At 27.1% G+C, this 144,179-nt stretch overlaps 3 protein-coding genes and 1 non-coding gene across 4 annotated transcripts in view; all 4 read left to right on the top strand.

Moving 5' to 3' along the window:
* Positions 1–24,961, top strand: part of LOC136082326 (uncharacterized) — a 35,717-nt gene extending 10,756 nt beyond the window's left edge. Inside the window, exons 2-4 of the mRNA XM_065801245.1 lie at positions 791–1,081; positions 5,551–5,814; positions 24,311–24,961. Coding sequence (XP_065657317.1) covers positions 791–1,081; positions 5,551–5,814; positions 24,311–24,802 — 1,047 coding nt within the window. The 3' untranslated portion in view covers positions 24,803–24,961. The remainder of the gene's footprint in view (positions 1–790; positions 1,082–5,550; positions 5,815–24,310) is intronic.
* A 48,150-nt stretch (positions 24,962–73,111) lies between these two features.
* On the top strand, positions 73,112–74,593 carry LOC136082599 (piggyBac transposable element-derived protein 2-like). Its single transcript, XM_065802017.1, has one exon. The coding sequence runs from the start codon at positions 73,112–73,114 to the stop codon at positions 74,591–74,593; it is 1,482 nt and encodes a 493-aa protein (XP_065658089.1).
* Positions 74,594–77,511: 2,918 nt separating this feature from the next.
* LOC100213030 (uncharacterized) lies at positions 77,512–89,295 on the top strand. The gene is made up of 4 exons (XR_010639598.1): positions 77,512–77,816; positions 79,619–79,882; positions 81,384–81,475; positions 89,190–89,295. It is a non-coding gene; the product is annotated as an uncharacterized LOC100213030 (transcript).
* Positions 89,296–93,087: 3,792 nt separating this feature from the next.
* Positions 93,088–137,975, top strand: LOC100209578 (chloride channel CLIC-like protein 1). The gene is made up of 5 exons (XM_065801243.1): positions 93,088–93,383; positions 105,767–106,057; positions 110,893–111,098; positions 132,772–132,970; positions 137,045–137,975. Exons 1-5 carry the CDS (start codon positions 93,159–93,161, stop codon positions 137,735–137,737), a joined length of 1,614 nt encoding a protein of 537 aa, XP_065657315.1. The 5' UTR covers positions 93,088–93,158; the 3' UTR covers positions 137,738–137,975.
* The last annotated feature ends 6,204 nt before the right edge of the window (positions 137,976–144,179 follow it).

Raw genomic sequence — 144,179 nt, 5'->3', positions numbered from 1 at the left:
AGCTGATGAAGAACTGTGTAGAAAAGTTAATGTTTGTGTAGTAAGTATCATTTTTTTTTAATCTTCACAATTGAATCTTATAGATTCAATTGTGAAAATTAAAGGCAATATCATACTATTATTATTCAATAGACTTGAATTCTATATCAACAGTTTTTAAAGTGGAAATGTTCGTGTTTGTATAATTGTTATCATATTTTGAAGCTTACAAAGTATCATATTTGTGTAGTTGGTATCATATTTTTTGAGGTTCACAAATTATGTTGCAAAGTAGCATTTTGAAGATTTTAATATGAAATTTTGAAAAAGGTTAATAGAAATTGGTTTGGATATATTATTTTTACTGGATTTGAGTATATTTAAGGTATGATGTTGCTAGTGAGAAAATAGGTTGTTATGAAGGTAACATTTGAAAGCAAAGGTTAGCAGTGGACTAACATGTAAACAATTGTTATGTAATTATAGTTTATGTTCTGCGGAAGTGACAAAAATAATGTTTATTAAGTCTGCTTATGGGTACTCAATTTTTCCACCAATAAGTTGTTTTAGAAATATATTTTTATATAAACTTTCTTTTATATCAAATTTTAAAGTTCAAAACTTAAAAAATTTTTGTGTTTAAGTTTTTTCTGAAGTAACTCTGTAAAAAAATATCATTTAATTTCCAATGATCTTTAGTCTTAGATCCATTTTAGCAAAAAGTGATGTATTTGATAGGAAATGTATACATGAAAAAAGATGTAATATCTATTTATAATATACTTCTAAAATAGTTTATTTTTTGTTACAGAATGTAGATGCAGAAACTCCAAGCAATGTCGCAAGGCTTCAAGAGAAGACAAATGATAATACAGTTAAACCATTAGAATGTGAAGCTCCAAAATATTGTACATCAAATATTTCATACTTTAAACATTTTTTATCAAAATTTGCAAGTTTTGTGCAACCCAGAGAAGGTTTTGGAGAATATTACATTACTCAAGTAAGAATTTCCAGTAGCAGGTACAGTCGCTTGCAAAGATTATTAGACCTAGAAAACAATGAAAAAGAACTCCTGGATATTATGATTGAATCCTTTGAGGTAAATAATTGTTAATTTTTTTTAATTAGGATTTAATCGGTAATTTTAAATTTTAACCAATAACCAGATTTTGATCAACTTTATATTATTCATTTTCGAAGAATATATTATTTATATATTATTTAACTGGGTTAAGAACAGGGTTGTTTTAAGTGAGCTTTATGGCTTCTTATTATTTAAAAAAATATTACTACTAAAACTTTTATAACTTTTGGAATATTAGAGATGGTTTTGTTCTGTAAAAAGAATATAAACACTGATAACATGGTAACACCAATAAAATGTTTTATTTTAAACACCAATGAAATGTTTTATTTTAAACACCAACAAAATGTTTTATTTTAAAGCATTTATAAATTAATAAAAACTTTCCCTAATTTAAGAATAAACACAGTAAATGTTAAACTTGGCAGAATTTTAGTCATTTGTTTTTACTTTTTATCAAAAAAAATTCTATAAAAGAATCAATTCAGATATTTATTCTCAAATACTCACATTGTTAGACAATGAAAAAAATTTTACTTAAATCTAACGTTAGCTGAAACGGGGATTATTAAAGTCAATAAAGCATATTTTTTGCAAAATTCGAAATTGCATTGCAAAAATAAAATGTCTATAAGATCTGAGAAACTTTGTTTATTTTATACTTCAGAGTTTGTCTGGCCGAAACAGTTGTTCTATATAAAATTCATGTGAACATTTTAAAAAATAACTGTTTTTCAAAATTAGATAAATATCGGTTTTCGGCATGTTTTTCAACCGAAATTTCGGTTTTTACCGAATTTATAAAAAGTATCAACCCAAAATTTTGATTCAAATTGAAATTTCGGCAGTGATACCAAAACAGGTTTCGGTCGATTACTAATGTAGTGAACATAGTTATTGGTACAGAAAAGTTTTTTACTTTCATATGCATAAAAGGTTGAAATTTCATTAACTTAAGTTACTGATCAATAATGTTAAGTTTTAAATTTATAAATAATAAAATTTAATATAAAAATGTAGTTTTTTCTAAAAAACACCCAAGTAAATTAATAATATAATATAATAGACACTCATGAATAAATGCTTCAAATTTCAATCCTCAAACATAGTTATAAGTTATTATCTTAGATCTCAAGACAGTTTGTCAGTAAAAACTGCAAAAAACATAAAAGTGATCAAAATCATTAGCAATATTTTAACAGTATTTATTTCTATTCTATTTAATGTAAACGTTTATTTATTGAAGAAAAGACTCATCTTTTTATATTTATTTTATTTGAAGATAAAAATATTTAAAGAAAAAAAAGATACTTCTTTGATTCTTTTGAACTTTGTAAGTTTTTATATTACTTTTTATATGAAAACTTTTTTTTGTTGATAAAAGCGACGACATCAAGGTTGCTTTTATATTTCACTCAATAGTGAAACAGCCGTGTAGACAATCTGATGGCACCGTGTATAAGACAAGAATCCCAACTAGTTTAAGAGTCCAACAGGTCAAAAATTAAATTAAAAATTAAAATAAAAATTAAAAAAAAAAATTTTTAAGCCTTGTTTGAAAATGCTAAGCTTTACAGGTATGTTATACATTTGTAATTAGTACATGTATTTACAAAAATTAACAGAGCTAAAAATATTTTTTGTTAAATAAATTTTAATAATTTGCTTATTGCAATTCTGTTTTTATTTATGTCAGTCAAATTGTATAAAAAATAAAAGAAACAGTGAAAAATGATTAAAGTTTATTTTGAAAAATGTTTTGTTTAAGTGATCAAAAACCAATAAAGATTTACTAACATCACAATAAAATATTTAAAAAAAAGAAGTTTATTTTCTAAGTCTATTTAGGTTTTTTTAACACAATTATTAGACTGTGGTTAAGTTTTAAAATATTACTTTTATTAATTTTATTATTTAAAACTGATTATTATCATTTTTACTGTTTATTTACTTAAGTAATTTACAGAAGTTTTAACATAATAGTTAATTATTAAACATAATAGTCGGAGAAGAAATATAAATTCAAAATATATTTAATAATTTATAATAGCAATGTAACAATGAACAATTAAAAATGTTTTATTAAATCTTTTATTAAATCTAAATAGTCCTACTTTATGATATAATGTCTTCAACTTGGCGTTATGCAACGCTAACTTGTAGCATTATTGTTGTTGCAATGAAAACTTGAAGCATTATTGTTGTTGCAAGGAAAACTTGTTTCATTGTTGTTGTTGTAACAAAAACTTGTAGCGTTATTATTATTGCAAGGAAAGCTTATAGTATTGTTTTTGTTACAACAAAAACTTTTAATATTGTAGTTGTTGCAACTTTATCATTGAAGCTAAACTTGTACCATTCGGTTTAAACAAAATGTCTTCCGATAATTATTATAAAATATTTTTATTGAAAACATTTATTTTTATGATTTACTTTTTTAAATTATTTTTGTTTTTACTTTTGCAATGAACAATCATTTTAATTTGTCCTAAGAGTTATACATTTAGGCAACAATCATACCTTTTAATGTCTTCTTATAAAATCCATTGTCTTCAATAAATCTTCAGATAAAAATTATTTTCTTTAAAAGCCAATTATTTTAAGTTAGCAATAGCTATTAATTAATTAGATCGCTCAGTATATTTTAAAAAGTATTCTATTAAAAATTTTCCAGGATGAGCTGCTTTAAAGCCAGGTTTTTTTTCTGATAATTGTAGATAATTTCATCTTAAAACCAGTACAAATTTTTTGTTTGTATATTTTATCATTGAGCAGTAGAAGTAAATAAATATTAAAAAGTAAATGAAACAAAGTTCTAAAGTTTTTGAAAAGCAAAATTTGTTTTGCAAGTTGCATTTTTAATTTAGTAAATTTTGTAGAGCATTAATATGCAAGTAAATATTTTTCCATGATGCATTGTAAATATTGAACTTCATTTTTTTTTTTTTTAACATTTCCAATATCATTTTTTTTTTATCATTATTAAACTAAATTGAATTGGATGAATCAGTATTGAATGTGTTAGTTTCCGCATAAAGATATGTTTCACGTAATTACCTAAGTTTATGTTTTAATAATTGTGACTTAATTATTATAGTTATTAGTGTAATTATTAAGAATTTTTAATAGAGATTAATATATATATATATATATATATATATATATATATATATATATATATATATATATATATATATAAAATGTTTTGTGATATATAAATTGTATATATATAATATTTTGTTATAAAATAGAAAAGTTGTTATAAATATGTAAATCCAATAATGCAACAAGTTATTTTAGTCATAATGTAGCCAATACTTGGTGGAAATCATAAGCGACTCATGCTCCATTAACCATAGATCTGTTCAGCTCTGGAAGATCTATGCTTGCCTGTGTACTCAAAAGAGTAAATTACTAATGAAAACATTAAAAAAAAAATCATGAAGTGTTTCCAACCAAATTAATCCTTTATACTATATTTTCAGTTTTCAATAACTAAATAAGCAAGTAAAAAGAGTGACAGAAATTTTGCAAATAAAAGATTGCAAGACCTACTAAAGAATGCATATATTTGTGGATTTGGATGACAGAATTGCTAATATTCTGGAAAATTAACTCAGGAAGCATAATGGTTCTAATCATGTAATAGTAACATTATTACTTCCCCGTAAGACAGGTTTGGCTAGCACAAAAACAGCTACAAGTTTTAATTGTTGACAATTTGAACATAATGATTTGAACTGTTTGGCAATATGCAAGACCTGATCATATAAGCACTACGCCTAAAACTGCTTCAAAAGATTGTGAACTTTATAAGGAAAATGAAGTATTTGGAAGTATTTAATGGCAGTATTTTTCAAAACATACTGCTATTAATATTTAATATTAATAACAGTATTTTCAGAATATTTTTTTCTTTCTGTAGCAACTTTCTTTGTTTTATTTTCATACGTTTAATTACAGCACATGTTTTCTTTTACGTTTTGAGCCTGTTTCCTTTACAATGCTTCAGAGAAAAAACAAAATTGAGTTAATGACTTTATTTGCCAATCAAATTCTTGGTTGGGATTCATGTTATTTTATTTGTGCTAATAATACAATGTATGTACACCACATGCATTATATATACTCATGTAGTTTGTTCGCCACATATGTTGTATATACCAGTGATTTTATACACAATTTCTCAAGGACTTTGACCTTCTGTATTATTGTAGTATTTATATTTTTTTCTTAACTCTTTAAGCTCAAAAAATTTAATTTCTTCAATATAATTAAATAGTTAAAACACTTGAAAAATCCTTTGAAAAAATTTTAAAGGACTTTTTCAAGTGTTATACATGTGTATCTATAGATATAGGTATAATATTTATATAAAAGATGTAACATTAAAAAGAGTGTCACATTTTAGACTAAAATATTTAAATGTAAGTGTTTATTTTTATTACCGCTGAGTTTATATTTATGTTAATTTTTATTTTAAGATATCTGATGAAGGAGAATTGAAAGTTCACTCAATTGAACCATTAAAGGTTTTTTCAGATAATATTAACAAGTGTGGTGCTCCAGAAAAATGTATATTCAACACTTCATACTTCATACAATTTCTAATAAATTATACAAGTTTATTGAAACCCTGTTGTCACCTTAATAGTGAACACTTTACAGCTCAAGTAAAATTAAAGAAATTGTTAGATTCAGAATATTGTGAAAAAGAGCTCTTGGATATATTGAATGATTTTTATGAGGTATAATAACTTTTTTTTTAATGACATATTGTTTTTTTCATGAAAAAATGCCTATATATGCCAATGTTTCCACCTAATTTCCGTAAGTAAGACAGCGGGCATATATTTATTTTTTTGTTTTTTTGTTTTGTTTTGTTAATTCACCTCCCCAAAACCGAGAAGAACACTGCAGATGAGTAGGCTACTTAATTGTGGTTATAACTCTCTTTCAACTATAGCTCCGAAACATGAACCTTGACAAACAAGGCCGCTGCATGGAGAAACAAGTTGTGCGCGGTACTACTAGGGACGTAAAAGAATCGAACTTGGAATCTCTCGCTTGTAAAGCGAGCACTCTACCACGACACCACTACCGCATAAATATATATATATATATATTGAAATGTATATATAAGTTTATTAAAATATATATTATAAATATAAACAATATTTAAAAAAAAAAAAAATTAGTTGGTCATTATTTCAATTTTATTAACTCAAACCTTCGAACAATAAAAATTCAAATTTTTTAAATTTAAACTACAGAAAAATTTTTATTATTGTTAAAAGTTTAAAGTTTTCAGCAATATTTTGTTTTTATTCAAAATTCAATTAAAACTACTGCAATTTTAGGACTTAAAACTAGATAATTTCAATGAATAATGAAGTCACACCTTAATGCATTGTTTTTCAAATAAAAATGAAAGAGATTTCTAGGTAATAAATTTATTTCATTATTTTAGCACCAAAATTTCGAGCCAAAGATTTATTCATGCATGATGATATTATTTTAACAATCGAAAAATTTAATAGTGTTTTAATTAGAAGATAGCCGCTAATTACTGCTCATAAATTTATGTTAATTATACTGATTCCTGTTATTAACATATAACGTTGATTCAAAAAATACAAAGCAACATTAACTTTATTGCTTACATCAAAGAAATCTTTAAGTATGCTCATATTACCCTAATCTATTCTATATATGAAAGAAATGTATATTAAATGCAAAGTACATTTCATTAGATAGAGTAGTAAAAACTCATATATATATATATAATGTTACAAATTTAATTCCACTTTATTATTATTATTCTAATATAATATAATATAATATAATATAAATATATATATATATATATATATATATATATATATATATACAAATATATATATATATAAATATATATATATATAAATATATATATATATATATATATATATATATATTTATATATATACACACATATGTATATATATGTATAGCGCTTGTGATCAAGAAGGCTTGATACATATATATATATATACGCCTTGTACGTCCAAACTTAAAGTTATTTAGACAACTTGACCACGTTTTTATATAGTAAGCGTTTTAAGAATTCGCGGCAAAATAAAGCTTTAAAAAACTAGAGAATAAATCAGCAATACTCAAAAAAAAGAACCAAAGAATATACAAAGTAGAAAATCTAAATAAAAAAAAATCTAAAAAAATTTATGACCAAAATTGTATAAATAAATAAATAAAATTGTCAAAAAAATAATATACCTAAATATTTACTGTTTTTGTTTTTTTATTTTTAGACCGTTTGTTATTTTCCACTACCGTAATTGATACAAGTCGAGGAAAAAAGTAGATAAGAATGCTACGAAAATAAAAATGTATTTTTTGATATACAGTTTTTTCGCAACTTTCTTCAATCAGTAAATAAAAGAAATACTTTATAAATTGCGCAAGAAACACTGACAATTTTTATTTTGTTTTTCAAATGATTTGCTAAACTTTACTGTTTTTATCAATATACAAAAGCAAGAAAACTAGTTGCTACTTTTTGTGAAAATTTTTATTTATTCTTAACAAGGTAAGAAAATAAAAACAATGCTGCAAAATTTTGCATGCTAGTGCATTATCAATTAACTGAACTTTCTTAACAAAATTTTTTTAGAAGTCTATTTAAAACTTTTGTTAAAGTTTTTAAATACCATTTTTAAACAGAGTAATCGTTATGTTCATTATCTCTAGTAACTTGTATTAACATTGGAAATTAGGCAATAAAAAAGAAACAATTTCAGACATGCATCAAATGCGGTAAACACATTTATTAAAGGAACTATGTTATTCTTTTATTTATATTATTCCGTCATTAACAGAATCTGTTAATAAAATAATATTTTTCACAATAAATAACAATTTATTTTCTTAATTTCCTATTATTTAGGTATTGAGAAAAAACATCTAATACAGCAAAAACTTTTTTAAACGCGAAAAGATATAAAACCAAATTAATGAATAAATGTAATAACAAATAAACATACGGAAAAAAAATTAACAAAATTTCTTATAGTTCTAGTGTACATAGCCAATTTCTTTGTAATATGGACTGTTTTTAATTTTATAATGATATGGTCTGTGAATAAATTGCATATCAAAACATTCAATTGTTGTTAAATCATTATTAATGATGTTTTTATCAACAACGACTCTAAAAAAAAGAATACAATAGTTGTATAAAAATTTTATAAAATAATTTTATAAAAAAATAAAAACATTCACTGACAAATATCCTGACTTGCAACGGAGTGCTGCTCCATCGACTGAGGGTTTGGTTTGGGTAGGCAGTCAATCAAATAATAAAAAATTAAAAAAAAAACTTTTTTCAGGTATTTAAAATTTAAAATATATATATATATATATATATATATATATATATATATATATAGATAGATAGATAGATAGATAGATTTATATATATATATATATATGTATATATATATATATATATATATATATATATATATATATATATATATATATATATCTTTTTTAATTTAGTGATTTTTTGGCCATTCTTTAAAGTAATGTTTTTGTTTTTAAGTACTAAAGTTTTCAGTCATTAAGTACATCATGCTAAATTTACCTTTTGAATAGAAGTATGATCATTTGTTCGAATCCGGGGAGATTTTTATCAACATAAAGCACTTTTGAATTTAAATTACTTTAAATCTCTTCATGGAAACCAAAATTATTTTAAAGTTATATTTAGTTTGCTTTACTGAATGGATAAAGTATATCACAGTAAATTTACCTTTAGACAAAATTAAAACAACCAGTTAAGTTACTACAGTATGTTACAGTTACTTAGCTATTAAATTTACTTAATATACACAAAGACTCACAAAATTTAGACATAATTGTTACTACTTATATCTTATATGTTGTTAACACATTATATAAACTTTTAACTAAAAATAATTTAACAAAATCTCGAATAGAATATAAAAAATGTTATACCATTTTTTTATATTTTATTTAAAACAATATCAAAGATTTTCTATAAATACACAAGTTACTTTTAGGAATTTTACTTAAAAAGGAATCTATTTGAATAAAATTTAAAATTGAAAAAAAATTGGAAAATTTAAACGAATTTTAATGCTCAATAATTTTAAATATAGTTCAGCGGCGCCTGTAATATCCAGCATAGCAAGAATTGTTGCTGAAAGTTAAATGTATATCTAGCTACAGTAACAATATCAGATTAAACCAGCGACTATTGCTAAATTTAAAATAAAAATTAAATTATAAAGATTTAATTTTAAATTAAATTAAATCAGTGATTATTGCTAAATTTAAAATAAAAGTTTAATTATAAAAAATTTAAATTAAAATTAATCAATTATTTTACTTCTGTTCGAAGAAATTTTTTTCTAAAAAATATTTAATTTTTTTCTAAAAAATATTTATTTATTTTTTAAAAAATATTTAATTTTTTTCTAAAAAATATTTAAGCGTATTCTTAAACTTAAAGAAAATTATTCAATTTATTAAACCAAATTTTTTTGTTTCACGTTTTATTGCAAAACAATTTGAATGAAAAAATTGAATGAAAACATCAACCTAAAAACTTGAATGAAAAGCTTAATTATACTTAAATTTTTAATAGTACCCTAGATTAAGGAACAATAAATTATAAAAAAAGTGGTATCTAATGTTTTTTTGCTTGATCTTAAGGCATATTTTTGTGCAAAAATGAAGTTTAAAGTTTTATGATGATAATGTTTTTCATTTATTAATTAGAGCAATTCTATTTACTTTGTTTTATACTTAATGCGTTTTATTCTATTAAGTTTATAAAGAAAATAAAACAGCAATAAAACAGCGCCACGAAATTCTTTTACATTAACACTTACATTACATTAAAATCTTGACCTACTAAGATGTTCTACAAAAAGAACATCTACTAAAAAATGGAACTAATTTTCTGATAACCTACTGAGACCTAAATTGTTTTCAATCGATTATGTTTTTTTTTCTTTTCAACTGGTTTATGACGTTTTTGTTTTGGGACGATTTAATTTTTGTTTTTATTTTCGACCTATTTTATAGATTTTCATTTTCAGCCAATTTGAGATGAAACAATTTTAACTGATTATCTGTTATTTTAAATGTTATGTATCTGTTATTTTAAATGTTATGTATCTGTTATTTTAAATGTTATGTATCTGTTATTTTAAATGTTATGTATCTGTTATTTTAAATGTTATGTATCTGTTATTTTAAATGTTATGTATCTGTTATTTTAAATGTTATGTATCTGTTATTTTAAATGTTATGTATCTGTTATTTTAAATGTTATGTATCTGTTATTTTAAATGTTATGTATCTGTTATTTTAAATGTGGTTTTCTTAAACTATAAAAGTTTTTTTTTGAACATAGTTTGCTTGGGCACAAACTACCTATTTTAGCACTTTCACTTTTTGATCAGGTTTGAGCTAATACTCCCTTAGCTTGGTTAGCCAAAGCTTCCATTCCTCAATCAGAAGAACAATCTTAGCAGCTAGGTCAATCATTACCCCAAGAAATTTTCCAGCACTTTTGTATGTCATAGATAGGATTTTAACATCCTGGGTAATTAATTTTCCACCGTCTGGAAAATTTGTAGTATGTGTTTTAATTAGGTGTAAATATAATAATCCAAATTTGTCGGTTGAAAATCAAAAATTATCAATTTATTCAAGTATCATGTTAAGTAAAAACAATTACTAAAGGTAATATCTTCAGAGTATTAAAAATCGTACTTTGCTCATTACACTAGAACTACAACTTAAGCTTTATATTATAACTTATCCTGTAAATTATAACAAGAACATAAGCTATTTTGAAATCTGTTAATTCCAGGCCTCATATATATATATATATATATATATATATATATATATATATATATATATATATATATATATATATATATATATATATATACATATAGATATATATATACATATTTATATATACATATATATATATATATACAGTTTATTACCTATTTTTCTAACATAGCAATGTCATTTTGTTAAGTGTGTGCATCCATTTCATTATTAACTTCAGCTATTACTTTACAATCATCTGCATACAACAACAGTTGGTTTGTAAGTTGACTTGGAAGATCATATATGTACAGTACCCACAAAAAGTATTGTTACAAGTGCTAAAAAATTTGTAATTTTGATCTCTGAAGAAAAAAAGTTAATCTAAAATAGTAACACTTATTTTATTAAAACCAACCGTTTTCTATTATAACGAGCAATGATTCCTATATATGTTAATGCATACTAAACTGTTTCAATTCAGTACATTAGAGTCTTTGGTCATTCGTTTTTGGTTGCATCACTTCTTTCAGCAAAGTAGCCTATTTTTTCATTTTTGTTGAAAGATGTCTACCTTCGAAAATTTTGGGAGTATGAAGTTCTGTAATCTTAAAAAAGAAGAAATCACCATCATTCTATTGCATAAGCAGGGAAAAAATACTAAAGACATAGAAAAGGAAATTAATGGACATCATTCGATGGTAGCAAGATGGCTGAAATGGTATTTGGCAGATCCTGAACATGGAACCCCCATTAGGGAAAAAGATGTCTGGAAGACCAATGAAAACGACTAGAAGTGTTGATAAAATTGTAAAATTTGCAGACATAGTTAATAATTCATTTATTTCTGCATGTCAATTTAGTTTGAGAATCCTGAATTGCTTTGAAATGTCTCCAATAGGACAGTTAGCATAAGCTGGAAAAATTTGATTGCCTTGTGTTGTTGTGCCAGAAACTTCTTACCACAGCCCCCATGAGGAAGAAATCACTTGATTTTGCTAAATGTTATGTGCATTGCCATTTTGCCATTTGGAAAAAAGTAAAGTTTAGCAATGAGTCAAAATTTGGAAAATTTTTAAGATATCAAAAGAGCCCATATGCAGCAACTGCTGCGACCCAGCCTACACTCAAAAAACTATGAAACACTCCCCTGATGTCATGGCTTGGGGTGTTTTTTTTGCATTTGGACATGGGGGACCTTACTTCTAGTCTCTAAATGTAACAATGAATGGAGATTGTTATATTTAAATTCTTGATGACCATTTGCATTTTGTGCAGTTTCATGGAGCAAAAATTTTCCAACATGACTCAGCTCCTTACCACATTTCTAAAAAAATCAAAGATTGACTTAATATAAATGTTCTAGAATGACCAATAGCCTTGATCTCAACCCAATTAAAAACCCTTGGAAAGTAATAGAGGACAAGGTACAACGTTACGATACAAGATTGGTGAAGAAATGAATTGATTCTCTCAAATTGACCTGGTGCACAAAAAGTAGTGAAGAAATATGCAATAGGCTTGCTTTATCTATGCAAAATTGTCTAAAAAAAGTAAAGCTCACAGGAACATGACTAAATACGAACAAAACCTATAAATTTTAATGGCTCTATTTAGGGCACATTTTTTACTAAAAAAAGATGAAATATGCAACTTGTTGCATTACTTTTTGCAGTTACTATATATTAAAAATAAATTTGAACCAAGCACAGAACCTTGTGGTGCACCACTTACTATGTCCACCCATGATGATGCAAAGCTTGTTTATAACTTTTTTTCTTTTTATTTCAACGCATTTTATTATGTCTAAAGAGCTGTGGTCAAACTTTTGAAAAAATAATTATATATGTGGTCAAGGTTTAATATATATATATTCATATATATATATATATATATATATATATATATATATATATATATATATATATATATATATATATATATATATATATATATGTGTGTGTGTGTGTATATATATATGTGTGTATATATATATATGTATATATTTATATATATATATATATATATATATATATATATATATATATATATATATATATCAGGCCTTGTTAAGAAGCGTTACGCAGCTCGCATTTTGCTTGCGAAAAGGCGATTTGCCTACGCGCTCAGCAGTTTTGCGCTACGCAAAAACTTATATCTTTTAGAATATTTAAATTATCTTTTGATTGTCGTTAACTCGACGTTTATTTAGAAGAAATAAAGTCGTAAGTAAAAGCATTTAACCACAATTGTAAACTAATAGATTTTTTTGTTAAAGAAACAGTTTGTTTCATTTTTTTTTTTTATTATTAAAAATTAGTTAAAAAAAATAAAGTGTTTAAGTTTTATCTTAAGGAATTAAATATATAAATTCCTTTTAAATATAAAAATTATTTTTAGTCATAATAGTTTAAAAAATACATGATTTATTTTGATGTAAAAATTTTATTAATAACATATTTTGTTTATTGTTAATTCAATAACGTAAAGTTTTAATGACGTTCATTTAATTTATGAAAATAAATTATGATCACGAATATGTTATCGGTAACTGATAAATAACAAAAAATCTATTGTTTAAAAACATTATTAAAAAGAGTTCACAAATTAAATAAGAAAGAATTTATTAACAATTGATAAAATAACCAAAAACAAAATTTAAAATCATAAGAAAATAAACAAATATTTTACGTTTCATGAAAAAAATATTTTTTTCAAAATAAAATTTAGTTTATATTTGAAAAAAATAATAAAAATGATTTTTTTAATAAGAACTTTGATTTTATTTGTAACTTTTGTTATAGTGAGAAAAAAAAAACTTTTTGTATGATTTTTAACGCGTTAATAAAATAACTTTAATTACAATGCGGTACTTGTAAAGATGCTAGTGACGCAATATAACTTCTAACGATGCAAAATATATTTGCTGAGTTGAGTTACTTAAAAATGCGTTACGCGTTTTTGCTACGCAGCGAAATCTCGTAACAAGGCCTGATATATATATATATATATATATATATATATATATATATATATATATATATATACAGTGGCGCAACATAAATAGCACACTTTCATGACCAGTTTGTTTTACTTTTTGATGCCAACTTTTTTGTGTTTATAGCAATTGCTGCTATTTTTATAGCATCAAAAACCTTTTTGAATGGAAATACTCATTTGACATTTATAGCTGTTAAAATTGCTTGTTTTGAGCATTTAAGTGGTCATGTTTACCTTTTAGCGGTCATTTTATATAGCACACATTTACTTTTTATTTAAAAAAACTTAAATTCTTTTATTATATCAAAAGATAATTCTATTCAGTATTTAAAGGATATTCTTGTAACTCATTTAGCAACAAAAAAAAAATTATAGTATCTATCAACTATGACACAAGGTAAACATAGGACAGATGTCTTTCAAGGACAAATACAGGCATTTCAAGATCTAGGATTGAACATTTCTTAAATAGCTCGAAAACTGGGTTGTTCTCGTAAGAAAGTTATCAATGCTATTAATTTATTTAACGATACTGGTTCATTAAGCAACAAAAAATGCAAGTCTAGCGAGCGATAGACAACCCTCAGAGAAGTTGCAGCCATTGTCCGTATCGCTAAGCTGAATCTTTTTGTTGGTGTACCAAAATTAAAGAACAAATTGCTCAAATTAAAAACACAATCTGCCTGTCAGCATTGTTAAAAGTTGCTTACGCGAAAATAAGCTATTTGGAAAGGTTGCCCGAAATAAACTATTGGTCTCAAAACGTAATCTCGTCAGCTGTTTGAAGTTAGCAAAACAGCACGTACACAAGAATTTAAGTTTTTGGCAAAATGTGCTTTGGACTTTTGAGTCGAGTTTAATCCTTTTGGATCCGACGGAAAACAATATGTTTGTCATCCTCAAAACCAAGAACTCAGCGCTCGGTATACTAGTATAAGACCATAAAGCATGGTGGTGGCAATGTGATAATTTGGGGCAGTTTTTCATGGTGTGGTGTGGGCCGGTTGCAGAGAATTCAAGGGACAATTGATCAACACATGTACAAAGAAATACTAGAAAACGTCATGTTGCCATATGCCGAGGAAAATCTCCCTTTGGTTTGGAAATTCTAACAAGACAACGACCCTAAGCACACCGCCAAAAGTGTTAAAATGTGGTTTAATGCTAAGAAGATTGCTGTATTAGAGTGGCCCGCACAGTCACCATACCTAAATCCCATAGAAAATTCGCGGGGGGAAGTTGATAGAAACATAAACCGGTCAACTGCAACAAATTTAGACCAACTTTTGATCAAAGTAAAGGCTGCTCGGGACGCCATTACACCTGAACGATGCCAAAAATTGATCTTCTTAATGGGCTGTTGTTGTCAAGCAGTTATTGACTCAAAAGGATACCCCACTAAATATTAATTTGCCTCTAATAAAGTTTTCTAAACTATTTATGCAAAGAATCTCCATGATTTTGGTAGCAAAAAAATGAAATGATAATTTTGTACAGGGTGTGCTATTTAAATTGCCCCCTTATTCTGTACTTCTAAATCATTTATATGATTGTACTTTTTTTTAACTAAGTTACTTTCTTTTTCTTACTCAGTAATGTTATCTTCTAAAATTAATATTTTATTAGGCTGAAAAAGTTTAGATCTCAAAAACTCAGATCTCTGGAAAATATATCATTACATGTTGAACATCAATCTGTGCTATTTATTTTGTTGCCACTGTATATATAAAAAATAGCTACAGTAATAAATACATTAACAAATTTTGTTACTTTATTTTCTTTAAATCAAACTCTGCAGGTCAAGTCTTTGAAACACAGTGGTGTTGCGAAGGTAAAATTTACTGGGAAATTATCCTATAAATATACCAGTAAATGTTGAAAATTTACCACCTGGTAAATTATGAAATTTTTTTTTACTTATTTTTATTATTCTTTAAAAATTTCTTTTAGGAAAACTTACTCTCTTCTAATTAAAATTTACCTGTAAATTTTACCGGTAAATTTTGAATCAAATTTTACTGGAAAAATTACATCACTGAAACACAGTGAGTCAGACTCATATTTATACAAAGTATTTTGCAGTAAATCTTAAATACACATAGTTTTAAGAAAATTTTCAAATTCGTTAAAAAAACTTGTTTGCTACAAGTTCCACGCCTGTTGATATCTTGCTGAATGTTACATGTGCTAACATTTGGCTAAGCATCCATGAAATATGGTCACAATGCTCCTTCAAACTTTATCCATGACAACTTAAAAAAAAATTAGATTAAAACATAAATATATTATACCATTCATATTACATTTCATTGTCAATGGCAACACATTATAGCTATATAACATAATCAGAAACCAATGGAAACTTACCATATTCTTTAAATGCTTTTCAACTTCAGAATATTGGAGAAGCACAAATAGGAAACTTTATAAGGCAGTGACTCTGAGTACAGGATCACCTCAAACATGTGGCTTAATTCATTCTTGTTGCTATAGATTGGTCAATGTCTACTGGTTTGAAGCCAGTTTATGGAGAATGTATGCATTTATAAGAAACTGTTCTGTCAAGAGAACTGCAATTAAAATTAAAAATGGAGGTAGTTATATAATTAATATAAGGTAATTTTAATTTAATTATAGACATAATATTAATACAATAAATAATAAAATATTCAAACCTTGTTAAATAAAATGGTTTAATCATTAGACAGCTGCAAACATCAAGCATACTATGTTAACACCAAGCATACTATTATGTAAACACCAAGCATACTATTATGTAAACACCAAGTATTCTATTATGCATCTATAATAAACTTAACAAACTTTTTCAAGCAAATTGTTATATAAACTTTCAGTATCGAACAAAAATATCCACTTTATTACATTTTCTTTTTTCAGTTGTTGAAGTCATTTTTTATTTTATGCTCAAAAGATACTGTATATATTTTATAATAATTTTTGATGATCATTAGAGTTTTTTTGAAAGCGTTATTAGAAATAATAAAACTGCAATCCTAGTGGAACTACAAAAATATAAATGAATTGTGAAGACTTTTCAATAATTTTTTTGTTAAAAGGCAAATTTATTTCTAAACAAATTCAAAATCCATACTTTCAGAAATGTGTGTATTTTCAAAATCTTTTTTTTTTCTGAGTTGGAATTCTAACCTACTTAGGGCTAGCCATGATTATGCCTTAACCCTTCCCTTAATAGGATCATTTGAGAATTAAATACCATATTTAGGTATAAAATTGTTCTAACTACTGTGTATTATTCTTTCTCCAACCATTTCACATTTTGTACATTAATATTCCCCTGTTTATCCGATTGTATTAAAGATAAAATATTTAGGTCACAAACAAATCCACTTATATGATTCGTAAAGTGAATTTGTTTCATTGAATATTATATTGCTTATTTTAAGACCAACCAAAATTAAATGATAAGTAGTAGTAAGATAAATAGTATTGTGGAAAGGTTGGGGAAGTGGTATCTGCATACATTATAATATTAGTGAAGGTGAACAAATGAGTTGATTGAGAGGTACTTCAGTATCCAAACTGTCAAAATCTATGTTACCACCTCTTGAGTCTGTATCAGAGCTATGCTCTATAAGCTTGTAGCTTGCTTTATTCAATCTCTTGTCGATCTGTGAGCATAATAGCTAATGAAAAGGAATTATCTTGTGTATATTTGCTACAAAATAAATTTTTCATTGTTAATATAAAAAACTTATATGTTTGGTGATATTTAATTATATAATCATAGTCAATTTTTAACATTACATTTAAAACATAGCAAGCAATAATTTTACCAATATTGTTTTTAATTTTATTTGGGGAAAGGTTGGGGAAGTGGTAAAAGAGCTACAACAACTAGCACAAATTTTAGTTATGCAAGGCTGCCCTGTTCAATCTATTGACAAGGGTTTTGGAAGAGCACTGCGGCATGCACGACATAAACTTGTCTGCAACAGGTATAAAGAAAAAAGAGAGAGGGAGAGAATTTTACCGATAGTGACGGCATTTGGAAAAGTTGGAAAACTTGTCAGTGGGATAGAAAAAAAGCACTGGAGTGTTGTGGAACTGGATACTGATCTTGGAGATATGTGGCCAGTGTCACAAAATAAATTAACCCCCATAATAAATTAACTCCCGCAGCGTAAAACATTATCCGGGGAGTTAATCTATTTTAAAATAGATTAACTCCCTTTGAAATAAATTAGCCCCTGTTGGCGAAACAAATACTCCCCATAATATTTTAACTGCCTTGGAAGAACTTATACGAATTACGGAAAAAGCATTTCAACTTGATGTTTTCCAAATGTGTTTGTTTTTAAATCTGTTAATTAGTATAGATATGGATATAATAATAGTAGCACTATATATATCTTAAGCATTTTTAATATTTATACATTTGATATATATGTATATTGAATACTACTATCTATCTACTATCTATAATTTCTACTAATTTATTGCTCTGTTCTATTTAGAACATTGAGCACTTCTATATATATATATATATATATATATATATATATATATATATATATATATATATATATATATATATATATATATATATATATATATATATATATATATATATATATATATATATAAATATCACTTCTACAACATAAAATTACAACGAGAAAGTCTGAGTTAAATCTGAGTTGTTATCTGAGTTGTTATCTGAGTTAAAGTTGACGTGAAAGTATTATCTGAATAATCTCCACTTCTAACAGCAAGAAGTGTATTATTAAAGAATAAAGAAAAAATATACACTATGTGAGACCAGAGTATAATGATATGCAGCAGTGAAACATATGCGATAAAGGTGATGTTCATCAAATAATGTTCTCTATTTGGAAAGAATTGAAAAGGCAACAGTCAGATAGATGTGCGGTGCAACTAAGAAAACAAGAAAAGTAGTGGTGATCTTATATAGAGATTAGGAATAGTGAGTGTACCTGACGGGTGCCTCACGGAAGATTAAAGTGGTTTAAAGTCGCAGTTAATCATGTAGTAGCGTCCAGAGCTTAGAGTTTCATGAGAAAAAAATAAAAGTAGAAGCTCTAAAATTGGAGATGGTGTGTTACAGGCGACATAAAAAAGCTACAGTTAAGCAAGAAAATGCTTATGATCTTATACAATAGAGAAACAGCTTTATCAGCAATATGATATCTCTAAGTGAAACTGCAATATAACATTATATGTGTATATATATATATATATATATATATATATATATATATATATATATATATATATATATATATATATATATATATATATATAAATTTTGTTGCTAACTCCAGTTACTTACGGGACATTTTGATTTTTGTAGAGTCATATTTTTAGATATATATTTTTTGTTTTAACAGATATGTTTACATATTGATCAGATGTTTATACATAAATCATGTCAAAATCATTTATTTGTTTTCCTGTATATTGAAATTCTTTTCAATTATTATAAATTTAAGATTTATAGTTGATTATATGCTGTGTTACTTATGGGACGCAAATAAGCATTGCATTAAACCTGTTGTTTTCAGTTGAATATTTCAAGCCAAATATTTAACCTACATAAACTGGCTACTTAAGTTAAATTAAGTAGTTTATTATTCTGCATAAAATTATTCAAAAGGTTGTTTTAGCTTGTTGTGGACTCGAAGAATAAATAAAAATAAGTGAATGATAAATTTTTAACTTTTTATTAATTAAAACAATAAGAAATATTAATATAACAACAATAATGTTCAATGATGTTTCATCATATTCTCCCCAACAACTTTAAGTTTTAAGTAATCAATTGTTCAAAGAACGAACCGATTTGGAGCCATGCACTTTCAAGTTGATCGTCTTTTATGGTAAATATTATTTTTAACCTTATTGGACATGGCAAGATGAGACTCACTGGATATTGTAGGAAGATCGAATGACAGTCTCATCTGGTTTTTGTAACTGGTGTGCAGCCTCATCTGGTTCTTGTAACAGGTGTACAGTAGATTGTTTTGATGAGCTTAGATTCACTGTTTCCAAGTTAACTGTAGGTAAGACTTAAGTTTGAAACTGGTGTGCAGTCTTATCTGGATCTTGTAACAGATGTGCAGTAGATTCTACAGTTGCTAATAACAGATTTCAAAACATTTACTGAGAATGGTAGTTTGCGAGAAGCAATCATTCTGGTAACACCAGGGTGGCATAACGAATTGTGTAAAGACAATAGAGTAAACAAGCTCATTGCTGAAGAGTACATACAGCTAAAAGTATCAGGTGCAATATTGTATTCCTTTTCGGTAAACATGTCAAAGTTGTAACAAAAAAGCTCAAGACGCTGTTGATATATTTTATCATTCTTGATTTTACTCGCATTATTCTTATTAAACATAAACAATACAGATTGTTGATCAGTTGAAAGCTTGAAACGCTTCCCAGTTAGTAGATAGCACTAATGCGAGCAGATTCTGTAACAGCACATGCTTCTTTTTCTATAGGGGGATATTTTACCTCAGATCGATATAACAATTGCAAAAAAAAGCAACTGGTCTGCCATTTTGATTAAGAAGTCCTGCAATAGCTGTATCAGATGCATGGGTTTCTAATGGCTCATTCTCATTAATAGAACACAACAAGCTGGACATTTATATCTAGGATGCACAGTGTTTCCACCAAAGAAGCAAACTTTTTTTTTTGAGGAGTTGTTACTGTTAGGAATAGCAGCAAATGTGGTGAGAATTTCTGTATTGTCATTAGAAACAGGTGCTGTAAAAGTAGGTTTTTGGTAAACCGAGGATAGATAATCTTCAGAATACTTTTGAGAAGATACGTAAGTTCTAGCTTTGTAAAACATAACCTCTAGTGTCATGTCATGTGCTTTGTCCATTTGTTTTTTGTTACACAATGATTAACAAGTTAATAAAATTGTTGTGGACTCAAAGGATAAATGACAATAACTGAATTATTGCTTTTTAACATTTTATTGACTAAAACAATAAGAAGAAATATTAATATAACAACAATATTAACAATGCTCAATTATATATCTTAAATCAAATTAGTTATCGTTACTTACGGGGACAATTTTACGCTTTTATCAAAATATAGTTTAGCTACTATTTATATAAAAAGTATGAGGCATGACATTAATTTGAAATTTAAAACAAAAAAATAACAAAATTTAAAATTTTTTAAACATATGGCCAAACAAAAACCAAATGATTACTTTGTTTTTGTTTGAATTTATTTATTTTATCAAAATAACTCACATGAGCGTAGAATTTGCCCTAGTGTAATGTACAATTAGAGTGCTCGATGTTCTTAAATGACAGAGCAGTAAAAATTAGTAAAAACACTTATCTAATTATGGCTGACGAAGAAAATTGGATAAGTGTTTATATATATATATAATATATATATATATATATATATATATATATATATATATATATATATATATATGTATGTATATATATATACACATAATACATATATGTATGTATATATATATATATATATATATATACATACACATAATATATATATGTATGTATATATATACACACATAATACATATATATATATATATATATATATATATATATATATATATGCATACATATATATATATACATATACATAATATATATAATTATATATATATATTTATATATAATTATATAATATATATATAATTATATGTATATATTATATATATAATTATATGCGTATATATGTATAATTATATATGTATTGTATACATAATTATATGTATATATCATATATAATTATATGTATGTGTATATATATATACACATATTGTCATTTGATTGTTTTTGATTTATTTGTGCTGGAAGTACCTATATGGTTTAAATGGTCTTTGGGGATAATTTATTAGTATTTTCTGTTTACACACTTTAGTTGTTTTAGTTTTGTTTCTGGCGTTTTTATTTGAATTTTAATTTATTGTGCTTAGTTTTTTCTACCGGTGGTATGGTAAGTGATTAATTTAATTATTTTTATTTATATTGTGCCGTTGATCGACACTTTTTATATCATATCATCAAAAAAATATTAGTGTTTTACAAATTTGGGTGTGGTTGGGTTTTGGCTATTTGTAGTGAATCCTTTTTTACTGCAGTATGGAATAGGCGTATGTCGCGGGGTAAAGCATAAGTGGCGATGACGTTTGTCTGATGGGAAAAACTAGTTATAAGTGCTGATCCTTATCAAAACGCCAGTAATAATAGACGCGACTCTGAGGAGATGTTTATTACTTAATCACTACACAAATTATGTTTACACATTGGCATTAATGTTTACACATCGGCAATAATGTTTTTCTTCCATTCTGAAGCCTTTCATTGCTGGATGTATACTTTTTGTTTTTGTAGTCAAGTTTTTGTTTTATTTATTTTTTATTTGGTGACATATTTTTTGTATATCTTAGTTAATATTAGTGTTTATAAAACAATTTATTATTTATTATTATTAGTAGTACTGTTTAGGTGCATTGTCTGTCTTATTTATAGTTTTTGTATTTCTCTATTAATCTTTATTTTTTGTCTTGACAACTGTCAAAATATGCTTTGTTCGAAAAATAATTCTCTTTTATTCTAATGAACTTCATTTCTTCCCTTAGGTGTTCACTACTCGTGTGTGACCATTCGGCAATTTTATATATGCTAGAATTATATATATGCCAAAGTTTTTAAATAAGTAAGATAAATAGTATTGTGGAAAGGTTGGGGAAGTGGTATCTGCATACATTATAATATTAGTTAAGGTAACAAATGAGTTTATGGAGAGGTACTTAAGTATCCAAACTCTCAAAGTCTATGTTACCACCTCTTGAGTCTGTATCAGAGCTACGCTCTATTGTAGCTTGTTCTATTGTGGCATGCTTTATTTAATCTCTTGTAGATCTGTGAGCATAATAGCTAATGAAAAGGAATTATCTTGTGTATATTTGCTACAAAAGTAATTTTTCATTGTCAATATAAAAAACTTATATGTTTGACAATATATAACTATATCATCATAGTGAATTTTTAACATTACATTTAAACCATAGCAAACAACAATTTTACCAATATTGTTTTTTTTCTTTTTTTTAGTAGATATAAGGCATTATTGCTAATTTATTCATAACAAAAATTACGGTAGTATTATACAAGTTTACATTCCTCTCAATAGTTGTCTATATACAACTGTTAATTTAAATAAATCTGCAATAAAAACTAAATCTCTTTATAATTAAAAATAAAAATTGAAACATAGTTGACATTTTAATACTAAATAAAAAAAAGAAATTTTTATATGTATTTCAAGACCTAATTTATTCCATCGTATATGAGCAATATATGTTGCTTGACCAATATGAATTGTTAAAACATTAAATAATTAAACAACAGAAAATAAAAAAGGATTTAAATACATATATACTCATTTTGAAAACATGAATTCATTTTATGTAACTAATACGCATCTATGCGCATGCACTTTATTACAATGTTTCACATTTGGGAAGACCAAACGAAGAGTACTGCAAATAACTCATTTAAATGGTTAAACTAAAAATTAATATCATGCACTTGAAAACTATAGTACATTTCTTGAAAGTACAAACTATAGCAAATGGTGTATAATTTTGATATATAAAAAAATAAAAATTCATTAGAGCTATATGTTGAATAAAAAACTCTGCGCAAGAGAGTGAATGATCATACTTTTATTTAAAAGTTTATTCCTTATTTATTTTATCATTTTTTAACTGTTTGTTTTTATGGTTTGTTTATTTAAAATTTTCTTTTTAATTAAGTTTGATTTTTTCAACGCATTTAAAAAAAAAAAAATTATCAATATGTGCAAAAAACTGTGGCCAAGTTGTCAAAAAAAATTGTATGTGTGGTTATATGGTGTGCAACCACACATGTCTCCTGAGAATTTTGAGGCTTGTTATATGTAAGACTTGACTGGGAGCATGGTTATTATATAAGGGGTGCTGTCAACATATGTCAAAAGTTCTTTGATGCTCAAAATCAGATCTGCATAATTATATAATTGTAAAATAAAATATTAGAATTTATTTTAATGAAATATAATATCTGTTTTTAATTACTATTTATTTACTATATTCGATTATATAATTTATTTTTTTTGTATTTTCTATTTCTATTTATTCTAAATTGTTTATATTACTCATAATTTATATTAGTTGTCTTTATTATACTAATTGTTTATTATAATTTTATAGGTTAGATATTTCCATTGTGTTACTTGTATTAATTGCATGTTATTTACAATAGCAAATTTTACTTCAATCAAGTCTATAATCTTTACTATTTGCAAAATTTTTTTTAGGAGTATCATCTTTGTATTACTAATCAAAACTCTGGAATTTCGTTCAGAAATTTTTTATGGTATTGTTTACTTGCTTTTTTATTTTGTTCTACAGTAATGTTTTGGTATGAAAAATATTTTGAAAAAAGCAAAAATAAAGTTTCTATAATAAAACCTAAGATAAATAGTTTTATAACCGAAGAAGTTTGTAAAGAGAATGATGCTTCTAGTGCAGAAAATTGTAAAGTGAATGATGCTTCTAATGTAGAATATTGTAAAGAGAATGATGCTTCTAATGTAGAAAATTGTAAAGAGAATGATGTTTCTAATGTAGAAAATTGTAAAGAGAATGATGCTTCTAGTGTAGAAAAAAAAAGAAGAGAGAATGATGCTGTAGAAAAAGACAATATGACTGAAGAGAATAAAAAAATTAATTTCTCATTATCAGTCGAAGAAGAGTCAGTTTATTTCAATAATATAACTGATAAACTTACGACCGACTTTTGTCTTTAACTATTTTTCTTGGAGATGAAAAGTATTAAATTGTACTCGGTTTATTTTCAAAACAAAAAAACCATTTTGAGAAATAGATGATAGATAAAGTTAATGAAATCAGATATCATTTTGTAGAAGTATAAGTATTTGGTACTGTCTAAGTATTTGCTACAGAAATTGAATTAAATATATGTGTTTTTGTCAAATTTTTTGTTATTGTTGTTTTTGACTTTTATATAATATAAAAGCTATAGTTTTTATGCAATTTTCTGTAAAATATTTATTATTTTTTATTATTGAAATTATTTATTATTTTTGAAATTTTTATATAATTTTACTTCATTCAAGTATCTTTTTTTTCTTGCTGGAGATTTTTAGGTACTTTTTTTAAAAAATTATTTTCAAATGTCTTGATAGTTACTCTAAAAATATATTTTAATCAAAAATTTTTTTTTTAATTTTATTTTTATAGTATTTTTTTTAATAGTATTTTCAGTGTTATTTTATTACATAGAATAATTGTTAGGTATTGAAATTCAATTTTTAAAAATTGTAGTTTATTGCATTAATTTATACGGCGTTTTCAGAAGAAAAAAAAAACAAAGAATAATGAAAGAAAAGATTGTTGCCCGTGCCAAACCCTCAGTCAATGTAGCATTACTTCCTTGCAGGCTATAAGATAGTTGATGTATGTACTGAAGCCCCTGGCCGCAGGCTATTTCAGTGTGGCATCAGAGATGTCATAGTTATATAATATATTTATTTTTAGATTATTTTTTATTCATTTATTTAACCAAAAATTGAAAATTACAAATTTTTTATAATTTACAAAATTAGGTTAGGTGTCACTCATATAGTTAAAAACTAGTCATTGGAGTGACAGCTAAGTAAAATAAACAAACAAACAAAAAAATCCACAGCAATAATAATAAGTAAGAGCAAGCATAAATTAAATTAATAAAAAAAAAATAATGATTAAGCTATAATAAATTAAGTAAAAAGACAAAAAATATGAAAACACTCAATAACAACAGCAAACAACAAAAATAATTAGCAAAAACAGCGCAAATAATAGCAAACTTTACGCAAATGAAAAGGCAAGCACAAAAACTTTTACAAAATGAAATAAAATATATTTGTTATTCTTGGCGGAAACAGAAAAGCATAGAAATTTTGTAGCGGTTTATTTTTGCTTTGATTATTTATTTTTATTATTATTTTGAACATTTTTCGAACTACTTTTCCTTTAAGTTTCTTTTCTTTTCCGAATGAATTCTGGAGCCTGATATATATATATATATATATATATATATATATATATATATATATATATATATATATATATATATATATAAATATAAATATAAATATATATATATATATATAAATATAAATATAAATATATATATATATATATATATATATATATATATATATATATATATATATATATATATATATATATGTATATATATGTATATATACACACACATATATAAACGTATATATATATATTTATATATATATATATTTATATTTATATATATATATATATATATATATATATATATATATATATATATATATATATATATATATAGCACTCTTCTTCTTTTCCTATCCTTAGCCCTATACTAATTTAAATTTAAACTTCGGATCTCCAAAAAATTCTCGCATGTAAGGTGGCATTGTTTGCTAATGATATTACCACATATACCAAACTCAATTTATTGCAATAATCTAAATTATCCTAAATTTATGATAAGGCATGTACTCGATGAGTCATCTACCCTTCTACCAAAATAAGAAACTGCTTAGGTTGCATCTATCATGTCTGTCACTTACTGTGGATTCTATTCTTTATTTATATTAACTGCTAATCTATCCCTGTATGAAATATTGTGCCATATCTGGAGCGGAACTTTGAATGATGCTTTTTTTTTTTAAGACAAAGTGCAAAAATGCATTGTAAACATAGTTGGAAGGTTAGTATCACAAGATTGTGTTGTATAGTACTTCATCTATACAAATCTCATAACTGTATAGTATTCCAACTGTATTTTTTAAATAGTAATTCACTCGTAAATTTTGTAATTTCAAGCAAAACTGTAATTCATATATGTGTAATTTCATAATGTAATTTCAAATCTTCCATTTTCCAAAACATTTTTGTTTTTTAAAATGGCAAATTTATTACAATATTTTGAAAAAGTCGTTTATTTCTAAGTTTCTAAAAAGGGTTTATATCTGTCTTATCTATATTCAGTGTTATCTATATCTGTGTTATCTATATCCAAATATCTATATCCAGTGGTTGAAGTTTGGCTTTTGCAGCCAACCCTCAACCACTGTCACATCATCTATAAATTTCTGTGTCACATTTCTATAAATATTATAAAAAGAGCTAACATCTCTTTGCCATCTACAAAAATTCATTCTTGTGTTACTCGTCATTCAATTAAGTCTCATCCTTTTACTGTGACTGTTTTTCAGTGCTCCAAAACAATACATTTACAATCTTTTAAGTCATCTGTTAATGGTTATCGTGCTTATAAACTTTATCTCTTCCAGTAACTTCCAACTCTAATAGTGGTTGCAAGCAGCCTTGTTGGCAGTAAAGATGTTTAAAAGGTATATATTTATATATATATGTATATATATATATATATATATATATATATATATATATATATATATATATATATATATATATATATATGTATATATATACATATATATATATATATATATATATATATATTTATATTTATATATATATATATATATATATATATATATATATATATATATCTCCAGCATGGTTTTATAATATTTATTTGCCATTATTTATTTATCTGGCAGTTTACTGCTTTTTTTACATCCTTTTATTTGCCTTGTTACTATTCCTAAAGTTATGTTTTTAATTTATGTTTAATAAGTTTACTGGTAATTGTTTCTCCTGTTGTGTTTAATAATATTGTTTTTATTACTGCAGTACTGTTACATATTCTTATAATATATTTGCAATTAATTATTGATGAGTTATATAAACATCTTCTATTGAAAAGTAAGAAATAATATTTACATAAGTACAAAGTTATGAAGTATGGTGTATATTAAATAAACAATGTACATTATTTACTTGTGTTGGTTTACTTCTGTGTTTGCTCTGGAAAACTTTGATAATGAGTTTAAAAATGAGTATGATTATGCCACATGGAAAAATCCATTTGATGGAAGACTTGGTAATTTTAGACATATCGAAAATGGTTTTATTTCAGAGATTGAAAAGGAAACTGATTATGAAGAGTTGGACCAAAAGTTGGTAAATAAAGTTTTTTTTTAATATTTTTATCTGTACTTATTTTTTAATTATTTATATTCAAATATTATTATAAATATTAGAAATGTAAGTTTATATATATGTTAGAAATCGTAGTATTTCACTCGATTATCTCCGTTTAATGCTTATACAAACTTTTATTTTTATTTTATTCTCATTCATTCTAATCCCCCGCGGGACCTTATTTTATTAAAATACTTTTATAATAAAATCTATCAACGTCTTTGCGCCACTTCTGATAGTAGAACATGTTGGGTTTTGATTATACATTGATATATATATATATATATTTATGTATATATTGACATAAAAGTGTATCTACTAACGTCTTTTGATTTTGAGTGTTAAAATTTTCCGCTTAATATCAACTTTGCTGTCACTGCTCTTTACGACCAACGTGTTTTTGTTTTGTTTGCACTACCTAAGTATTCGTACCCTGCAAGCCAATTGATCTTGACACAGATTGTGAGTCCAATTATTACTTTTTTTCTTTTTTTCTCATTCTCATGTTCATATACGTTACGGATGATGGTTTTCCATTCATTATGGTTGTTTGTAAATACCAGCATACATAGGAAAGCTCTTATGTATGGACATGCACATATATATATATATATATATATATATATATATATATATATATATATATATATATATATATATATATATATATGGCTTTTCTAGTAGTGAGGTCATAACTATCGCGATAGGACAAGCATGATGTAAATCATGGGTATTAAAATTATTAAAAGTATTAAAAACGATGATATGCCTTTGACAATTGGTCTTATGTTTATGATGCTATTGCTGCCTGAAATGTCATCTGTGACACATGCATGGTTCTGAGGAGGGCGTCACAGGTAATACCACTACTTAATTATGATTGAACACTTAAACATCAGAGCCCTGACTTGCACAAACCACATATCACATGTGTATTTATAATGCTTTTATTATTTTACGATAATTGTTTTATCATTTTAAGATATTTGTTTTATAATTGTATGATATGTATTTGTGTGCAAGGTTTACACTAATTTTTCTCTTCCTCTACCATCTTACATAATTTAATGTTATTATATATTTTAAAAGTTTTACCTCACCGCCAAGTTGTATAGCTCAAACGGTTAGCGATATGCCTTCCCACCGACATCTTTTTTACAGTACGGGGTTCAAGTCCCACCTCCGACTAAGACTTTTTCTCTTTTTCCTCTTATTTTATATAAAGCGATAAATTCCTAGGGATTGGACTTTTTAACGCAAAATGACGATTTCAAAAGTTATATTTATAAGTTAGAGTTATAGCGAGATAACAACAGAGAGGTCTTAAATAAAACAACAAATTCCAATAGGCTAGATTTCTAGACCCACGATTAGGGTGTCAAGAGGGGTGGCGCTTGAATAAAATGACAAATTCCTACTGGTTAGGCTTTTTAACTCAAAATCACAATGTCAAAAGTGAAACCTTTCAGGTTAGATCACAATGGAATAACTATAAACAAAATGACAAATTCCAATTGGGAATTTGTCAAATTTCTTAACCCAAAATCATGGTGTTAAAAATGAAAATGATAATTTTTAGGCAAAGTTACCAAAGAGAAGTCTTAAATAAAACGACAAATTCCAGTGGGCTAGATTCCTTAACCCAAGATTAGACTTTTTAATGCAAAATCACAGTGTCAGAAGTTAAATCTCTCAGGCCAGATTGCTATAGAATAATTATGAACAAAATGACAAATTTCAATAGGCTAGATTTCTTAACCCAAGATCATGATGTCAAGAGGGGCGATTCTTGAATAAAGCGACAATTTACCAACAAGAAGTCTTAAACAAAACGACAGGCTATTACGGCTCAAAGTGTTCCAACAAGTACATTAACCCTGTTCAAGTACGAAATTATACAAAATAATTATCAAAAAGCACCAAGAGTACCTTATTATGAAAAGAAAAGTTTTCTAAAATCCATCATGGTATGGGGAGGAATTTGTGCAAAACGATTAACATCTCTAATATTTGTTGAATCAGGAGTTAAAATTAATTCAAGTAACTATATAGAGAGTGTTTTAAAAAAATTTATTAAAAATGATTTCAAAAGTCTATATCCAAAAAATGACTTTTATTTCCATCAAGAATCCGCATCTAGTCACTCTTTAAAAATGACCATTAAACTTTTAACTGGCCAAAAAATCAAATTTTATTCGTTCAGAAATGTAGACATCAAACTCACCAGGTAAGGCACCTATGGACTTTTTTACATAAAGTTATAGGTTAAATCAATTAAAAAAATGAAAAGCAAAAAATTTTACAGAGCTTATTTGGAATATAAAAGATATATGGAGAAACATCCCTCAAGAACTAAATAATGCATTAATGTCTAAAAGTTGTAAAATTATCTATGATAACAAGGGTCATCAAATTGAACATTTAAGAAAACCAAAAATTAAGAATTAAAAAAATATTGCTTTTTAAATATATTTCCATTTAAATGTCACATGACTGTAGATATTGTATTTATTTATAACTAATGCAATGTGCATTTGTTTTTAAAGGAAATAACAATTATTTAATTATCTAAATTATGTTATTATTTAATTAAATAAATTATGTTATTATTCATTATATAAATTATGTTATTTAATTATGTAAATTATGTTATTATTTAATTATATAAATTATGTTACTATTAATGATAAAATTATTTAATTATATAAGTTATTATATATTATTGTTTTTAACTATTAATGACAAAGTAACTAATAATAAAATAAAAACCTATAGTAAAAACGTAATTAAAAAAAACAAACTAAAAGAGAATTAAATAACTACTTTAAAGTTAATCTTTGTTATTTATAAACATTTAATATAAATTTACAAGCTAGCAGATTATTTTACACCACTATTCTGCAACATTACCTAAAAAATTATTATTTTTCAACAGAGTATGAAAACTGAGTAACAGAGTATGAAAACTGAGTAACAGAGTATGAAAAGCTGAATTGGATATGGATATCCAATTTATTAATAGTTTTCAATTCAATATTGGATCTGTAATTATAAAAAAAACTAATCGGATATCCATTCCAGAAAAAGCAGATTGGATATCTAAATTTTATGATAAGGCATGTACTCGATGAGTCATCTACCCTTCTACCAAAATAAGAAACTGCTTAGGTTGCATCTATCATGTCTGTCACTTACTGTGGATTCTATTCTTTATTTATATTAACTGCTAATCTATCCCTGTATGAAATATTGTGCCATATCTGGAGCGGATCTTTGAATGATGCTTTTTCTTTTTAAGACAAAGTGCAAAAATGCATTGTAAACATAGTTATTTAAATTGTTTTGTTATTTTTAGAGGAGAAAAGTAGATAAGAATATAACGAAAATAAAAATACTTTTTGATATATAAAAATATATAAAAAATGCCATTTGTAAATCTCATAAACTTTTTTCTTATAGCAGATCATAAGTCAGCAATCATGTTTAGAGCTTCTGGACACTACAGACTTGGAAAAAGTAGAGATATAAAGCCGGAGTCCTTTTGGGACTCCGCATTCCTGATAAATATATATATATATATATAAATATCAGGGGCGGACTTAAACCCCGTCAAGTGCTGCAAGCGGCGGGGTAAAAAAATAAAAATAAAAATAAGTATTATGACGCCTAACGCCCGCCTAATATTAATTGCCAATCTATATATTTTTGTTAGAAAATATAATTAGAAAAAGTTTATAGTGAAAACTATGCTTTGCGGACGTTTGAAAAAGTGTTTTATAAATTTGCTCATGTAAACTATACTTTGCAGGATATTAGAAAATTATTTATAAAACTTGCTAATGTAAACTATACTTTGCAGGATATGAGAAAACTATTTTATAAAACTTGCTAATGTAAACTCTACTTTGCAGGATATGAGAAAATTGGATAAGTTCATTGGTTTACGCTATTAAAAGTAACAATCTGATTCGTTTAAAAAAAAAACATGTTTAGTGCAAACTATCCCTTGCAGCATTTGCAGCAGTAATTTGATTGGTTGCAAAGATCGATAAACAACTCAAAAGAACTCAAGGAACTCAAAGAACTCTGTTCTATAAACAAAGTATTTCCTTAAATTTTTAACGTTTAAGCATGGCTTACAACTTGATTGATGATGTACTTAAAAGATTTAAAACCGATAATCTTGTCGATTTAAATACATTTTATGAAACTTTATTGGATACATATATTTACAACAATAACAAAAGGGTTAGTAACGAAGGTCTTTTAAGTCGATATATTGATGGCACAATAAGAAGAAATATGTGCCGAAGTTTGTATCCCTTCTTACTTAAAAGACAATAAAATGCATTGTATTGCTCCAAGGTAAGTCACTTTACTTTTTTTTCAAAAATAATTATCTTATTGTATTTTATTACAATTAGTTAATATGTTTTAACACAAAATTTAATGCTTTTTTTTAAAAATATTTATTGTTAATACCGTATTAATCTAATCTATAACAAATTACACTTGTTGACTAATCAACATTTAATAAGTGTCAACATGGTCAAATGATTTTGACATGTATGTATATAATATGTTCATGATGTATAAATTATATTCCTACATGTCAAAATCATAAGTTGGTTTGTCTGAATTCTTGACTATTGATTTGATTTATGAATTTGTTCAAAAAGCAAAGATTTTTTACTCAATTTTAAATTTATTGATAAAAGAAGTTTAGCTCTTAAAAACATGAAGTAAATATATATTTTTTTTCTTAAGGTCTGAAGCATCTGGAAGTTGTATGTACAGCTCTGCATCATTATTTTTTGTTGCTGACAATACACTGATGAATGTGTTAAGAGTTTTAACGTCCCTTGAAATTTATATACATGCTGATTATTACTGTAAGCATCCTTTATTTTCAAAAATATTTTCTGATTATAGTTCTCATTTTATTAATCTCAAAAGTTTGTTGTGTATGTCAGTATCTCATTCTGCATTAGATTCTGGCTTCGAAAATAATAATATTATTAAAGCTGAAACAATTGCAAACTGTGAGAGCACAGAAAAATGGACTGGTTTTTTATGTTTGTTAGGTTTATCATCAGTTCTTTCTTGTAATATTGTTTCCTGTTACCCAGATTTCGGTGTTAAAAAGTATAAAATATTTTTTAACCAAGAGATCTCACCACGTACTCCCATTAAATGTTATTCTCCATTTTACATTTTGTTTTGTTATGATGGGAATTTTCAGTCCGGTACATTTCAGCATAATCACTATGTCCCACTAATTTTTATTCCTAAAAAGCGTAAACTTTCCAGTAAATCAGAAACAATAATTTCGAAAAAGTTGCTGCCAGTCTTGTCACCTAATAAATTTCTAGATACAAAACAGACTACCATTGATCAAGTTGCTACAATTGTACCCAGCACAGTAGCCAAAAATCCAAATAAAAAGCCCTATCCTTACATTCTTTCATAAAACAAACCCAGACTTAGAACCTACTAGTGCAGTCTTACAAAATACATCTTGTATTCTAAAATCAAATAGATTTTCTTCTCAATTAGCAATGTCTTCTTCTCAATCGACAACATCTTCTCAATCATTAACATTAAGTATAGATGTTTCTTCTCACTCAAAGACATCTAAGGACAGTGTTCTATCAAAATCTTTTTTTACAAAATCTTCAAGCATCAGGAAAGTACCTAATTTTTATAATAATAATATTGAATGCCCTTCGAACATTATTTTACCACCTAAAGAAGTACTAAATGCTCTCCAGTCTTTTGAGCAAAATGGTGTTGCTTTCTTTAGACAAAAGGTTGAATTTTTAACTGACCATGAAATTTTTTTATTAATTAAAAATATGTTTATTCCTAATGAAGATTACATTTTCCCAAAAGATTCTGGTCGTCAGTTTAGATATCTTTGGTTGAAAGAGTTTTCTTGGCTGAGATGTTCTAAAAGTACTGATGGTGCATTTTGTTTGTCTTGTGTATTATTTGGCAATAAATTCAAACTAAGATCACGTAAGTTAACACATTTGTATTTGGAGCCTTTCAATAAATGGTCTGATGCTATTAGATCATTTTCAAATCATGAGTCAACTAAAAATGGTTTACATGCATTTACTATGCCTGTTTTTAATATTTTTTGAGTCATTTCTCAGGCATAAGTCAACCAATAAATGTCATCATTGATGCTAATGTAAAAGAAAAAAAAAAGAAAAAATCGCCAAATACTTCGTCCTATTGTTGATGCTATAATTTTTTGCGGTCAAACCAATACACCTTTGAGAGGCCACTGAGATGATTCACAATATCTTCCAGAGGCTGGAGATTATTCGAAATGTGGAACTGGTTGTTTTAATAAACTTTTAAATTTTGCTGTACGCAATGGAAATGATGTTTTAGGCTCTCATCTTAATAACTGTTCAAAGAATGCCTCCTACATTTCGAAGACTTGAAATTATTAAATGCTGTGGTGAAGAAATTAGTGAATTTATACTATCTGAAGTTCGCAAAAATGTTTTTTTTTTCAATAATTGCAGATGAAGCCTGTGACTCATCTACTAAAAAGCAAATGTCATTAGTTTTACGATTTGTTGATAGTGATTTCAATATCAGAGAAGACTTTATTCAATTTATTCATTGTAGTGAAGGAGTTAAAGGAAAAGATTTGCTTAATGTTCTTTTAAATTGTGTAAGCAACTTAAATCTAGATATAAAAAACTGTAGGGTCAGGGATATGATGGAGCCAGTTCTGTCTCTGGGTATATAAATGGTCTTTCTGCTCAGGTTCTTAATATAAATTCAAAGGCTTTGTATACACATTGTCATAGCCATCGATTGAACTTATCAGTTTGTGAATCGTGTAATGTCCAATTAGTTTCAGAGGTTTTTAATAAAGTTCGCGAACTTTCTTATTTTTTTAATTATTCAGAAAATAGACAAAAGTTTTTAGAAGCTAGCATTTTAAAGCGTGAACCTCAAACGCATAAAAAAAAATTAAAAGATATCTGTAGAACTAGATGGATTGAGCGTATAGATGGTTTAAACACTTTTCTTGAGCATTATTTATCTATTTTCCATGCTTTATGTATCATGGCTTCCCCTGAGAGTTCTGTTAACAAAGACACACAAAACAAATCTTCTACTTTTTTAAATTCCATTGGCACTTTTCAATTTGTCTTTACTTTAGTTGTGACAACACGTGTCTTTGATTTTACTTTACCTGTTACTCGGTTGCTGCAATCAAAAACTATTGATATCTTAGACGGTTTGCATCTTATTACAGCTCTTAAAAATACATTTATTTCCGTCAGAAATGATATAGATAGTTTTCATAATAACTGCTATGAAGCAGCATGTTTGCTTTCAAGTAAAGCTGAAATTTTTGTTTTGAAACCAAGAACCTGTTCTATTCAAAAAAATCGTTTTAATGTCCCATCAGAGTCTGTTTCAGAATACTTTAAAAGAGCTGTTACTATCCCTCTTATAGATCATGTATCTACATCTATATCTACAAGATTTAAATCAGAAACTGTAGCTGCATATAAAGGGTTATCAATTATTCCATTTAATATTATTTCTTTTCTTAAAAGACCCAAAACCCAATTGTGTTGGAGGAAGCAGTTTGAAATATTCTGTGATTTTTATATAGATGATTTCCCTAATATCAGTGCCTTGAATGGGGAACTAGTTCTTTGGGAAAAATACTGGGAAAGTTTCTCTGGGACTATTCCTGACAATATATCTTTAACTCTTAAATCGATATCATTTCCTGGATTTGAAAATATTAAGATAGCTTTAAGGATACTTGGGACACTTCCTGTTACTTCATGTGAGTGTGAGAGGAGTTTTTCTGTTATGCGTCGGTTAAAAGACTATATGAGAACAACAATGTCAGAAGATCGACTTAACGGTTTGGCATTAATGTATATCCATCAAGAAATTGTTCCTTGTATTGATAATGTTATCAATAGATTTTCTATAAAAAATAGACGACTTGATTTCAATGATTAGTGTCTATACTGTTTATTCTAATACACACCAACAACTTTAGAAATTTTTGTCTATTATCACCTCTCTTCATATAACAGCTAACAAATAGGCATGGAAACCCCTGGAAAGGCCAAGACTTCAATGGTGTCCTTAACAGGACGGGTTAAATGTAACCCCATACTTTTGTTTGAATTTAGCTATATGATTAGTGGTCAAAGTTCAGGCAAACGTTAACCATCTCTTTTTGACCATCTCTTTATATCATTTTCTAATTTAGCGACAATAAAATAAAAAATTAAAAAAATTATTTCCAATAAATTTTCTCTCAATCAACCTAATAACATTCATAAGTTTTTGTGCCACTTAAAGCAGTTTTTTGCTGTAGTTGTCAAAACCATTAGCTTTCTTTTTATTTGATCAAAAATGATCTTCTTTCTTGTTGTTAAGGCTTAACTTGGTATGTCTTTTTTTTTTTTAATCTTGTTATATAAGAATATATATAACTTTTTATTACACGATGTATATAAATCCATTTGTATTTTTGTCTTTGTCTTTTCAGTGCTAAATTTTTCTTTCTCCGATTGTCCATGTCCGGAATAAATATATTCCTAGACATGCTGATGAGCCCTGATATTGGGCGAAACAATCATTTGTTGGTTTATATGTTTATTATATATTTATATATAAAAAAAGTTTCAAAGTAAAACTGAGATATGGGCTTCTCAATAAAATAGCAAAAAGAAAATCCCTTTAAATCCTTTAGCCCAAAGGCAGGAGGATTTAGGGGAATCATAGGGGGCAGGCTATGGGAGCGATGGCCCCCCTTAAATGTTTTTTTTTATAATAATATTTTGTAAAAACGTAAGTAAATTTGGTATGCTGTTTAAAAGTGGCATAAAATTGTGTAGTCTAAATTTTTTTTTTTGGGCTTGCCTGCCTAAAAATCGTTAAACCTGTAAATCTGTAAACCTGTATATCGCCCCCTTTAATCGTTTGGATCGAACGAAAAGAAAAATTTGCCAACCCCCCTTTACTACATGGTCGGGATCCGCCCTTACTCCCCCCCCCCCCCCATTTTTTCTATTTGCTTTGTGGGCGTAGTTGCGTCACTTACAACATGGCGTAAGGCGCATTTTTTTGACGGGGGAAATTAAAAACCTGCGTCCGCCCCTGAATATATAGATATATATATAAATATATATATATATATATATATATATATATATACATACATATATGTATATATATATATGTATATATGTATATAATATATATATATATATATATATATATATATATATATACATATATATATATATACATATATATATATATATACATATATATATATACATATATATATATATACATATATATATATATATATATATATATACATATATATATATATACATATATATATATATATACGTATATATATATATGTATGTATGTATATATATATATATATATATATATATATATATATATATATATATATATATATATATATATATATATATATATATTCACACCCACACATAAAATATTATGTTAAAATTGTTTGAAGCCAATTATTTTTTAAAACAAAACTACAATTATTCTTTAAAACAAACAAACACAAAGATTACCAAAGAATATTATGTATAAGAAGTATTTAAATAAAATTTTATATCTCTGTTCAGTAAAATCAGAGATTTAAAATTTTTGTATGTAACTAAGAACATTTTCTCTACCAACTGTATTTTTTTTAATTTCTTTTTTCATTTAATCTTTTCTTTTTTTTTTTTTTTTTTTGTAGCTTTTTCCCGTCAATGAGAAGCCATTAAAATGAATGAATTATTTTTAAATAAATAAATAAATACCAATTGCACGTTCACTATTTTTTTGTTCCCTTCTATTATTGAATTGTAATAGAAACATCAAATGTCAACCCCCCTTTGCAATGGCAAATAAAAAGAGACAAACAACGCTTTCATATTTCAATAGCACTCATTACACAATTTCTTTTAGTATTAAGTATTCAGTTTAAATTTTTTTGATATTATATAAAATTTGTATTGATATTAAAAAAAAAAATTCAATATTAGATTGGATATTATCAAACTACTTTTTTTTATTAAATGAAAATCTGTGTGCGCGAGTGTAATGAAGATCTGTGTGTGCGAGTGTAATGAAAATTTGTGTGCGTGAGTGTAATAAAGATCTTTGTACGCGAGTGTAATGAAAATCTGTGTGCGCGAGTAATAAAGATCTGTGTGCGCGAGTGTAATTTTAAACAAATTAACATTAGCAGGTAATTGAAAGTTTATTTATTTGCAAATTTAAACTTAAAAAGTACATTGATTTTATTTTAAATTATTATTTTAAAAAGAATATGAGTTTGTTAATTTTTTAGCATTAAAAATTAATGAACTCGTATTTTTTGTGTGTTTAATTTCAATTATGAAGAACTATTACTCAAATGAAAATTTTAACAAATAAACAAATAAAAAAATTTGACTGTCCAAAAGAAAACAATTGACCATCAGCTCCATGTATTAGCCAGTCAAATTGATTGCTCGCCTAGGATTTCTTATTTTCCACGCTGTTATAAAATATGTTTTAGTTATATTTATAAATATAAAATTAAAATCTTTTAATTTATATTAGCGTATCATAGTAAACTAAAATTGTTAAAAATAAATAATAATATAGAGCAATATTCAATGGATATTATTCAATTATATTAGGTATAATCTTTATCAAAAGTATGAGCCTCATTAGCCAAAAAAGAACAAACTATAAATAAATAAATATATACAAAATATATTAATAAACGTATTAACTATATTAATAAACTATATGAAGTTGTTTAAATGCTAACACTAGAATCTCTTGCAACAAATAAACATATTGCAAATGTTTTTAAAAATATTTTTATGATTTCATATTAATATGTACATAGATGAGATTTTTCTGGGAATTCCCAAAATTCTGAAAATTCCAACTTTCCTCTATTTACCTTCACGGCAATTCTATGTGAAAATATCCAGGGCATGCAACCCTAAGTTTCAGATTTTGCTGATTTTTAGACCACTCCTAGATTTTAATAAGTTATGACCATTCCCAAAATTTTATCATCGAATTCTAAATAGTTTTAAAGTTATGATATTCAAACTTTGCCTTCAACCAACAAAAATCCGCCATTTAAAAAATGATTTTGGTCTTTGTTTCTGTTTTGTGTGCAATAGAAAGCTGAAAATGTATACACTTGCGTATTTTGAGGCAAGGAATCCAATAAAACGACATAAAATATTTGAGAATAAACAAAACACCTGAAATCTTGACCTTTATCTCAATTTTACTGGGGCGAGTTACGAAGATGCGAATGTAATTTTTTTTTTTCAGATGTTGTCCTGAATAAATTAGTTAGAGTTGTTACAAAGTATTAGAGAGTGGTCTTTTCTTACACAGAAAAAAAACATAGTCCAATTTACTTTATTTGTTTAAAAAAACATGGTCAAATTTAATTAAATTTGTTACATATAAAACAGGAAATATGAAAAATCAAAAGAAAAAAAGGTGGTACTCTTAAGTGCTTAACACATGGAAGTTGGTGTTCAATAACTTTCGTAAAATTTCCTCAACCATCCTGAGCTTATTAAGATCCCCGTTTATTAAATTTTACTTGTTATGAGCAAATAAACTTTATCTTAAATCTAAAAGAAACATTTTCAGTTATCATTTTCTAAGTTTTGCGACCAGTTTAGGTCTTAAAAATTAGAAAATATGAACTCACTTATTGGAGAAATTTCCATTCACTTGTTTATTAATACTACCTACCTTCCCCCTCCCCCTTTTTCCTTTCCCACCTCCCCGTTTATTAATTCTGGTTAAAATTTCCACCCATCCTTTTATTCCCACCCCACATTGTTTTAAGCACCCGAGAGTAACTTGACAGTAATGAAACGGAAGCAGCTTGACCATATTGAAATGTTTCTTTAGTTGTTGCTAACTTGCTTTTTCCTTTTTTTGTTGTTGATAGTTTTATAAAATCCGATCCTAAATTTCAAAAATTTTACAGAGTGTGAGTTGAATTATAAAAATGCAGATGTATCGGTTCAATTTTTTTTTTTTATAGTTGTCTTTATTTAGTCTGAGTTGAATAATTTAGTCAGAGCAATGAATTGGATTGTGATCATTCCTAAAACAGAAATAAAAAGCATTGTCAAATGTACATTATTAGTAGATAAATTGCCTCTGTATATACACATACATATGTATGTATTTATACATACATATGCATGTATAATAACTAATTTAAAAAGTCAACAACAAGCAACCATTATTTAAGTTCAGAGTTACTAGAAAGTAAAGAAGAAAAATAATAAAAATAAGGATTGACAGAGAACTTCGAGATAAATTATGTGAGTCAAAAAAACATAAAGATGGGCGAGAATCCAGAAGCATCAATGTTCAATAAAAATGCTAAATGAATTAAAGTTTAATTAAATTGAATTAAATGAATTAAAGTTTAAAAGTTAAGCAATAAAACAAAGACACTGCTACAATAAAAGGATGCAAATTTCCTGAATGGCGAATCTTTCAAGATTTTATTTTGATTAGTGGAACTAGATATTATAGCTTGCTTGATCAGGGATCATAATAAGATTTGTAAAATAAAGGAATGTGATACACTTATGTGCACATACCCCTTCATGATGCTTTAATTTAAACACTAAAAAGTGAGATTAAAATAAAATAAAATACTTGTTTTTTTCTTTTCATTAAAAGAATGATTGCTCAAATAAAAACCCTCAGTTGATACATGTACTCTCTGCTGCATTACGTTTTTTATGTATGTATTATGTATCTGCATCTAAGGTTATATTGTTTGATATATTGTACTCTCCATTGTGCTATAGCTATATAAGTTGATTAATATACTTCACTGCGCCTATAGCTGTATTAGTTGTTTTATGTACACTTAGTATAAAAATTGAAAAATTAAAACTTGTCATAAAAGTTTATATTTAAAAAATTTTTTTTTTCTAAATATTAAAATCTTCTGTCATTTTTGTAATGATTTTTGGCAGCCATTAAACAATTAAAAATGAAGGCAACAATTAAAATTTATTTAAAAGTTAAAGATATATTACTGACTTATAAACTCTTAAATGGATTTTAGTTTGGTAGTTGAGCTGGCATTATTTTTTACATCTGGTATAGTAGTATCTGCTTTTGGTAAGTGAAATCAATTTATTTATATCACAATTAGTACCTCATTCAAAGTATTACTTTTATTTTATATTTTAGTTGATTAATAGAACTGTCGAGTCCTTAATAAAAGGGGGGGGGGGGATGTTTATTAATTTTTTGAAAATTTTCCCACCCACCAAAAGCTTTTTAAGACCCCCTGTTTATTAATTTTTACTTGTTATCAACAACAACAACAACAAAAATTAGTGAAAATCAGCTTTAAAAATAAGAAGGTAATTATTTCAGTCACTGATAAAAACAGTCAGTGTAAGCAGGTTTTAAAAATTGCCTACCGAGTAAATCTCGTCTTGTCGAACATGAGCCTTTGGTTTATTTCTTACCAAAGTATAAAACTTATATCAGCATATTAAAATTATTACAAAACAGCTGTTAGAAAATGTGCATTTGACCACAAGCCACGCTAGAATTAAATAGTTTTATGCATGTAAAAAATGTTAGTTTGGATTTATAATTTATATAAATTAAAATTTTTACAAAAAATACTTTTGATGTTACATTAAAAAACATGCCCACACCCTCCCCCCATTCTTTCTTGTATTAAGGAATCGAGAGTATATATCCGTATTTCTAGTTTGATGTTTTGATAAAAATTTGAAAGCTTTTAAAAAAAAAAATCATTGTTATTTAGTTAAGTTTAAGGTTAGTTTCCAGAAAGGTTTGTCAAGCATATATACTTTTCATTATTGTTTATCATCATTATTTCAAATTTATTAAAAATAACAAAAACTTTTTTAAAAGCTAGTAATTCCAAATTTTTTTTTAAAAGCTTCTAATTTTTTTGTGTGTTTAGGTTTTTAGTTGGAGTGGGCGTTTTCATCTTTTAAATATTGTGACAAAAGGGAAGAGAAGGAATGTGCTAAGAGTTGGAGCGGGGGTTTTTATTTTAACAATATATTGTGACAAGAGGGAAGAGCTCCATTGCTTTAGACATAAAGCAAAATAATTAGTTAAAACTTTTTCATTGAAAATGTTCTGTTTTCAATAAAGAAAAAATTTTATTTTGCTTCCTCCTTTATGTTTGTGTTATATTATGTGTGTGTTATGTGTTTGGTATGTTATGAGATTTTTGTGATATGTGTGAAATAGTTTGGAACTTTTTTTAAGCTGATCTTACTGAACAAGCATTTTCTGAGTTTTATGCTGAACACGCCTCCTCCAAGCCTTTTATTGTACTACATTGTTTGATGTCAGATCGTAGCCATTTTTTAAATAGCTGCTAAAATGCCAATTTTTTCTACACTCCTACATGTTGATCCAGATTAGACCTTTTCATATGTCCTTCGTATGGTTTTCTGGGTCAAAAAATTCAAATTTCAATATAAAATTGATGTAATAACAAAAGTTTATTTAATAAACAAATAAAGTGCTACATATTAGAATTCTGAAGCTATTCCAAAAGATTAAAGGCACTTAAGTAACTTTGACTTTTTTAATTAATGGCAATTTTAAGAGATTGATATGTAACTCGAGTCACAGTGATTCAAAAGCAAAATAAATAAGTCACAGTTTTTTGTTATATCCTTATCACAAACCGAATATATAATTATAGTTTTAACTCAATATTTATTGAGCAGTTAAAACATTTTTTAGTATTACGTCAATGTTGTCGACTGTATTTTAGTATTACGTCAATGTTGTCGACAAGATTATTCACAGACTTGAGAGTATTTTTATAGTTCTCAATTCGTCAAGAGTTTGATTTGTGCGTTGTCCAGTTTTACATATGTTCTCTGTCTAATATCAGGAGTTACAATGAGGTACAAATAACATATTTCTCCTAAGAGCTGACTTTCAGATAAGTCTAATATTTCACTTTCAACCTGTGTGACAGGGCCTCCATGCTTTTTACAATTTTCCAGTTCTTTTAAAGTTTTTTAATTCTTCTGTTTTTTCAGTTCTTCTTTTTTCATATTAGATAGTCTTCTTGTGGTCTGAATGGTTGCTGTGATGTCCTTTTCTAGTTTTCTTGCCTGTTTCACTTGTGTTCCCGCATGCAAATTCGGTAAAGGATAAATCTCTGAGTAGACCATTTGTCATCATTGCATTTTTCCTGATAACTTTCTATTCAGTGTTACCAATACTTTTTCCAGGATAGCACAAATAAGAAAGTCTTTACAACAGTTGATTGACTTTTCTTGGCTTTCAGGTTTCTGAGTTCAGGAATTTTGTTTTCAAAACATTTTTGCGTACTTAATTAGGATTGTTCATCATAGGTAGAAAATTTATTGTCATCCACCCACAGAAGATATATTAATGGAATTATCAAGATATCTCTGAGTTCAGCATATGTTTCGGCACACAACTGAAACCAATTATTTTGAATGTACGTAGATATTACAAACACTAACTTATTAGAATTATGTCAACTACATCACTGAAAAACTGCATTATTTACTTTCTCTGCTTTATAAACTGTTCGAAATATTAGTGGTTCTTCCAAGTCTGTTTGAAATAAATCCGCAGAACCTGCTGAGCTCATTCTTAGCATTCAGCCATTGTTAATACTTTTGCAGAGAGAACTGAATGCTTTTTTTGCTTGTTGAAAGATACAACAACTTATGAAACCAATTTTCTGTTCTGCATTTTTGAATATTTTGTCCATTAAATGGTTCACACCCAAAATTATTTGTGTGCATTATTTGTTGGTTTTCTGGTTGTCCACATCTAAACATTCTAGTAAGGTCACGTCCCAAGCTATGAATTATGTCCTATACTGAATTATGTCCAAAGTATAACATTGGCTGAGAAATGTAGAAGTGAAATAGTTATTTTAATAGAATAGTTTATCTTCTATCATTGCCATGCCAAGTTGTTGCTGTAGTTTCTTTTAGTAAAACTTGTATTTAGTACGTACTGATAGTCCCTGATAGTCAGTGTGAAATTTCTTCTCAACGTTATTGGCATGTAAAGTATAAATGTTCTTTGCAATCCAATCTTCAATAAATTAAAGAGTGTATTTCCAAAAGGTACACTTTTATTGTTAACAAAAAAAATCTAATTATCCGCCAAAGAATTTTACGATATTAATAGTTTTTTTAATCGTCAATAAAGTTAATGAACAATTTTTCTATTCATACTAGCATAGTTAGATTTTCACTTTTTTCAATAAAAATTTTAAATGTTGTAAACACTCGATTTTTGAAATAATGGACTTAGCACTTTTTAAAAACAATGCTCTTCAATTCAGCTGCTACCGTTTTACTGGCATTCTCATGAGACAGAGTCTTCTGTCCTGGTTTTGTGGTATATGAAGTTTTCCACCCAACATGTGTGCTCCAGTTTAGAAATTTATGCTGAGCAATGATTTTTTTCTGTTTGCTGTAAATTTCATCGAAGACGCATTTTTAAACACAACTACTTATTTATTGTGTTTTTTGAATCGATGGGAGCGTATTTTTTCGTTATGATGGCTTTTGAATCGATGGGAGCGTATTTTTTCGTTATGATGGCTTTTGAATCGATGGGAGCGTATTTTTTCGTTATGATGGCTTTTGAATCGATGGGAGCGTATTTTTTCGTTATGATGGCTTTTGAATCGATGGGAGCGTATTTTTTCGTTATGATGGCTTTTGAATCGATGGGAGCGTATTTTTTCGTTATGATGGCTTTTGAATCGATGGGAGCGTATTTTTTCGTTATGATGGCTTTTGAATCGATGGGAGCGTATTTTTTCGTTATGATGGCTTTTGAATCGATGGGAGCGTATTTTTTCGTTATGATGGCTTTTGAATCGATGGGAGCGTATTTTTTCGTTATGATGGCTTTTGAATCGATGGGAGCGTATTTTTTCGTTATGATGGCTTTTGAATCGATGGGAGCGTATTTTTTCGTTATGATGGCTTTTGAATCGATGGGAGCGTATTTTTTCGTTATGATGGCTTTTGAATCGATGGGAGCGTATTTTTTCGTTATAATGGCTTTTGGAGCAGTATCCATTGATTTATGTGCTACCTAACAAGCAGCTATTATTTTTGTGCAAACATGACAATTGTTGTGTGTACCATATGTGCCTACGTGACTTGCTGTACCGATCACTCAGTGAAAGGATACATTTAGGAAAAAATGGTGTAATGCGCAAAAATAAAAAAAGTATCATGTTTTTTTTTAGATTACTCAAAGACTGTGACAGATACGGTAGTCTAAGTGTTGTTTTTTTAATTCCTTATCCTCTAAAACATTACAAACTACATTTAACAGACTTGTTTTGGAGAAAACAAAATAACCTGCTTTAAAAAATTAAGATTTTGGTGATCATTTTGAAAAAGTAGCCGACATAAGAAGTGTTAATAAGCCAGAAACTCCTCAATAATTCTGTTCAGGTTGTCAAATAGACTCAGGATTCATTCGTACCAAAAAAATATTGTTATGTACCCTAGAACCCTAGAAATACTAAACCGTTTATCGCATATTATTAATGAATTTATTTTAATAATAAAGCTTTTATGCTTTCAGTTTCGATGTCTAAGGGAGTAGGGGAGGGGGAATTGTTTGCTTTTATGCTTTCAGTAGGATGTCTTAGAGAGTAGGCGAGGGAGAATTGTTTTTTAAAGATTTTCTAAAACTTTTAAGGAGTTGCTTTTTAAATAAAAGAGCATGGTGAAAAAGGACAAATGTCGAGACGTCATTTATAAGGATTATCATCCTTCATCAGACTGAGTATCATTTAGCTAGACTGTTATTTAGATAAACTGGATGTTTATCTAAATAACTATGGCTAAAAAAGTGTGGCTACTAACTTGGATGATTTTAAATCAAAGACGTTTTTTTTTAAAAAATAAAGAATCATACTGAAATTTTAAGAAAATTTCAGTATGATTCTTTATTTTTTAAAAAAATATTTAAAAAAAATAAAGAATCATACTGCCGTCAGACTTAATTTGTAATATGTTTGATATATATATATATATATATAATACGAAGATGTAAATATACGTGATCTTTAAAATATTTTAGTTTCACATCTTTGGTTAACTCTCATATAATCATGTTATTTTGTATTTTTTAGTGCATAAATATGTTTAAGCGATTTAGTTTCTTCTTTTTTTTTTAACCTCCTTTTATAATATATTTTTTGCAACTGGATCCAAATATACTCCAATTAAAATACTTTAATTCCTCCACTAAATATTTTAACACATTTTAAATATTCAAGTGCAATAATATTTACTAAACGCACTTTTATATATATGTGTGTGTGTATATATATATATATATATATATATATATATATATATATATATATATATAGTTAAGTGTTCTTTTTAAAGATGTTATCCTTTAAACCATTTACTATTATATATATGCGACTTCTAATGTTTTGTCACTATTTTATTAATTTTTCTAGAGGTTTTGAATCAATTTTTTTTAAGACGTTTGCAATGACTCGATTTTGTAAAGGTGCAGTTTTTCTGAGACTTTCACTTGGTTTAATGCTATGTAATGAATTCATGCTGTAATACCTTACATATTAATAATCTTATTTTTAATACAGCGAACTAAATTAATGATCTCTCTGCAAGTTTTCCTTTTCATTCCTCTTTGATACTTAATGCAAAATGCTTCCCATGTTTCTGATAATAATCATATATATGTACGTAATATAATAAACCACTAAAGTAATCTAAAGTTGTAAAAAAAATTCTTTAATGTGGCACATAGAAAGAAAAAAAAAATTAATAGATGAAATTGCATTTCATATATAAATATATCATATTTAAAGCAAATTTCATCGAAATCAAAGGAAAAAGGAGCAAAAGCTAAAAAAATTTAAAACACTGTTTTTTATTCAATTTTGTTTGAAAATGCATAATTTTTTATATATAGCTTCGATATATTATTATTAATTTTTATTTAAAAAATTAAAAACGAGGCTCTATTCAAAAAAAAATGCATTAAAAAAAAAACGTTTTATGTTTTAAAAAGTTTTAAAACTGAAATCTTAATGATTAAGGAACTTACACTGCAAATTTCAGCAAAAGACCTGATCTTTTCTAGATACTGAGATATCAGGTAAGATAATGAGATATCAATGAGGAGTTCCAAAAAAGTACAAAATTAAGAAAAGTTTTTGAAACAATAACCATAATTTATTTCCATAAAAAAACACCTGGTTTTTATTGCTTCGTAAAGTAACCAAGACAAGAGTTTTTTTAATAGTGAAATTATTACATACAGTTCCTCGTCAAACTTTTTACCAATTTTATTATTTTTTATATTTTCTATCGATAGAATATACTATACTATATGAAAAATTTAGATAAAAAAGATCGTTTTTTAAATAACTTTTTTTTTAAAACGTGTTTTTTAAATAATTTAATATAGGCTTTCTATTTATATTAGAAAATAACTATTTTCTAACATAAATACACAAAAGAATAAAAATATGTTTACATAAATTACTATTAATTTGTTCATCCTGTCTAATTTGTTATACCTGACAACAGTATTGCGTACTATAAACGCAATGTAAAAATTTTTTAAATGTGCATTTTGAATCCGAATTGCACATTTAAAAATTTTTAATCGATTAGGTCCTATTTGTTAACTTTTCTATAAAAATTTTATTATTATTTTTTAAATTTTTTCAATAACTACCATACATTTTTTATGGGATTTAAATTTATAATGTACAATCGACCTAAATCTTCACCACTTTACTCCATTTTTTGACTTTTCCTTGAAAATGTTTCGTGAGCAGTTTTATTGACACTAGATCTGGAGATGACTCTTCGATGTTGCTGCAGAGTTTCCTGAACACTTAATTTTATTACACCTTTTACGTTGTGCCTACTAATTTCTTAGTAAGTCCCAAACTCTCGCTATGGCTAAAAACAATAATTGTTTGTTAATGTAAAGAGATCTATTTAATCTGATGTTTTAGTTACTGTGTTAATTAATAAAGCTGTATTTTCTAATAACTTACTTCACAGTGAAAATAATTTTTCACAAAATTAGCATACGTTAAGTATACTAAAAGTATGAATTTTTATAGATATTTTAAAATTAGTTGTAGAAATTCGTTTTAAAAAAGTATGCTATTTTTTAAACAAACCCTAGTCGTAGGGGTTAATTTTGCAGAGAACTTTGAAAGCGCTACTCAAAATGAAATACGATGCGCTCATTACGGCTAGACTCCATTTTTATTCTTCACTTCCAGGTCAGCCTTTGGGTCATCATAACCCCTCCTCCCCCCTCTCACCAGCGAAATAATAGCCCGTATTATTTCTGATTAACATTAACAATCTCCATGAAGTCTCAAAATTAACAACTATAATGTTTGCTGATGATACAAACCTATTCCTATCTAATAATAACATCAATAAACCTTTTTATGGTATGAACATTGAACTAACAAAAATATCTGACTGGTTTAAGTCAAATCAACTTTCCCTCAACATTGATAAAACTAAATGGATTTTCTTTCATCAATGATTTAAGAAACATTTACCTCCAAGTAATATGCCTCTTTTTCGTATTGACAATATTCAAATAAAAAGAGTAATTTTCACAAATTTTCTAGGTATCATAGATGAAAATCTAACATGGAAGAATCACATCGGACATTTATGCAACAAAATTGCAAAAAGCATTGGAATTTTATATAAAGCAAGAAGCGTTTTAAACAAACATTCATTAACTCAACTATATTTCTCTTTTATACACTTTCATATTAATTATTATAATATTGCATGGGTTAGTACCCATAAAAGTAAATTAAAGCCACTTTAATGTCAACATAAGCATATTGCACGTCTTATAAATTTCAAAAATCGTTTTACTCACTCAAGGCCACTCTTATTTAACATGAATGTTTTTAATATAAATCAAGTAAATGTTTATAATGTTCTTTGTTTTATGTTTAAATGTAAAACCAACTCATCTCCCGCTTCCTTTTTTGATTTATATTCTTTAAAAGAAAAAAATAAATATTTTTTAAGAAATGATAAATTTAATAAACAACCAAAATTTCAAACAAACTTTGGGAAATTTTGCATTTCTTTTCGTAGAGCTTTTTTATGGAACCAAATAATTTTAAAAAATTTTGGTTTTTCTCATGAATGGAATTATTATATGTTCAAAAGAAAACTAAAAAAAGTAATTTTCTCAACCGAAAACATATTTATATACTTTTTAATTATTCCCAGTTTTGTCATCACTCATTTATATTTTTCTTTTATACAATATTGATTTAAAGTTTATGTGAAAAACTATATTTAAACACCATTATTTGAATTTTGTTAAAAGTTGCACTGACATTATTTGTACAGTAGTCATTTATTATTTATTTAATTTTTATTTTAATTCGTAAACTTTGTAAATAATTTGTATTACGAACAGTATATACTTTTAATATTGAATTTAATTTTGTAATAAAAAAAATATATAAAAAGATAAAAAAGATATATAAAAAGATAAAAAAGATATATATAAAAAGATAAAAAAGATATATATAAAAAGATAAAAAAAATATATAAAAAGATAAAAAAAAATAATAATAATTGATGTATGTGAATGGATATATCTGCAAATATTGTATGTATGATATTTTTGGAAGTTAAACATCCTTCGACAGTGGTTCAGCATTTTTGTTGGTAGAAGCATAAACGTAAACGCACCAACATTTGATAAATTCTTCTACACAATCTTTTGGACAACCTTAAAGTGCATTTGGATGCACCTAGTGCAGTCATTTTCTTATTATTTTCGTTTATTTATTAATTAATTAACATTTAAGATTAATGTAATTGTAAGATACATTTGAGTAACAAGAACCAGTGATCGTATAGATGCGAGTAAGATGCGAGACGTATTTGTTTATCAAGAATATTATGATAACGGGTGATACGGAAGTTATCGGACAAATCCTAATTTCATTATTTGAGCATAATAATTAGATTTTATGGTTTTATGCGTAGGCATAAACGTTCTATAAAGTATAAACTTTATTATTTGAAACACAATTATTTAAAATGAGGTTAAATGCAGCTGAACGAGAATCTTTTCGAAAGCGACTAAAAATGTTTTTTGTAAATAAACCTAATATAAAAAAAAAATCGTAAATCATTTTGAAAAGGAAGGATTTGCTCAAAGAACAATATATGATAACCTAATAAGACTTGAAACTGTTCAATTGTTTTCTGATAGAAAGCACTCTGGTCGTCCGACATCCTGGACTAGAGTAAAGAAAGCCGAATTAACGAGGCTTGTCGACAATCGAAAAGGGGTCAGTCAGAGAAAAATAGGTATTAAACTTGGTGTAAATCAATCGACAATTGGTCGTCAGTTAAAACAAATGAATATTAAATATAGAAAACGTGAAAAGACTCCAAATCACACTACAGAACAACGAATAAAGGCGAAGAAAAGAAGCAGGAAACTAGTTAACCAACTCTATAACACAAATTCGCTTCTAGTCATCGATGACAAAAAATACTTTTGTTTTGCAGGGGACAACATGCCAGGAAATTCTGGATACTACACAGACAACAAAAAGACATGCCCAAAAAGTGTTTGTTTTATAGAAAAAGAGAAATTTCAAAAAAAATTATTAATGCTGATAGCCCATGGCTATCTAGAAATACAGGCCTTGACAACGCGCCAAATTTTTTTTTGACTGGAGGCCGAGTGAAGCGCTAATAAATAGAGTGGATGTGGACAAGAAAAGCAAATTAAGTATATTATTAATTAGATCTAGGAGTCTTATAAGTAAAATTATACAATAAAGTTCTAAGGTTAATAAAATATAATAAAGTTATAACATAACATATTAAAATTTAAATAGACTGAATGTCATGACAGTTTTATAACTTTTTGTCTTGACTCCTTGGAGCATCTTGGAGATTTAATAATTGCTAAATTTTTTAGAAATATGTTTGCTAAAGTGCGGCAGTGTCTTTCATCAATACCAAATTGAAACTTTTCCGATATAGATAAAAATTGTTTCATCAAAAATGATTGACAAAATTCTTCTGATAACTGCTCAAACAAAATAAAACAAAAAATGCACCACTGAACAATAATATCAAAGGGAATAACAAGACCACCTCTATTCAGGTCATCAATATAGGCACCACATTTTATATAATAAAATTTTGTATCAGTATAATCATAGCCATTTTTTCTTTGAACGTAACCAGCGATATATACAATTGAAAGCAATGATTCTGCTTGAACTTTATCTTCTAATTCTGGTAAGTTATCAAAAATCTCACATTCCTGCTCATTTAAACGTGAAAACAATTATTACAGGAATGACCATTAAAACAATCATCAAAACACTGCATTTCTTATTGGAGAGAATGTTTTGCATGTTGGATTCTAACTTTTTCTATGACAGACTGAGCAGTAATAAAATAGGTTCCTCCAGAACCCTGCCTAAGCTTGCTGAAAGCTTTCTCCAATGGATCGGTTGTGAACCACCCCAGGATAACATAGTCGTTTCCACAATCCAAAAGATACCTTGCAATGTTAACTAAGCCCCTACATACATGAGAAATAGATTTAGAAGTATTTTTTGAAAGCTGCTTAACACGTTTAGGGCCTGACTTTTTCATTCTTTCAACCATATCTGCTACATCCAATAAGAATAACAGACTTTTATCTGTGTGTGATCTTATAACTGCACGGTCCTCATCTTTATAACGAATATCTGCTCCAACACCTTTCACATTACAAATTTTCCAAAACTTCACAAATATAGAAATAAACTTGATGGTGCCAATAACATCATTCTTTTTAATGGATGGATGATTTTTTAATGCTGCAATTGTTTCATCACAGAAAACTTGCAAACAAGTACTAACTTTCTGCCTCTCAATTGGTTTTGGTGAGATGGAAATATCATTCAATTTGCTAAGCTTTAAAAGATTGCCAGACTCTAACTCATAAAGATTCTTTAAATCAGCCCATTTTGCTATATGTTTATTACCATCAAACTCAAAAACTAATTCTCCGTTTTCTTCAGTTAACCAATTATTACGAACACACTTCATAACATGAACAAAATCAAATAACAAAAATGTGTGCTCGTCATCTCCGCACCAAGGTTTTTCTTCAATTTTATTCATAACTTTGAAAAATCTTTGATTTACTCTATTTCCATCAGCAATAACCGATAACAATTTTGCATTGGGTTGATTGTTAATCATTTCAATAATTGGTTTGCATTGATTTAAAAGAAAATCAGAATCTAAGCAACTGATTGGAATCATTTTTATAAGAAACTCTGGTCCACCAAATAAACATTTTACCATTATAGCCAACATAGTTTTGGCAAGGACACCGGGTTGATTAGCAGAATACCCAAACAATGTACCTCCATGATAAGTTAATATAGATTTGATATAAACTTCATCAACCAACAATACACATTTACGCTGTGTATTTTCAATACTCATCAAAACATTTTTTAAAAATTCCATACTATCTTGTGATCCAAGTTTTGAAGTGGTTCTTGTCAAAGTTCTAATACTTGGTAATTTATAGTCATTGGAAATACGACTGTACAGTGACCTGGATATTGCAAAATATTCAAATGCTCTAGTAATTATATCAGCAGAGTAAGTAAATTCACCAATTTTCTTTTGAGACATACACTCCATATGTTCGAGTAATATTTTTTTTTTATGGCAAATATCTTCGTTTTTTAAGTATCGAATAATCTCATCGAAGACAGACCAATACTTACAATAAGATGATGACTTACTTGATAGAAGAATAGGAACACTGCAAGATGATCCAAGGTAAAACGAAGTCAATGTTAAATCCCTACTAATAATAACCAAAAACTTTGCAATACCACATATAAATTCTTTTGACTGAACGTAAACAACATCATTATTATCATTTATGTTGTATACAATAAGATCATTATTCTGCAAAAGTCTCTCCTTGATGTTATCAAATCGAAAAAGATCATATTCTCTAAAACTATCTAGTTCATCTGATGTTGTATTTCTTATAGTGAATGATGAAAGTTTTGTTGGTCTGGGTTTAGAAGGAGGTAAACTATGACAGCTAGATGGTATGTTAGGAAAGACAGTCGGTGGTTCTGTAGGACGCTCTTTTGCACGATATGATGTAAATGATTTGCAATCTACAGGCCAGTGAAAACGACACACAACAGTATACTTGTTAACAAACAGATTTTTCCTAGGAATAGCTTTTATCCATTTGTCTTTTTCGTATTCATTGCTAGGAAATCGATAAGTGGACACCTTTGTAGTTGATGACGCATAACCACTATTACAACATGGTACACAACATTTTCGAGGCATATTTGATAATTCTTTATTGATAAATATATTGAAATGTATTGCACTTCTCATTAACATTTATCTAAAAGTGCGAAGTTTTCAATTAAAAAACGTAAGTTAGATTAGAAAACGGTACAAAGTCGCTAAAAATTTGTGTTTACGCCAATCGCTGTAGAGTATTACTATCGTAAAACAAAAATAATTAAATATCGTGGAAATCCAGCCAAATTCAATCGGCCTCCAGTCAAAAAAAATTTCGGCGCGTTGTCAAGGCCTGTATTTCTAGATAGCCATGTGATAGCCATATCTGACCGTGGTATGTTCGAGCCATTGTTTCGCACTTCCAAGGCTGTAGCGATCAATTCATCAATCTATATTAATGAATGTTTAGAAAAATGACTTCTTCCATTTATTTACAAGTATCATGGAGACTTTAACTATTTATTTTGGCAAGATTTAACAAGTTCTCATTATTCTAAAGATTCTCTAAATTGGATGGACCAATATGTCTATTACGTTGATAAAGAATCCAATCCCCCAAATGTGCCTAAAGCACGACCAATTGAACATTTTTGGGGACATTTGGCACAGAAGGTTTACAAGGGAGATTGGCAAGCTTCAACAGAGCAAGTTTTGATTGATCGCATTAAACTAAAACTACAAGAAATTGATTTAAACTTTTTACAGTCGCATATGAAAGGCGTCAGAGCAAAATTGAGATCAATTGCAGATGGTGGTGTTTTTTCATATAAAAAATAATATATTTTTATTAAAAGATAAATGCTTTACTTAGAAAAAATATAATAGTAGTTTGTTTTTTTATTTATAAATAAGTTATTGACGTTTTTATTTTGTCCGATAACTTCCGCATCACCCGTTATTATCGTTTTAGCTTGAGTCATGCGGTTCAGAAGAATTGGTATTTTAATTCAAGCCATAAAGACCATAACTAAAGAAAAGTTTAAAATTTGTATTTATTTATTTTTGTTTTTTCTAAAATCTAAATTAAGTTCAAAGTTCTTCGACAGCGGTTCTCGGTGACAAGACCTGCATGTCTTCCTTGAGTATCCGCGTTTTTTATCTTTATTTTTTATTTTTTTTTTAACGATTTCCCCCATCTTACACCTCCAAAAAAAAACTGTACTTTAACACAATTTTTCTATATAGCCTAATAAATATTTCTGCATCCAAAAACCAGCGAGTAAAAGATAATTAATAGAGTAAACTGAGATAACAGTAAACGAAAAAAATAAGTTAACGGTTTAGCAATTTAGATTCTTTTGCATTTATTGAAAGCTAAAACAAACAATCTTTAAAAATGCGAGGCACCGTTTTGTAGAGAATTTTGTGCTCTATCTAAAAGGTGCTAAAATTATTCAAAAAAATTTAATGTTGCCTTAACAAACCTCAAAATTCTCACTCTCGTAAAAAAAAAAAATATTTTTTAAGAAATCAACCTTAAAACTCCCAAAACAAAAATTAAATTTTACTAAACAAAAAAAGACTGTTTTGTAGAAAATTTTCTGACGCTCAAGATTCTCTTTTCAAAGTTAAATTTCCATATTGACACACAAAATAAACCCAAAAGAGTCAGCATTCCGAGAGTTGAAAGGCAGTGTCTAAGTACATCTGAGGTGCTCGAGAAACTAAAGCAAGACGATGTGGTCAAATAGTCAAAGCAATTAAAGAAACACAAAATTCACTTTAGTGAAGCTTTAGATGAAACTCAGCAAGTGCAACGTTCAAAAAAAGTGAGACTAGACAAAGACATCAAGAGGTGAAAAGAGTGTCGCAGAGTTTAGGAAGAACCTTTTTCAACTCAAAAAAAATGTGGTACCAATGTGAAGCTTTTAGTTGCAAGCCTTGGGTTTGTCGATCGTGTTTACCCAAAAAATACAAAATTGGTGAAGAGTTTTTTGCATGAAAAAATGCCGCAAACCTGATTCTGTCAATGAAACAACTCTTTTTTATTTAATTACTAAATAATTTTTTTCGTATATTTGATTAAAATAGTTTTTTATAAACTTAACTTCTAATTTGACAAGTTTTCATTTTATTTTTTATTAACTTTGCTTGATTTTCTTAATATCCTTATTTAATTTTAATTTTCTTAATATCTTTAAAAATTGTTATTAAAAATTAACTAGTTTATTTTTCCCCAATTATAAGGGGAAAAGTAGGCGTTTTTTTTCTTCATAAAAATCGATTTTTTTAAAGATTTTTAAAATAATTTTTCTTAATTTTTATATATTTACATAATGTAAAAAATTCTCTTTAAAACAAAAACAAACAAAAAATAAACAAATATTTTTTCTTTAAAAAAATATTTGAATCTGAAGCTAAACCGTTTACTCTTATTCCAGTTTACTTTATAAACAAAATCTAATAGATAGTTTTTTTAATTTTTTAATTTTAAGTGCTCCAAGAAGTCCTAATTGTCATATTACAGAGCACCGCGAAAGAGCATTTTTATAGAATATTTATAGAATTTTATTATAGAATTTTATCTAAGTTTTATTATTACATAACTTTGTTAAAAAATTATTTTGATGTCTTGAGGTGGCTTTTCAAAGCAGCAAAATGGTTGACTTAACTTCAGCTTTTTTACCACTTAACTTTTTTCAGAAAAACATTTTCAATTCAAAGGACGGCGTGAGCTAACAGGCATTTCTATCCACTACTAGACCTGTAGCAATTCTTCACCCTTGAATAGGACCTTTCTCCGGTACAATTTGTAGCGGCAGCAGAGAGAAACAACCTAAGAAGATCGATATTAAGTTTTTGATCGAATAAGCAAAAGTAAACCAAAATGATTTAGTTTTTTGATTACATTAGTTCAAATTTCATTTAGAAACGAAGATCTTGGAAATAAAATGTCCGAATAATTTTGGCAGGTTTATAAAAACTCTTGGGCGGACAAAGAACTTAAAATAAGAGAGAGGTATAAACTTACCTTGCCAGCTTAGTAGACTTTTTGAGATTAAAGAATCAGCTTGCATCTTCAGCTGATTCTATAATCTTGATAAGTCTATTAGCTTTTTGTCATTATTCAGCTTTTTTAAGGCTACCTTTAAGTTTAAACGCTTCTTTCATATATACAAATATTTAAGTACTATAAAAAATATTTAAGTACTGAGAATATTTAAGTATTTAAGTACTATTGAGAATATTTAACTATTGAGTACTATTTAAGAAGTTTAAAAAAAAAACTCTGATAATTATACCTTGAAAATGTAAAAACCTGTCAATTAGGAGTAAAACTTGCATTTATCATCTCTTTGCTAAGAAACGCATTGAAAAATATAATGGCTTTACTAAGTCGCAATAAAACTAACAATTTTGTTAATAAATAAACAAAACATTTCGAAAAGCAGGTGTGCTTAGCTTAGCAAATAAAACCAGAAACTTAATCCTTTATAATATTCAGTTTCTTTTTCAAACAAAAAAAGATTCAAGTTATAAAAAACGAATAAAAAGAATTGTGACTTTTTATTTTTTTATTTTTCATAATTCATAAAAAAAATTTTTTTTATTAGTTTAAAAAAAATTTAATCCTTTCTGGCCTCAACGCGCTCCTGCACCGCAGCGGCTGCCAATACTGACGTTGTTAAAGACGGGCCTGTTCACTTCAGCTGTATATCATTGATGTCATTTTCAAGATGCTTGGGAGTCGTCCATAAAGTACATACGCTTTTATTTCAATCCCCACCCCCTTCCACCTCCACCCCCTATCCCTGAAATTTGCTATACGCTTTTTGAGGACCCTCTACTTCACTAAAAATACCTACGCTTTTAACCTACCTACCTAACATTTTTTCATATACTTTTTCAGTTTCCTTACTTTTTTCATAGTCATAGTATTGAACTCGTCTGGAAACTAAGTGGGCCGTTTTCTTTAGATTTCGAAAAATAACTTGAACTTTATGGGGTGACCCGACTGAGAGTGCATCAAATGTTTTTAAAATGACATTTTTTGGCGCACACTTTAAAAATTTGAATAAGTCCGATGGTGTTTTAACTGCTATTGAGTAGCTATTCGTTGGAGACAGACCTCAATTTTAGTTCAAACGTTAGTCTACCTAATTTAATTTATCCTAACCAAAGTGAAGAATGAATATTTATGTGTTGTATTATGACGGAAATGCTAAAAATTTTTACCGCTGATTCTACCAAATATTTTCTAAAAAAACAATTTCTTTTTAAAACTTAGCCAAAATTGTACTTTTCTTTTATGTTTTGAAGTAGCAAATCTTGTCTTTTTTTATTTGACTGATACCTCTTTGATCAATGATATTATAACGTTTAGGCGTGTATCCCACTACATTACTAAACAAAACATTTTATTATGACTTAGTGGGAATGTTTTTTGTACCTCTAATTTTACAATTGGTTTTAGTTCTAACATATCTAAGTTTTATCATGAGCAGTGTTTATCGTATTTACTTGCTGCTAAATATGCCTGATTATCTAACACTGTATATATAAGTTCGTAGATTTTACATTGCAAAAGATAACTTGAAAGCTTTCAAGATTTAAAAAAGTCAAACTAAACTGATATATAAAGAACATGAATTAAAAAACACTCTCTATTTTGGAGCGAAAACATTAAAAAGAAAGTGAGATGACTTTAACCTACTAAAACGGCTATTTTCATAGCCACATATTTTTTAAAAATATTATTGCTATATATAATTAGCTCCTAGAGTTGTAAAATAAATACTTCATGTATATTTAATAGTTTTATGGTGTTGTAACTTAATACTAAAATAAAAGTACAAGAATGAATAATAAAAATAATATAATTGTCTTTATAATTTCAAAATAATAATGACAATACTACTATTTTACATATGTTTTACAAATATAAAAGATATTTAGTTTTGAACAAATCAAATAACATCATTTTTTTTTTGGCATGGCTTAATACTATTTTACTACCACTTTATATTACCTGTGTAGCTAAATACATTATATTTCCAGCTACTAAAATTATTTTTTAGTTTTTTTATTTTGTTATTATTGAAGCCAAAGTCATTAAAAGATGGGTTATCCTTGCAAGCACCAAGTGATTGTTAGTGTCGAAAATAATTTTCAAATAAGCATAATTTAATAAAATTTTTAATACAGCAAAAACTTATTTCTAAGGCAGCAAGTTTAACACTTTTTAATAAATATTTTATCAACTTTATATGCTCAAAAGTAAGTTTAGGTAAAATACAAAAGCCACGTTCTCTGTCTTCGTAGAATATATAAGCAATATGGTTCCACAGTATAAACTTACCATCCTTACATATATCTTTTCCGTATATTTTAAGTTGGATAAATCATATTTAAATAAGACACTAAAAAATTGCCTCATTTTAATGTGGTGGATTAGGTATAAACGAATCATTTAAAATGCCTTTTCAGCAACTTGCGATTTGCAGAAACATCATCGCAAATTACAAGCAACAACTTTTAAGAAATTTAGTTTACAAATTTTGATTACTTTCTAAATCAAAAGAAACGTTTGTCATGCAGTGGCACCAGTTGTAAAAGTTAGCTAGATTAGTCAAGTATATCATCATACACTACAGCTGACTTTGAAACTAGATTTGAAATTAACATGAAATATCTCATTTTAGTTGAAGATAACCTTAGATTTTGTGATATTATTTATCTGCATTCAACAAAATAGATAATAAATCATAACTTAAACTTAAAATCGAGGTTTGAAATAAAAATTCTGTAACCTACTTTAATACGCTGTGATTTTTAAATAGAATTCTGTAATCTTCTTTTAATACACTGTACTTTTTTTTTAGTGATGCAATATTTGGTGATGCAATATTTAGTGATGCAATTTTAGTGATGCAATATTTGGTAGCAGACTTTTGCATCATCTTTATTGCATCGAGTATATTTTTTTTGTTTGCTATTATATAAATTGTATACAGCATAACAAAAACAAAAATTTATATACGAACAAAAATTTATGTACGAGCTTTTGAATTTTAGTTCAAGAAGCTTTGATATACTAGGTATTTTTAAAGTATTTATTAAAATCCTAACTTGAATAAATTTTTTATTTATTGATAAAATAGAAAAACATTTTTGCACAACATTTATTGTTACTATTGCACTTGTAAAAAGCGTAGAAGTTCTACTGTAGAGTAGAATATGCGGTATGCCCTTAGTAAGGTAAAATTTTCTACCTTCCAAGGTAAAAAATTATATCTTTTAAGGTAAAATTTTTTTTCCTTTTAAGGTGGAAAAATATACCACAAATCATTATCTTTAAATTAAATTAGGTAATAATTAAGATATAATCTTCTAAGGTAGATAATTACACTAGACTACTGATCTTTCAGATCCTACAAAAATCTTATAGGATGAGTAGCGCAAGTCCCTGCAGGACCTAAAAGAATCTTTTTGAAAGGTCATGTAGGATTTTAATGAATTCTTGTAGGATAAGGTAAGATCTACAAGAAATTTTTAAAAGACCTTGTAGGACTAACATAGGATTCTTATAGGATGTTGTAAGCAAATCTTTGATTCGTATACAGGGCTGCCAGGAGCTGTCACGCTGCCTGGGACAGCAACCCTAATTGTTAACTAATTAACCCTTATTTATCAAAATCTCTCTATATTATAGACGCCCCTTGGATATCTGCCGCCTGGGACAAACTATCCATTTCTCCCCCTCTCGGCGGCCCAGTTCGTATAAGAAGCATAATATTTAGTATTATTTTTAATTAATAACATAAATCTAATAACGAAGTTAATAACATGCGGAATAATCTCTTTATTTTGAATGGAAGGAAAATATGTTTATTTGTCTTTAATTCGTCTTTAATTCGTCTTTAATTTGTCTTTTGAATTACTGATAACAGGTTAAAGTTAAAGTTTGAATTAACATTTACTTAGTAAAGTAAAATTTCATTCTGTATATTAGAAATTTTTCACATATTAAAAAATAAATAAATAGTATAGCAGATATTTTTTATTTTAATCTGTTGAAATACAAAATTGCACGGCTGATGACTATCGCTTTTTCTTCAAATCTAGCCCTCTCTGATTCACACGTCTGACACACGCCCACGAATAATTGGTAAAATCTTATGATAGTTGCTCCTTGAGATTTCGCATTGCTGCATGAGGGACTGTTGTTCTATAATAAGAAATAAAGATATATATATCAGAGAGCGCGTAAGTTTGGCGTAAGTTCAAAACTGTGAAATTCGTATTTACAATATTTGTGCAGATGCGCTTAACAAAACTTACACAAGTTTTTTTCGTATGTTCAGCGCAAAAGAATCGGTATTCACCAAGCTGAAATGGTATTCACCAAATTTTTTAAAACCTTGCTCAGCTCAATTTAAGCAAGAAAAGTTACGTTAGCTATGAGCTGCCTTAACTTTGGCGTAGCGTTAAAGTCGTTAAGTATTAGATATGGTGTAATATTATTATGATTCATATATAGCTATATTGTCAGATTAATTAGAGCAGCCGTGGCGGAGTGGTTAGAGTTCTGGCTCAGAACCCAGAGGTCTCAGGTTCGATGCCGGCTCCAGCTCAATAAGCGACAACGGTAAGAAAGTAGGCGCGAACCTCCAGCTAAATGCTCTTCCGCGGCGCTCCGCGATAAGACCATAACGACTTCTGGGAGCGCCTAAATAAATTAAAAATATATATATATATATATATATATATATATATATATATATATATATATATATATATATATATATATATATATATATATATAGAATCTTCACTCAATGTAAAAGCGAACATGACGTCACAAGAATTTTTGTATTAAAAAAAAAAATTATTTCCGCATAAAAAGTATAAAAATTCACATACTTTAAAATTATTGTATTTTTATTTTCTATAAACGCTTTCATCTTCGAATTGAAAAATATAAAAGAACTTTCTTCATTAAATAAATATTAACATTAGACAAAATAAATAAATATTTATATTCATAAATTATTTTAAATGATTTGGGATCACTTTTCTGTTTTTAGCGATTTTTACGAAAAACCTGTCTAGGGCCAACCCAGTTTCGCTAACATAGCTACATGGTTGTTGGTTGAAATTTGGAACACTTATTAATGAATATCTATTCTATCAGATTCCTACGTCATCCGTGGAATTTTCCTACTATAACTCAATTTTTAATGTATTTACAATTTTAAACTTATCTCTTTTAAATGTATAATATTAAATTTTTAATGGATGACATAAGTTATTGAAATTTTGACCTTTTATGCAGATGAAAATATGAAAATTATTTTATGTACTTCTTGCTATGTTAGCGAATATGTTTTTAAAATTGGCATGTGTTACAACAAATTGTTTTAGTTTTATGCTTAAGGTACTTCCATACAATTAAAAAGGTGAAAATCTTCATTTTTTAATTATAATTGCTTTGAGATCAAAATTTATATTAACTTGTCATCAAAATTTAGAGAAAAAAAAGGAAATCGAGGTAATTTCAATATATCCTAAAGTTGGTATAAATTTTTACTCTTAGCAACGCCCTTAGCAACCCAGCTATGGAATTATAACGCCTCTATTGCAAGTTATTTCTTGTGCAATTCCATTCCAATTTATTTTAAAGTATTCTTTACGCACTTAGCATAACTGAAAAAAAAATTTTTTCAGGAATTTAGTCAAGACTCTCGCTAGAATAATACCTCCATGACCAAACGTAAAATGTGAACAAGGTTTTAAATGGAATTATTTGAACACGCTGTCCCGAATCTACTTATTGTAGCAGAAAAGTATTTACAACTGGTGTGTATTTTGCCATCATAAGTTTGAATGATGGTATTAATTGTATTGGAAATGTTTTTAGTTGTTTTAAAATTCCACGCGAAAGTTTTTTTGAAAAAAATGCATTAAAAAGTGGCCATAATAGAGCTTTAATTCATTGTAAATATTCATCTAATATTTTAAAAACACAGAGAAAAGTAAAAAAGTCTAAGAAAAGAGTTTTATATAAGAGTAGTATATATTAAAAAAAAAATTAAAGAATGCTAACCTTATAATTCTGGATCCCATTGAGTTAGTTCTGTTTTGTTTTTTGTTAATAAATATTTTCTGATTTTTAAACCTGTATTTTCATTGTCGCCGTATTCTCATATCTCCGTTAAGCTTAACGGAGCTTTTGTCTGAAATTTCATTACAATATTTCTAAGTAAAGAAATGACGAAAATTTATATAAATTCGTTAAAATAAAACTTATACCAAAATAAAACATTTATGTTTAAAAAATTATAATTTTAAATAAATTTTTTATTAATGTAATTTAAAAGAAATTTTTGACTAACGCTCCGTTAAATTTAACGGAGAGATGAGAATATGGCTACAGAACATGTTTTTTATTATTTTGGTTATACCGTTTACATAATATATTTACTAATACTTTATGAAACTTTTTGAAATTTTCCACAAATTTTTGTTACTAATATAGCTTCAAATTGACCCTTATTTAAGAGTCTCGCTTATTCAGATTTGTACTTATGAAATTTTGAATAGGCGAGAAAACTGTGAAAATCAACAATTCTGATAAAAATGGCTATATTTTAGCAAGTTTTGATAGATTGAACATGAAAGTGGCATAGATTGTAGTTTACATTGTTATAAAACAACTATGCAAATTTCAAAGTTTAACAGTCACGCTGAGATAAATAATTGTGTAAACGTTTAGCCTCTTTTTGGGACCAAAACCCAAAACACACTTTTCTATAAGAATTGAAAAAAAAAAAATTTTTTTTGTATCTTCATTCGACCTATATTTGTAATTTCTGTTAACTATGCTTGCAATTAATGTATTTTAAGAAAAAAGTTGTCTAATTGTATAGAGGAACGTTAATTTGTGTTGACATTTTAAAGCGACGATGTAACTTTATTGCGTTACTTCCCAAGCTATTAACTAACGAACTTTATTGAAACAACTGTTTCGGCGAGACAAATATTGGAGGTATAAAACAAACAAAGTTACGCTGAATTTTCTCTCTGGCTAATCGTACTAGTATCAGATAAGTAGTTAAATCTTCTTTTATTAAGTTAAAATATAGTTTATTTGTTCAAGAATTTGAACAAGTAATTGTCGCAATTTTGAGTCAAGCAACTGTTCTTCTGGTTTAAAATGAAGTATGAATCTAGTATCAACTGAGTGTACAAAGATTTACTACTTGAAGAACTTGTCAATGGACCAACTTATTATAAAATAGTTTTTTATGAGAATAAAAACAATTTGCTATTTGTATATTTAACACGCAAAAAAAAAAATTAAACTTCGCGAGTCTTTATTTATTAACATTCTCGCAACATATTATTAGAACTGTGTGCATAGAATAAAAAGTTTTTTAAACGCTTGAGCTTTAAATTTTTAGGTTAAATATTCTAAAATTGAAAAATGGTATTATTTTGTAATGGAATCAGTTTTCAGAAACTAGTCATTTAACAGTTTATTTTAACGTCTTTTTCCTAATTTTGCAAAAATTTGACTTGCTTTCCTGACTTAAAACAGTCTGTCTTAGTTAACTTAAAACATTTAGGTAAGATTTTATAATAGTCCAACAATGTGTATATTTATTAATAATTAGCGAAAATATACTCTTTCTGATTTTTTGTTGATAAAAAGTAACATCAAATTCCTAAAATTAACCAAGCGTCATCATTTGCCGCGTTTATTCTAAAATTAAAGAAGTTTTTAATTTAACTATTAAGTATCATAAGATAAAATATTTTCAAAAAATAACAAGAAGCCGTAAAGCTCGCTTGAAACAGCCGTGATCTTATTAAATATACAGTATTTACGGTAAAAATATTGTATATAGAGTATATACAGTAAATACACTGTACACAATTTATGTATATAAATTGTATATATTATAATAAAGTTAACAATAATCATGGATATTAACAAAAATATAAGTGCATCATAATAATTTAAATTCTTATTTATTAAGTTATTAACTTAATAACATCTTAATTATTAAGATCTTATATATTATAAATTATACTTTATTTTATTTTATGCTATTATATTACTGTTATTACATAATTAATTGATAATGTTATTCAAAAATATAAAAATACCATTATGATATCATAAAGTGGTTAATAATTACTTCAAGATGAGTGTTAGTTATGAAACTTATAAAGGAAGTGGTGACAAATGTAAATTTAATAATTGCACTTAATGAGTTAATGAGCTAAGGTATATTGTGCTGCTGCTCAGCACATAACTGCATCTCGAACTTGTGATGATTTACAATTATCTGTAACTGTTCAACGTGTGAGATAAATCTTGCATGAAGATCAAAACACAGTTTGGAAAAAGCGTAAACTAAAACTAAAACTTACTGTTCGTTATGAAGAAGCTAGATTACACTTTTGCAAACGAACACATGTCTTGGCATGAAGAATGACATCAAGTTCTCTTTAGTGATAAAAAAAGTTCAATCTAGATGGTCCTGATGGCTATCAATATTAATGGCACGAACTTAGAAAAGAGGATGAAACTCAGCTGAGTCGTAACTTTGGTGGTGGACCTGTAATGGTTTAGGGGGCTTTTTCCTTTGCTGGAAAACTTCCACTAGCATGGATTTTAACAACACTCAATTCACAATTAGCATTCAATCAACATTGACTTATTAGAAATTTGTTTGCTTAACCATGTTAAAGAATTGATGGATGAAAATTTCACTTTCTAACAAGACGATGCTATTATTCATAATTCAAATCTTACAAAAGCTTAGTTTAGAGAAAAAATATTTGCGTAATTGAATAACCCGCATGCAGTCAAGATCTAAACCCAATTGAAAATCTATGTGAAAAATTTTCTAGAGAAGTTTATGAAAATGGTAAGTAATTTGAATCCATATTGGAGCTGAAAACTTGTATCAGAGAAGCTTGGAATAAAATATCTATAGAAATATCCAAAATCTTGTGACTAATATGTCAAGTCGCATATTTGAAGTCATTAAAAATTCAGGAAGCAATACTAAATATTAAATGAGCAACAAAGTATTTTCTGTATTTCCTTGTATATAATGTAAATGAGGCTAATTCTGTTTTCTCCACAAATTAAACACTTTTATTTTTTTTCCTTTTGTAATTAATTAAACATATTAATTTCTAAATTTTTTAATTATAAAAGAAGAAAGTAAGAAATAAAGTAGATTTAATAATTGTTTCACTGCCATTTACAAAACAAAAAATAAAGGTGCGGCTAATTCTATTTTCTCCCCTGTAATCTTTATAAATATTAACAAAACACTGTATACATTAACAAAAAAACAACTGTATCTTAATAAATATTCTATTTCAAATTTTTTTGTTAACTGGTGCATGTCTCATTAAGTATAATGATCATAGTTCATTTAGTTGTTTAAATAGCATTATTTAGTTTTAGTTAAAATGGAAATTGGTCAAGATCAAATCTGCGTTTGGCTCAGCATGTTGATCTAAATGATTACTCTGATGTGAAGTGTGTTTAAAAATTTCTTTTGTCTAAAAATAAATAGAGATATTGTCAACACATTAACAATGACTTATCACCAATCACTTTGAGAAGCAACCCAATTTCTTCCGAAAGCAAAATTGTCAATATCAATGAGGCTTTAATCAAAGAAACTCCTAAAAATTCTTTTACCAAAGAGTTTTTAAAGAGCAATTGGCAAAAATTATTAGTCAAGTAATAAAAAAATTAGCAACAAAAAAGGAATAATATTTTATTGATAAATGTGCTTGTTATAAATGGTTTGTTAGGAATGAAGTTTAAAAAAGATGATTCTTTTTAATTTAAAAGTTGTTTTTTAACTTTTTCAGAGATGTCGAAACGTATTGATAATATAAGTAAGCGGTAATATATTGTTGAATGTTACATGGGCAAATGTTACAAGGATTTTTTTGATGTTTAATATGTAATATATAAATTATTTTCTTAATTTTTGTAAGAATTTTTTTACTAAAGAAATGTTTAATAAAAAGTATTTAGTTATAGCAGAGTTTTATAAATATATTAATGTCATTAGGCTGTAAAAATATTATTTAGTAATAATCTCTGATTTAAAGTTATTAGAATTTATATGAATTCAATATTAGAAAAGTTTGTTTTATAAAATTACTCATTAAAAAATCAAAAAAAAAATAAATGGGTTGTTATTTTTTGAGTAAGTTTTTAAGCAAGTTCAGCGCAACCCTAACTTTATGGAAATGCTGCAAAGCGTTGGTGAATGCGAAATAGTAGCGTTAACAAGGCTGAACGTACGGTTTCCGTAACCTTAGGGGTCGTCCATAAAGAATGTACGCTGATAGGGGGAGGTCTTCAAAATGCGTATGGGTAGGGGGGAGGGAGGGTTCAATTTAAAAGTGCGTACTTCGATTTTCTAATTTATCACAATTAACCAGCTAATCAATTGAAAAGTAAAAATTCTGACTTAAGAAAACATAAAAAGATTTAAGGTATAGGGAATAGAGGGTATAGTTTCCCTCTATGCTCACACATACCTATGCGTGTGTTTGCATAGAGGGAAACTATACCCTGAGTTCGATTCCCGGTTTAGGCATATTGTATTTTTTTGTTATAATGACGAATCAAATAAAAATAAACTATACTTAAGGCGGGCGTTTTTTTCAGACAGTATATAAGGGGTGGCATGTGTGCATTGGCGCCTGCATGATTTTTGGATGTTCCAGATAGGTCACTTTCTCAAATTGTGTAAACTCCAAACTTAAGTATGTTTATACCTATGCCAAATAAGAAGATCTTACAAAAAATTGGGATGGCGGAAGCCTGGGAACAAAAAACCCTAAAGCGCTTGCCCCTCTTCCTGCCCAAACGTGAGGCCGTAAATGTAGTAAATAAGGCCGCAAATGTAGTAAAATTATCAACTTAACCATATAAAACCAAATTTAAATTTGTCGACAGATTTTAAATTTCGTAAAAAAATATTGTAAATTACAAAATTTATCACCAGACCTCCTCATTTGGCATAGGTTTAAACATACTTAAGTTTGGACTTTGCCCAATGTGTAAAAGTGTCCTATCAGGAACATCAAAAAATTCTTCGGGCGCCCATGCACACAAGCCACCCTTTATATATTGTCTGAAAAAAACGTCCGCCTTGAGAATAATTTATTTTTATTTGATTCGTCATTAAAACAAAAAAAATACATTATGCCTAAACCGGGAATCAAACTCCGGTCTCCGCTGACCTCTTAAGGGTTGTCCATAAAGTACGTGTGCCAAAAATTTTGAAATATAATCCCCCGCTCTCCCCATGTTGCCATGCGTACTTTTAAGTCCATGCGTACTTTTAATTGAAAAAAAAAAGGTGGAGTAGGTGCCTAAGATACTTTATACGACACCAAAGCTTTTTGTATGTGGCACAGGATCCCAATTTAAAAAACGTCTTTAAATATATATACAAATAATAATTTTAATAAAGTTAAATTACTTATTTTGATGTGTTTACTTGGCCGAGGGGTGAATATTTTGAACTTCAAAGGGAATTTTGAACTTGAATATCAAACAAAGGTTTGATATATATTTAGTGAATTAGTATTGAGTCTTCCCACGTACATCAAATTATTTTAAAGGAAACCGAACATGTTATCCCACTCACTAACAATAAGTTAAAACTCGAAATATATAATTGAGCCTTAGCATTTTTCTAACGTATTAATTACTTAATCACTGTGCTGTTATCTATAAAATAAAATCAATGAATAATAAAAAAAAATGAACATTCAACTTACTATAACTTTATGGTGCGAAAGAAGGTGTTTGTGAAACTGGTATTGTAGTTTATTTTTTTCCGGCTAATTGCCATACATAGACTACATTACCAAGACCCGCAAAGACTCCAAAGCTCCAAAAGGTGCGTCATAACCCGCTCTACGGACTGAGAGTAAGGTGAGTTTGGGAAGAACGAAGATACCTTAGAGTAAAAGACAGCAGAAGCGTGTTAGAAAGATTGCATAGAGAAAGCAGACAGGAATTGCACACGATGTTAGAAGGTGCAAAACGTACTGATAATTAGGTCACTTAATTAGTGTACGCCGTCAAAGACTTGATTGGAGTTCACTTGATTTAAACTCTTCCTCAACTTTGTTTGTCTTTGTAAGGTGTTTGTGAAACTGAAGTGCAATGTAAAAACAGGTATATATGCGATTAGTAAACGAAATGTTTAAGTGATTGGTTAGTGATTGGAGAACATTTAACAAAAAATGAATAGAAAGTTCCGGAAAATTTGTCGCAAAAGTCAAATGCTTTTAAAATAGTTGTGGGGGAGGGGGTAAGCAAAGACAATCAGCTGCGTTGTTAAATAAGTTTATCTTTAAACCAAATAGAAGTTGAATTGATCAGCAGAGGTAACAAATTATCATATTTAAGATTATTTCGTCAGTCCCCATCCCTTAAACAAAACCCCGACCAGCTACGTAAGATGACAGAAAGCAATTGATAATGAAACTTGGATACAAACGAAAGAAAAGGGAAAAACATTTCTTGAAAAAAATCTAGGTTTGTTGGGAATCGACATTGAACGTGCACATCGAACTGGAATTATGATGAAATTAAAAAGTTGTAAAGATAAAATGAAAATATTGAAAGTAACAAATAGATTAAAAGGATCAAATATATATGTCAACGAAGGTTTTTCCGATATTACAGTTGATATTAGAAAAAGTTGTTTGCAGTGAGGTATGACAAAATTATTCATTTAAAAAACGCGGTAAAACACTCAATCAATGTTTCAAAGTAAAAGTAATATATTTTTTATTTATTTAACTTTCTTTTTTTTTATTTTCTTGTCTTTATAAATGGCGGAAACAAATAATTTTAATTTTTTAAATACATTTTCTGGTGAAAACGTACGTCACTTTTTAAAGAACATTGATTCTGACGTAAACATTCTTGACAACTATTCCTTGGAACCAACTTTTTCAAAGTTCATGAGGTTACAAGTATTCTAAATAAATCACTACATTACTACATGTCATTACTAAATATAAATATTAGAAGCATGAGCAAAAACTTTGAAAATCTAAAATTAATGCTAAATAATATCAATTTTAAATTCAGTATAATCTGTCTTACAGAAACCTGGTGTCAGAGTGAAGATATAAGTAACTCTGATTTGCATTTAACAGATTTTAAGTCTGTTCACCAACCAAGAAAAAACGGTATTGGCGGAGGTGTATGCATATTTATGCGAATTGTGAATCATTAACTATAGAGATAGTAAACCTAAAAGAAAAAAATTTGTTTATAACACCTTTATATTGAACACCCAATAAAATAAATATAATATAAAAACGGATAACAGTGACCATTTTCTAGTTTTTTCAACAACAAATACTAAATGCTGCATAAATTCAAAAGCCATAACTGTATACATAAGGCATGGAAACAAAGACTCGATTGCGATCTTTAGACAGCTTTTGCATGAAATCAATTTGGAATTATTGAATGATTGCAATGACACACGTAGCGCATACGGTTTCTTTATCAGCGTCTTTGCAAGGCAATATGATAAAGCTTTTCCTAAAATTCAAAAAATTATAAAATCCAAAAGTGTGCATAGCCCGTGTATGGCTAAAGGTTTTTTAAAATTATCAACAAAAAAAAAGCTATACTGAAAAATTTTTAAAAAACAAAAAATATGAAAACGAAACTAAATATAAAAAAAAATTATTTCAAAAAAATAAAAAATCTAAAAAATTCTGTTCTGGTCTTCTCCAGAAATCATTTGGAAACTCTAAAAAAACTTGAACTATAATAAAAGAAATAACTGGAAAAACAAAAATTCTTGCAACCTCCCTAATCGACTAAAAACTGATAAAGGTGAAATTTTTAATAAAAAAAAAAATTGCTGAAAGACTGAATAATTTTTTTATAAATGTTAAGGAAAATTTAGCCAAAGAAATCTCTCCAAGTAGCAAAACATTCCAGTCTTTTTTGAAAAAATCAGATTTTATTATGGACAGCTTTTGATTTGCTTCAGACAAATCAGCTTTTGATTTGCTTCAGACAAATAAAAGTCCAGGTCTTGATGAAATTAATGCAAATATTTTGAAAAGGGTCTTTGATATTATTGTTTTGCTTCTTACCATTATTTTTAATAATGGACTTTCCTGATCAATTAAAACTTGCTAAAATAATTCCAATTTATAAAAACGGCGACGACTCTTTAAAATCAAACTACAGACCCATCTCAATTATTTCCTGTTTTTCAAAGGTTCTCGAACGTATTTTGTATAATAAAATACATAACTTCATTGATAAAAACAATATTTCATATCCTAAACAGTTTGGGTATCGGAGAAATCATTGCACTGAGCATGCAGTGATGGATTTGGCCAGCAATATTTTGAAAGGATTTGATGACAATAGTTATACACTTGGAGTTTTTGTAGATTTATCAAAGGCATTAGACACTGTCGATCACGAAATCCTCCTATATAAGTTAAAAAATTATGGAATTCAAAATTCTAATATAAAACGGCTACAGTCTTATCTACAAAATCGTAAGCAATGCGTGGCGTATGATTTAACTTGAACGCAATTAGAAGTTATTAGTTGTGGTGTCCCTCAGGGCTCAATACTTGGTCCTCTGCCGTTTCTCTTATATATTAATGACATCCACTTAATCCTCTAAATCCTATAATTTTGTTCTTTTTGCCCGGGGCAATAGTTTTTTTTTCCGGGTCTAATTTAAAATTTGTTTTTTAAAACACAGAGCTCTTAAATCTCAATGACTGGTTTAAAGCCAATAAACTGTCCGTAAACATTGATAGAACTAAACACATTCTTTTCACAAAACCTTCGAAAACTGATAGCATACCCCTGAAACTTCCTGATTTATTTATAAACAACATTAAAACAAAAAGAGTTCATTCAATGAAAATCCTAGGTATATTATTTGACGATCATTTGAATCGGAAAAATCATATCCAATTAGTGGAAAACAACATTTTAAAAGCTCTTGGAATCCTTTTCAAAACGAAGCACCTTTTGAATATAATGTGCTTAAAAAGCTTGTATTTTATATTTATTCATAGTCACATTAATTATTGCAACATAGCGCGGACAAGTAAATATTCATCTTTAAAAAAAGTTTATAGCAAACAAAAGCAAGCGAGGCGGTTAATTTTGAATGCACGTATATATGGGCATGGGCCGAGCCTTTACTTAAAAAATTATTGTTTCAAAATTTATGAACTAAACATCTATCAAAGTCTGATATTTACGTTTAAAACTCAAAACAACATGCTTTAAACATAATTTCAGCCTCATTTCACTTTAATTAATCACAAATACTCTACAAGACATTCCATTGGCAATTTTCTTATCCCTACAACATCCCTTAAAAAATTAGACTTCTCATATACATGGCGAGGACCACGTTTGTGGAACTATATCCTGAATAAAGACATGAAAAACTTAACTTCAATTAAACTATTTAAAAGAACAGTTAAACAATATTTATTAAATTTAACCCTTAAATGCATAGTGTTGCAGAAATGCAACATACGTATTTATCAATTATAAAGCGCTTTTAAAATTTGTTTTTAAGTAATGTATGGTGTTGCCATATTGGCACGTGGATATAGTAAAATGAGCGCATAAATTTTTGGTCAATATTTTTAAAATCACTGTGCAAGAGAGGTTTTAGTTCGTAACATTACATTTTTCCGAGTTGACTATTTTATTCAATTTTCTTGTGGTTTTTGAAGTAGATAAAGCGTTCTTTTATGGACAAATAAATTTATTTTTGTTTTTCTGAAGGTTGTCCTTTACTTTTTAAATTATTTGTTGTTATGAATTTAATGTTATAGTGAGTAATGACATTAAGTTTGTATGTTGCAGAAATGCAACTTAATGCATTCTAGTCTTTGTTTATTATCTTATTATTATCTTATTATTATGTCTTATTATTATGTAATATCTTTTCTTCTCACTCTCTCTTAATGAGTAGTGCTAAATGTATGTTGTTTTATGTATATAGTGTGTGTGAATTAGTCAACAAATTAAAATTTTTAAAAATATGTTTCAGCTAAAATTATGTCAAACAAAATTAAAATGAAGCTGTTAAGTGAGGAAGATATTCAATACTTCATAGACCATTTAAGTGAAATTAGTGAAGATGAAGAAGTTTCTGATGAGGATTTTCTTATAGATCCTGAATATTCATTTAATGAAGATTTACAAATATTAAATGAAGATGAGGACAATGAAGATAAGCATGAGCTCGATGAAGACAATGACCAGCATGATGAAAATAATATAAAATCAAAAAATGAAGAAAAACTTGAAACTTACACTGAAGACGTGTGCCTATCTCATTCTAAATCAAAAGATTTAGCAAAAAAAAGAGGCAGATATTGTGGAAAAATAAAAATTTAACCTTGACAGAAGATCAGCTTAAATTTTATGGAAATGATAGTCTTCCAAGTGAATTTCTTGACATGAGTTCAACCTATAAATGTTTTCAATACTTTTTTTCAGATGACTTGCTGCAAATGATTGTAGATGAATCAAATTTATACTCAATACAGACTAACATTAGTAAGCCATTAAATTTAAATTTATCAGAACTGAAACAATATATTGGCATTATTATTTACATGTCAGTATTACGACTACCTAATGTGCGATCATATTGGTCCCCAGAGTTTGAAATTACCAGTGTTAAAAACTGTATGACAACTAATAGATTTGAGAAAATTCGCCAGTTTATTCATTTCAATGATAACACTAAACATTTACCTCAAGGAAATCATTCACATGATAGACTACATAAAATTAGACCACTTATTGATCATCTCAACTTAAAATGTTCTAAGGTTCCTCTGGAAGCTCATTTGTCAGTAGATGAACAGTTATGCTCCACAAAAGTTAGTCATTTTTTGAAGCAGTATATTCCAATGAAACCATTCAAGTGGGGTTTTAAATTATTTGTACTTTGTGGAGTTAGTGGATTTGCTTATAAATTTGAGGTTTATTCTGGTCAAGAAAACAAAAGAGCAGAAATAGATCAACCAGATCTTGGAGCTTCTGCAAATGTTGTGGTTAGATTATCTACCATTATCCCAGCAAATAAAAACTACAGACTATACTTTGATAATTACTATACATCTCCAGCTCTATTAGCATATCTAGCTAAAAAAGGTATTCTAAGCTTAGGGACTGTACGTCGCAATAGAATACCTGATTGCAAACTTCCGACAGAAAAAGTAATTAATAAAGATGCTCGAGGAACATCCTATGAGTTTGTTGGAGAAGTAGATGGAATAGAAATAAGCTCCTTGGTCTGGAAAGACAATAAAGCAGTTAGTCTGCTGTCCACATATGCAGGTCAGCTACCTTTGACAACCATTAACCGCTTCGACAAAAAAACAAAGAAAAAGATAGACATTAGCTGTCCATTTGTCATAAAAGAGTACAACCATCATATGGGAGGTGTTGATTTAATGGATGGTATAATTGCAAGACACAAAATTGTATTAAAAAGCAAGAAATGGTATATGCGTCTTTTTTATCATTTCATTGACATGACATTAGCAAATTCATGGATTCTTAATAATAGAGTATTAAGTTCTAATCAAAATTACCAAGAAAAAATGACATTTTTTGAGTTTCGGAAAGAATTGTCTTTTTGTTTAATGAAAGTTGGACAAAAAAATACAATTAAACGAGGTCGCCCTAGCATTAGTATGTTAGAAGAAATGATGGAAGCCAAAAAAAAGAGTAAGTTATCTCAGTTTGCGCCACCAAAGGAAGTTCGCCTAGATCAAGTAGGGCATTGGATAACTTGGACTGATAGACGAGTGAGATGTAAACTTCCTAAATGCAAAGGATATGCACAAACTTTATGTGAGAAATGTGGGGTGCATCTATGCTGCAATAAGAAAAATAATTGTTTTAAAACTTATCATACTTCTGAATAAATTTATACTTTAATGCATAACGTTGCAGATAAGCAACACATCTTTTTTTTTAAAAAAAAGAGTTATAAATTTAAAATCTGGTTTTCAAACTTTTTCTAAACGAATAAGCAAATCATTATACATAATGTTGATTTTTACTGATGTTTTTTGAAAAATCATGCATTTAAGGGTTAAATAACAAAAACATTCTTTTGTATTTTTAAAATCACTTATATATTTATTTGTTAACACGTGTATATGCATCTCATAACTTATGTATATTTTATGAACTGTTATATGTTGTAATATGTATAAAACTTGTAATATGTATAAAGTTTGTTATTTGTATGAAACTTATACAACGTATATTTTAGGAACTTAATACGTAAAAAAAATTTTTCACGAACATAGGAGCATGGTGATAAGCATTTGCTTTCTACTTACTCCTGTCAGAATATAAAGATTTAATTTTTACAAAAAACATTGTAAAATGATTGTTTATTCCTACAATTTAAAAATTTTTGCAGAGAATATGTTCTTCTATTTAAGAAACTCCAACGCGTTTCACCTAAACATAAAAATACTATACGCGTTCACAAAAAACAAGTTTGTATCGTCAAAACCAAGTTACAACTACTTTCAATAAATATGAGAATTACATCATTTCAAATTGTAAATCCAATCTAAAATGGCTCTATTTATATGTAAATAGACAAAAATCTTGTAAAAATATAATTTGCTTTCTTTTTGAATGGTAATCAACTTGTTGTTAAAATCAATTACAGAATGTTTCAATCTTCTTTTTTTCAAATCTAACTAACGAGGGCTTTATATTTTTTTTCAAATGTAACTTGTTTTATTTTTATATTTATCATATTTATTCAGAATGCGAAATATATATATGCAATCCAAAATAATAACTTAAAAATGAAAAACCCAAACAAACACAACTTGCTCCTGCCATTTCAATATTTATCCTAAAATAAATGGACTTGACTATGGGGAGCCACAAAAGGGCAACTTTAGAGCAATTCCACATGCTTCAATATTTTGCTTTTATTGAGGAAATGCAATTTTACTATATCTATGTGTATAAAAAATATTTTAAACTTAAATTATTTTGGTAAAAAAATATATGTTCCTTAGGATAGACTTTTATTTAAATTTTACTTTCTATTTTACAAGTTATTGCACAATTAAGAACGTCATGGCGTGACAAATCAATGTCACGTTGTGACACGCGTACTTTTAGCTATATCTGTAAAAATATAAAAAAAAAATATGAAAAGTTTAGTTTTTATATTACAGTTAGGCTGTTTCAATATTATAATAAAGTTTTTTTTTTAATTTTAAAAATCTAAATACTGCAAACTTTTGTTTTCTTGATTAAAAACGCAATATCGCGTGTCATGGAATTGCTGTTTATGTCTGTAATCGTATTCAATTTTTTCAGTGGGAAAATGATTTTTTAACGCGGCTCTTTATCTTTAAAATGATTGAAGCAAACTCGTGCACTTTTCTTTATACAGAAAAAAATCAGTTGTTCCAGGAGCGCTTTTTAGGCGGTTAACAAGTTTGATCCAAATTTCACAATGAGAAGGACATGCTTTTATAGTTATAAAAGGAAACAACTAAAAAGGTGATGCACAACATACATCCAATTTCCTCTTTTTTTACATTTGAGGAGTGGACTTGCAAAACCTGATAATTCACTTTTTTGTCATTTCGAGATAATTGGCAAAAACTGTTTTCAGAAAATCTGTTTGTTATGCAGTTGTAATTGAAACACTATTGTATGCATATTAATTTGTGATAGAAATATTGGATTCTGCATGTCCTGAATTATTTTCCTGATGCAAAATTACAAGAGCTATCCAGTGGTGTGCGCAAGTCAGATTTTTTGAAAAAGTGAATTATCAGGTTTTCCAAGTCCATTCCTCATTTATGTTCAGCGCATATTTCATATTTCCGTATTTTTTATAACTTCCATTTGAGCAACTTTTTACGACACAATGATATGCCATTGCACCAATAACTACTTATTAAAATTTAAACAAGAATGATAAAAGTTAAATATCAAAACGTTTTAATTTCAAAATAATTATTTAACTTGACTCCATAAAATAAACCATTTTTAATGTTTGTTTAATCAAAAAATTTTTTGTTACAACTTTCGGGAATATCAAAAATCGTGTATTGCAGACCATTTAAAGGAAACCGCGAATCTTTTCATGGATGCAGTTGTAGAGCAATTGCAAGAAACCGTGACACCTTCTTGAACCATTAGTTCAAATAGTTCATTAGGCACACAATGTAAATTAAACTCTTATTTAATGTGAATCACAATGTGTGTGTATGTTTTTTTAAAGAAAATTCTAGATATAGAAGACTTTTTTTTAAGAATTGACGATTGTCCCCACCCACCCCCCCTCCACTTTGAAACCGGTGTCGTCGGCCCTGCAACCTGCAACGTCCTATAAGTTTACTGGATTAAATCCTTAAAAAAAAATTTTTTTTTTTTTTTACTAGTTTTATCAATGATAAATATTAACAAAAAATAAAATAAAACTTGACTGAAGTAGCATAATTTTAAACAACTCTGAGTTAAAGTGTTACGTCAGTTCATTAACATCATTAAGCAATAATGCTCAGAACAAAATCTTGTGTTTAGGGATCTAATGTATCTATATAGCTTACATGTCCAATAAATACATAAATTAGCATTTAATTTTAGATATTTTTTTCTTTGTTTTTTTTTTTTTTGGGGGGGGGGGGGTTTTATAAAAATTTAAAGACAAATGGTTATAATCACAAAAATAACAAATCACAGCGTTACGTCAGAAACAAACATATATTGTCAATATATGTTCGTCAATAATACTGTTATATATAATATGCGTTCGGTCGTTAACAATATTATTGTTCTACTTGAAGTTAAATGCAACTAATATAAGAATTTAATATTCACCAGTTTTACTTATATATGAACACACATCGGTGTTAATATCATGAAATTTATTAAATATAGTTATTGAAAGAAAAGTTATGTATATTGTTTTTGTATGCTGCTTTGTAAATGTACGTGCTACCAAAAATTTACATGCTTCTGAAAGCTGCAATAACAAGTTTGAAGATAACAACTATATAACTTGGAAAAAGCGTTTTGGATGGAGGAAGTCATCTCGAAACAATATAAAATTTTAATCTGAAAGAGTTTTGCCAAAAAAAATTTGATCTAAAACCAGTACAAATTTTTTGTTTGTTTGTATATTTTATCATTGAGCAGTAGAAGTAAATAAATATTAAAAAGTAAATGTAACAAAGTTCAAAATTTTTTGAAAACCAAAATTTGTTCTGCAAGTTTATTTTTAATATAGTAAATTTTGTAGAGCATTAATATGCTATGAAATTGACATAGCATATACATTTTTAACTTGTTTTCCATGATGCATTATAAATATTTGACTTCATTTTTTTTTTAACATTTCCAACCATTTTTTTTCTAAAATAAAACTTAATTGAATTTGATGAATCAGTATTGAATGTGTTAGTTTTCGCATAAATATATGTTTCACCTAATTATCTAAGTTAATGTTTTAATAGTTAACTTAATTATTACTATAATTATTAGTGTAGTTGTTAAGAATTTTTAATAGAGATAAATATACATACATACATACATATATATATATATATATATATATATATATATATATATATATATATATATATATATATATATATATATATATATATATATATATATATATATATATACATATATATATATGTATATATATATATAATGTTTTATGATATGAAAATTGTATATATATATATATATATATATATATATATATATATATATATATATATATATATATATATATATATATATATATATATACATATATATATATGTATATATATATAATGTTTTATGATATATAATTTGTATATATATATATATATATATATATATATAATATATATATATATATATATATATATATATATATATATATATATAATATTTTGTGTAAAATTATTTGTGATAAAATAGAAAAAAAAACCTCAAACAGTTTTTATAAATATATTATTTTGGTCAATAAGTAGCCAATATTTGGTGGAAATCATAAGTGACTCATGCGTCATTAACCATAGATCTGTTCAGCTCTGGAAGATCTATGCTTGCCTGTATACTCAAAAAAGTAAATTACTAATGAAAACATTAAGGAAAAAATCATTAAGTGTTTCCAACCAAATTAATCCTTTATACTACATTTTCAGTTTTCAATAACTAAATAAGCAAGTAAAAAGAATGACAGAAATCTTTTGTCTTTATGTTTGAATATTGTTTTTGTTTTTTTAATCTAAAAGCTTAGCATAAGTATTGCATAGTACTGGCTTTCAAGAGCATTAACTATTTTCATATTGTTTTATTTTCATAAGTTTCTTAATGCACATGTTTTCTGGCATTGTTTTCTTTACTCTATTAAACAGCATTTAAGTTGTTTTTTCTCCCATTTTCAGTTTTTCTTTTTAAGCCTGTTCTCTTTACAATGCTTCAGAGAAAAAACAGAATTGAATTAATGACTTTATTTGCAAAATAAATTTTTTGGACTCATGTTTTTTTTATTTGTGCTAATAATACAATGTATGTACACCACATGTGTTATATGTACCCATGGAGTTAGTTCGCCACATATGTTGTATATACCAGTGATTTTAATCACAATTTCTCAAAGACTTTGACCTTCAGTATTATTGTAGTATTTATATTTTTTTTTCAACTCCTTAGGCTCAAAAAGTTAATTTAACTTCTTCAATATAATTAAATAGCTAAAACACTTGAAATATCCTTTAAAAGAATTTTAAAGGACTTTTTCAAGTGTTATCCATGTGTATCTATAAATATGTGCATCATATTTAAATACAAGATGTAACATTAAAAAGAGAGTGTCACATTTCAGACTATAATATTTAATTGTAAGTGTTTATTTTTATTACCGTTGAATTTATATTTATGTTAATTTTTATTTTAAGAAAACTGATGAAGGAGACTTGAAAGTTCACTCAATTGAACCATTAAAGGTTTTTTCAGGTAATATTAACAAGTATGGTGCTCCAGAAAAATGTATATTCAACATTTCATACTTCAAACAGTTACTAATAAATTATACAAGTTTATTGAAACCCTGTTGTCACCTTAATGGTGAACACTTTACAGCTCAAGTAAAATTGAAGAAGTTGTTAGATTCCGAATATTGTGAAAAAGAGCTCTTGGATATATTGAATGATTTTTATAAGGTAAAATAACTTTTTTTTAATGGCAAAATATTGTTTTTTTTAGTGAAAAAATGCCTATATACGCCAATGTTTCCACCTAATTTCTTTAGGGAAGGCATATATATTTATATTTATATATTGAAAATATATAAGTATATTAAAATATATTAAAAATATAAACAAATTTTAGAGATCACTACTCATGATTCTTGTAGATATTTCGACACCCAAAATTTTTTTTAAAAACACGAAAGTTTCAAAAAAGTATTAAAAGTGCTCATATTACCCAATCCACTTATATATTTTTTTTATATAAAAAAAAATTTCATTATTTTAGCACCAAAATTTCGGACCACAGATTTTTTCATGCGTGATGATATTATTTTGACAACACAAAAAATTTAATAGCATTTTAATTAGATGATAGCCGCTAATTACTGCTTATACTGATTCCTGTTATTAACACATAACATTGATTCAAGAAATACAAAGCAACATTAACTTTACTGCTTACATTAAAGAAAATCTTTAAGTATGCTCATATTACCCTAATCTATCCTATACAATGAAATGCAAACTACATTTCATTGTATAGAATAGATTAGAATACATTTTCTAATGAAATGCAAATTACATTTCATTAAAAAGAGTAGTAAAAACTTGTATATATATATATATATATATGTATATATATATATATATATATATATATATATATATATATATATATATATATATATATATATATATATATATATATATATATATATATATATACGGAGTTTCTTGCTTTATGCAATCATCGGCTTGATATATATACAAAGCCTTTCCGGGAAGCGCGTGTGGTGGAAAAAGCTTGATATATATATACGCCTTGTATGCCCACACTTAAAGTAATTTTTTTAGATAACTTGACCACGTTTTTATATAGTAAACATTTAAATAAAGTTTTAAGAAACTAGAGAATAAATCAGCAATACTTAAAGAAAAGAACCAAAGAATATACGAAATAGAAAATTGAAATAAAATAAGCTAAAAAAAATTATTAATAAAAAAGAAAATTGTCGTCAAAAAAATAATATATCTAAATATTTACTGTTTTGGTTTCCTTATTTTTATACTGTTTGTTATTTTCTACTACCAAAATTGATAAGTCTAGGAAAAAAGTAGATAAGAATATAATTTTCTTTATATACTGACTGAATATAATTATATTTAGTCAGTATTTAAAGGAAATATTTTAAAAATTGTGCTAGAAACACTGACAATTTTTATTTTGTTTTTCAAATGTCTTTGCTAAACTTTACTGTTTTTATCAAAGCACAGGAAAGCAAGAAAACTAATTGCTATTTATTTGTGAAAAAAAAAATTTTTGTAAACAAGTTTTTGATGTAAAAAAATGAAACGATGCCTCAAAATTTTGTGGGCTAGTTTATTGTTACTTTACTGAACTTTCTTAAAGAAATTTTTAGGAGCCTATTTAAAACTTTTTTTAAGTTTTTAAATACTTTTTTTTAAACAGAGCAATAGTTATCTTCAATATGTCAAGTAACTTGTATTAGCATTGGAAATGGGCAATAAAAAAGAAACAATTTCAGACATGCATCAAATGCGGTAAATACATTTATTAAAGAAACTATGTTATTCTTTTATTTATCTTATTCTGTCATTAACAAAGTTTATTAATCAAATAATATTTTTTACAATAAGTAACAATTTATTTTCTTATTTTCTTTTTATATAAGTATTGAGAAAAAATGTCAAATATAGCAAAAACTTTTTTAAAAACGAAAAGACGTAAAACCGAATCAACGAAGAAATGTAATAAACAAAAAGACGTTAGAAAAAAAACTAACAAAATTTCTTATAGTTCTAGCGTACAAAGCCAATTTCTTAATAATATGGACTATTTTAAATTATATAATTATATGGCCAGTAAATAAATTGCACAACTTTTAATTGAACCTGTCATTTCGAAAAGGACAAAAGTCCAAAACTTTTAACAGTTGTTTATAAGTTTGAATTAAAAATTTCTGTATGATTTATGTTTTTTTATAAAAAATAAAAAATACTTAAGTTATATACGTTCTTTATTTATCTACTTCTATGTTTAATTTCTTTAGCAACCTAGACATTATTTTAATAAAAATCATATTTTTGTTGATTTTAAAAAGTTTTAGTAAATGGACTTGTGCTCTTTTCGAAATGACAAGTTTAATTGTTGTTAAATCATTACAAAAGATGTTTTTTTCAACAATGACTCTAAAAATAAGAATACAAAAGTTGTATAAAAATTTTATAAAATAACTTTATAAAAAAATAAAAACATAGACTAACAAATAGCCTGACTCGCAACAGAGTGCTGCTACATCGACTGAGGGTTTTGTTTGGTTTATATATATATATATATATATATATATATATATATATATATATATATATATATATATATATATATATATATATATATATATATATATATATATATATATATATATATATATATATATATATATATAGGGCTTGAATTAAACGTATTGCGTATTTGTGATTATTTTTTTCTTAAATGAATTGTTTTCGGGATTTGTTTATTTACTGATTTGTTTTTTTTCTTAATTTATTTTCTTTTTTAATTTAGTGTTGTTTTTGGCCATTTTTAAAAGTAATGCTTTTGTTTTTTAGTACTAAAGTTTTTAGTCATAAAGTACATCATGCAAAATTTATTTTTTGAATAGAAGTATGATCATTTGTTTGTATCCGGGGAGATTTTATTCCAGATAAAGCACTTTTGAATAACTTTAAATCTCTTCGTGGAAACCAAAATTATTTTAAAGTTAAATTTAGTTTGATTTACTGAATGAATAAAGTATATCACAGTAAATTTACTTTGAAATTTAATCAAAACAACCAGTTAAGTTACTACAGTATGTTACAGTTACTCAGCTATTAAATTTACTTAATATACACAAAGACTCACAAAATTTAGACATAAATGTTTTTCTTTATATCTTATATGTTGTTAACACATAATATAAGCTTTTAACTAAAAATAATTTTAAAATGAAATCTTGAATGGAATTTAAAAAATGGGATACCATTTTTTTATATTTTATTTAAAACAATATCAAGATCAAACATTTTCTGTAAATATGCAAGTTGTTTTTAGGAATTTTATTTAAAAAGAAATCTATTTGAACAAAATTTAAAATTGAAAAAAATTGGAAAAATTTAAAAGAATTTTAATGCTCAATAATTATAAATTTAGTTCAGCAGCGTCTGCAATACCCAGCATAGCAAGAATTGATGCTGAAAGGTAAATGTATATCTAGCTAAAGTAATAATATCAGATTTCGAACATAGTGCAAGTGAGGGAGAAAGTTTTGCTAAATTATAAACATTTTTGAAAGTTAATTGTATTTTATTTCTTAAAAATAGTTTTAAAAGTAAAAATATTTATTGCAAACATTAAATCAGTGATTATTGCTAAATTTAAAATAAAAATTAAATCATAAAAAATTTAAATTAAAATTAATCAATTATTTTACTTCTGTTCAAAGAAATTTTTTTTCTAAAAAATATTTAAATTTTTTTCTAAAAGATATTTAAGCATATTTTTAAACTAAAGTAAAATTATTCAATTTATTAAACAAAATTTTTTTGTTTCACGTTTTATTGCAAAACAATTTGAATGAAAAAATTGAATGAAAACATCAACTTAAAAACTTGAATGAAAAACTTAATTATACTTAAATTTTTCAATAGTACGCTAGATTAAGGAATAGTCAATTATAAAAAAAGTGGTTTTTGTGCTTTATCTTACCTGTTTAGTCTATAGATTATAGACTCCTATGGTCTAAAGGCATATTTTTGTGCAAAAATGAAGTTTAAAGTTTAATGACGATAATGTTTTAATTTATTAATTAGAACAATTCTATTTATTTTAAATGCGTTTTATGCTATTAAGTTTATAAACAAAATAAAACAGCAATAAAACAGCGCAACAAAATTATTTTACATTACTTCAATACACAACCTACTGAGACACTAAACACTTACATACACAACCTACTGAGACCTAAAATGTTTTCAGCTGATTATAGTTTTTTTTCTGTTCAACCGATTTTTATTTTCAACCAATTTGAGATAAATTAATTTTTAACTGATTATCTGGATTGTATTTTAAACGTTGTTTTTATAAACTACAAAGTTTTTTTTTTGTGTGACCATAGTTTGCTTGGGCACAAACTACCTTATTCAGCACTTTCACTTTTTGATCAGGTTTGAGCTTACACTCCCTTAGCTTGGTTAGCCAAAGCTTCCATTACTCAATCAGAAGAGCAATCTTACCAGCTCGGTCAATCATTACCCCAAGATATTTTCCAACATTTTTGTATGTTATAGATGGGATTTCAACATCCTGGTTTTTAACTTTCCACCATCTGGCAAGTTAGTAGTACATGTTTTAATTAGGTGTAAATATAATAATCAAAATTTGTTGGTTGAAAATCAAAAGTTATCAATTTATTTAAGTATCATTTTAGTAAAAACAATTACTAAGAGTAATATCTTCATAGTATTAAATACCGTACTTGCTCATTACACTATAACTGCAACTTAAGCTATGTTTTATAACTTACGCTGTAAATTATAACAGGAACATAAGCTATTTTAAAGTCTGTTAATTCGAGCCCTGATATATACATATATATATATATATATATATATATATATATATATATATATATATATATACATATATATATATATATATATATATATATATATATATATATATATACATATATACAGTTTATTATTTTTCTAGCATAGCAATGTTATTTTGTAAAGTGTGTGCATCCATTTCATTATTAACTTCAGCTATTACTTTACAATCATCTACATACACCAACAATTGGTTTGTAAGTTGACTTGGAAGATCATTTATGTACAGTACCCAGTAATTTTGATCTCTGAAGAAAAAAATTAATCTAAAATAGTTACACTCATTTTATTGAAACCAATGGTTTTCTATTATAAAGAGCAGTAATTCCTCTATATATTAATGCATACTAAACTGTTTCAATTCAGTATATTGGAGTCTTCATCTGTTTTTGGTTACCTCACTTCTTTCAGCAAAGTAGCCTATTTTTTTTATTTTTGTTGAAAGATGTCTATCTTCGAAAATTTTGGCAGTATGAAGTTCTGTAATCTTAAAAAAGCAGAAGTTGTCATCATTCTCCTATTGCAATAAATACTAGGGACGTAGGAAAGGAAATTAATCAACATCATTCGACGGTAGCAAGATAGCTGAAATGGTATTTGGCAGATTCTGAACATGAGACCCCCATCAGGGTAAAAATGTCTGGAAGACCAAGGAAAACGACTAGAAGTGCCGATAAAATTGTAAAACGTACAAACACAGTTAATAATTCTTTTTTTTCTGCACGCCAATTAAAGTTTGAGAATCCTGAATTACTTTGAAACGTTTCCATTAGAACAGTGCAGCATAAGCTGCAAAAAGAACTCGGATTGCCTTGTGTTGTTGTGCCAAAAACTTCTTATCACAGCCCCTATGAGGAAGAAATCAATTGATTTGCTAAACGTTACATGCATTGTGATGTTGCCGATTGGAAAAAAGTAATGTGTAGCGATGAGTCAAAGTTTGCAATATTTTCAAGTCATCAAATGAGCATGCGTCAGTCCATAGGCAGCAACTGCTGCAACCCGGCCTATTCTTAAAAGACTATGAAACACTCCCTGGTGTCATGGTTTGGGGGTGTTTTTTCTGCAATTAGACGTGGGGGACTTTACTTCTTGTCTCCAAATATAACAATAAATGGAGGTTGTTATATTTAAGATCTTGATTACCATCTGCAATTTGTGTGGTTTCATGGAATAACAATTTTCCAACATGACTCAGCTCCTTGCCTTATCTCTAAATAAACCAAGGATTGACTTAATATAGATGTTCAAGACTGGCCAGGAAACATCCTTGATCTCAACCAAATTGAAAACCCTTGGAAAATAATAGAGGAAAAGGTTCAATGCCACAATACAAGATTAGTGAAGAAATTAACTGAATCTCTCAAATTGACCTAGTGCAAGGAAAGTAGTGAAGAATTATGCAATAGGCTTGCTTTATCTATGCAAAATTATCTAAAAGAAGTAAAGTAAAGCTCACAGGAACATGAATAAATACTAAAACCTATAAATTTGAAAGGCTCTATTTAGGGCCACAATTTTTTACTAAAAAAAGATGAAATCTGCAACTTGTTGCATAACTTTTTGCGATACTGTATATTAAAAATAAAATTGGATCAAGCACAGAACCTCGTGGCACACCACTTATTATGTCCTCCTATAATGACGCGAAGCTTGTTTATAACTTCTTTTCTTCTTTTTCAATGCATTTTTATTTGTCTAAAGAGCTGTGGTCAAGCTCTTAAAAAAATAGTTATATGTGTGGTCAAGATTTGAGTGCAATCACACTCCTTTCCTGTCAAGGACTGGTTTATATATATATGTATATATATATATATATATATATATATATATATATATATATATATATATATATATATATATATATATATATATGTATATATATATATATATATATATATATATATATATATATATATATATATATATATATATATATATATATAATAGCTATAGTAATAAATACATTAACAAATTTTGTTACTTTATTTTCTTTAAATCAAACTCTGCAGGTCAAGTCTTTGAAACACAATGGTGTTGCGAAGGTAAAATTTACCAGAAAGTTTTCCTGTAAATATACTGGAAAATGTTGAAAATTTACTGCCTGGTATGTTTCGAATTTTTTTTTTACTTATTTTTATTATTTTTTACTGGAAAATTTACATCACTAAAACACAGTGAAACAAACTCTTATTTATACAAATTATTTTGCAGTAAATCTTAATTACACTTAGATTTTAGAAAATTTTCAAATTCGTTAAAAAAACTTGTTTGCTATGAGTTCTAGGCCTGTTGATATCTTGCTGAATGTTACGTGTGCTAACATTTTGTTAAGTATTCATGAAATATGGTCACAATGCTCCTTCAAGCTTTATCTATGACAACTTAAAAAAAATTAGATTAAAACATAAATTTATTATACCCTTCATATTACACTCCATTGTCAATGGCAACACATTACAGCTATATTCACATAATCAGAAACCAATGAAAACTTACCATATTTTTTAAATGCTTTTCAACTTCAGAATATTGCAAAAGTACAAATAGGAAACTAAAGAAGGCAGTAACTCTGATTACAGGATTACCTCAAACACGTGGCTAAATTCATTTTTGTTGTTGCTATAGATTGGTCAACGTCTACTGGTTTGAAGCCAGTTCACGGAGAATGTATGCATTTATAAGAAACTGTTCTGTCAAGATAACTACAATTAAAATTAAAAATGGAGGTAGTTATATATTTAATATAAAGTAATTTTGATTTGATTATAATCATAATATAAATACAATAAATAATAAAATATTCAAACCTTATTAATAAAAATGGTTTAATCATTAGACAGCTGCAAACACCAAGCATACTATTATGTAAACACTAAGCATACTATAATGTAAACACCAAGCATACTATTATGTAAACACCAAGCATACTATGCATCCATTATAAACTTAATTAAAACTAAGGCAAATTTATTTCTAAACAAATTGAAAATCCATACTTTCAGAAATGTGCATATTTAAAAAAAATTTTTTTTTCCAAGTTGGAATTCAAACCTACTAAGGGCTAGTCATGATTATGTCTTAACCCTTTAATTAAATACCATATTTAGGAGTAAAATTGTTCTAGCTACTGTGTATCATTCTTTCTCCAACCATTTTACATTTTGTACAGTAATATTCCCCTGTTTATCCGATTGTATTAAAGATGAAACATTTAGGTCACAAACAAATCCACTTATATGATTCGGAAAGTGAATTTGTTTCATTGAATATTATATTGTTTATTTTTAAGATCAAAATTTAATGATAAGAAGTAGTAAGATAAATAGTATTGTGGAAAGGTTGGGGAAGTGGTATCTGCATACATTATAATATTAGTGAAGGCGAACAAATGAGTTGATTGAGAGGTACTTCAGTATCCAAACTCTCAAAATCTATGTTACCACCTCTTGAGTCTGTATCAGAGCTACAATCTATTGTAGCTTTCTTTATTCAATCTCTTGATCTGTGAGCATTATAGCTAATGTAAAGGAATTATTTTGTGTATATTTGCTAAAAAAGTAATTTTTCATTGTTAATATAAAAAACTTATATGTTTGGTGATATTTAATTATATAATCATAGTCAATTTTTAACATTACATTTAAAACATAGCAAGCAATAATTTTACCAATATTGTTTTTTTTTAATTTTATTTAGTAGATATAAGAAGGCATTATTGCTAATTTATTCATAACTAAAATTACGGTAGTTTTATACAAATTTACATTCCTCTCAATAGTTGCCTATATACAACTTTTATTTTGAATAAATCTGCAATAAAAACTGAATCACTTTATAATTAAAAATAAAAATTGAAACATAGTTGACATTTTAATACTAAATAAAAAAAAGAAATTTTTATATATATTTCAAGACCGAATTTGTTCCATCATGTATGAGCAATATATATTGCTTGACCAATACGTATTGTTAAAACATTAAATAATTAAACAACAGAAAATAAAATAGGATTTAAATACATATATACTCATTTCGAAAACATGAGTTCATTTTATGTAACTAATATGCATCTATGCGCACACACTTTAATACGATGTTTCACATTTGGGAAGACCAAACGAAGAGTACTGCAAATAGCTCTAATCATTTAAATGGTTTAATTAAAAAGTAATATCTTGCCTTTGAAAAATATTGTGCATTTCTTGAAAATACAAACTATGGCATATGGTGTATAATTTTAATACAAAAAAAAAAAAAAAAAAAATTCAATGGAGCTATATGTTGAATAAAAATGAGCAAGATAGTGAATGATATACTTCTGTTTAAAAGTTTATTCTTTATTTATTTTATCATTTTTTAAGTTTGTTTTTCTTTTTTGTTTATGGTTTGTTTATTTAAAATTTTCTCCTTAATTTAGTTTGATTTTTTCAACGCATTTTACTCATAGTTTATATTAGTTGTCTTTATTATACTAATTGTTTATTATAATTTTATAGGTTAGATTTCTATTGTGTGTTACTTGTATTAATTGCATGTTATTTACAATAGCAAATTTTACATCAATCAAGTCTATGATCTTTGCTATTTGCAAAATTTTTTTTAGGAGTATCATCTTTGTATTACTAATCAAAACTCTGGAATTTCGTTCAGAAATTTTTTATGGTATTGTTTACTTGTTGTTTTATTTTATTCTACAGTAATGTTTTGGTTTGAAAAGTATTTTGAAAAAAGCAAAAATAAAATTTCTATAATAAAGCCTAAGATAAATAGTTTTATAACCGAAGAAGTTTGTAAAGAGAATGATGCTTCAAGTGTAGAAAATTGTAAAGAGAATGATGCTTCTAGTGTAGAAAAAAAAAAAGAAGAGAGAATGATGCTGCAGAATAAAGAGAATAAAAAATTAATTTTCTCATTATCAGTCTAAGAAGAGTCAGTTCATTCAAATACTATAACTTATAAACGTTCGACTAGCTTTTGTCTATAAATGTTTTTCTTGAAAAAGAAAAGTATTAAATGGTGCTTGGTTTATTTTCAAAACAAAAAAAAAACATTTTGAGAAATCTATGATAGATAAAGTTAATGAAATCATAGATCATTTTGTAGAAGTATAAGTATTTGTTACTGTCTTAGTATTTGCTGCAGAAATTGAATTAAATGTGTTTTTGTTAAAAAACCTTTTTTGACTTTTATTTAATATAAAAGCAATAATTTTTATGCAATTCAATAATAATATGTAACTAGTTTTTCTGTAAAACATTTATTATTTTTGAAATTTTTATAATATAATAATATGTAACTAGTTTTTCTGTAAAACATTTATTATTTTTGAAATTTTTATATCATTTTACTTCATTTAATTATCTTTTTTTTCTTGCTGGAAATTTTTAGGTACTTTTGAAAAAAGTTTGTTTTTAAATATTTGGGACCCTGTAAATGTTCAAAGTTCTTAATGTTAACTCTAAAAATATTTTTTAATGAAAAATTTTATTTTTTTTTAATTTAATTTTTTTTTTCATATTTCAGTGTTATTTTATTATATAGAATACATTGTCAGGTCTTGAAATTCAATTTTTGAAAATTGTAGTTCATTGCATTAATTTAGACAGTGTTTTCAGAAAAAGAAGAAAAAACAAAGAATAATGAAAGAAAAGATTGCTGCCCCATGCCAAACCACAGGCTATAAGATAGTTGATGTATGTACTGAAGTCCCTGGCAGCAGGCTATTTCAGTTTGGCGTCAGAGATGTCAGTTATATAAATATATATATATTTTTAATTATTTTTATCCATTTATTTAACCAAATATTGAAAATTGAAAATTTTTTATAGTTTACAAAATTAGGCTAGGTGTCACTCCTATAGTTAAAAACTAGGCATTGGAGTGACAGCTAAATAAAATAAATAAACAAACAAAAAAATCCACAGCAATAATAATAAATAAAAGCAAGTATAAATTAAATAATTAAAATAAAATAATAATGATTAAGCTATAATAAATTAAACAAAAAGACAAAAAAATATGAAAACACTCAATTAATAACAACAGCGAACGACAATAAAAATAATTAGCAACAGCAGCACAAATAATAGCAAACAAAAAGGCAAGCACAAAAACTATAAAACAAAAACTACATAACGATAAGGCATAAAAATAATACAAAAACTTCTACAAAATAAAATAAAATATATTTTTTATTTTTGGCGGAAACAGAAAAGCATAGAAAATTTGTAGCGATTTATTTTTGTTTTAATTAGTTCTTTTTATTATTTTTTCGAACATATTTTGAACTTCTTTTCTTTTAACTTTCTTTTCTTTTCCGAATGAATTCTGAGATATATATGTATATACATATATATACATGAATCTGAGATGTATATGTATATACATATATCTCAGAATTCATTCAGAAAAGATATATATGTATATACATATATATATATATATGTGTGTATATACATATATGTATATAAATGTACATACATATATGTATACACATATATGTATATATATATGAATATACATATATGTATATATATATATATATATATATATATGTATATACATATATGTATATATATATGTGTATATACATATATGTATATATATATACACATATATATATATACATATATGTATATATATGTGAATATACATATATGTATATATATATATATATGTATATACATATATATATATACATATATGTATATACATATATGTATATATATATGTATATACATATATATATATATATATATATATATATATATATATATATATATATATATATATATATATTATATATATATATATATATATATATATATATATATATATATGTATCTGACTCATCTGACTACCAATCCTTTAGGTTTTTGAGTCTTAACAAAACTTAATCTCTTAATTGAATCTAATAGCTTAGTTTCTGATCAGTTCTACCACTGATTTGTTAATGGTAATAACCGATACGCTTAATTGTGCTTTATATAGATGTGAAAAGGCTCTCAACATTTCTAACCTCTTTAAGAATGTTTGGCATGCCGTCTTCTCCATAAGCTCTCTTCTTGCAGTGTATCAGGTAACATCTTTGAGATTATTGAATCCTTTCTTACCAATTATAGTATAAAAGTTATCAATGGACAGCACTCTTCTTCATTTTCCATCCTTGGCCCTGTACTATTTTAAATTAAACTTAGGATCTCCTAGAAATTCTCGCATGTAAGGTGGCATTGTTTGCTAATGATATTACCACATATACCAAACTCAATTTATTGCAATAATCTAAATCATCCTATATTTATGATAAGGCATGTACTCAATGATTTATCTACCCTTCTACCAAAATTAGAAACTGCTAAGATTGCATCTTTATCATGCTTGTCACTTTTTTACTCTGAATTCTATTCTTTATTTACATAAACTGTTAATCTATCCTTGTATGAAATATTGTTGCCATATCTGGAGCGGATCTTTGAATGATGCTTTTTCTCTTTAAGACAAAGTGCAAAAATGGATTGTAAACATAGTCGGAAGGTTAATACTACAAGATTTTGTTGTATAGTACTTCATCTATATAAATCTCATAACTAAATAGTATTCCAACCGCATTCTTTCAACAGTAATTTATTCTTAAATTTTGTAGTTTTAAGCAAAACTGTAATTCATATCTGTGTAATTTCATAATGTAATTTCAAATAGTCCATTTTCCAAAACATTTTTGTTTTTTAAAATGGCAAATTTATTATAATATTTTGAAAAAATTGTCTATTTCCAAGTTTCTAGAAATTGTTATCTATATTTAGTGTTATCTATATCCAAATATCTATATCCAGTGGTTGAAGTTTGGCTCTTGCAGCCAACCCTCAACCACTGTCACATCATCTATAAATTTCAGTATCACCTTTCTATAAATACTATAACAAGTGCTGCTCTAAAGAGCTAATATCTCTTGTGCCATCTACTAAAATTCATTTTTGTGTTACTCATCATTCAATTAAGTCTCATCCTTTTACTGTGACTGTTTTTCAGTGCTCCAAAAATTCTTATTTGTCTGGTTTTTTTGTCGAACATCAATTCTTTGGCATTTGCTCCCTTCATCTTGATTTCCTGTTAATTTACAATCTTTTAAGTCATCTGTTAATGGTTATCTTGCTTATAAACTTCATCTCTTTCAGTATCTCCCAACTCTAACAGCGGTTGTTAGCAGCCTTGTTGGCAGTAAAGATGTTCAAAAGTATATATATATATATTTTTTTTTTCCAGCATGGTTTTATAATATTTATTTGCTATCATTTATTTATCTGGGAATTTACTGCTTTTTTTACATCCTTTTATTTGCCTTGTTTCTATTCCTAAAGTTATGTTTTTAATTTATGTTTAATAAGTTTACTGGTAAATGTTTCTCCTGTTGTGTTTAATAATGTTGTTTTTATTACTGCAATACTGTTACACATTCTTATAATATATTTGCAAATAATTATTGATGAGTTATATAAACATCTTCTATTAAAAAGTAAGAAATAATATTTACATAAGTACAAAGTTATGAAGTATGGTGTATATGAAATAAACAATGTACATTATTTACTTGTGTTGGTTTGCTTCTGTGTTTGCTTTGGAAAACTTTGATAATGAGTTTAAAGATGAATATGATTATGCCACATGGAAAAATCCATTTGATGGAGGACTTGGTAATCTTAGACATATCGACAATGGTTTTAACCCAGAGATTGAAAAGGAAACTGATAATGAAGAGTTGTACCAAAAGTTGGTAAATAAAGTTTTGGACCAAAAGTTGGTAAATAAAGTTTTTTATTTAATGTTGGTAAATAAAGTTTTTATAAAGATTTTTATTTGTACTTATTTTTCACTTATTTATATGCAAATATTATTATAAATATTAGAAATGTAAATTTGTATAAATGTTAGAAATGGTGTAATAATTTTGTTATGTAATATGATAATGGAAGAAATGTGAAATTTTTTTTTACTCCTAATAAGTTTGTCTTGTGTGGGTGCAGGGGGTTGAAAAAATTTCAGTTTTACTAATAATTTTTGATAATAAATCTTTCCTATTTCTAAAAAAGTTTGCAATACTATTTATTTAAAAACTTTTGCCCTTATTATGCCAAAATAAAGCTCCGTGGAGAATAACTTTTAAAAAAGCCGCTTTTCTTAATAAAAAGCAGCTCATCTTGAGCCTCTTAAAACGTATCACCTAAAGCAACTTCACCAAGTACTATCATAATTTAATTAGCAGAAAACAGCTTATTTATTATCTCATACAACCCATGGAATTAGTATAAATAATTATAATTTACAAATAATTAGTATTGCAATCTTTATTATTTTCAGTAGAACTGAAAATGAGGTGAATCATAAACCATGGCCATCAAAGTTTGTGGTCTTGGTGGCTTATATCCCCCACTGCATTATTATTAAAAACCATAAAAGTTGTTCAATAATAGGAAATGATTTATGATTTTTATGTGTTATAAAGTTAGTTCTATAGCTAGTTTGTAGGATAATTACTTAGATAATAGTTTCCCAAACGAATTGCTTTTTAAACGTGTTTTATTTATTTATGATCAATTTGTCAATCAACTATCTTATAGCCTACTGCTGCGAGGAAGTGCTGCTACATTGACTAATTTATAGTCTGACTCGCAACGGTGTGAAAGTTATTAGACTCAACTAGGTTTTTTTCAATAAAAATAGTTTTTATATTCTAAAAAGAATTTATTGAACAATTTAAAGTTACATTAATACTTTGTATGCATGCCTTTAGCCTTAAGTAAAGTTTCTATACGCTTTGGCATGCTTTCTACAAGAACTGGACATTTATTTTTTATTTCCTCATCATGATGCCATATTTTGATAAGTTGTTCAATAAATTGAACTTTTGTGGTAATGCTGGTTTTCTTTAGCCTTTTCTTAACAACCACCCATAAATTCTCTATGGGGTTCATATCTGGGCTGTTTCCTGGCCATGGCAATGTTTGTACATGGTTTTCTGTCAAAAACTTTGTCACTGACTTGGCTTTATGGCATGGTGCACCATCATGCATGAAAACACAGTCTCCATCAGGAAACCAGTCTCTCAATTGGGGCAGCAGTCTTGTTTCCAAAACTTTCTTATACTGGTGCTGATTCATTGTGCCTTCAACAATATATAAATGCCCTGTGCCTTAGGCTGAGATGATACTCCACACCATAACTGTGATAGGATGCTTCACAGTCTGAGCAACACAAGTCTCAGAAAACTCTTTGTTTGAAGATCTCCTCACATATTGACTGCTTTCATCACATATTGAAAACATGGATTCATCAGAGAAGCAGACCTGTAATCAGATAATATAACAGACTGCAATAACACAGCTGAGTATTGACCGGAATTGTCAGATGAGTAATGAAAAGATCTTGAAAATTGACGGTTAAGTGTGAAAGAAAAAGGAACATGGGTTGGTTGGTGTTAGGGTAGAAATTTTTGTTTAAAGATGTGTAAGAAAAACTATTGAAATGTTTAAGTTACTCACCTTACTCCAATCACTTCCAAAGCGAGATTTAACTTCATGGGCCCAGTTAACCCTTTTTTTAGCCATTACCCTTGTTATTTTGGCTTTCTTTCTTGGCTGACGTGCTGGAAGGACCTGCATTATTAAGCCTTCTCCTAATCGTAGAACTGCAAAAATAAACACCATACTTCTCCAAGGACTTTTTGAAGTCTTCACTAGTGGCTCTTCTATTCACTTTAGTCAAATGGATAAGTTTGGGTTAGGTTCTCGGGCTCACTTTGGACTTGTGTCCACAATTTCCTTGTCGTGCAGAATTGTAATCTTGCCCATTTTTAATAGCCTGGCTGATACGGCTTACAGATTTCTGTGAAAGTTGAAGTCTTGAAGCTATTTCTCGTTGTGAATACATTTTTTCTTCAAGCAATGTTTTAGTAACAGCAACTTTTCTAGGTGAAAGATCTTTGGTTCTCCCCATAACCTCAAAATCTTTAGAAAAATACAAAACAATTTATAATCAGACTTTTTATATATTTTAACATGGAAGTTGTAGCAAATAAACATTAATATGTTAATGGTTAACCATAATGATTTAATTAAAATCACATTCAGCTTTTATTTTGATGAATGTATTTACAGTAAAAATTCTCCATACAATAGCTTTGATTGACCACCTTTATATTTATTTCAGTGGTGACAACCCACCAAGCTTATGCATGATTACCAAGTTACTAAAGGCATGCATACAAAGTATTAATGTAACTTTGAATTGTTCAATAAAATCTTTTTAGAATATAAAAACTATTTATTGAAAAAAACCTAGTTGAGTCTAATAATTTTCACACCTCTGTATATATATATGTGTATATATATATATATATATATATATATATATATATATATATATATATATATATATATATATATATATATACTACTGTGATCAAAAAGTAAGGTGAATTTTTTTATAAAATGAAAAATCTTTATTTATTCTTCCAAATCTGTATCGTCCCCCTCCAAATAATCCCCCCCCCGGCCCCAATGCACTTTTGCCAACGTTTTTTTCAGTCTTCGAAGCATGCCGAAAAGTCCTCGGTAGGGATAGCCTTCAATGCGCGTGCCAATTCACGTTGGATCTCTTCAATGGACTCAAAACGATTTCCCCGGAGTGGTCTCTTGAGCTTTGGGAACAGCCAGAAGTCACACGGTGCTTTGGGAACACACAGAAGTCAAGTCGGGCGAATACGGTGGTTGTGGAGCAACATGGGTAGAGTTTTTGGCGAAAAACTCATGAAGAACCAGTGCTGTGTGTGAAGGCGCATTATCGTGGTGCAAAATCCAAGAGTTATTGGCCCATAATTCCGGTCTCTTTTTGGGAATAGCTTCACGCAAACGTCGCATAACGCTTAAATAATAATCCTTGTTGACAGTTTGGCCAGTTGGAAGGAATTCGTAGTGCACGACACCACAATAATCAAAGAAAACAGTCAACATGACCTTGATTTTTGAGCGACTTTGACGTGGTTGCTTCGGTCTCGGCTCACCTTTTTCATGGTATTCACTCGATTGGTCGGTTGTTTCAGGGTCGTATGCGTAGACCCAAGTCTCATCGCCAGTAATAATTTGTTTGTAAACGTCTTGATAGTCAGAAAGCATTGCTTCACACGTTTTAACGCGACGCTCTTTTTCAAAGAAATTGAGAAATTTCGGCACCAAACGTGATTTGAGTCTTCTGAGGCCCAAATGATCCTTCAAAATTACTTGCACCAACCCAAACGATATTCCAACCATGTCAACAAGGTCTCGAATGGTTAACCGACGATTTGCAAGCACCAACTCTTTGATTTTGTTGATGTGGCAATCATCAATCGAAGTCGATGGTCGTCCGGAACTTTCCAAGTCATCAACACGTTCTCGGCCTTCTTTGAAGTCTTTGTACCACTTGTAAACATTTTTTTGAGACATAGTCTCTTCACCGAAGGCCTTTTGCAACATTCGATACGTTTCAGCAGCAGAAATATCATTCCGCAAACAAAATTTAATAGCACTTCTTTGCTCAACAAAATTAGACATCGTGAAAATCGCCGAATGCACTTTTGGTACTTCAGAAACAAGCGTAAACAAAAAAAAATAATTATGAGTTTGACATGTAATTTGGCGCAAATGTTAATGACATTCCTACCAACTTAAAAATAAAAAAGATTGGACGGTTCGAATAAGGCCGGAAGTTTAAATTAAAATTTCACCTTACTTTTAGATCACAGTCGTATTTCTTTATTTCTTTGAGCTTGTATATTAAGATTAGTCTTTACTTACTACAAAAAATTAATAAATTTTTAACATAAATATATATATATATATATATATATATATATATATATATATATATATATATATATTAGGATTAGTTTTAAGTCTTTACTTACTACAAAAAATTAACAAATTTATAACATATATATATATATATATATATATATATATATATATATATATATATATATATATATATATATATATATAGATCTATAGTTTGTTGTCTTTGGGAAGTCAAAACCATTAATTTAATTACGAATTAATTGTTATATAAAAAAACCACAAAAACGCAAATTTAATTGCCCAGAATGTTTTTAAAAACATTCTGAATGTTTTTAAAAACATTCTGAATGTTTTTAACAATATACACAATGTTTTTATTTTTATTTTTTTTAATAAAATGTTTTTATTTTTATTTTTTTTAATAAAATGTTTTTATTTTTATTTTATTTACTGTAAATCATGCGCGGAGTGTTGCTACATCAACTATCTTATAGCCTGACTCGCAAGGGAGTGCTGCTACATCGACTGATAAATAGCCTGACTCGCAAGGGAGTGCTGCTACATCGACTGACAAATAGCCTGACTCGCAAGGGAGTTCTGCTACATCGACTGACAAATAGCCTGACCCGCAAGGGAGTGCTGCTACATCAACTGAGGGTTTGGTTGGGGCAGGCAGTCTATCATTAATAAAAAAAAAAATTCCGGTCTCGCATTTTAATTTTTACTTTTTGTCAACAAAATATGGAAAAAACTTTCGGACAACATCTAAGGGTTCTATATATATATATATATATATATATATATATATATATATATATATATATATATATATATATATATATATATATATATATATATATCCATATATATTAAGATAGTCTTTACTTACTACAAAAAGCTACCAATATTTTGAATTAAACATAATTTTATTTAGTTGCAACAAATGGCTACTTGAGCTCAAACAGTATTAAAATGCATGAGCTATTGGAAAATAGACTCAAATTTTGTTTATCAGAGCCGCCTGTGCTGTGAGTTAACAATATGGATTTTTATTGTGTGAAAGATCAATTACACATTTGAGTAGAAGATGTATGTGTATGCGAATATTTATTAAAATAAAATGTATTTGGATGTCAATAAGTTTTACAATCTTGTTGGTCTTAGAAAAATATGCAGCTGATAAACTTGTCATTGAATGGAACATTGCAAAAGAGAACTACAAAATAGAGAAATATGTATGCAAACAAACTTGATAAGTTATTTGACTTGACAAAATCTAAGTGTGAAATCTTTTAAAAGTCTCAAGTCTTTTTAAAAGATTTGTCTTTTTAAAGCTTAAGTACCTTTCATATGTCCAAAAGTAGCAAAAATACCTTTGCAAGAACTATTTTTCCTACAAGCTCAAAGAAATAAAGTTGGTTACATAAGACATGTACCAGAAAAAATCTGCACGTGTTCTGATTTGGTGTTTATGGAAACCGTGCATCATTTTAAATAGCTAATTGTTTTTTAAATACCATTGTATTAGTGTTATTCAAAATTTAAACAACTCTGTTATCAAAACAGTTAGATTTAATTGAAATGTAATCAAATCAAGATAAGAAGCAAGAAAAGTTTTGCATTTTCTCGTTAAAAATCCTGGTGTATCAAACAAAACAGTTTCTAAAGAGTTGCAGATTGCTTTGAGAACAGTGCAGAGCATTGTGAAACGATTTAAGAACACTGGTACAATCAAAAGGAAATCAAGAAGTGGTAGAAAAAATTGTTTTGTTAGACAAGATTTTGGTAAAATAGTGAAAGATGCCTTAAACAGAAAACCGAAGATTTCTGTTCGAACTTTAGCAAATAAATTTAAGACAAGTGCTTCCACTATACAAAGAGTAAAGGGAAATTGTAGCTATAAATCTTATAAAAAGAAAATAGTTCCTCGTCGTAAAGAAAAGCAAAAAAATGTTGCAATTTGTTGTTCAAAGCTGCTCTATAAAAAATTATATGGCAAAAATTCTTGTTTAATTATTGACGATGAAACTTATTGTGCTGCATATTTTCGATCTCTTCCAGGACACCAATATTATTCAGAAGTTAATTACAAGAATCTGAATTCCAATTATAAATGTATTGGAATGCAAAAATTCGCTAAAAAATTCCTAGTTTGGCAAGCAATTTGTGAATGTGGTGAAAGAAGCTCTTGTTTTGTGACTACGGGAACAATTAACACCAAAATATACATAAAAGAATGCCTCTAGAAACTTCTTTTGCCGTTTTTAAAAGCACACATGGTAACCCGCTATTTTGGCCCAATTTAGCATCATATCACAACTCTGGGACAACTTTAAACTGGCTTAGAGAAAATAAAGTAGATTTTGTTGAAAAACACTGTAATCCACCAAATTGTCCCGAACTACGTCCTATCGAAAGATATTGGGCTCTTGTAAAAAGAAAAATAAGGTTTAAATGTAAAAGAAACCAAAAACATTTAAGACTTCAAAAATAAATGAATTATATCTATCAAGAAAGTCCAGCCGAAGACTGTGCAAAAGCTGATGTAGAGTGTAAAACGCAAAGTGCGTGCGTTCTCACGTACAAAACTTCACAAACTTTCTAAAGTGAAATTTAAGATTATTAATATATGTACTTTCAAAATATATATAACATTCGATATTGAAATACAATAGTTGAATAAATATCCTTTAAAATGTCAGCGCAGATTTTTTCTGGTACATGTCTTAAGTCTTTACAAATAGGGTTAGTTGATATATCAGAGATGTATTGATTGACAAGATATTTGGATAAAAAAAGTATAAGACTCTAAAATAACTCAAACAAGTTGTGAGGATATTTAATAAATTTAAAACTTTTAAGTATATCCTAAAATATTGCAAATATTTTTGCCAATTTTTGTTGAGACTGCGAATTAAAAAATATAGTATAACTGTTTTATTAAAGTTAATTAACATAATTTGAACACTTATTTTCTCCTTTAGCAATAGAATGTTAAACAGCACCAGACGATTTGGACATTCGCAATGAAAATGCAAGTAGTTTAGAAAAAGCTGATCTCAATTTGAAAAAAATATATTAAAAAATAACTTTTCTGATTCTATTTGAAAATGTATAGATGTGTTGAAGGTTACGAAATTCAACGTCAAAGATAGCATAATAAAAATTGAATTTCCTATTACAACAATAGTAAATGATTCTGAAGTTTTAAAATCGCTTTCAGATGATCAAAAGTATCTTTATGAAAATGCCCATGCAATTAACACTAGAGTTTTTTTGGACAATCTTAAAGGAAAAGAAACTGGGCCTAATTTGCATGCAAGATGGTTGAATTTTGCAAAAAGAATATCTTTACTTTGGTGCTCAGAAATCTTACTTTCAGTTGAAGAAACATAATCTTCAACTTCTGATGGAGTTTATTGTTGGAGTTTATGTGCCACTTTGGTTTAAAATCTAAGTAAAGAGTAAGTGGACGGTAGAGCCTAACCATATACTCAAGCAGTTAAAACTATGTCATCAAAGACTTAGAGTTAAAGACATTGTAATGCCCTGTTTGAAAAAAAAAATGGAAGAGATGGGTTTATCATATCAACATTAGCACATTAAGAAATCATGCCCGTGAACCAATCAAAAAAAGATTTATTTAAATTAATTTAGGCAATATAATTTTTTTTAGTTGTTTTTTTTCCCTAAGGATATTATTTATAATCATAGTAAAATAAATTCAACATTAAATATATTGTATTTCTTTAATGACATTTTTTTAAAGCCAGTAAATTTGTAAGCCCCTAAAGAGTTTGTGAATTATTGCAGAGACTATATTATTTATTATTTATAGAGCAAAAAAAACTTTTTCCTTCTTCTTATAGCAAACACAGTATACTTCCATATATGTTTTTGGATGACCTTATAAAAAGTACCCAAAATTATTTTTTATTTTTATGTCTATATTATGTCTAATTGTTTTTTTAAGGATTGCATCTCCATAGGCTTAAATAAAAAGACAAAAAAGGGGTCAATTTGATGAGTTTTTAGTAAAACTTACATTTTTTAAATACCCTGTGCCCACACAAAACAAATTTTTTAAGAGAAAAAACAATATTCATGTTTCTTACAACATCCTATTACTTAATTAAATTATTATATGCACTACCATTTCTAGTATTTATATAAATATATTTAGTTTATAATATCCATTATAGTAGTCATTTTTTCCTACGTCTGCCATGATTGTATGGTCTTAAGTAAAGTAGCACCAAAAGTTATGTTTTATTTTAATGTCTATATTATTTATTTTCTTATATCCTAATACATAAAAAAAAATGTTTCACATGCTCCCATATCCAAAATTTGAAAAGTATTACTCATCCTAATAGACATTAATGATAACTAATATAAATATATAATATATAGCATGCTTTTACTTCGTAAAAACCAAACCCCGAACACAAATTGAAATAATTATATAGAAGCATTATAATAATTTTTTGAAGGAGTTAAAAAAGTTAAATATAGTTTTTGTACTCAAAGTAAATGATTTGTAGACTAAATGAATTTACTTATTTAAAAATTGTGTTGTGTACGTTAAGATGGTTTTATTAGGTTTTACTTTTATAAAATATTTTTGTTTTGTTTTTTGTTTTAATGTTAATTCACCTTCCCTAAGCTAAAATTTTTTTTTTAATTATTAGATTACTTACCTAAATTAAAGAAAACTTTGATTTAAAATCCCGGTATTAGTGTTAGAAGAGCTTCTTAACCTTGAATACTAAACTTCTGAGATAAATTTCTGAAAATCAGCTTCCAGATCTCTAAAAGAGCTTAACAAATGAAATAGCAATTAGTTGTTGCCATTTCAATATAAAATTATTAATTTGGCATAATGAAAATTGTCAAACAAGGTCTAGCGTTTAAAAAAAGTATGTAAAAACAATAAGAAATTATATACACTTTATATATATATATATATATATATATATATATATATATATATATATATATATATATATATATATTATATATATATATACATATATTTATATATATATATATGTATATATATTTATATATATATATATATATTTATATATATATATATATATATATATATATTATATATATATATATATATATATATATTTATATATATATATATATATATATTTATATATATATATTTTTTTTATTCATCTCCTCAAGGCCGAGAAGGCCACTACAGATGAGGAGGCTGCTTATTATTGGTTAACAACCCTCTCTCAACTCTATAGCTCCGAAATACGAACCTTGACGAACAAGGCCGCTACGCCGAGAAACAAGTTGAGTGCGGTACTACCAGGGACGTGAAGGGGATCGAACTCGGAACCTCTCGCTTATGAAACGAGCGCTTTACCACTACACCACTACCGCATATATATTTATATATATGTATGTATGTATATAATAACTTAAATGCACTAAAGTAATATTACAACTAAAGTTTAAGAGTTTATGTTTATATGTCTTTTGGACACAAATGACATATGAAAATGAACTCTTAAACTTTAGTTTTAATATTTAAAATGTTTTTGCAACTCCAACATTGAAATCACTCTTTATTTGCTTCAAACAGCTGCACAATCTCGACCAGTTTAGTTGATTAGTTTAAAACGGTTAAGTTAACTTGGATGATTGAAATTAGTTTAAAAAAATGACTTCTTTGGGGGTTTTTTGACTGCCTCATCTTGATCTTTTTTTGGCTTTTGCTTAACACCAACTACATTTTTGTATGAATCCTTTTGAGCAAGAAGTTCTTTCATAAACTTATTATCAAGTTATGTTAAAGTCTCATCAAGACTACAAATAGATATTTTATATAATTTCATGTTAAAATTATATTTTATATAATTTCAACTGGATTTTGCTAAAAATCTTCTACCAAGTTATCTAAGATTTATGTAGAGAGAGAATTTGTGACATTTGAGTGATTAGGATAATTTTTTTATTTTTAAGTTAAATTTTGGTCTTCTTGCTGCATTGTTATTTTTTATGAAACACCTTTTTTTTTATATAAACTTTTCCGCAATATTACTTAGAGATACAAGCTACATTGATATGAGGCATCTGTAGTTAATCCTCTTTTTGTTAGTATTTTTTAGTAAAAAGAATGTGAAAGTGGAGATCAATAAATAAACATTTCATTACTTTCATCTTGAGTATTTGCAAAAAGCTTCAGACTACATCTACTAATTCATTGGCATGTGTATCAAGTGGTTGTAGGCAATGTGTACTATGAGATAGAATGCATTGTTTCAATATCCAATATACAACTTTAATAATCAAATGACTTTTGTGAACTTACAAATATAACAATGCTTTTTTTTCATATATACTAAGGTACAAAACCTAAAGTTATGTAAAAAGGTATTAAAGATGTTTTGACTAATATATATGCATTTACTGCAGTATAAAAGCAGATATATCTGCTGTAATAAAATATATCTGGTTTTTTAAAATATAAAAGCACATATATCTGGTTTTTTAAAATATAAAAGCAGATATACCTGCTTTTATAAAATATAAAAGCAGGTATATGCATTAAAAAGTTCAGGTTCAAAATAAAAAAATATTATAATTTTAAAAACCAAAGCCAAAAATTAAAGGCGAATATGTTTAAACTAATTCCCAAAAAATTTGAGCTTCATGGAATCACTCTTTTCTTGCCCTCAAAGACATTTTTGGAAAAAAAGCACAGTCTTGATGGCAAGACTAACATAAATTTGTTTAATAAATTTTTTTTCTAGGACACAAATAAATATCTGTATTTTTTAATAAAGTGAATAATATGGTTTTTTTTATGGCTGAATAAAGTGGTATGGTTTTTTTTCTCCCATAAAAATAGTGTAATTTACTTTTTAAATGGAATAAAATTTAGTTATTATGCTGTGCAGCGTTGCTTTTAAAACCATTACAAAAATTAAATCCAGGGCTGTGGAGTTGGAGTTGCGGAGTTGAGACATTTTTAGTGGAGTCGGAGTTAATATACAAAATCGCGACTCCAACTCCAATAGTAAAACTTCTCAGTATTGCACATGCCTGTACAAAATATTCAATAAACCTTATATTCATACTAAACCTTATATTCATACTAAACCTTAAAGAACTTTTCATAAATTTGGCAAAAATAAATTGAGCTATTTAGTCATTTCAGCTATATCTATTGGACCATAAAATAACTTTTGTATATTCAATGATAGAGAATTGGAAGTTAAAAGATAAAATTATTTTACTATATGTTCATATATAAGGGCGAAGTAATAACAAATTTACCAAATGATTGGTTTTAAGGCTAAAATATATTTGCATTTAATAAATGAAAATATATAGTATAACAAAAAAAAAATTAAAAAGATATAATAAATAAAGTATAGCCATTATTATCGCTTGCATCTTTCTTGCAATCCTTTTTGCAAGTTTTTTTTTAATTGTTTATTCATTTATTTAATAGCTGACAACTATTAAACATCTATTTTACTTGACTGATATTTCAGAGATTTTTTTATTTTTCATTTTTATTTCATAAGACACAGCTGATGAAGAACTGTGTAGAAAAGTTAATGTTTGTGTAGTAAGTATCATTTTTTTTTAATCTTCACAATTGAATCTTATAGATTCAATTGTGAAAATTAAAGGCAATATCATACTATTATTGTTCAATAGACTTGAATTCTATATCAACAGTTTTTAAAGTGGAAATGTTCGTGTTTGTTTAGTTGTTATCATATTTTGAAGCTTACAAAGTATCATATTTGTGTAGTTGGTATCATATTTTTTGAGGTTCACAAATTATGTTGCAAAGTAGCATTTTGAAGATTTTAATATGAAATTTTGAAAAAAGTTAATAGAAATTGGTTTGGATATATTATTTTTACTGGATTTGAGTATATTTAAGGTATGATGTTGCTAGTGAGAAAATAGGTTGTTATGAAGGTAACATTTGAAAGCAAAGGTTAGCAGTGGACTAACATGTAAACAATTGTTATGTAATTATAGTTTATGTTCTGCGGAAGTGACAAAAATAATGTTTATTAAGTCTGCTTATGGGTACTCAATTTTTCCACCAATAAGTTGTTTTAGAAATATATTTTTATATAAACTTTCTTTTATATCAAATTTTAAAGTTCAAAACTTAAAAAATTTTTGTGTTTAAGTTTTTTCTGAAGTAACTCTGTAAAAAAATATCATTTAATTTCCAATGATCTTTAGTCTTAGATCCAATTTAGCAAAAAGTGATGTATTTGATAGGAAATGTATACATGAAAAAAGATGTAATATCTATTTATAATATACTTCTAAAATAGTTTTTTTTTTGTTACAGAATGTAGATGCAGAAACTCCAAGCAATGTCGCAAGGCTTCAAGAGAAGACAAATGATAATACAGTTAAACCATTAGAATGTGAAGCTCCAAAATATTGTACATCAAATATTCCATACTTTAAACATTTTTTATCAAAATTTGCAAGTTTTGTGCAACCCGGAGAAGGTTTTGGAGAATATTACATTACTCAAGTAAGAATTTCCAGTAGCAGGTACAGTCGCTTGCAAAGATTATTAGACCTAGAAAACAATGAAAAAGAACTCCTGGATATTATGATTGAATCCTTTGAGGTAAATAATTGTTAATTTTTTTTAATTAGGATTTAATCGGTAATTTTAAATTTTAACCAATAACCAGATTTTGATCAACTTTATATTATTCATTTTCAAGGAATATATTATTTATATATTATTTAACTGGGTTAAGAACAGGGTTGTTTTAAGTGAGCTTTATGGCTTCTTATTATTTAAAAAAATATTACTACTAAAACCTTTATAACTTTTGGAATATTAGAGATGGTTTTGTTCTGTAAAAAGAATATAAACACTGATAACATGGTAACACCAATAAAATGTTTTATTTTAAACACCAATGAAATGTTTTATTTTAAACACCAACAAAATGTTTTATTTTAAAGCATTTATAAATTAATAAAAACTTTCCCTAATTTAAGAATAAACACAGTAAATGTTAAACTTGGCAGAATTTTAGTCATTTGTTTTTACTTTTTATCAAAAAAAATTCTATTAAAGAATCAATTCAGATATTTATTCTCAAATACTCACATTGTTAGACAATGAAAAAATTTTTACTTAAATCTAACGTTAGCTGAAACGGGGATTATTAAAGTCAATAAAGCATATTTTTTGCAAAATTCGAAATTGCATTGCAAAAATAAAATGTCTATAAGATCTGAGAAACTTTGTTTATTTTATACTTCAGAGTTTGTCTGGCCAAAACAGTTGTTCTATATAAAATTCATGTGAACATTTTAAAAAATAACTGTTTATCTAAATTAGATAAATATCGGTTTTTGGCATGTTTTTCAACCGAAATTTCGGTTTTTACCAAATTTATAAAAAGTATTAAAACCAAAATTTTGATTCAAATTGAAATTTCGGCAGAAACTGATAACAGGTTTTGGTCGATCACTAATGTAGTGAACATAGTTATTGGTACAGAAAAAAAGTTTTTTACTTTCATATGCATAAAAGGTTGAAATTTCATTAACTTGATCAAAAATGTTAAGTTTTAAATCTTAATTCATCATTTTATATTTATTTTATTCGAAGATAAAATTATTTAAAGAAAAAAAGGGTACTATTATTTTCAAGTAAGTAAATTTTTATATTTCTTTTTATACAAAAACTTTTTTTGTTGATAAAAGCGATGACATCAAGTTTGCTTTTATATTGAGTGAAACAGCTGTGCAGACAATCTGATGACACCGTATATAAGACAAGAATCCCAACTAGTTTAAGAGTCCAACAGGTCAAAAAATAAATTAAAAATTAAAAAATAAAATAAATATAAAAATGAAAAAAAAAAATATTTAAGCCTCGTTTGAAAATGCTAAGCTTTACAGGTATGTTATACATTTGTAATTAGTACATGTATTTACAAAAATTAACAGAGCTAAAAATATTTTTTGTTAAATAAATTTTAATAATTTGCTTATTGCAATTCTGTTTTTATTTAAGTCAATCAAATTGTATAAAAAATAAAAGAAACAGTGAAAAAATGAATAAAGTTTATTTAAAAAAATTTTTTGTTTAAGTGATCACAAACCAATAAAGATTCATTGAAATCACATTAAAATATTAAAAAAAGAAGCTTATTTTCAAAGTCTACTAAGATTTTTTTAAACAAAATTATTTAAGTAATTTACAGAAGTTTTAACATAATAGTTATATAAAAGAAATTTGTTTTTGGAGAAGAAATATATATTAAAAATATGTTTAATAATTTGAAATGTAACAATTAACAATGTTTTATTAAATCTGATAATTGAACTTAGTCCTATTTTATGATATAATGTCTTAGACTTGAAGTTATGCAACGCTAACTTGTAGCATTATTGTTGCTGCAATGAAAACTTATATCATTGTTGTTGTTGCAACAAAAACTTGTAGCGTTATTATTATTGCAAGGCAAGCTTATAGTATTGTTCTTGCTACAACAAAAAATTTTAATATTGTAGTTGTTGCAACTTTATCGTTGAAGCTAAACTTGTACCATTCAGTTTAAACAAAATGTCTTCCGATAATGGAAATTATTATAAAATATTATTATAAAAAAATAGTATTTATTTTTATGATATTTTTTATTTAACTTTTTTAAAGTATTTTTGTTTTTACTTTTTTTTTTTAATCTTTTTTAATTTTAATTTGTCATTTGTCAAATTTTGATTTGTTTTTAATTTTTTTAAGTGTTTACATTTAGGCAATAATCATACCCTAGAAAATCTACTGTCTTCTTATAAAATCCACTGTCTTTAATAAATCTACAGATAAAAATTATTTTCTTTAAAAACCAATTAATTTAAGTTAGCAATAGTTATTAATTAATTGATCTCTCAGTATATTTTAAAAAAGTATTTTATTAAAACTTTTCCAAGGTGGGCTGCTTTAGAACCAGGTTTTTTCCTGATAATTGTCATGTTTATTATTATTATTGTTGTTGTTATTTTTATTATTATTATTATTACTGTTGTTTGTTTATTACTAATCTTATAAAAAGTTTTAGAGAAATAAAAAAATTTTTAAAAGTTATAACATAAGTTATTTGAACTATTTTTAAGATTTTTTTTGCACTTTTTATGGCCCACCAAAAATGCCAACATTTAGGTATTTGTTTATAAATTGAACATTTTTAAAATTCCTGAATGCATTTTTAAACACAACAATGACTTTCTTTTAATGTTATTCACCTCCCCAAGGCTAAGAAGGACACTACAGTTGAGGAGACTACTGTATTTTGGTTACAACCCTCTCTCAACTCTTTAACTTCAAAATCTTGACAAACACAAGTGCTTAAAGAAACAGTTGAGCGCAGGTCAAATTTGGAACTTCTTTCTAATGAAGCGAGCGCTCTACTACTACATTACTACTTTATTGGTACAGACATATATACTCTACACTACTACCACATTAGTCCAAACATGTATATCCCTGACCAAATGGGCACAGAAGATAGAAAAGGTAAGTTATACAATACATCTGTGAAAACATTAAAGCATCTGCTAAAGTATAAAGATGTATATCAAATGTCAATTCTGAATAATTATTGTTTAGATTGATCGGAGTCCTAAAAGTCATATACCTGATATAGTCACAATTGAGATTGATCAGAGCTCTTCTAGCTTTTTAGAAAAGGCAGTAAAAATCCGCTTTAGATGTCTGGCAATAATTGACCGTCAACAATTGACCATCAACAATTGACCATCAACTATTGACCGTCAACAATTGACCGTCAACAATTGACCATCAACAATTGACCGTCAACAATTAAACGTCAACAATTGACAGTCAACAATTGACTGTCAACAATTGGCCATCAACAATTGACCACCAACAACTGACTGTCAACAATTTACCGTTAATAATTGACCATCACTAATTACCCATCAATAATTGACTGTCAAAATTAACTGTAAAAAGTCATTACAGACTTCGGTCCATGAAGTTCGTAGTTGGTGATAAAAAGGTTGATAGAAACCTGATTTTTGTTTGATGCTTTTGATGCAGAGGAGGGTTTCATGGAGCTATTAACTCCAATTAACAGTTAACTGTTAACTGTAACAAGATATTGTATAATCTTAGATACATATAGGTGATATTCTAAAATGATTGTTGACAGTTAATACCTATTATTATATGTTTGAAAGATTTAAAGTGTGTTGGAGATTACTGTTTTGGTAATTTCCTTAATCCCAATGTCAAGCATTCTATTGCTAGAAAAAAAGACTTTATTACCTTATGGTAACAATAATAACTTTCTATGTTGTGTGAAAGGTGTAAATGTAATCTTTTACTAAGAGTTAGCAAAATATTATAATTGCATCTTACCTGTAACATGGAAAGTGCACATCATATTAGTCAACATTGTTCCTTTTTGTGAAGAAAGTCAATGTGGCCTAGCTTAATTTGCAGAACAAACTAGAGAAGCTTTTCACTCCAAGTTTAAACAAATTAGGGCAAGGTATAAAAGTTATAAGTCACAATGACCACGGTGAGAACTTATAAAGACATTTTCAGACTTCTCATTAAGAAGAAGATAACTGTATCTTGAAAACCGTACTAAATATACAAATATCATTTAATAATTTAGTTACATAAAGATCCGTAAAAATAATTAGCTTCATAGATTTTGTCATAAAATTTATTTTCTGCCTTCAAATCACCTTGAGGCCAACATCGTATCATTGGATGCACATCTAATGATGGCATCGGATGAACATATTTACTTTATAGAATTTGCTTAAGTCAATATTAACAAGAAAGATAAAATATTTTCTAGCAAGAAAAGTACAAGATATTCTAAAAATAAAACCAACCAACCCTCTTATGCTAGAAACCCTCTTATAGCTCTAGAATTTTAAAATAAAGCCAACCAACCCTCTTATAACTATAGAATTTTAAAAAGGTTCAATTTTTTAATTTTGTAATAAATATCTAAACTAATAATAAATGGCAACTTTTTTTTTAAGTTAGATAAATTATGAATTGTGGTCAATTTATGACACAGTATCTGAAGGACTGTGAAATATTTAAAATTTAAAGTTTAAATATTAAATTACAACTTAGGCACCATGCCACTTGGGCAAAGTTTTCTTTTATGTATAGTTATAAAAACTTTTGAAAACTGTTAAAAACTAATTATTAATTTTTTAAAGTTTAAATATTAAATTACAACTTAGGCACCATGCCACTTAGGCAAAGTTTTCTTTTATGTATAGTTATAAAAACTTTTGAAAACTGTTAAAAACTAATTATTAATTTTTTAAAGTTTAAATATTAAATTACAACTTAGGCACCATGCCACTTAGGCAAAGTTTTCTTTTATGTATAGTTATAAAAACTTTTTAAAACTGTTAAAAACTAATTATAAATTTTTTAAATTTTAGCATTTTTCTCATCCCAATAATGACACAATTTGGAGAAATACTTCTATTGAACAGTTGTGGCCAGTATTAATGTTTGTTGGAGGATTATTTTTCTGCATTTTTTTTTGGAAGTCTGCTTCTTCTTGGGATTTATTTTTATGGCGCAGAAATATCATTTTAATTATCTTCTTCTGTTTTGTATTAAGCATTCCTTGGGAGTGGTATAGGTAATTAAGCATTTATTTTTATAGCTAAAGTATTTTTAATTTTTTTTTTTTTTTACTTTTTGTTAAGTTTTTCTTGCAAGTGGTTTACGTTGTTATTCCTAAATAAATATATCTCATTCAATCAATTAAAAATAAATAAAAAAACAAGATCAAATATAGACTGGAATTGATGTCTTCAAATTGTGATTATTTTCAGATACTTTGTGAAAATATTTATGCATGGAGTGCAATTATTACTTCAAGGGGCAATTTTAGCAACATAAATATGACAGACATATTTTTTATTTATTTTTCTGCTACTTTGAGTAGATTTCAAAGGTAAAATCAAAAAATTAATATGATTACACTTGATAGAAATCAAATAAAGGTTACACTCCATTTACACACAACTTTTATAGTTACTTTTGAAAACTGCTAAGGTATATTATATACCTTAACAGTTTTCATATAATCAATATGTAATATATTGATTATATGGAGAAAAATCATGTGCATGCAAGGTCCTAAAAAATAGTAATATACCAAAAATTGATTTTTGCAGTTAATGCAAAAGTCAATTTAATTTTATATAACAAACTTTGGCTTTATGTATGCTCACTTGATGCCTATAGGTGCAGTGTTAGGGTCAAATACATTTGATCAAATACAAATACATTCTAGATTCCTAAAATACAAATTCAAATACAAGTATTTGTAATCAGCATTTTCCAAATACAAATGCAAATACAAATAATTATATTTTAAGTTGAGAAAAAATTGATTTTAAATTTTTTTTTAAACTTTAATTATATTTATGACTTAAGTCTTTAATTAACGAACTTTTGTTTAAAATAATAGAATTGTTCTTAATTTTAAGAAAAAATGTCACCCTTTTGTTTAGAAAAAAAAAGGTTTAGAAAAGTAAGTTTTGAAAAAAAAAAAGAAAAGGTAAATCTGAGGTGGTCTCTACCCCATTTATAAAATTTATTTTTTCAAAATATTAACAAGTTAACCATGTACAAATTACACTTTCTGTTAAGCTGCTATTTTTTATACATATTGCGTATCTTTTTAACCTATTCTTTTGTTATTTCCTATTTCTTTTGTATTGCATGATAATTGTATGACTTTTTAACTGATTTTATTGTGTTTTTGTAATTATATTATTATTAGTTTGTACAAAAATAATTATATTTGTATTGTTTTTTTTTAAAAACAATACAAATATAATTATTAAAACACCTATATAGGTCTTTTAACAAATTTTAAATATTTAATTTTAACTGAAAATGACTAGTGTTAGTCGAAACATGTATTGTTTTTTATTAAAAAAATAGTTTTAAAAATTAGAAAATTTGTCTTGTTTATGAATATATATATATATATATATATATATATATATATATATATATATATATATATATATATATATTATATATATATATATATATATAAATTCATATATATACATATATGTATATATATGAATATATAAATATATATTCATATATATACATATATATATATATACATATATATATATATATATATATATATATATATATATATATATATATATATATATATATATATTCATATATATATATACATATATATATATATATATATATATATATATATATATATATATATTCATATATATACATATATGTACATATATGTATATATATATACACACATTGTTATTGTTATTATTATTATTACAATATACACATAAAGTGTAAACAAAATTAAATTCTTTTTGATCCACCACTGCTTATAGTAGCCAGTCGACATGATCTAGATGCTATTTTTGTTTTATTGTTCTAAATATTTATTGTACCAATAATCAATACTGTCAAGAGTTTATTTTTTCCCTGAATCTTATGTAGATATTTCTTTACACCATAATCAAGCTCTTTTCATGGAATGTTCAGATAAGCCAAATATCTCATTTTCACATTTTAAGTCAAAAGCAACATAAAAACTGACACATTGCAAATTCAACTTTTTTATAATTTGCCTCAAATTACAATTAGATTCAGAAATATTATCAACAATAGCTAGAAATTGTAATCATTGAACACTTCAAGAACTCATCTAAATCATTATTCTTATGACAATCAAAGATATTGATATTCACTTCAAATATGAACCACCACCATCTAATTAAATTCTTATAAAGGCTGAAATTGGGCCTAAACCATTTAGTTTTAACAAGTCTAGCACATCAAGTCTGATGTAATTCGAACATATACAAGATTTCTTAAATTTACATGATCTATATAGTCAAGAAACTCATACTTCTGTATGTTGTAGTAGTTAGAAATATAATCTTCTTATTCAGAAAGATGATCAAAAATATTAGGCTCTATGGAAAGTTTACTTTCTAAACCTTTTCGTAGAGTAGCAACCATGTCTTTTTGTTTTATTTAGAACTTCTTTTTGCTTTATTTTCTGGCCCATTGTGACTTTAATAGGATTTTCCCCTGTAGATAAACAAAAGTAGATCCATCAATCAAATTTTCTGCAGCCATTTTACTTTTTTATTCTAGATGCAACCTAAATATAATTTGCACTAAAATAGAATTTTTATAAAAAAATTTTTTTTACGTACTATCAAAAAAAATTTTTTTTTTCATGTTCAGCTTAAAGTGAACCTAGTCGGAATACTAATTTAGCTCCTCATTCACCACAAGGCCTTTCTCCTTTTTAAAGTCTATAAAAATTCCTTCTGCACCCAGGATAAACAACTGATGAATAGCATTAGCTGTTCATCAAATATCCTGGAAAGATAAACAGCTGAATTTGTTCCTTTAAGATTTAAAACTGACAAAACTTAGCGGTCTTTTTGGTTTGCAATGAAAAACATTTTTGCTTAAAAAATAATAATAACAATATAGACTCTCTTGTAGAGTCTAAGGTAGCCTATTTAATAACAATACAGCCTATTATTACCAAACACAAATACAAATGTGTATTAGACCCGAACCCTGTACTGTTGTCAAGATGACAATAAAATAAACAATAAAATCGTAAATAAAAACTTTACATTGTTAAAAATCACAAAATAACTTGGTAACGTCAAATTAAAACAAAAAATCTTGCTAAATTAATCTTAAGTAATCGTGCTGAATTGGTGGAAAAAGTCTGTGAAATCATTGGTATCGATGCAAATTTTACTATGAGAATGTTGGCTGAGGAATTAAATACAAGTAAAAAAAGACATTGTTGAAACTGTTGAAAACGATCCAGACTATCTTGATTCGATCATAACTGGTGATGAGTCATGGTGCTTTAAATATGACCCTGAAACTAATGCTGAATGGAAGTCCCAAAGGCGAGCCAAAACCAAAAAAATTGCGTTTCTAGAAGTCTCGAATCAAGACAATGTTGATTACTTTTTATTATTTGAAGGGTATTGTCCACAAGGAATTTATTCCAGAAGGTCGAACTGTTAATGGAGAATACTATTTAGGCGTTTTAGATTGTTTGTGGAAAAGAATTTGTCGTGTTAGACCTGAATATCCAACAGGAAAACAACTGTTTTTATTGCACGACAATGCACCGCCTCACAAGACCAAAAAAGTGAACGAATTTTTGATGAAAAACGGATTTCTCTCATCAACCACCCTCCATATTCGCCTGATCTATCACCATGTGACTATTTTCTTTTTCCAAAACTGAAAACCAAGATGAAAGGAGCATTTTATGATGATATCCCAGCCATTCAAGCAGCTGTAACCGAGATGCTGAAGAACATTCCTATAAATGACATAAAAAAATCTATGCATGTGCTGGTTGATCGTGCCAAACGTTGTATTGAGTCTGATGGAACCTATTTTGAATAAATAATAACTTTCAATGATGATATAATGTGTGTTTTATTTTATATCCAAAAAGTTCGGATATTTTTGGGACACACTGTGTATATGCAATGCTTTTTAAAAGGCAATTGCAAAAAAAAAAAAAAAAGAGCGCCGATTTAAATGCAAATGTTTTTGATTAGATTCAACTATTTGATATTTATCAAATTATTACACTCTAAATCATATTGATAAAAAATAAGATTATTACATTTTAAATTATTGCTTAATAGTTTTGATTTTTTGTAATGATTTATATATTTTATATATTAATTTACTTATAAAGCTAAGGTTGCGTCTTTTTATCGTGCTCGCCATTTTCTCTCTCCTAATTCCATTCTCTACCTCGTATATAACTAATCTCGTATTCGTCCCTGCATTGATATTTAAGTTCTAAATATAATTTCAATTTCCAATTTTACTTAGTTCTTGAAGCATTGATATAATTTCTAATTTTAATTTTACTTCTTTTGAATCAGTTCTGATTAAATTAATTTCAGTTCAGTTCTCATGATTTCAATCATTTTAATTCTTATTTCAGTTTCTAAATCAGTTCATATTTTACTTCTATCAAATTTCGCAGCAATTAGTAGTCTTAACGACACATTTTTTTGAAAAAATTAAAGTGCAATCTTGAAGTTTATGAATTTGGGTAACTTGTACTTGTTGCATTCATTAAAAAAAAAAAATCTTATGGCTCCTTCCGGGGCCTTAAAAAAAAAAAAAAAATTACCCCACCCCGAGGTAAGTTGGCGCAAACTATAATAAAGATTACAAACGTATTAGTGAGTAAAAATTTATAAAAATTTTTTAATATTTCTGTGAGTTAGAAGCAGTTAGTAGTTCGAATATGAAGCCAAAACAACACCCCACCTTTGTTCCTGGTAACAAAATCCCATAAAAAAAATTTTTTGTAAAAAATAAATTAAAAAATTTTTTTTTTGTAAAAATAAATTTTTTCAATATTGTTACAAATAATAATTAAAAAAAAAAATTGATTTTATAAAGATATTTTTGTTTTTCAGCTTCCCCTGTGAAAATTTTACCAATAAACCCCAAAAGCTTTTCAATAAACTGCCTAAAGATCCTGAAAAACGACAACTACTAAAAAAACCTGACAGTAAATCTTCAGCCAAAATTGCAATCTTGCTATACTTGCTTTTGTTTTGTTTCCAAAAGAGCAGACCGTTACTTGGCAGCGCTTCATCACCGCTTATGTCAACCAAATACCTTGACTGCTGACTTGCAACAGTGATATTGTCTTGGTTATAAATCTTTCCTTCTTTTGTAAAGATTTTATTTGACAAGAACTTAAAGCGCTTTATGGCAGCAAATTCACATTCAGATTTGACTCAGCAGCAGCTTGTAATTCTTGTTCTACTCCACAAACTTTTATTATATACATCTTTGCTGCATGGAGCAAGGTGTCCATTTCCGGTGTGAGTGTAAAGACAGCAATGGTTGGATCTAACAAACATGCAGCAGACGGAAGAGGATTAAACGTATCTGAGTCCGGCTGCAGAATTGATTGAAACCGTTGACGTAGATCTCCAAGAAGATTCGCTGTCAAAGACTTGTTGGTAGGATATTCTTGTAAATGGCATTCCAAATTGAGTATAGATGGTAGAACCTGTGAAAGAGACTGGGCATTGGTCTGAAGTATATCTGTTTGTACTGCAAATGGTTCCGAAAGTGAAGAAATGTTTTGAAGACGAACCCATTCACTTGCTTTGAATGTGTCGATTCCTAAATTTAAGTAAACTATCTGTAATTAAAGTTTACTAATAACAATTGTAATAACTAATAATTGTCATTGATATACGTCTCTTTTTTCCATGCTGTTGTGATGTGATTTAAAAGGCAGGGTAAAGTCTTTCCGTGTTATTAGTAAACCTAATTTAAAGACTATATGCCCTGTCTTGTTTTTTAATGATAATGACTAATAAACTTACAATTTATTAACATTTTCGTTTTTTTAGTTTAAATAAGGTAAGACACAATTTTGTAGATTTAATAAAATTCCGAAAACAATTTATATAAATTTATAACAATTTATATTATTTTATTATTTACATAAATTTACATAAATAATAAAATAATATGTAGCAATTTCTGTAAGAACTTCATTCACCGATGATTTTCAACAGCCGGTCAATCATCTGATATGTACTGTTCCATCTTGAGGTGCAGTCAGTTATCACAGACTTCCCACACTTGTCAATAAGTTTCTCAATTGCCACACTCGATTTCCTAATTCTTGATACAACTTGTCTCGTTTCTAAGATGGTTGCACTATAATGTTCATAAACTGGTTTTATGAGAAGCTAGAGTGTGTGAGCCATACAGGGCATTCGATGATATGGAATATGATCTGTTAGGAATAAATCAGTTTGTTCTGACTGAGACTGGATCTCTTCCTCATCAGTTTCATGTTCAGACTCGTCAGATTCAAACTCATAAGATTCAGATTCGTCAGATTTCTTAGCTGCATGCACTTCCTGTAAGAGCCTGATGGCTCTTACAGGAAGTGCATGCAGCTAAGAAATAATAAATAGGAATAATAAATTGAATCTATAGATTTTTATTTTATTTTACAACAAAAGATTGGACGCATTGAATTTATACTTAACGTAATGACAAGCACGTGACCAGTTTTGTGGTCCATTAATACATTCTATAATCATTTCAAATATCATCGTTATGGTCAAACATGTGCGCCAATTTCAAACCAAGTATGTAAAATTTGTAAACTAATTGTCAAAAAAAACTAATTATTGTATCAAAACTTTTTTAATATTCAATAATTTTCGTTCGTTAATAATTCTTAATTCTATTCCTATTTTCGTTTTTTGATGCTTATATTCAATTCTATTTCAGTTTTCGTTCTTCAGATATATCCTAATTTTAAGTTTTTATTCACATTAACGAAATCAATTATTTTTACTTCAAATTTTACTTCACGTTAATGAAAATATCACTGCGTCCCTGTATGAAATACTGTTGTCATATTTGGGCTGGTTCTTCTAATGATGCTCTTTCTCTTTTAGACAAGATCCAAAAACGCATTGTAAATGTAGTTGGGCCCGGTCTCTCTGCTAAGCTTGAGCCTCTTTCCAAATGTTGTAAAGTTGCATCTCTTTCTCTTTTCTACAATTACTATTATGGTCGCTGCTCAAAAGATCTTTTATCTCTAGTTTCATCAACCAAAACTCACACTCCCAACTTAATAGTGTTTGCTTGCAGCAATTAAATAAATAAAAACTTCAATATTTATTCACTTTTATTCTGGAATTTTTAATTGTTGTAATAGTTCTTAAAATGCCTGCATTCTTTGACTATAAGAAAATTTAAAACACTTTTTATAAGCAGTAATTTTTTTATAGCTATTTGTCAATTTTTTAATTAAATAAGTAATGTTGTTAACAAATAAATGGATAGTAAGTGTGAAAATGCAAAGACAACGCTTGTCTAAAGAATTTTTTCACGGCGCAATAAATGAGGCTTTTTATGTATATATTTTTGTAATTATTGCTACAAACATATGCTTGTAACAAGTATAAAATCAAATTTATTTAATAAGCAATTTTTTTGATGAATAAACAGATAGCTTGTTCAAAAATAAAAAGCTCTCGTCAGAAACTGTTTAGAGGAGCAGCTTGCATGGCATCCTATGTTCATTATAGAAGAACTCTTCTCCGCTCTTGCACTCATTTACTTCCGCCAAGGCCTGTATATATATATATATGTATATATATGTATGTATATATATATATATGTATATATATATACATATATATATATATATATATATATATATATATATATATATATATATATATATATATATATATATATATATATATATGTATATGTATATATATATATGTATGTATATATATATGTATATGTATGTATGTATGTGTGTGTATATATATATATATATATATATATATATATATATATATATATATATATATATATATATATATATATATATATATATATATATATATATATATATATATATATAAACAACTTTAAAATGTATTCTACAAAATAGAGTGCTCAATATTCTTAAAAGAACAGAGCAATTATAAATTAGTAGAAAATCACTTAACAATTTTTTTTTTCATTTAACACTGTGTTTCATCAATAAAGACTCATTAAAAATGAATGATGAAATTAATAAAAGTAGTAGAAAAAGGTGGGTTCTGGGCCAAAAAAAAGTGCATTTTCAAAAGTGTTGGTCTTAGAAAGTATGGTATTATTGCAACCATTTTCAAAAACTTTTGGCTTGTAAAGTATGGTATTATTTCAACTATAATTTCGATAATAATAAAATTTTTTTTTTTTATTATTAGATAATTTTTAACTAACTTTGAACAAATTCTAGGTGGCTTATAAACATTAAGCGTAAATGTAATATAGCTCAAGCATACTAGTAAATTTGTCCTATTAAAGCAAAAAACTTCCATATTGTCCAATTTGTGCATCCCCAAAGTTTAATGTAACTACTAATCTTCTTCCATTAGCAACACTAGGCATGGAATCGGATTGACTATAATTTCTGTAAAATGAGATAGCAGTTGTAGAATTAATTCCATCTTTTGATTGATACAATAATCCAGATAATTTATTATTAAAGGATTTAAGATTAATGCCGTTCCATGAAGAAATATACAAGTCTTCTAAACCAGTGAGCAGTATATACAGTATATACTATTCACATCAAATCCAGGAAATAATATGTAATTATTTTCGTTATATGGTGTCCAAGGTTATATAACAGAGTTAGTATTTAATAGATGACAATGATTGAGTTATTGATGGAGTTCTTGTAATAAAAGGTTGTAACCAATATGTAACTACATTACTAGTTTTATTGTATAATTGAATTACTAGACTAGAATTAAATGGTAAATCAAGTGTAAAGTATCCTCCTAATGCATTAGCAGTAAGCACATTACAACCTTGTAAAGAGTTTGCATAAAATGGTCCATCAAGTGGAGAAAATAAAAAATCACAGGCTAAACCTATATCATTTATTCCAGTACTATCTGTAGAAGTAGATAATACCTGGTACATTTGTATTAGCATCTGCTCCTACAAATGCTAACCATAGTTTTCTGAGAATACCGGGACCAAAAGGATAAACAAAAATTGTTGTTGCATCAACACCTGTATTTGGTGCAATAGTCTGATTTTACTCCAAGACACGTTAAACTTGAATTTGGTAATGTTCCTAAACCGCCAAAACTATTAACTCAAATCAGCATCATTTGAGTTAATAGGTTCTGCTACATTTATTAATTTAATAGAATTCATATTAATATTACTAGTTGCATTATTTTTTCCATCTTTCCTAATAAACAAGTTAGTAGCTTCAGATGTTGTTAAACCGTTTACAGTTGAAATAGTATTGCGTCTGAATTTATCAACAGACATTTTTATATATATAGAAAAAAATTTTTTACTATAGATTATTAATAGTATTCTGAAAATCATATCCTTCATCTAGTTTTTTAAAACATATAGACACAAGTGTCCACAGAATGAGGTATTTCCAAACTGAACTCTTTCACTATTATAATAAACAGGACTTTTTAAATAATTAACAATTTCAACTGGTGGTGGTTGTGCAAAAGAGTTAAAACTTAGTTGTTTTTTTATCTACGTCTTTGTACCAGCAAATCCAATAAAACCCCTGCATACTTGAATCTCCTGTATTTAATATTCCACATTCTTTTTTTTTGTATATTTTTAGCTAATTCATCTCTTACAAATGTTTAAAATGTTTTAGCTTTAGTTTTTTTGCTGCTTTGATCAATTGAAAATTTGTTAGCGGTTCATTTGGTAAAAATATTCCTTCAACATTGATAAGTTTGTGATAATTGTTATTAATCTTTTCCATTTTTACTTATAAATTGTTTTTTTTCTTCAAAAATAACTCTTTGACCTCTTTGACCTATTTCACCTCGTTTAACTATTTGACTTATAAATTATTATTTTTTTCTTTTTTTAGTTTGTAGTGTCCATATGTTAATGTGTGTATGCCATCTTCTAAAATAACTCTTTTATCGTCTTCTGAGCTTAATGCTATTTTATTGATCTCTTCTGTGTAAACTTCATGTAAATGGGATCTTATTACATGTAAATGGGATCTTATTACAATATTTATTTTTTATGTAATCATAGTGAAATTCATATATTAGTGTTTTGCTTAAATCTAATATAGACATTTCAAAGTAAATTGGTTTGTTATAAAGTAATTTTTTTTTTTTCATATGTATTGCTATTAAGTTTTCATCAAATATTGTTCTACTTTCATAGTTTGGTTTAGATGCTAATTTAATAGCCGCATCTCTGTTTGTAACTAATCTAATATTAACTCTGTTTTCAATATTCTCCTTTTTTTTTTCCAAATACTGAATTATTCATGAGTTTAAAAATGTCTTTTTCAAAATCATTAGTTGCTTTAGTTCTTAGTTTTGTTTTTAGTTCAATTTATTCACTTAACTATGCTCTTTCTTCAAACTTTATACCTCTATGAATTTTTTTAATCTTTAATCCTAATCTTTCATACAATTTAAGATTTTCATAATGAACTATATAATTTTTCTTATTATTCAAGTTAGATTCTAACTTTTCAACTTTATCAACGATTATTCTTTTTGGTGCAGGTGGATAATAATTATGATCATCATGTAGATTTTCAGGGTAATCTAAATCAACTTCTAATATACAGGATTTCCAATATAGGATTTCTAATGGATTTCTAATATACAATTGATTTCCAGTTTACTAACTTGTTTTTATCCATCCATTTAAAACCATGTGTTGGAAGTGGTTTACTCATTGCCCACCTATATAAATTATTAGCATCTAAATATCTAAATATATCTAGATGTTGTTTGTTTTGATCATACTTTCGTACTTATTATTAGAAGTTATGATATCTATTAGATATCTAATTCCACCTCTTATTCCTTGCTTTATCATCAATATCATATCATAATCACTCAGCAAGTTATGATATCTATTAGATATCTAATTCCACCTCTTATTCCTTGCTTTATCATCAATATCATAATCACTCAGCAATTCTAATTTTATTTTTGTTTTCTTTAGTGCTGCATCCCAAGCTAATTCTGGTGATGTATAATACCAAGCAGAATCTAATTTATAACAATTAATACAAACATCTCTAAAATTTTCAAATAGATCAGTTAGTAACATCACATCTGAAATGCTGTACAAATCATGGTAATCTCTAAATGTTTCACAATTAAACTCATTCCATACAATTTGTGCATGTGAGTAATCATCATCACTAATACCTTCATCATTTAACTTTGAGAAGAACGATTCTTTTGGTGGTACTTGTGTTTCAGAAAATTTATTAATAGAATCAACCCAATCATATGGGTACACATCTTTTCTTAGTAACAAATCTAATTTTTTACCTGAATAAAATTTTCCAATATTTTTACATTGATCTTTTGTTAAATTCTTTGATAAACTAAATTAGAAGGCATAAATCTATAACTATCTAAGAAACAGAGTTCACACTTAATTTCAACTTTCTTACCATCTCTAATAAACTCACCAACTTTAATTTCTCTAGAAAAGCTAATATACTTTTCTTTTTTGTTTGGTATAAAACTCAACTTTCCTCATGATAATTTCTGAAATTTCTGAAACATAACTGGAAAGAATTTTGGATATTTTATACAATCTTTATGAGCAGCACTAAAATATTTTCCAGTAAAATGGCAGTGGTCACATGTTTTATCTTTTTCAAGATTTTCTCCACAAATGTGACATGATATTGCAGCACCAAAATCATCCTTTTTTTCAGGAGTAAATATCTCCTTTTTTGGAAATTTAATTGTGTTATAAATTTTCTTAATATCTTCTAAGCTGTCAACAAAAATTTGTGCAACATCATCTATTTCATTACTCGCAGTAAATGTAACTGGGCTGGTGTTAAAATCTGAAAAAAATCAAGAAACAATCACAGAAATCATATAAAATCTTTACATATATTAAAAAAATTTATATATGTATTATAAGAAAATAAAAAAAATTTTATGTAAATAAAATAAAAATATTAAAGTGATATAAGAAAAATAAAAATATAAAAAAAAATTTTGTTATATAAAAATGGAAAACAAAAATGCCAAAGAATTACAACAAATCGCAAAAGAGTGAAAAATTAAGTATTATTATAGAATGAGAAAAAGTGATCTCATAAGAGCGTTAGAAGAAACTCCATTAGTTGAACAAAGAGCAGTACAAGCTCCATTACTTGAACAAAGAGCAGTACAATCTACTGTAAATTGGCTTATGTCATATATGTTCCTGATACGATTAAAAATACAGTCAATACATTAACAGCAAAAAAAGAATCTACTACAATCAATAATTCTACTGTTAAAAAAGAATCTGAAAAAAGTAGATTTAATTCTATTGCAAATTTGATTGTGTCGCACGTACCTAACGCAATTAAAAATAAATTCAATCAAAGAATCAACTCATTAAAAAATTTATTCAATAAATTGAAAGTTGGAAATAAAAATAAATAGCAATGAAAAAATGAAGAAATGAAAAAGCAATGGAATTTAAATTAACACAATCATCAATTAAGAATGTTACAAAAACATTTGCAGCTGCAGGTGAAAAAGGTTATGATGCTTTATCATTTATGAATCTTATAAAAAATAGTGCAATTAAAATACTAAATGAAAATAGAAAATCAAAGGTTTATATAGTTCTAGCTTGTGAATTGGAGCTCAATGATATTAAAACAGGAGGATTAAGTTCTTGGCTTCCATCCTTATTTGTTTGAAATCCAACAATAATGTATCTTAGTTTTTCAGGAGATGTCTTTACGCTCAATCTTCAAAAAAATGTAGTAGATTGTGGAACAGATATAGTATCACACTGAGCAAAAAGTTTCTGGAAGTATCACTTTTGATTCAATAGTTTTATAAAGATTATTCCTTTCTACATCTGATGGAATCGCATGTGGTATAAACAATGATATTTTATCAAGATTAACTTTTCCTGCAGCTGCACCAGCAAGTCTAAAAATTGCATCATCGTCACTTTCTTTTACAAGAGTTGGTGTATGTTTAAATCCATAAGTAACTACTGTCGTAATCATCACAGAATCCAAAAATGTGCCTTAAAGGCATGCTGAATGAAAATGTTACTTTTTTAGTTGGTTTCTGAATTATGTATGCTTGTCTTAATGCAAACCCTGAGTTATCAGCAAGTACTGCTGTTGTTGCAGAATCTTTATACCACAATTGATTTAATCCTTGTGCTAATTAAAAAGTCGTTTGGGTATTTAAGCATTTTTAACACTGTAGTTGCTTGACCTGGATAATAAACAGCTTCTACTTCTTGGTTTGCTAATTGGTATGTTGTTTGACTAAATAAATGCACTATTTAGGTTTGTACAAGCCACTGACTCATTCATGGAATTCAAATCTTTCAATTCCTTCATACATAGTTGCGATTTCTGTAAAATTTAATACTTCAGAAGTTGTCATTTTGTTTTTTTATATGCAATATAAAAAAAATCTTTTGTTAGACAATTCTAAAAAACTAATAATTGTATAAACTAATTATGCAAGTCTAAGACCACGTCCTTTTTTAACTAGATCTTTTATTATTATAGCATTTTCATTTGAGATTTTTTTTCTGTTAATTTTTTATTGCAGCCTCCATCATTATTTTATTTATGTTTTTTTTTATCTCATCTCCATTATTTATTAATTTTAAAAGTATTTCTTTACTTTTTTATTAATAGTATTTGTTGTTACCTCATCTCCATTATTTATTAATTTTGAAAGTATTTCTTTACTTTTTTCATTAGTAGCAGTATTTGTTGTCATCTTATCTCCATTATTTATTAATTTTGAAAGTATTTCTTTACTTTTTTATCAATAGCAGTATTTGGTTGTGAAATTATATTTTGAAGATGCTTTATCAATTAATTGTTTTCCTTTTTCAACTGCAGCATTTCTAGCAGCTTCTATTGCTGACGTTGAAAGTTCTTTTCCTGCTGATTTAGCAGCAGTTATTGCAGTTTTTCCTAAATTTGACCTGACCTATTTAACATAGCTGATGATACTCTTGTTACTTTTGATGCTGCTGCTCGTTTAAAAAAAATTTTTATACTGTCAAATATGCCACTTCCTCCAACAACATGTTTCTTTACATATCTCTTATTATGAACAATTAGCATTTTATATGTACTATGTATTTTTTTTAATATGCATTGAGATATAATTATAAATTATTTTGTATTGATTTATACTGTGCACTATTAATAAAACCTTACTGTAATAATTCATCACAAATTGCAACAGCTTCATTTCTTGATCCAGTATTTATGCTTTCCGTGCAGCTATACATAATTCGAGCATTTCAATTAGCGCCATAGGGTCACTAGGAAGAATTATAGCTTGTAATCCTGTTCCTTTTGATTCACGCTTCCCATTCTCTTTTTATCTCTCCAAATTGGAGCTATTATTTCTCTGTATTTTCCACTCCTAGATGACTTTGGTTTGTATGGGTTTTCAATAGTAATTGCATCTGTTTGTATTAATATATCATAATTTGTATTCATATATCATAATTTTTAAGATCATCTTCAGTATATATTGCCTTATTAGGATTAAACTTTGTTATCAATTCCTAAAGACCAGGAGTACCATAATATGTTTTACTATCAATAGTTATATCATCATCATTGATAAATATTGTTTTTTTTCCAATGTATAACTTGTCATCCTTAGAATGTATTCTAAATGTAGACATTTTACTATTAGTATACATTCTTTAGATAATCTGTTGGAATTTTTCTGAGCCTAAAGGCCTTAGTTTCTTCTTATGAAGGTTAGTTCTTTATATGCATTTTCAGCCATTATTTCAGGATAAGCATTTGAAAAAGTGAGTGCCAATTTATTAGCTTGATCGTGCAATTTAGATATGTTTTCTTTTATTCCAGCTTGACTATCAATTAATGGCTTGTACAATTTTCTCAAGTCTAACTGTAATTTAGTTCTCCCATCTTATCATATAAATTATTCTGCTGTATTCTTTTTTCACTATCTAAGAATTCTTTAACAATTGGATCTCTTTCTTCAGGATCTTCAATTTTTGGAAATGATATTTTATTTACTAGAAAATAAAAAAACACAACATAAATCGTTATGTTGTGTTTGATGTTTTTTAATAAATTATTTTGTGTTTTTACGTTTACATTTATACTAAATCTACTTTGGAGTATACTAACTGCCTCATCTCTTCTTTGTTTAATTAATGATCCCTTAGTTTGTTTATCAATTTCAGTTTTTGTTCTAATTTATTCAAGCATTACTTGAAATTTTTCAACTTCACCAAGTATTAATTCATACTCATTTTCATTTATATGTCCTAGTATTAATTCATACTCATTTTCATTTATCCACCTATTATTGGTAAAACACCTGCTCCTAATGCTGCACCCTCACATGCAATAACTACTGGTGCTGCAATTATTGTTGCTAAAAAACCAATTCCAATAGTTCCAAGTGTCATAGTGCTTGCTAGGTAATGCATTGTCAATTGCTGAAATTATTTTTACAGCTCTATGATACTTTTTACTTAACATATTTCTCTTTTCTCTCTCACTCTCTATATCTTTTTGAATATCACTAATTGTGTTTAGGCGATATATATATGTGCACTAATAATCTTATTTTCTTCATCAGGTTTAATTGAAGATTTGGATACTTAGCATAGTTCTCTTTTTTCTCTCACGCTTTTTGAATTTCTTTTTGAATCTCATTAATTTTTTGTAGAGGATATACACGAGCTTGGTTTTCAACAGGTGGTTGATTTTCAGTAGATACATCTGGAAGAGTTGGGTATATTTTATAATTGTATTCCGTTTTTAATAATGAAAAAAAATATTTTTTTAAAAATATTTATAAAATAAATTAATAAAACATAAACTTTCTCTTTTTTTAATTAATACATCAGAATTAGAATTATTAACAACATTTACTACAATATCATCAACAGACTCTGATATTACAGAATCTTGTAAACGTAACATTTTAAATTTTAAAAGTTCTTGTTTTGGTAAAACTAACGCAACACCTTCATTAATTGCTACACCAAACTTTAAAAGAATATTTTGATGTGATAAAGATTTTATTGTAATGTCATGTTGTGTAAATATTTCATCTATTATCATTTATTAATACTGAAGGGTGTTCTAATTCTTTGTGTTGCTTAGAAAGTATTTAAGGAAGTTCAACTCTTTTATATTTGTTTATAAATTTAAGTATTGGTGGACTATTTCTTGACATTTTATTTTTAAACATACAATATAAAAATTTTTTTTTCCAAAAATTAAAGAATCATATTCAAAAATAGAATATGGCGAACTTGGTCCTAATAGTAAACCAGAACCTGCTAATGTATATCCATTCCCACTACGTAAGTACATTCCATCACCTAGAGAACCTCCTTTATTTCATGGTCTCAAATATAAACCAGATCCTGCAGCTGTCATTTTAACTCTTTGTCCATTCTTTTTTAAGTACACAATTTTATCAACTATAGCTGATCCAGCTGCTGAACCTACTCCTGTTAATAACCCTGTTGCAAGTGTTGGAGCCACGCTTGATAATAAAAATCTTCCAGCTGTACAAAGTAAAGGTAAAAGTGCACCAATAAATCCTCCCACTATTTTAGAATTGTGAGCTAGTTGTGCTTTACTTAAATTAATTATTACATCAGTACCTTTTTCATATGCTCTTGTAATTCTATTCAATTGTGTATTTGTTACAGCTAATACATGTTCACTTTTAAGATCTGAATGTGATAATTTAATACTAGCTCCATAACCATCTTCAATTACTCTTTTAAGTTTTTCTAATTGACCTTTGCAAAATATTTATTTTAATATTAGTATATTTACTCATTTTGTTTTTTTATAGACAACATAAAAAAAAAAAATTTTCTCTTGTATGAAATGTAATAGTTTCTTCTTCTCCTCGTAAATTCAAAAGATTTCCATTTTGATCAAGCAATTTATTTTCCTTTTTTGAAATTGTTTTTAGTGTTACTGGTAAATAAATTAAGTTTAACGGCTCTTGAGCAGTTTTAAATCCAGGACCTACAGTTGGGAAAAATGAATATATAACGTTTTCTGTTCCTCCATTTATATATGATAATTCTATTATATCACTTGTAACACGTATACTATTACGTATACTTAATATGTTTAATATATTAGTTGATATATTGTAACCTGATGAATATATTCCATTGTCAAAACCAAAAGTAGTTCTAACTGAATTTGAAGTCATAAAATCAACTTTATAACCAGTTGCAATAACTAAAGCTGATCATAATGTATTATTATTTCCTTCAAGTTTAATACTTTCAACTCCTGCTCTAGTGTCGTTGTTTTGTAACATAATCTATTGAATATATTCATTTATATCAGAAATCTCATAACATCCTTCTGTAATGTTTATATCATGCCAAGTTGCTCCATTATCTGCGCTATATCTAAAATTGTTGTTTAAAGAATTAATATTCAGAAAACTTTAATATGACTCTAAACTAACTAGAACATTTCATATTCTTTATTTTGTCTAAGTTGAATAATAGGAGCAAACTTAGTTTTTATGATATTGCTATTTCCATTCGATAATACGTAAGTCATTTTTGTTTTTTATATATACGAACAAAAAAATTTTTATAATTTTTTTAATTTTTTTTAAAAAAAAACATTTTTTATTCAAAAGTTGGTATATAAAAAATTATCTAATCCACTTCTATATTTTCTATGATTTTTTTTAGAAGATAGATCTATAATAACTAGTCCATGAGGCTCTGACCAGGCATCCTTACAAAATTTTATAAACTCATTTTTTGTCATATCACTTAAAACACGATCTTTTTAAATATGATTTAAATTTTTTGAATCTTGTGGAAATAAGCAAATTAAATTTGCATTTTCTCTTATAGTTTGCCTAGGTAACATAAAATAACTTTGTGCAAGATAGAAACAATCTGCATTACTATGCCTTCCTCTTATATAATATTTTTCACACTTATTTTGCTTTGTTAATTGTAAATCATCAAATATCATCAAATTATTCTTATGAATATCAAAATCTTCAGGATCTGGTACATCATGAGCTGTTTCAAAAAACTTGCACTCCATATTTGTTTTCTCATTTAAGTTTTTTGAAATGTCTTCAATTATAAACACAGGGTTCGCATTTAATTTTTCTATTTTATCTATTTTCTATTTTGTCTTGTAACTTAAATAGTTCAAAAGTAACTTCTTTTTGTTAACTTTTTTTCAAAAGATCTTTTTAATATTTTGTATTCTGGTTGAAAAAGAGATTTTCTAAAAACTTGTAAATTATTATAGCCTTTCAATAATAAAGTAGCTTTTACGCAACTTGACTTTCAAACAATAATTCCTCATACTTTTAGGTAAAAACTTATTATTATTTCTCTTATTGTTATTTACACTCCATGATAAATCTATAATATCCATTTTTTTATATTGTATATTAAAAAAAATGTACTGTGTTAAATGCAAAAACAAAACAAATACACTAAACCCGATAAGCGTTGTGAGTAAAAACAAAAGAAATATGCAACGTGGAATTTGTAGAAAAACAAAAACTAAATTCGTATCAGCAAAAACAGGAGGTGATTTAGTTAGTTCAATTAATTTAGCAACAAGTAAAATAAAACTACCATGGTCAAAGTTCCCAGGTGAAATGCATTTACCTGGTATGAACTTTGCAGGTCCTGGTACTAATTTAGATGAACAATTAACTTCTACTGACGCGTTAAAAGAATGGAGTAAACCTATAGATAGAGTTGATAATGCAGCTTACCATCATAATCTTGCTTATAAATACTTTACAGATACAGCAAAAAGAAATGAAGCTGATAAAGTTATGCTCAAAGAAATGGATGCTATAAAAAATCCAACAATACGTGAAAGAATTAAGCGATTATAAAACCTATTATATCAAATAAAGCAAAGTTTGGGTAGGGTGTTGAAAAAAACTACAAACGACCTGTAAAAAAGACAAGGATAAAGAAATAAAATAAACTGATAAACTTGCAAACAAACTTCATAGACCAGTTGTAAAACATTTCAGAAAAAGAAAAATTATTGTAAATGGAATTGATGAAATATGGGCTGTTGATTTAGTTGACACGCAATCTTTTTTCAAAATCAATGATGGTATAAAATACATACTAATGATGTTTTTTCAAAGTATGGATGGATTGTTCCATTGAAGAGTAAAACTGGAGTTGATATTGCTGATGCATTAAATAAAATCTTAAAATAAAGAAGGTGTAATAAAATATGGGTTGATAAAGGCTTAGAATTTTATAATAAGCATGTTAAAGCACTGGGTGTTCAGTTATATTCAACTGAAAATGAAGAAAAAAATTGTGTAGTTGAACGTTGGAATAGAACAATCAAAGAAAAAATGTTTAAGTACTAATTCTACTAGAAAATATATTGACATTTTAGATGAACTGGTAAATAAATACAACAACACAAAGCATTCTTCAATTAAAATGATACCAGTTGCAGCTAGCGATAAAAAGAATGAGAATATTGTTTGGTTGAATCTAAATGGAAAGGCCCGATCAGAGCAAGTTAAACCAAAGTTTTCAATTAGTTAGGATAACTAAAAAGAAGCTAATGTTTGAAAAAGGATACACACCAAGATGGACTGAAGAGGTTTTTACTGTGTCACAGATTTAGTTCACAGATCCATCGACGTATAAAATAACTGGCTATAATGGTGAAGAAATACAAGGTACTTTTTATGAACAAGAACTGCAAAAAACTAATTAAAAAATATTTAGGATTGAAAAATTATTGGTAAACTCAAAAACAAGTCATTAGTAAAGTGGTATGGGTACCCTGATACATTCAACTCATGGGTTGGCATTAAAGAATTGATAAGTCTCTAAAAAATAATGGAAGATGATTAGTAGTTACATTAAACTCTGGGGATGCACAAATTGGACAACCTGGAGGTTTTTTTGCTTTAATAGGACAAATTTACTATTACGCTTGAGCTATATTACATTTACACTTAATGTTTATGAGCCGCCTAGAATTTGTTCAAAGTTAGCCAAAAATTATTTAATAATAAAAAAAAAATTTTTATTATTATCGACTCAGAAATTATAGCTGAAATAATACCATACTTAAAAAGCCAAACATTTTTGAAAATAGTTGAATAATACCATACTTTCTAAGACAAACACTTTTTTGAAAATACTTATAACATGTAATGGTAGATAAAGTAAAAGGACGCGACTTTGCTCAATGACAAGCCAAGCAAAAATGATTTATAGTTAATTGAGCTAGATGTGATAGTTTGTCTGGAATAAAGCCCAAAACTCAAAGAATGTGTAATTGAATATGTTTTAAAATATATACAAAGAATAAGAAGAATTAAGTAACAACTGAAAGAATTATTACTGAAGAATTTAACATTTTTTTAAGAAAGCATTGTGTTTGTGGTCAAATAATGTTGGATTTAGAGTCTTTTTTGTTGTTGTTGTTGTTGTTGTTGTTGTTGTTGTTGTTGTTGTTGTTGTTTTAAACTGCTATAATACATTACTACATAATATATTTATGAAGAATGATATTATTTGAACCGAACATTTATTTTATAAAAAATGTAGAATTTAATTATTATGGCTTTTCAAGATTTTGGTAAAAATAATGTCATACCTTTTTTGGATGTTGTAGAATATTTTTTGAAATTTGTGAAAAACACCTCCACATAAATACTTAAAATCTGGTACAAAAATTTTCTCTTAAACTTTTTTATCCCTAAAGTCATTTCAAAGCCTATGGGTGCTACTAGGGTACTGTGTTAGTTAAAAATTCAGTTAAATAAGGCTACTTTTAGGACATCTGTAGGCTTTTTATTACATGAACACATGGATTTGTCATGGAAAAGAGTATTGTATTTAATGCATTTTTTAATGAATAAAACAAGCTATAAATTACTAATACAACAAGCTAAAAACAATAAATACAACAAGCTAAAAATCACAAATGCAACAAGCTTAAAATTGCAAATACAGCAAAATAACAAATTTAACAAGCTAAAAACTACAATTAAATAAAAAGCAAATAAAATGTTAATCATAGATTAGTTAGTTTAAAAAAAATAATTTGTAAAAATGCTGATGTAATGTGAAAATGGCGGTGTAATGTGAAAAAAAAATTTTTTTCTAATAATCTTAGGAAAAAACATCTTCAAAAAAATATGATATAAACTATATAATTTTTTCTTTAATTATTTAAGTTCAAAATTACAGAAAAATTAAAACAGAAAACAACGTTTGTTTACAAGCATTTACAATGTGTTTATTTTAATCAAATTCTTATTACATTGTTTTCTAATTTACTTTATGCTACATAATTTTATATTACTTCTTAAATTAATTTTATTTGATTTGAGTAGCATTTGACTTTAATTTAATTACATTTATTTGTTTAAAGTATTAAAATTAATAAATGAAAAAAAATGTTGTTTTTTCACTGCATGTACTTTTTTTAATTTTATTATTAAAATGAAAAAATTTTTCATTTATTTTGATTGTTCATTAGTTTAAATAATTTGCAAAATTTCTATTTTTTTGTTTTTTTTTATTTTGTCAAAGCAACTTGAACCAATGACCAAACTAATCATCATGTTGCCATTTCTTACACTCTTTTAATAAATTAATTATTTTTTTTAATTTAGAATGTACAAGAGTGCACTTAGTAAAAAAACTGCAACTTCTTTGAAAGACATTCCTCATGAGTGTACTCCAAATAAGATTACTGCTTGGAATAACATTAGACTGTGGTTCAAAGGTTTGATCAGCACAACACCTGATCAATGTGCTATGTATTATGAATCTATATTAGTTGATCCTATATGGGAAGTATCACCACTTATGGTTAGTTTATTATTTATACTTCAGGGTCGACAAAAATATTTTTGTTGTCTTTTGTTACTATTGAAAATAATTTTTAAATAAATTTGTTATAAAAAAATATAGTAATAAAATATTAGAGGTACATAAATATTTGATAATATAAATATTAAATTCAATTTAGAAATATTATATTTATGATATTAACTGTATATTAATGTTTAAAAAAACAATTGTAAAATTGTAAAAAAAAAAAAAAGAAACAGTGTGTTTCTGACTGTAAAACTCCCTATATTTGCTTTGTTGTGTTTTAAAAAAAAACTTTTAACAATGTTTTAAAGAAAACTCAGACAATAATAATGTTACAAAGCTTAAGTTTGTTGTAGGTTTATGGTAGCAAAGGGGCTGAGGCTTATTTTGAAATATTGTTTAAACTAATATGTGGTAAATTAATAACTTAAGGAATTGTTATGAAACATATGTGGCTTAATAGAAAAAATGAAACCAACACCATAGCAACAATAGCACAGGGTTGCAAAAATTTGATCAAAAGGTGAAAGGATGTTGAATCTGCAATCAAAGCAATCTGTTGAATCTGCAATCAAATCAAAGCAATCTGTTGAATCTGCAATCAAATCAAAGCAATCTGTTGAATTCTGATATTCTTTTTACTCTTGTTAGTTGATTATTTATCTTTTTTTTGCTTATTTTAAAAAAAAATCTAATTTATTCAGGTTTTAGAAGTAAATTCAAATTCCTTTAAAATAAGTAGTGGTGCTTTGTTTTCTTAAACTCTTTCATATTTGAAGGAAGTGAATAAAATTTTTGATGAAGGCTGTAAAAATCAGCCATTATGAGAAAAGAGGCAGAACAACAGAAGCAATTCACAACAGTCCTTTTCAGTATAAAAGATATCTAATCTCACAAAAATGGAAGAAACAAAAGCAACTTACAAAAAGCCACAGCTTACAAAATGGTCCCCTGGAGCCATTTTCTCAGATCAGAGTAAAGATATTATCTCAAATATTGTATAGAAATCTTTGGATACTTCAGACAATCATACCTGAAGGTCTAATAAAATTTGTTGAAATTTGTGAAGAAAGTGACTCTACCGGTAATCATATTGTTCAATGTTTGGTTGAAAATGATTATGAAAGTTTTTGGATGCTCCAAATACAAGGTAGACTGGGTACGAATAATGAAAAACATAAGTGTAACTTTTTTTGTTGAAAAAGAAATTACCTGAAATGGTTCTAAATCAGAAAAAAGCAGAATTGATTTCGTATTTAACAGCGGCCTTTTTCAAGATGTTGAATGAGTCATAAAAATTAAATTTGACTCAAATGGTGAAAGTATCTCAAGCAGTTTTTCAAATGGTGTATCTCGTCTAGTTTTGACTGCGGAAATCCAGAAATACAATTGCATTTTATAATGAAGTTTGCAGATGTGAGAATTACTCTCTATTACCGGATATCAGTTTGTGGCATATACTTCATGCAATTAAAACATCTTAGCGAAAATTTTTAGCAGGATTCTATGATATTACTGTTGTAGATATAAATGGTTTCTCTATGTTGCAAAATTTAGCTTTGATGTTCAAAAATAGAAAGTAATATATTTGAATGCAGCAAACGATATTAAATTGATTTTACTGATAAACAACTGCAACAGATTTCAAGAGTAGATTTCATAGCACCTAATAATACAATTTGTTATGATTCTAAAAATTTTTGCAAATCCTGAAAGTATACTAAAAACTAAAAGCATCTACAGTAGTGGCCAAAAAACTAAGGCAGGCTACGTTTTTTAAACTTTTTTAACTTGTTTATTTATGGCGTTATTACCTTAGATACAAATAATTTTTTTATTATATTTTGATTTTTGAAGATATTTTGATTTATTTTACACTGTCAGGTTGCCATAGTTGTGATATTATGGGTAAAAAGCGTGATATTAATAACTTTGTTAAAGGTAAAATAAATGCACTATTTTCAGAGGGCTATTCTCAAATAGTATAGCAAAACAATTAAAAATATCAAGATGTGCCGTGCAAAATGCTTTACGTGTGCAAGACTATTCAAATCGCAAAAATTGTGGTAGAAAACATGTGAGTACATCATGAGAAGACCGTTTTTTAAAGAATGTTGTTAACAGTGAGCCCCACACAACATCTGCAAGGTTATCACAACTTGCTATGGAAAGGGGACTTACTATTAGTTCAAGAACAATTAAAAGAAGGTTGTGTTATGATTTTGGTCTAGTTGCAAGAAGACCAGCTAAAAAACCTTTATTAACTCCATCTCAATTACAAGCTAGGATTAAAATTTGTTAGAGTTTAAAAGACAAGACACCGGAATGGTGGGAACACGTAATGTTTACAGACGAAAGTACGTTTCAACAAATTAAAACCACGGGCTTTAATTATGTTAGAAGACCTGTGGGAGAACGCCTGAATCCAAAGTATACCATAAAAACAATAAAACATCTTCATTCAGTCATGGTATGGGGACCTTTGCCAAAAGGTTTTACTATCCTGGGATTATAAATGAGTTACTTCATTTTCATTCAGTTTGAAAATAAGTATCTTTTGAACATTAATCGGTCATTTTGGTTGTGTTACTAACTTTAAATAAATTTTTATTTTTGTTTGATGGTAAGTTTTATAAAGTATAGTTTTGGAGTCAAGAGCCATTTTAAGTGGTCAGCTTTTCCTAATATTATAAAGTACAAAGTCAGTTAAATTATTTATGAAATTCCACCACCATTTTATTTAAAACAGCAAGGAGACCAGAAGCTTGTAGAAGCAAAAGTTTAACATATATAGATATGCAAAGCAGTTTATGATTCAAACCAATTGCATATAATTTTTCGATGCTTCAGAAATGATACTTTCAACTCTTGTGCAAACTCCAAACTTAAGTATGTTCGTGCATATATCAAATGAAAATGTTTTGCAAAAAAATGTGGTAATTGAAGCCTGGAAACCTAAATACCCCTATAAGATCACCGCCCCCCCCCCCCTCTATCCTCTATCTAGGACATTTCTCATAACGGCTGATTTTTGAGTGCTAATTAAAACTTTTTTCGACAGTTTGATGGCTCATAAGTATTTTCGTAAGCAATACCCCAGTCAATTTTTTTAAACCTTTAAAATCGCAATAGGATACCCTTTCCAAAAAGCAATGAAATGCCTTGCGGGAAATTGTTATGTTTTGATATAAATGTTTTTAAAGTAGGCACCAAATTCAAAATGTGTGATTTCAGCTTATCATTTTTCAGTCTAAGAAATGGTTTTCCTCGGTTTTTTTGATTATATTTTTTGAAAGTTCTACCTATACTCCCCTAATATAAAAACAAACTTAGGATGCAGTTGTCTCGTTGGCTTTAAATTTAGTTTAAAAATCCCAAAATTAACTTTCCAAGTGTTAAAAGGTCAAAAGCTTGACCAACCATAACTCATAACTGTGAATAAAACTGTTTTAGTTTTACATACTCGCACACAGGTATATATAACTATAAGCAAATATATATACACACAGGTATATATAACTGTAAGCAAATATATATACACACAGGTATATATAACTATAGGCAAATATATATACAGCGTGCGAAATTCAGCTTTTTTGGCCTTGGCAAACAAATGCCGAGGATTTGACACCAAAAGTACTATTTACTTCGGCATTAACTTGCCAACATTTCTAAAATTGAATTAAAGTTTTGCATTTTTAATAAATTATTTTCTTATAATTTCATGAATGAATTTGAATGAAAAAAGGTTTTTGTTACACAGTATTATATTTTGTTTTAGAAACGATTTCTTTTATAGTTTTTTAAGTAGAATATCACCTTCCTTTCTAAAAGTTATTTAATAACTTTTTTTAATTAATATTTTTTATTTAACTTTTTTTATTTAATAACTCTTTATTAGTATGACTATAAAAATTAAAAAGAAAAATGAGATGAAATGTGAAAAATTAGATGCTTACCTGCAAAGCGCGATACTTTGCGCTTATACACAGTGATCGTGTTTGTGATTATTTTTGGATGCATAGTGCTACTTGTTTTATATTAAATTTTTTGTGTCGTTTTTTTAAGGCAGCATCAACAAGCTTATCCCGTTTCTGTGGGGAACCGCTCAAACACCTTGCTGCAACATCTGGAGAATGTTTCAAATTATTTTTTAATGAAATTCCAATGCAGTGGCAACCGATTGTCTTTACTGCAAGTTTTATACTTTTGATTGTTTTGATATTTTCACTGTCCGGGTTTGAGATTTCGACGCCATTATTGCGCATTGGATCTAAAAATACGGATGTTTCAAAAATAAAACAGATTTATGAGGAGCAAATAAGTCTTTTAAAAGAAAAAAACGAGACGTTAATGTTAGGAAAAATAAAGTGTAAAGATAAAGTATATCGTATCGATGATATCGGTTTTGATAATCAACCCATCCGACATAAAAATAGACCGGAAAAAATACAGTCTAGTATATCTAATAAGGTTAACTGTTTGAACAGCAATTTGAACGTTACTTATTCTAGATCAAGGTGCGGTGACGCTCTTGAAGTATCACAAGCGTGCGAATCAGAGTGGCGTGAAGATGTCAGACACATGAATCGGCCACCATTGCATAATAATTTGTATTCAACTAATAATATTCAGGACTTGGGTAGTTCTAGAATCGGCGAAAATGAAAACTTTTTTTCAAATGAAGGTACAGTACCGGAAATTGGGGGAAATGATCGCGATAGTCACATGGAGAGCGGCTATATTATGGTTAATCAGTGAAATCTTGTTCAAAATCTAATACCTGCTTTTTTGAATGTTATGAAGCGTCAAATGGCAACCGTTAATTTTGTACTAGATAATTTTTTTATTTAGTTTATTTAATTTTTTTTTTAATTATCAATCTATATTGTTATCTATATAAGTTCAGTTACATTATGTTACGGACAATGTTGTGGATATTCTATAATAGTAATTTAAAAGTTTTCGATATAATATTTAGAGTTTATTAAATCATATTACGTATGCAAGCTTGATAAATTTATAAGGTTCCTATTTAACGTGTAAGGTTTCTATTTGACATGTAAAAATGACTAGTTTTAGATTTTTTGAGAAAATTTCTTTTAAATTTCTTTGAGTCGTCAGCTTGTAAAGCATAATGTCTGAATTGAGAACAAGGTTTCTAGTATTAATATTTCTTTGAGCCGTCAGCTTGTAAAGCATAATATTGTCTTTACATTTAATACTTTAATATTTTCAAATGTACGAAACATATGTGCACTAGAGATTACATGTGATTTTATTAATAGGATTAGAAAAATGTTTTGTAAAGAAATTTTTGTGGATAAAAATAGTCCTAGTTATTTAGTTTTTTAGATAGACAAATTCTAAAAATATAGCGTCGGAATAACTTATATTCAGTTTAATATTTTTAATCAAATTCCAAAAAGCCCAAAAATTGTTTACTCTGTATTCCCAATAATGAAAGTTGCTACAATAGTAAAATAAGCAAGGTTTCATCACAAATCTAATATGCATTATACTAATTGTATAATAAATTAAATATATTATACTAATTCTAAAAATGCTGATGTAGCAAAGCCTTTTAATAGTTGTGGAACAAATTGTTTAGATCCATTAGAAGTCAACGATGCCCTGCACGATTTCTTTGGATATAGAGATTGTTAAAATGATGCAGATGATCATTTTTTTAATTTCTGACTCTTCTGACAACTAATCATCTAGCGACAATAAAGTGGCGGTGATTGAGAATCAACCTTTAGACTTAACTTCGCACAATGATTAAAAATGAACCTTTAGTTTTATCTTCGTACGATGAATCGACTATTGAAAATGACTTACAAAATTCTTCTCTGTTCATTTTATTCACAGTTATTTGAAAATGAAGATGAGGAAGAAATAAAAAACTTTTTAAAATCCGAGGATTAAAAAATAAAAACTTTATGTCAACAATGTTTTGAGATTGATGTAATGATTAAACATGAAAACAAACTGAATGACGTTGTTGCACAGTTAAGTACTTTGCTACACACGAGTGAAAAGCTAATGTGTTGTAATTAACTCGATGTCTCCGTTTACTACGCAAACGAGTCATCGAGTTCGGAATTGCTCCTCATGACCATACTCAACTCAAAAAAACTTGTACAAAAGAAGACGCTACGGCAGTTATTCAATTTATAATAAATTATGCAGAAAACAATGAACTTTTTCTGGCCGGAAAAACTCAATGAATAAGAGATCACCGGATGATGTGTCTTCCGTCATGAGAGACATGGAAAAGCAAGCATAAAAAATATAAATCCGCATGTGAATTATATAGAATTCTTTTGCTGCAAACTATAGCTTTTTTGAAGGTTTGGAAAATGGGCTTGCCTTTTATTATTATCCAACGTCCACGCTCGGATTTATGCGGTCTGTGTCAGAATAACACGATAAAAATGTCTGAAACTGTTAATCTATAAGTAGAAACATTTCAGTTAAACGAGAGCGTTTAACTGAGATGTTAAAATATCTAAAGTTAGTTGAGAACGAGCGTTCCGATTATTATGATTGCATCAAAAGGCAAAGCAAAATTTCACACATTTCTTTTTATTATGCCCAGCAAATTTTTCTACCGAGTTTGCCAGATTAACAGGGGCCGATCTGTTTTTTAACTCCGTTTAAATTTGGGATTTTTGATGTTGCAAATAAATCAGCCTGAGTTCACCACAAGTATGTGATACCTGTAAACTTGTTAACCGGAATAAGTGCAAACTGTATTGACCATCACTATGAGTATGACCATCACTAGCTTGCTGAACATAAAAGTTCTATCAAAGATAGTGCATCTTTGATAGAATTTCTACTGTATCTATAAGCTGACAACTGCGTAGGGCAAAATAAATATTGTAATGCAGTATTTGTTGTAGTGAGTAGTTGTTGTGTTAAGCCATAAAAAAAAATATCATATTTCTGCCTGTTGGTCGCACAAGGTTCTCTCCAGGAGCAGGTTTTGGGATTCTGAAATCCAATTTTCGGCGAAGTGAAGTTGCTTCGGTCACAGAGTTTTCCGCATGGATAGAAGCAAGTTCTCCAATTTTAAAATTGAACAAATCAATCACCATCTGTGACAACGATAATACAATTTGTATGTCAATATATGATTGGCAAGAACAGCTTTAATCCAATTTCGAAACGATTTCTAAGCTCAAGCAACGGCATCCGATAAACCTAATGTGATTACTTGCAAGATCGATTTGAACAGTGTAGAGATTGAATTCCAAATATAGCAACACCAACTTATCTTAAGAAATAGCTATACCACAAATATTACAGCCTAAACCTCTCTCACCAGAAAGGCAATAATGATACCCGTACGATAGTATTCGAATTTACAAAAAAAAAAAGTTGATTTATAAAAAACAGGCAGGGGCTCAAAGAAGATATGGATGACTAAAGTCACCACAATCTTTTCATAGAGCCATAGAATAAGATTGTTAAAAATACTATGTACAGTTCCAATATAATAAAAAGAAAAAAAACTTTCATAAATATTTACATTTAAAGAAAGTAAATAGTATCAATATAATTTTAACGATAGTCATTTAAAATACTGACAAATTATTTTAAAGATAAAAATAAGAGACAATCAAACAAAAAAATAAAAATAGAAAAAAACTAAGAATGAAATTCGATGTTCATTTAGAAAAATTAAAAAATTATTTATAATGTTTAAAAATTTCATTTTTTATTAGAAACTTAAAGGAGTTTAGTGATTTTACCGTATTTAAATGTTTAGTTTTTTGAAATGTGTTCCATAGTTTCGGTCCACGGTATGCTATTCCATATTCAGAATACTTGCTCCTAATTCTAGGCAATTTATAAGTATTCCATTGATTTCTTCTAAGAGAGTAATTATTGTTAACAAATTTATTATTAAAGGTTTTTGGAATCAGGCTGTTATTATATTTATACATAAAAATTAAGTGTTGGTAAATATTAACTTCATATATACTCATCATTTGCATGTCTTTCATTAGTGGTTTTGCATGTTTATATATTTTTTTCTTAAATATAAGTCTGCATGCATGTTTTTGTAGAGAAAATATTTTTTTAAGTTTTGTTGGTTGATTACTAGCCCATGTAATATTGGAATAGTAAATAAAACAATGTATTAGGCCAAAATATACTAGTTTCAGACTTTCTGATGTTACATATGGGCGAATACGGTACATCAAACCAATTGTTTTACTAATTTTTGATTGGATATAATTTATGTGAGGAAGCCATGATAAATTTTCATCAATAAGAATTCTTAAGAATTTTATTGACTCATTTTTTTCGATTAGTTTATCATCTAAAATTAAATTTGGTAATTTTAAGGGAAGGTTTTCCTGTTGTGATTTTTTATGGAATAGAGTATACTTTGTTTTATCCACATTGAGTGACAGTTTATTAGCCTTAAACCATTTACTGACATTCCTTAATTCATTGTTCATGTCAGAGTAAAGTTGCCTAATGTCACTGTTCGATAAGAAAAGATTTGTGCCGTCAGCAAACATTATCGCGTTAAGTTTTGCTGAAGCATTATGCAAATCGTTTACATAAATCAAGAACAGCAAGGGATCAAGAATTGATCCTTGCGGAACTCCACACATAATTTTTAGTTCACCTGATTCCTTATTAATAACGTATTGTTTTCTTTCAGTGAGGTAGCTTTTTAACCAATCATAGATTTTATTTATTACTCCATAGTGTTTAATTTTTTCTAAAAGAATGAGATGATCAACCGTATCAAATGCTTTTGATAGGTCAATAAATATTCCTAGAGTAAAGTTATTGTTTTCGAATCCTTTAGTAATTTGGTCTACTATCTCAATTATTGCGTGTTCAGTTGAATGGGTTTTTCGAAAACCAAACTGCTTTGGGTAAAATAAATTATTTTCATTAAAATGGTTATAAATTCTATTATAGATTACACGTTCAAATATTTTAGAAAATACAGAAAGTACTGATACAGGTCTATAATTAGAGATTTCTGATTGATCATTGTTTTTGTAAATTGGGCATACTTTTGCCAACTTTAGTGCTTCAGGGAAAATACCTTCATTAATTGAAAGTTTTATAATATGAATCAAAGGTCTGGAAATGTAATTTTTGTTTAAAATAACTATATTACTAGAAACGTCATCAAAGCATAAACTTATTTCTATCTAACAGTGACATCTACCTACTATTCTCCGTTATGAACAAAGATCTTCAAAACATATCTAAATGGTTTAAAAGTAACAAATTAACATTAAATGTAAACAAAACAAAATGGATTTTTTTCCACCCGCTCTCCAAAAAACGTTCTCTACCCCAAAATTTACCAAAAATTTTTATTGACCATAATGAAATAAAAAGAGATTCTGTAACTAAATACCTGGGGGTTTTCATTGACGAGAACATCACATGGAAACATCATATTAACTATGTCTGCTCGAAAGTTTCAAAAAGTATTGGAATTCTATATAAGGCGCGTACTCATTTAGATAAAAATAATTTAACTAAACTTTATTATTCTTTTATTCATAGTTATATAAGTTATGGAATTATTGCCTGGGGTAGTACTGATCAAAGTAAGTTACAATGTCTCCATCGCCGTCAGAAACATGCGATCCGTGTAATTAATTTTGCGGATCGGTTCTCAAATTCCTCAATATTTTTCAATCAAATGAAAATCCTCAATGTTTATAAACTAAACGTATATAAAAATTTATCTTTTGTTTATATGTGGAAGTATGATTTATCTCCTTTAATTTTTAAAGACCTATTTATTTTGAAACCTTTAAGCAAGTTTAACATGAGGAATAATAACTATTTAAATAAACCACTCTGTCGAACAAAGTTTAATCAATTCTGTATCACTTATCGTGCAGCTCATCTCTGGAACAAAATTATTTTGCCTAACTTCGGCTTACCCCTAACTTATTCTGTTTTTAAAATTAAATTAAAAGATCTCATTCTCTCTATTGAAAATATCTTAGAATATTTTTAATTTGTCTTATGATATATAATAATTTTGAAATGTATGTTCAATCTTTGTTTTATACTTGTTGACAATTTGTTTCTATTTATCTAAGTACTATTTTAATATTTTTATGTTAATTTTTTACGTTCTCTTATTGTAAAAAGGCGTTTTTATAATACTTTATGTACTCTGTTTTGTAAAAGGCTTCTGACGATAAGATCATTTGATCTTCTTTTAGAAGCCTTGTTTGTATTTGAAAAAAATATGTAATTTATATATATTACGTCAAATGTAAACAAAAAACTTACGAAAAAAAAAAAAAAAAAAAAAAGCCAGGTGATTTATTTTTTTTAAGAAAAGAAAAGGCTGTTTCATATTCTTTAAGAGAAAAGTCGCTATCGTGAAGTATTACTTCATTTAACGATTTAAGATATAATTGAAATGAGTTGGGTGTGGTTATAATTTTTTTCGCAAGGTTCGGGCCAATATTTGTAAAGTATTTATTTAACTCATTCGAGATTTTTAAAGGACAATAAATAACAGTTTTATTGATATTTATTCTTTGAGGCAGTAAAGCCGTAGTTATTTTGTTTCTTCCCATTATATTATTAATTACATCCCATGTTTTTTTTACATCGAATTTGTTTTTTGTAAGTTCTTTACTATAATAGTTTTTTTTAGCTTTCATGAGAAGATTTTCGTAAAACCGTTTATATTTTTTGTATATCTTTTCATTATCTTCACTTCTGTCTTTCAAAAATTTATTGTAAAGTTTTTGTTTATTTTTTGAACATTTTATTAGAGTTTTATTCATCCAAGGATTAAGTATTGTTTTTTTTTTAATTATTTTTAATTCATATGGGCAGGTTTTGTTATATATATCAAGAAATGTTTGTGGAAAAATATTAAAAGCTTCACCTGTATTATCACATTTAAAAACCTGATTCCACGTCTCTTGCTTTAGTTTATTAGAAAGATTATTCTTATTAATTGTTGATAGGTTGCGTTTTTTTAGAGTTATAATTTTAGAATCCCCTTTGGATGTGACATTTAAAAGATTTATTTTAATGTATATTGGGAAGTGATCACTAATGTCAGTTTTAAAAATACCTGTCTCAAATGACGTTTCTATATAATTATTAATAAAAATATTATCGATTGCAGTTGCAGAGCTATTTGTTACCCTTGTTGGTTTATTTATAACTGGTAAAA

This window comes from Hydra vulgaris, chromosome 07 (genome assembly GCF_038396675.1).
Source record: "Hydra vulgaris chromosome 07, alternate assembly HydraT2T_AEP".
Lineage (NCBI taxonomy): Eukaryota > Metazoa > Cnidaria > Hydrozoa > Anthoathecata > Hydridae > Hydra > Hydra vulgaris.
Note: the sequence above shows the minus strand (reverse complement) of the source record. Positions and strands in the feature narration are given on the sequence as shown.

Excerpts from the sequence above, each read along its gene's own strand:
- LOC100209578 (XM_065801243.1), top strand. The coding sequence starts at position 93,159 with ATGTACATTATTTACTTGTGTTGGTTTGCTTCTGTGTTTGCTTTGGAA. Across the intron at positions 106,058-110,892 it reads TTATGATTGAATCCTTTGAG|CATTTTTCTCATCCCAATAA; the intron begins GTAAATAATTGT and ends TTTAAATTTTAG. Across the intron at positions 111,099-132,771 it reads ATTCCTTGGGAGTGGTATAG|AATGTACAAGAGTGCACTTA; the intron begins GTAATTAAGCAT and ends TTTTTAATTTAG.
- LOC136082599 (XM_065802017.1), top strand. The coding sequence starts at position 73,112 with ATGAGTTCAACCTATAAATGTTTTCAATACTTTTTTTCAGATGACTTG.